The following is a 139,446-nucleotide window of genomic DNA, read 5'->3' on the forward strand; positions in this document are numbered from 1 at the left end:
CAGGATATTGCAGGGTATTTTTTAACATGCTTGTATTTTCTTTATTCTACTTTTTATACATATTAGCTATTCCATGGAGGTATCTATATTCATAGAATTATCATGAATATGTGTAAATGTATAATGTATATTATATTTTGTCAAAACAGAAACTATTTTTTGTCCCAATTCAAATGAAAGAAAAGAAATATAAGTGATCAAGCTTTATTTTACATTTTACAGTCTTCTTATTTAAAAGGGATTGTTTAGATATTTCAAAATAAAGTAATTTCTCCAAAATGTTATCTACGGATTCCTAGGTGTCTACAGGGAATAAAAAGGCCATTTTAAAATCATCCTTAATTTCTGAAAGTCGATAAATAATACAAATTGTATTAAAAAAGTTGTACGGTGATTAAAATGTTGTCTATCTTCTATGTATATTTGTTATTGACGGAGATATTTTGAAAATTTGGATAAAGGAATTGAGTCTTCGCCACAAACTGAAATTTACTTATTCCTAATTCTTTGCAACCTGGTGTCATAGACATTATATATTTCAAACTTCTTGAATTATGTTGGATCAAATATCAAATTATGTTTAAAATATTAAAGTTGTACACCATCAGGTTGTGAAGATATAGGGATACGAATATTTGAGTTTATCACAGCGTCTCAATCCCTTTGTTGTTATGTAGCTGGCGTTGCGGAAACCCACGTGTTGTATGCTGATGCATGAGCCATCATTATTTTAGCAGCAAAGGGAACAAATAACATTTTTTTAGAGAAATGTTGGGTTTCCTCCTGTTTTCAGGGACTGTATACGTTATAATAAGTGACCCTGTATTTATATAGTAGTGTCTGATTCACACCTCATATCATTTAAACATTTAAACTTTTGATGGATCAAGGACGCCGGACTCATCCTTATTTCTGAATATAAAAGCTTGTAATTAAGTTGACAACTTTCTTTGTAAGCTTTTATATGAATAAATATTAAAATTATCCCAGAAAAATTAATATTTTCATTTAAACTTTTTAAACCGCGTTAGATGTATGGAATATTAGAATATTCAATGTTTTCGAGAAATATATCCAATGTCAGCTGTGTACACTGTACTCTGTACAAGTGTACACAGGATGCTAGTTTTTGCCAATTTGAAATCCATTTCAGAGATAAACGCACAGAGCTAGCTTTCTGCCGGCGGCGAGGATTAGTCCAAAGATTTAAAAGGTAGCTTGTAAATCAGGCATTTCTCTCTTTTGCATGATTGGTCACTTGAAAAGTTGAAATTATGCTTATAACAGTCTCTGTACGCGTGGATTTTATAATCTAAACAATCCTTTTGATGCCGTATTTTTTGGAAATATCGTTTGTTATTTAACATATAAATTTTGAAGTGATTGCGTTTTAGGTCCATTATTATATGATAAAACTGATTTCTTGCAAAGAGAAAGATTAGTTTTGATAAAACTTTATGCTCTTTACAGGGTTTTGGTTTATATGTCAATATGTACCAAAACCATTTGGAAGAGAATAATTAAATTACTCCCAAAATTGCTTTAACACTGTATTTATTGTTATAGATTTGTTAACTTTTATAATATGAAATTTCAATTAACTTTACAAAGGAATTGAGTCTTTGTCACAAATTCTAATTTTCTAGTTGCTATATCTTTATAGCCTGATGTAGTAGACCTTAGATATTTCAAACTATGAATTCTCTTAGATTAATAATCTAAGATTGAAATATCAAATAAACTGCATCACCAGGATGCAAAGATATAGTGATTATAAAATCAAAGTTTGTGGCAAAGAATCAATTCCTTTTTGAAATTGATCAAATAATGTTAGTTTGAAAAACTTTAAACCTTGATATCTATATAACCCCTATTGAATATAATGTTGTTATAATGTTGTTCTGTAAATAATGGTTTTAAATGATCTTTAGAAATTTAAAGAAAATATCTCCTTTTGTAAAGATTATTTAGTAAAATAAAGGAATTGAGTCTTTGCCACAAACTCTGCTTTTCTAAACCCTATATCTTTGGATTCCAACGTCGTAAACCTTAGATATTTCAAACTTTAATTTCTGTAGGATCAAATAATGTAAGTTTGAAATATCAAAGATTTGCGACATTGGGTCCAAAGATATAGGGATTATAAATTCAGAACTTGTGGCAAAGACTCAATTCCTTTATCATTGCTTTAATATTTAAGTAAAAAATATCTTTTTACGCTAAAAAAGAGAGATATTGTGCCAAATACTTTTTATTTTCTTTACTTTTAGAATTTGGGAGAAAAAAATATTGGTTTTACTTTTCTTTCTAAAACTTATTTTTGATAATCTAAAGCTACTTTTTTAACCTTATCAAGATTCTATTGCTTTTATAAAGCCTTTTGAAATCTTATAAAACCGATATAAGCCCTTTTTTTCAGGGATGGCATTTTCATAGAATCGAATTTAATTCAAACTAAAATGTGCAATGCTCTAACATTCACATTTTTCTTACCACAACAAAACAATGGTGATGAAACAATTTATTTTTGAAAATTCTCCATCCTAATAATTTTGTTACTGCTTTGTTCAGTTTCATAAAAAGTTTCAGTTCCTCTAAAAAAAAGCAAAAATAATGAATAATAATATATTAAAAACTCGTTCAATCATAATACAGTCAATATCAAAATTACAATATATTGCAACATGGCAATTGTTGATTGAATCAAACAAAATTGCAAGAACAAAATAATTTATAAAATATTTTAGCTCAAAAATGGACCGATGACCATTTACTACACCCCCATATATTCTAAAAACAGAAATAAAGAAACTGATTTTTTTAAATTTTATTATTCCAATCCTTCAATCATGGCAATCTGTTGTTGTAGCTTTGTTCAACCTCCAAATCAAAAAGTTTTAAATATAAAATGTGTATCTCATCAGGCTGCAACGATATAGAAACTATGAAATAAGAGTTTGAAACAAGTAATCAGTTTCTTTGTGCTAGCTAAAATGTAAAAAATCTGAGATATTTTACACGTTTAAAGAAATATTACGGAAATTCTACCTTAGAGCTTGTTTCTGCCTTAAAACCAAACCACGCAGACTTCCAATTTTCTAGAAAAATCTAAGAAACAAATTTCAGAATTAAATCTTAGATTTTAATTACATGGCTAGCATTACATTTTTAGATTTCTTTCCGTTTATATACTTTATATTGTTATACACAGAGCCCAAAATTTAAAAGAGTATCGTAAAACGAAACTCCCGAGTTTCTTTTTTTGGAGTCTTAACATTTGCGATAGTGATTCGACAAAAAATGGAGAATATTAAGAAACTAAATACAATAATATTTCATAATAACAATATCAAAATCTACAAAACTGCCTGACCCCATTCGTGAAACCCGGGTTCCAAATCTGGTTTTCATAAGGATACTCTGTCTTAAGTACATATATCGTTACGGAAACCCCGTATTGGAAACCGGATATAAGGCCACTTTGTAGATATTTTATTTCCTTTTCTTTATTTTCTACTTATTTCTGTTAATCCACACAAATGTACAGACACCAGAGGGAAAACTAGGGAGATTCGTTCAACGATTAAAAACGATCGATTTAGTTTTTACCGAATTTAAAATATTTTTCTTCCAAGAAAAACAAAAGGAAAATATAGTGAATATGGTGAATATATACAAGGTTCCAAAGAAACAGATCCAAACAAATTCTCTTTAATAAAAAACTTAATTTTCAATAAATAGTAAAAAAAATAGATATTTATTTATTGTAAAAGTATATATCATGTATAAATGTTATATAAAATTTTTAAAGTTGTACTTTTGTGATTGGAAAATCTTAAATCAAATAAATGTTTAATTATCTTTATTTGAGTGTTTACTACCAATAGAGTATCAAGTCAAATTTCCTTAATCGTATCCAAGGAAATGAGTCTGTACAACAAATTCAAATTTTTTAATCACTATAAATTTGCAATCTAATGGTGTGACTATAGGTCTATGACAAAAATATAGGAATGAGAAAATCAGAGTTTGTGGCAAATACTCATTTCTTTTTGATTTGATTTTGTTTGGTATTTAATTAGCATTCTTATTAAATGGGATTCAACAATTTAACCATGCTTAAAGGGACTGGAGATGTAAAAAAAATTAAAAATGTAAAAAAAAAAATTTTTAAATGCAAAAGTTTAAATTCTTTTCATATTATTTTTAATTTTTTTTTGTGAAAATCTGTAAAAATTAGACGAGCACAATAAAAAGAAATGTTTCATGTAACCCTCCATTTGTAGAGTGCCATGTACGGTTCACAACATTCAAAACTTTGTCCGATCAATGATAAATGAGATATTCTTTATTTCTCCAACTAAAAATTTATTATTTTCAATTGTGGTTTGTCTATTACAGTGACTTGCGCATTTTTGCTTCAGAGACAATTAAAGAAATTTAGCAGAACTCAAACTTTTTGAGGCGGAAAAAGGCTGATATCTCTCTCATTGAAAATCAGAACATGTGAAGGGTTAAAAAGCACCGTTGTGAATCGTACATATCAGGCTTTCTGGAGGGTCACTTTACATTTCTTCCACTGTCCATTTAAACAGACTAAATGTATCAGATTGATTGCATTATGATTTTATGAAAGAATAATGCATGTTCATTCTGTGAACTGATTTAGACCCCTTTCATAGATTTTACCGTTTTTGTTGGTTTATACACTAAGGATATTTTGACTCCCATGATTCCCATGACATATCACATAGACATAGTAATAGAGAAGTAGGGAGGGGAATTAAGAACTTTCCGCATCTCTCTCTTTCAGAGGTTATTCTCCCCCATACAAAGCTTCCACCATTTCTACCATCTTGTCCTACAACTTATTGTTCAACAACTTGTCCAATTCCCTGCTTTAGTCCAGGATGCTCATGCATGGATCCAAATCCTCATTCATATCTAAGGTTTATGTTTTTGAGAAGAAAAACAAAGGAACTACATACTTGCCACAAACAATATCATTCTAATCATTTTATCTTTGGAACCTATTGGTGTAAACATTTGATTTTGGAAACTCGCACAGAGATTTTGATCTAACGGAATTCATAGTTTAAAATATCAAAGGTCTACAACATTAGGTTGCAAAGATGTAGGAATTAAAAAATTAGAAGATGTGGCGAGTGTTATATTTCTTTAATAAGTTTATAGGTTTGATTGCAACAGTAACAGATTTGTTTTAGCTTCATCTTTATAAATATGTAATTTTATCTATATTAGAAAGCTCTTCGCTCATATAAATATATTTGTAGACATGTATGTATATATATATATATGTTAGCTATAGCTGGCCAAACGACTGGACAAAATTGGCTGAAATTTTCGTATGGAACCCATGTGTACCCTGTAGGTAACATAGACTTAATTTTTTTTTTTAATCAAATTTTTTTTTCTTCTAAATTTTGTTGTTGCAAAGTCTTGAAGCAGAGCCTTTAGATCCAAATCTAAGAAAACATGTCAACTGCAGAGTTTTGTTGTTGTTATCTTTATTTCCTAAATTAATAAAGGCAAGATTTTTAATCCTATTATTCTCCAATCTAAAGAGGAAAAAGGAATTGAGTCTTCGGCACAAACTCTGATTTTCTGTAATCTCCATATCTTTGCAACCCAATGTCGTAGACCTTTTATATTTCAAACTATTAATTTGGTTAGATCAAATAATCTAAGTTTAAAATAACAAGGGTTTACACTATCAGATTGTAAAGATAAAGTGATTAGAAATTTGAGCTTGTGGCACAGACTCATTTTCTTTTTTTAACTGCGATTTTTTTCAGTTTTCAATTTGATTTGATTTGAGATTTCTTAAAGTTTTTGCAAACTTACAAATTAAAAAGTTTCCACCTGCTGCAATCTGTGCAGGGATGATTGCAGATATTTTATCTTTTTAATATTTGCAAAGTTAGGAGAAAATGCTTATTCATTTATTTTTTTTTTGCAATAATTAATGATTTAGTTTCTATAGGTTTTATAAGAGCATTATGTGTTGGCACGTTGGTATTTTTGATAAATAAAGGGTGTTTCTAACCAAACCACACAAGATGGTAAAACTTAAAATTAATCAACAAAATAAGCTAAAAGATTGGCCAAAACTTAATAAATGTTAAGAACAGGATCCTATAAGACTAATTGATGGAAATAAAATGACAAAAACATCTCATTGAAAAGATATCAAGGTTTGTATCCAAATTACTAAATAAACTAGTGCTGGAGAAACTCTAAACTTCTTAAGCTTCATTTGTCATATTTAATGCATAAAAACGATAATTGCATTAAAGGTTGTATGTTTTGACGACTTGAAATGCTGAAAAAGATAGTTTCAACTCCTTACTGAATAAGGTCTTCCAACCACAAAAAAGCAAATGTTTGGCTTTGAAAACTTTCTGAGTATTCTCAAGGACATGGCTGCCTGAATAAAGTTACAAAGAGAATTTGATAAGCATTTTCTGGCTTTCATTCTTTGTCAACATACAGTTTGTTTTAGATAAAAATGGGAGTCACATCGATAAAATGAGTGATTTGTACATTTTTAATCTTTGAATTTACCGCTTTTAGCCCCGATAAATAATAAAAATTTAACGCTAAACAACCCGAAATATCGAAAAGAAATATCAAAGGTTCACATCATCTATAACTGCAAGAAAATAGAGATTAGAAATTTTGAGTTTTTGAATTGTGGCAATAACTCAATTTCATTAATTTTAAAAACTTTATGATCATAAAAGGAATTATAAACTGAATGGTATAGTCCTACATGGGTACAATATATTGATATTTATATTTATGATATTTATGTTTATATTAGGTATTAAAGTTTTTGTTATTGAAAATAAAAACAGTTGTGAATCAGTCATGCCTCTCGTTTAATGGATATTCACATTAAAATTATGACGACAATCCCACTTTAACGGAAATTCATTATACTGCGCAAATACGTTTATTCATAATTTACTTATTACTTATAAAAACTTTAGGAGAACCATGCCTTTAAATTAATTTGTTCACATCAGATTTTCTTGTAAAAAATCATATTTGCATGGATATCAAATAAATGTGCCAGCTTGCAAGTGATGGCGTCATCAAAAGGGTTCATCCGCAGAATTGAGAATTTAATTCATCCTGCGCACTGCAGACTTTGTGCACCTGGATTTGACACGATGTAACTGCGTTTATTATTGCAGAGCCAGACCAATTGGGAAGATGACACGACAATTCATACATCTCTATTTTTATATATAAAAAAATACATGGAAAATGAATGATTTAAGAAGTGCCTTCATTTTTTTACCTTCAAAAATACATATCTTAGAAAAACATATTGTAATGATTATGAATTTAATTGCGTATATAGGTAAGGAAATTCTAGGGAGAGTAATTTCAGAGATAAGCAAAAAAGATCTCCCATCCCCTGACTAGCCGCGCCAACAACCCTTTTCATCTTGTATATCAAAACATAGGTCTGCAGCAGGCCCATAGAAAAGGGGGCACGCCCAGGGACACCTAGCCCCCCCCCCTTTTACCCGGAGAAGGGGTGAGGCACAGTAACCGAGACAAAAGAGAAGAGTATGAAAGAAGGAAAAGAAGGAAACCAAAAGTGAAAAAACGAAAAACGAAAAAAGGAAAAAGTAGGAAAGAAAACTAAATTTTGTTAGCAATATTTTGTGTTGATGGTAATTTCTTTTCGATTTAAGAAATTGGGTAATTTTTTATGTGAAAAAGTAATTTGTTTAAAAACAATTTTTTACCTTTGCGAAACTTTTCTGGTCAACCATCTTTTTTACTTTCTTCATTTCTAAACTAAATTCCTAGCTACGGACCTGGGTTATGGGTTTAAGTTAGTTTTGATTAAAAATGTTCTCTCATGTTTAGAACTAAAGGAGCTTTATCGAGTCTTTCAATTTCAACACTTCTGATGCTTTGACCGTGTAGTAAAGCATCCAAAGTGTAATTTGAAAGCATCATAATCCACATTTGAAAGCATCATAAGCAAGGAGCAATCAAATTTGATGCCTTAATCACTTTTTTTAAAGAAAATATTAACTTCCCAGTCAAATTATGACTTCATGAGCTAAGAATTAGGAAGCATTGTTTTTCCCTGTGCTTTTCAGATGGATTTAACTCCACAAACATTTCCTCATTGGTTTTACAGCTTGGGTTATGTTAGGTTACACAAAGCATCACAAATTACATGTGAAAGCATCATAATTGTCCTAATTGATAAAAAATAGTATATACAGCTTTGTAATTGTGGATATGCAGGTTAACCCACAAAGGGTAAGACTTAAATGGCGACCTAGAAATGATAATTGAAAATTATCTGAAGACATAATTTTGTTTTTAACCTTGCATAAAAAGTTAAAATGATATAAATTAATGATTTTAAAAGAGAAGAAACAAGTTTTAAAGGTTTAAGAAAAAAGACTGAGCGTAACTTCTAAGTTGTGTAAGTCATAAAGAATGAGAAATTAAATGACGACCTTAAACTCTTTAGATACAACAACTTGGAGGTTAAATTTGTATTGTTATACCTTTAATACAGTCTTGAAATAGATTTCGAAAAAAAAAGAATCACATTTAATGAGCTTCAGGGAAAATTAATGTAAGATATAAAGACTTCTGAGTAAACTGAGTTATACATATATAAAATCGTATTTATAAGTCGATCATTCCTCATGTGGATAACCTTTAATCCTTATTCGCCCTTGATACCTTGTTATACCTTTAATACAGTCTTGAAATAGATTTCGAAAAAAAAAGAATCACATTTAATGAGCTTCAGGGAAAATTAATGTAAGATATAAAGACTTCTGAGTAAACTGAGTTATACATATATAAAATCGTATTTATAAGTCGATCATTCCTCATGTGGATAACCTTTAATCCTTATTCGCCCTTGATACCTTGTTATACCTTTAATACAGTCTTGAAATAGATTTCGAAAAAAAAAGAATCACATTTAATGAGCTTCAGGGAAAATTAATGTAAGATATAAAGACTTCTGAGTAAACTGAGTTATACATATATAAAATCGTATTTATAAGTCGATCATTCCTCATGTGGATAACCTTTAATCCTTATTCGCCCTTGAATAAGGATATTGAGAGTTTGCCTGAAAATTATCTGATAACAGATTATCTCAGAGTCAGACAATCCCTTACTAACCGAAAACCCTATAAATTCGTATGACATTCGTATATATACATAATTTTAGGTTTGGAATACGTAAAATTACGTATTTTCCATACACATTCGGTATAACATACATATTTTCGTAACCATTTCCTTCGTAAAAATACGTATTTTTATGACATACGTATTTTCGTAACCATCTCCGTTGTAAAAATACTTATTTTATATCCGTAAAAATACTTATATGACAAACGTAAAAAAAACCTACAAAAAATCCAATGAATCATAAATTTTTAGGTTTTTCCTTAACGTAAATTTAGGTTTTGAAAAAATCCTAACATTTTTTAATTTTTGGAATTTATAGTTTTACCTATACGTAAAAATGCGTATTTTTAAGGCATATCAAGGTCTAAAACCAAAATGTTAAAAAGATGACTTTAACTTTGCATGCACATTGTTCTTTCATGTTTATACAACAATTCCACAAATTTCATAAATCCATTCACTGCAGATATCAATTATTTTCAATCCAATCCAATCCATTATTCTTCTACAACAATTCGTACCATCATCATTCCTACAGTTTATCCATCTAAATCAACATTCATATATGCATTTTGTCTGTATCTTCAACAATTATGTGTTCACTATCTGTTATACTTAATACACTTACCATTAAATACCTGTTCTAGGACTGTCAAAGTATAACTTCTATTTATCAAAGAATCGAGAATTTACTGACATTGATTCTAAATGAAAACATCAATTTACTACAAAATGAAAGAAATTTTCAATTTTGTAACATTGTATTTACCAAAATATTTGCATTAAATTTCTTACATAACAATTCTCTTGAAAAATCATAAAATATTTTTTAATTCTAAATTAAAGATACATTTTTGTGCAGTTGAGGTTTCGTGAATATATTTACAATTAAAAAAATTAGTCGGCATCAAAAGCTTATATAAACTTTAAAAACCCACATTTTTAAGTATAAAGAAAATCCGAAAAACTGGTAAAAATTTATAAAATAAAAACCTAAAAACTTTATGAAAATGCACGTATTTTTAGATTTGTATCAAACTTATAAACTAAAAAAATATCCCTCTCTGCAGTTTGAAAAGAAGTGCATTAAATCCAGATCATAAAGTGTGACACGTCCCCATGGTATTTCTATTCTTTATTTTTTGACATTTAAATCTCACTAAGTTTTATCTATTAAATATGTGATAATTTCATTTTTGACCTTATCCATCACACTGGACGAATTAGTTTAAATCACTCAAACAAATTTTTGTTCAGTAGATTAATCCTCGAGCGATAAACGTCGGTCTGATGATGAGGCATTAAATAAAAATGTCGTCTTTTATCAACGTACACTTACAGCTGACGAAAGCCAGGTAGTTAGGGTAGAAAGGCCGCTTTTGATGTTTGCTCTTCAGGATGAGAAAACAGGGCCGGCGACGATATTGACGAATTAGACATTATTTTGTGTATGAAACAATCGTATTATTGTGATATATCTATCTATATTGTTATCTCTCCTTTTTTATGTACCTGGCCATTAAATTATATTCTAAATAAACATAACTCAGAACAGATTTTGTGCTCCCACCACTCCTCCTGATCACAGATCACGAATTGAGATTGTTTTTTTTTTCAGATCAGGTTGTTGATCATTTTTTGAGGCCTTAGGTCCTTTTTTGAAGTGTGTGGTCGGCGCGTCTGTAATTTGACGTGTTTCCCGCTTCATGGACAGATACTGATGAACATTCAGCAATCACAGCCACAGTCTAGCTTCGTTTTGGGACCTCTACCACATTCTACATACCACACACAAGGTATTTTCATGGAACACCACATTACAGGTTTCAAACCACTCCGCTTTAATTATGGAACTCGACACTTAAGCTTTTACACCACACATTTGTATGATTAAAGAAATCTACAACCTTGATACCGCAAACTAGGTATATTCACATAATACCACAGTACAGGTGACAAACCACACGAAGGTATATTCATATATTACCGCATAACAGGTCTCATACCACACAAAAGGCATATTCATACAAGGCCGCAGTACAGGTTTCATGCTACATACTAGGTATAATCATATAATGCCACATAACAGGTTCCATACCACATACTTGGTGTATTCTTATAACGCCACATAGGTTTTATACCACATACTAGGTATATTCATATAATACCACATTACATGTTTCATACCACACACAAGGTATATTCATGGAATACAACATTACAGGTTTCATATCACACACAAGGTATATTCATATAATACCACATTATAGGTTTCATACCACACACAAGGTATTGTCATGGAGTACAACATTATAGGTTTCATACAACACACAAGGTATTGTCATGGAGTACAACATAATAGGTTTCATATCGCACGCAAGGTATTGTCATGGAGTACAACATTATAGGTTTCATACAACACACAAGTTATTGTCATGGAGTACAACATTATAGGTTTCATATCACACACAAGGTATATTCATGAAATACCACATTTCAGGTTTCATACAACACACACAAGGTATAATCATGGAATTCCAATTTACAGGTTTCATACCACATACAAGGTTTTTTAATATAATACCACATTACTGGTTGTATGCCACACACAAGGTATAATCATGGAATACCACAACTGGTTTCATACCACATCAAGGTATATTCATATATTACCATGTTACAGGTTTCATACCACACATAAGGTAAATTCACATAATACCACATTACTGGTTTCATGCCACACCAAGGTATATTCATATAATACCACAATACAGGTATAATCTTGTAATACCACACTACAGGTTTCATACCACACACATGGTAAAATCTTGTATTACCACACAAAAGGTTTCATACCACACGCAAGGTATAATCATCGAATAACTAATTACATGTTTCATACCACACACAAGATATTTTTATATAACACCACATAGGTTTCATACCACACACACCATTGCAAGGTATATTCATATAATACCACATTACAGGTTTCATACTTCACACGGTATGTACATATAATATCACATTACAGGTTTCATACTTCACACGGTATGTTCATATAATACCACATTACAAGTTTCATACCACACACAAGGTATGTTCATAAAATACCTCATTACAGGTTTCATACCAAAGAAGGTATGTTCCTAAAATACCTCATTACAGGTTTCATACCACACACACAAGGTATAATCATAAAGTTCCACATCACAGTTTTGATACCACACGTAAAGTATAATTATTGAATTCCTCTTCACAAGTTTTTAGACCACACATAGTACATGATTATAAAATTACACTCTCAACCTTCATACAACACATTGCTAGAATGCAAAATTAAATCTCTCATCAAATACAAATTTCTTATTACCACAAAATGTCACATTGTACAAATCACAAACAATTTGTTTTAAACCAACAACATTTTTTGCTTTTAATTTAGCATTTTTAAGGACAAGGTTTAACTATAAAAGCAACATTTTACATTGAACAATAAAGGTTTAATACATAATTCCATGATTTTCTCTTATAACACAAATGTTAAATCTGTTAGCACAAGTTAAAAGATATAATCAGTAAATTAAACAGAACTTAAATAATCGCGTTTTTTTCAGGGCATTCGGGACATATTCAGCAGTCGCATCAGGTATCTTGTTCTCTGAGATGTATACTTTATTCATAATTGGTCAAATTTAAAATAAGTTTTTTGAGATTTGTACAAAATAAACCTTTTTTTAATTATTTGATGTTAAAATGACAATCAATCTGTAATAGTAAAACTTTCCAAAACTGCATTGGGAACCTTTTGATATAGAATAAAATACTAAGAAATAAAGTTAAAAATACTTTATTTACATGTCAAAAGTCATAAAACAAAAGACCTTAACAATAAATATTGTTCCAAGAGGATTCGTATAAAAAGTCTTTTAGTGAGAAATGACCTAAGTTGTGCCATGATATTTCTTTGAAAGATAAAGAAACTTTTACGATCTCTGATCAATAATATGAAATTATTCAGAACTTCAGAACAGTGGCGCATTCTCTGCCTCTCGGATACCAGAACAGGACAGCGTACAACAAGGTTAGTGTAGAGAACAGGACGGTGAAACTCGAGGTTAGTTTAGAAAAAGACAAAAAGGTTAGTCTTGATAACAGGACGGTGTACAACAAGGTTAGTTTAGAGAACAGGATAGCGTACAACAAGGTTAGTGTAGAGAACAGGACGGTGAAACTCGAGGTTAGTTTAGAAAAAAGACAAAAAGGTTAGTCTTGATAACAGGACGGTGTACAACAAGGTTAGTTTAGAGAACAGGAAAGCGTACAACAGAGAACAGGACGGTGAAACTCGAGGTTAGTTTAGAAAAAAAGACAAAAAGGTTAGTCTTGATAACAGGACGGTGTACAACAAGGTTAGTTTAGAGAACAGGATAGCGTACAACAAGGTTAGTTTAGAGAACAGAAAAGCGTACAACCAGGTTTTAGAGAACAGGTTAGCTTTAACAGATCAGTTTGGAGAACAAGTAAGACTAAAGAACAGAACGGCGTACAATTAGATAAGTTTAAAATAAAGGTCAGATAAATGAGTTGAGTTTAGAGTAGATAACAGAACAGTTTAGGGTTTTGGATTGCCTTAATAAATATTATTATTTAAGAGAATAGTCGATTATGACTTATCTACTCAATACTCATACATCTAAGCAATCAATCCAGCAATTATGCAATACTAGTGAGTGGTTCTCAGACTGTATTTAAAGTAATACAAGGTTCTCAGGGGAAACAACATGTATGAAAAACATTATTTTTACGTTTTCCTCTTAATATGGTTGAACCTGAAAGGATACTGTCAGGTTCTGAGAACTCAGTCGGCCGGAAAGGTTTCTGAACTATTTGGTACATAGTGAATCCTTCTCCGTCTAAAACCAATCCTTGTTTAGGGGCGGAGAGAACGCAACCCAGCCAACATGAGTAACTACGAAACAAACCCTGTTGGAGCTTTGCAGGTATTTTGGAAACAAGATCTGATTTGCATGCAATTGAAAATAATCCTGATTTAATAAATAACACGCAGCTTTAAATGTTGATATTATATTCTTATATTTAGGAAAGATTTCAGTCCCGAGGAATCACACCTGTATACAGAGTAGTCCAAGCTGCTGGAGCTAGTCATGCACCAACATTCTCCTTCCAGGTATTCATCCAACCTTCTCCTTCTTGGTATTCATCCTTCATTCATCCAAACTTTTTCTTACGGGTATTCATCATTTATTCATCCAACCTTCACCTTTTAGGCACTCATCATTTATTCATCCAACCTCTCCTTTCAGTTTTTCATCCCATTTTCTTCTTTATCGTATTCTTTCATCCTTCATTCGTTCAACCTTCTCCTTTCACGTATTCATACTTTATTCGTTTAACCTTCTCCTTTCAGGTATTCATCCTTCATTCGTTAAACCATCTCCTTTTAGGTATTCATCCAACCTTCTTCTTGGTTAATCTATTATAGCTGCAATCCAAGCTTGTGTTTAGGTTATCCTTGGAGAGCTGACTGCTACTGGGGCTGGGAGCAGCAAGAAGCAAGCAAAACATTCAGCTGCCAGGTTAAAGTGTGAAGCATAATAAAAACATAAATTAAGTATTTTTATTTAGTTTCTCTAACATGAAAGATCTCTTTAAACCATTTCTTTAGAAAAATAATTTAATTTTACAAAATTAATCTCCAGGGCTATGCTGGATAAACTGGACGGACGGGTTCCTGCTCAGGACGGTCAGCAACCCCTTCCTCCTGTTCAGGATCCAAACTTCTCCCAGGTAAACATGAACAGCAACCCCTTCCTCCTGTTCAGGATCCAAACTTCTCCCAGGTAAACATGAACAGCAACTCCTTCCTCCTGTTCAGGATCTAAACTTCTCCAAGGTAAATATGAACAGCAACCCCTTCCTCCTGTTCAGGATCCAAACTTTTCCCAGGTAAATATGAACAGCAACCCCTTCCTCCTGTTCAGGATCCAAACTTCTCCTAAGAAAAAATATGAGCAGCAACCCCTTCCTCCTGTTCAGGATCCAAACTTTTCCCAGGTAAACATGAACAGCAACCCCTTCCTCCTGTTCAGGATCCAAACTTCTCCCAGGTAAATATGAACAGCAACCCCTTCCTCCTGTTTAGGATCCAAACTTTTCCCAGGTAAATATGAACAGCAACCTCTTCCTTCTGTTGAAGATCTAAACGAGTATAGAGCACATGAGGTATTGAGTACATAGGACATATGAGCAAACGATCATTTACATTAGAGATAGTTTTTTTTATCGCATGAGTACTATTTGGGTTTCGGTTCCTTTCTTTTATTATTATAATTTATGTTAAGGCCCCTGGTAACACTGTAGGAGGACTGCAGGAGTTGTGTGTAAAGCAAGGGTTCCCTATGCCGACCTACTCCGACGGAACAGTAGACGGACAACCTCATCAGAGGAATTTTTCTATTAGTAAGTTCAGATTAAAATTAATTGAGTTTTCGCAACAAACTCCGATTTTTTATCCCTATATCTCTGCAACCAAATGTCATAGACACTTGATATTTTAAACTGTGAATTCTGTCAGATCAAATATTAGAGTTTTAAATATGAAAAGGTTTACGAAATCAGGTTTTAAAGATATTGGGATTAGAAAATTTGAATGTTTACCAAAAATTCAATTCCTTGTGCTTCATCGCCATTTTGATTAGAATTTACAAAACAGAAGTTTAGTTGAAACGTTTCCTTTTCCGAAACAATTATGTATATTGTATATGATCATCAGTAGCAACAGCCCGACGATATTTAAAAAAAAAAAATTACATTTTTTTCTTAATTTTTCATTGCTGCATTAAACAGTGTCTGTTTTTTAGAATTTTTAGCCAAACTCATTTTTTAAAGAAAAGTCTAGAATTAATCCATTTTTTTCAACGTTCTTCCTCCACATGATTAGACTTTTTATTCTTTAAACCCCTCTTTGATTTCCTAACTTTTGTTATTTCATGGTTTTTCTGTGTACGTGCACTCTCTGTAAAGTCTTGTGTTTAGCGTGCACGGTCGGTAAGATGCAGGAGAATGGTGCTGGAGGGTCTAAGAAAGATGCAAAGCGTGAGGCGGCTCAAAAAATGATAGACAAATTGAAATCTCTGGGACAAAATAGAACAGAACAGGTTAAAAAACCGTGAATAAAAAGTTATTTAATTTCATTCATTTTTCCTCTCTTGATTTTGTTGCTTTATGGCCGTCCTTGTTCAATTCTTAATGTAGGGGACAGGGGTGAATAATTTTAAGGATTAAAATTCCGTTGGGGGNGGTGGCGTGATTTTTCATGAATTGTGAGGAAAACCTGAAAACTGTATACAACAAAAGGCAAGTTTTTCCATTCGTTTTAATACTTTTTCCTCCAAAATTTAATTTTTTTTTACCAAAAACCTTTTATAAATAGTTTCAGGATTGGCTCGTTGGAATCGAGTGTTCCAACAAGGATCTGATTTGATTAATTGTTCAGGTTGGAGGTGTAGTAGATGTGTTGAGTGCTGAGGATGAAGAGATGATAACTAAGATCTCTAATATGAAGATTGATCTTCTAACTCCAGATGCTAGTGAGAAGGTAATCGTAGACCGTTTGGATAAAAACCAATTTATCTGCGTTTGCTGGTTGCGAAAGTGTGACGTATATTATGATTTACGAAATTTAAGAAAATATTAACTCATTTCTGCCTTATTTTTTTTTCTTCGTAAATTGGCGAATTTTTATTATTTATTTAGTAAGCACTTGTTTTGTAAAAATTTTTATAAAAGTTTATATGTATGAATACATATATTTTTTGTGTGGGGGGGGGGGGGGGGGAATTTTCAAAAAGGGACTAGTTTGATACACGTGGGTTTTTAAAGGTCTTATGATACTTCTGACATCCTGTTGCTATAAACAAAAATTAACTTATTTTCATATTTACAACCAAAATAACAATAAGTATTTATATATTTGGATTTTAACCAAGATTCTGATAAATATTTTTATAACTAAGAAATAAATCACATTTGATACGGCGAGCTTTTACATACACACTGTTTTCTTTTAACTATTATTAACCATTTAGGATTAGTTTATTTTTTAAATTAAATAATTAACAGTAAATGCATAAAAACGTGATATTTAGAAGTTGTTTTTGAAACTCCATTATTTTCAAATACGTACCACTCATTATCTCTTTTATCAACTACGACGTATCTCTATTCTCGAGAAATAAAAAAATTGTATTGAAAGAACCATTGGTTGAAAACTTTTAATATCTAGAAATATAAAAATGATGTCTGTTCTAGGTTGCTGCGTTCTATAAAAACTTACAAAATGCGAACGGGAAGTTTTTGGCTAAACTCCACGTAACATCACTCAGTAATAGGTCAGTTTACATCCGCTGGATTCGACAACAGTTTTTAAATAACGGGGAAGCGAACTATGCATGTATTGGTGCTTGCTTGTTTCCTAAAACTGTAACACTCGCAGTCGCGGGATGTAACAAAAGTGAAATACGTTGCATTTACCTCCTGTAGTGTTTAGGATCCTTTTTTCCTTGCGGATCCGGATTCTAAGCACTGTTAGGATCCGCCATATAAAAATGGATTCGAATCCAGGTCATGAATATTTCTTTAAAATTAACGTAAAGGAGAACGTAAAAATGTTCTATTTCTTTTATTCATATTGTATCCGGATCCCTGGATTCACATATTGTTGCGGATCTGGTTCCGGATGCAAAGAGCCAGATCCAGATAAATAGTTTAGAACTTTGGTCCCAGGAGGTCGTTTTCCCCCTAGTATTGGATGATTCTTAAAAAACACCACGGGCAGTGCTTAGGATCCATTTCATTTTGATGTGGATTTTGATCTCCTCTTTTGGTTAAAAAATGAATGTTTCCTGATCTAGGTTTCTTTAAATTTTACTGTTTTTTTCAGAGATTTTTAATTATTTCTCTATTTTCAACAGTTCAGATTTTGAGTTTGAGAGCAAAAAGTTTTTTTTCTTCAATTTTTGATATATCACGCTTGGGTCTGGATCCGGATCCGGATCCTAACAACTGACAACACCGAGAACTTCAGCAAATAAACATTTATTTATTTCAGGAGTGTGAACTACAAGACTATGTTGGAGGATGTGAGCAAGGAGCAGAAGTTTGAAGTGACCTATGTCGAGGTTGAGGAGAAAAATGATGATGGTGAACATCAATGTTTAGTTCAGATCTCGACACTACCGATTGCAGTTTGCTACGCCGCTGGCAAGGATTATGACAAGGCGCAGAATGAAGCTGCTAGGTAATAATAGTAATATATTTAATATAGGGGTTTGTGACATTTTTCTGTAAATTTTTTTTAATAACAAAAAATCGCGAATTATACTGTGTTCATATTAGTGGATTTTCAAAAAAATTTAAATCAAAATTTTTACTTTTTTTCTTATTCAAATTTCAACCTTTCTGAGGTCATGTGATTTAGCACACAAAAAAAATAATTTGAATCTTATTGGTTCTGAGCGGAAAACTTTAGAATTGTGGAAATCGAGCTCAACGCTTGATCTCCTCTTTTGGTTAATCCTAAGATTATATTGCTCATATGCCGGGAAATTTAAATTGTGTGCGCCATTTAATGAGAGAACTCTCATTGGTCGGAATTCTGTACTCTGTAGGGCAATCCAAAAAGAGGGGAAATTAACGGATTAAGTAGAAATAAAAATAGTCCACTGTGGATATTCAGATTAAACGATCTGTGTTAAGGGTATCCAATTCTTAAGTTTTTAGCTCAGGCGTCATGACGTTAATTGGATACAAACTATCAAACTATAAACACCAACAACAGCCAAATATATATATATACAAATTCTTGTCTGGTTTATGTCTTTCATTTTCTTCGTCTTCCTTTTAAACTAAAACATGCGATGGTAAAATAGTCTTTTTTATTTAAAGACTTTTACTTATTATAATCTATCTTCAGAATTACACTTAACTATCTGAAGATGATGACGAAAAGGTCTCAGAGGGGAAAGAAGTAGAAATAATTGGTAAAAATAATGTTTTATTTATTAATTTCTTTTTTTTCTGTCATATATTGTTATTTTTCTCTCTAAATTCTTTTCAATAAAATCAATAGTAAAAATCTATTGCTTTTATCTAAAAAAAGTTGTTATATATAAGAATAGAAGAAAATTCTAAATCGTGTCGTTATATAAAAAAATATATTTCTTGATTAATTGATTGAGTTTGTTTTTATCTGGCTCAACAAAAAAAATTAATTTTGTTTTAGATTAGACAATAGACATGTCTTCTTACTTCAGGTACACCTTGCAACGATGACCAGCGAACTGAGAGTTCAATGAATCTGAATGGACATTAAGAACAACCATTTAAAACATTTTATTTTGGGGTTCATCTTAAAAATAATTTTTGGACCCATTATTTATACTTCGCTAGATATCGTTCCCTTTTGTACCTTCAAATTTTTTTGTGGATAAAGGTTTAAAACAATTACTAACATTTTTCTCCATATTGACGGTGATTTTGAGAATTAATTCAATGATGTTTAATTAAGGTCTGAACAGTCATTATTATATTCAGATTTTTAAATCATGAACAAAAAATATTCTGAAATTCGTTTAAAATGATGTATTATATGCAACTCACTTTAAGGCGAATTGATAAATTATAAACTCATTTTGATTCAAAGAATAAAATGGTTTTATGGCAACAATTAAAATTAAGGAAAATCTCAGCAGTCCGTTTTACAATAAGTTTTACATATAATTTAATAATTTGATAGGATTGTTAATAATCTTTATCCTCTCTACCCCCATATAAAATACATGCATGTTTCTCGTTAAACCAGCATTCTCACTTTTTTCCTTTTTTCTTCCTTTTATTAGATTTTATTAGAACTTCCCGACCTAAAGCATCCATTGCTGTTTATCGGGATGATTATGGCACCAATGAGAATGTTGATTCATTGAGAATTTTTTAGGCCTGCCTTGACAGTTGAATAAGCACAGTTGCAATGCATAAAATATTTGTTGACAGGGTTTCCAACTTTTATTATTTATTTCGTAAACTTATATACCCTGCTTTGTAACGTATGTAGAACTAGTCTTGAGAATCTTCATGTTGATTTGTAGATTCACATTTTCTGCTTTAGTCATTGTGTTAATTAGCATCATTAATAGGACAACGTTTTTTAAGTTAGGCGAAAAACTTGAAATGTTAATTTGTACGCTGAAAGGACTAGGACAAAAAGGGAATAAAGTTTATTGATCGGGGACCAGATTTAATGAATAGCTAGTAAGTTTATTGATCAGGGACCAGATTTAATGAATAGCTAGTAAGTTTATTGATCAGGGACCAGATTTAATGAATAGCTAGTAAGTTTATTGATCAGGGACCAGCTTTAATAAATAGCTAGTAAGTTTATTGATCAGGGACCAGATTTAATGAATAGCTAGTAAGTTTATTGATCAGGGACCAGATTTAATCAATAGCTATTAAGTTTATTGATCACGGACCAGATTTAATGGATAGCTAGTGAGTTTAACCACGTTTTTTTGTACGCCGGTTCAAGTCAAGGAGAGGCTGTTCAAATCTACGTAATTAAACTATCGGCCGGGAATAATTTCCTCTCTGGTTTTAGTCCTTTTTGTGCTTAATGCATGCTACACAGCTTGCTATTTAGTGCTTAATGTTCAAAGTATTATTATAAAACAATGACACAACTGTACATGTTTCTAATGAACCACATCACTTGTATTGTACACATGAACTGTTAATGTTAGCTATGTAAGATGTGTAATGGTATATTATTATCATATTCTACTGTGTAAACTGTCCTGTATATGTTTGTTTGTTTGTGCTGTGTATCAGTTAGGTTAACTGGAGAGGGGGAAATTCAAAACAAACCATTCAAATTAAGTCTCATTAATTCGGAAATCAGTCAGGAATTTAAATACTTCCGCACAAATAAAGCTATTAAGCTCCCGGATTAATCCTGAGTTTTAATCCAGATTTAGAAAATGCTCGCTGTTAAGAAAATTTTTTAAATCAGGATTGACAGGTTTTCAACACAGAATTCTTTCGGAAGTGCTGATGATCTTAAACCCTCGATTAAATATAGTTACTGTAATTAACTTTAAAATGTATACGAAAATTTTACTATTTGATTGGTTTGTATTGAGTTCCTTCTGACTGCGTATATTCAACTGTTGTGTGAGTATATCGTCTGATATAAACACATATATTGAGCCAGGCCTGCCTGAGGATACTTCAACTAAAGATTAAACAAGGAGCTGGACTAGAACAGGAGCAGGAGCTGTAGGACAAAACATGACCTTGAGAACAGGAGTGGGAGATGTAGGACAAAATAGGACCTTGAGAAGAGGAGTGGGAGATTTAGGACAAAACAGGACCTTGAGAAGAGGAGTGGGAGATTTAGGACAAAACAGGACCTTGAGAAAAGGAGTAGGCGCTTTAGGACAAGGGAGAGAATCACCGGACGCCATGAGCCTCCGCCATGCAGACACGCAGAAATGAGCATGCGCAATATATCAAAATGTGTCTGTGTAATACAGGATGTTTTATAAGCTTGTGTTTTAAGTTTGAATAAAAGATTTTTTACAAATTTTTCAACAAAGTGGCATAAGAAGTTTCTCAAAGATGAGAAGTATTTATCAATTATCATAAATAGTGCCTAATTATGACAAATAAAGTTGTATATAAAACTTTAAACATGTCTTACGGAGAAAGGAAGATATTTGGAGAAATATTTCTGGAGTAAATTTAGTTTGTTTTGTTGTAATCTTTGATTTAAACAATACCTTTTTTTAAAAAACCATTAAGATTTAAATAATTGATACAAATATTCTTTATTTAATTTGAACTACAAACAAAGGTATTGCTTAAATCTAAGATTATAAAAGATGAATTCAATTCAATTAAAATTTTTTTCTAATTATTTTCCTTTCTGCGTAAGAAATGTTCAAAGTTTTATTGCGCATGCTCATTTTTGCGTGTCTGCATAGCTGAGGCTCATGGCGTCCGGGAGTTCCCTGCCTAATAGGACAAAAGCAGGAATTTTAACAGGAGCAGGAGCTGTAGGGATAAAAGCAGGACCTTAAACAGGAGCAGGAGCTGTAAGACAAACGCAGGTCCTAGAGAACAGGAGCAGGGGCACGGATACAGTAGTAGGGGCTGGGAAAAAGGAGTTCTTGATTACTCTACAACACCTCTTAATGGAGTTATGAAGCTCCTTGTAATATTTACCGTTCGGTTACATTCACTGAAAATTGTCTTTTTCTTTGTGTTCTTTCTTTATTTCTGATTGGATTAATATTATTGTTTTAATTTTTATGAAGTATTCTCAGGTTTATTTGTCAAAAAATTCTGAAAATGTAAGCTAAAATATTGTAAAAAAAATTAAATCGTCAAAAGCCTCCCATACTTGCATATTCAGAGAAAATGGGCGGAACGAAGGGTCCAGGAATAGATCTTGAAAACTCGGATGTTTTTGAAACATCCGAGCAAACTGAAGCGGACCAGGTGAGGGGGTTGGAGTTTAGTCTGATTTATTGATTAACTATACAAACCAGGTTTTTATGTTATTAAAAATCAAAAGTGTTTTAGCTGCTATCATTAAACTTTTTTGTTTCTAACATTTTTTCCCAGAAACTTATAATTCATCTCAAAGTAATTAATTATTCCTGTTGTACAGCGTTTTGGATAAGTTATCTCCTATTAAATTATTCCTCTTTGTATCATTATTTCCCGGAATTTTCAATTTTCTGCTTTATTATAGTAATACTGTTGTAGCATTATTTCCTGGAATTTATTTTTTCTGAACTGTTACTATTAAACTTTTCTGTTGTAGCATTATTTCCCGGAAACTGATTAATCTTTGGCTAGTACTAAACTATTCCAGTTGTAGCATTATTTCCTGGAATTTATTTTTTTCCGAACTGCTACTTTTAAAATTTCCTGTTGAAGCATTATTTCCCGGAAACTGATGAATCGTCTGCTATTATTTGACTATTCCTGTTTTAGCATTATTTTCCGGAAACTGATGAATCTTCTGCTATTATTAAACTATTCCTGTTGTAGCATTATTTCCCGGAAACTGATGAATCTTCTGCTAGTATTAAACTCTTCCTGTCTATCGCTATTTCTAGTTGTCTGCTAGTATTAAACTATTCCTGTTGTAACATTACTTCCATGAAACTGATTAATCGTCTTATTATTAAACTATTCCTGTTGTAGCATTATTTCCGGGAAACTGATGAATCGTCTGCTATTATTTAACTATTCCTGTTTTAGCATTATTTCCCGGAAACTGATTGATCTTTGGCTAGTATTAAAATCTTCTGCTACTATTAAACTTTTCTGCTGTAGCATTATTTCCCGGAAACTGATGAATCTTCTGCTACTATTAAACTTTTCTGTTGTAGCATTATTTCCCGGAAACTGATTAATCTTTGGCTAGTATTAAAATATTCCTGTTGTAGCATTATTTCCGGGAAACTGATGAATCGTCTGCTATTATTAAACTATTCCTGTTGTAGCATTATTTCCCGGAAACGGATGAATCTTCTGCTAGTATTAAACTATTCCTGTTGTAGCATTATTTCCCGGAAACTGATAAATCGTCTGCTAGTATTGAAACTATTCCTGTTGTAGCATTATTTCCCGGAAACTGATGAATCGTCTGCTAGTATTGAAACTATACATGTGTCCACTAACGAAGCCTTTGGAAGGTGAGAATTTTTTAATAATAACATAAATAGTAAATAAATTTTTCTGATCCCTCACTGGGCGTTTTATCCACAATATGTGAAGTTGTAAAAATGTTATTTTGATATTTACTGATTTTGAATTTTTATCATGACAGGTTTAAAGGCAGCCTAGTGGATACTGCTAGTGTAGATTTTTCTGATCGAATAAGAAATACCAGAAGAAAAGGTAAAATAGAAAAGAATACACCAGACAAATGATTAACACTTGCATACATCAGACGGACAGGAGAAGTATACTCTTACCTTGACGGACAAGGAGATGTATACTCGCATACATCAGACGGACAGGAGATGTATACTCGCATACATCAGACGGACAGGAGATGTATACTCGCATACATCAGACGGAGAGGAGAAGTTACTCGCATACACCTTGACGGGCAAGGAGTAGAATACTCGCATACATCAGACGGACAGGAAATGTATCTCGCATTCACCTTGACGGACAAGGAGTAGAATACTCGCATACATCAGACGGACAGGAGATGTATACTCGCATGCACCTTGACGGACAAGGAGTAGAATACTCGCATACATCAGACGGGCAAGGAGTAGAATACTCGCATACATCAACGGACAGGAGATGTATACTCGCATTCACATTGACGGGCAGGGAGTAGAATACTCGCATACATCAGACGGGCAATGAGTAGAATACTCGCATACATCAAACGGACAAGGAAAAGCACAATTGGTTACAGCAGATGGCAAGAAACAGTAACACTGAGAGCAATGGTTTCACCAAAAAAGTTTTTAAAAAAACAACCGAAAACCTTACATTAAAAAAATAGAATCCTGTACCCTACTAGGGAATAGAGAAATATATTAATACACACTACACGCATACGGAAATAAAGTCACGCATACGGAAATAAAGTCACACACAAGACACAAAGTTTTCACCTAAAAATTTAGAATTGGAGGAAATATAAATGAGAAATAAATGATTAATATGAAGCCATGTATTGTTTAAATTCAGGGTATATAGTATGGAAAGGAGAAGACGAGAATAAAAAAGAAGAAACTGTTGTGCAGAAATATCAACGTCTTAATGCCGAGGTTAAAATAGAAATAAAAATAGTTAATTAATGATAGCCAGCCATCATTCTTGGGAACTTAATGTTTTTATTTAGTAACGTTATTTGTAATTCTAGCTTTAATTAACAACCTAAATATATCATTTCAAGTCTTAATGTAGAAATAGAAATATTTTTAAATAAGATGTTCTTAAAAAATTCCTTATCCTTGGTTTAGGTTCGTGAGCTCTCTGAGGATATCCAGGAAGCGCAGAGGAATAAGGATTCTTCTTTAGAAACCGGAACCTTGGAATCACTTTCATCCCAGGTTCGAGGCAATTAACCTAAAGGGAGTGTTCATAAATTTCTAAACGTGATATGGGACAATATTTTGTTAGACAATGGTTAGTTGTTACATGTTCTACCTGGTGTACATTGCACTTGACCAATTGACTTCTTGACCAATGCTGGGGTGTTCTTTACAGAAATAATCTTAATAAGAAATATGACATTGACAATAGTAGTGATAAATTTATTTTTCATCCTGTCCTTCTTTCCTCATATTTTTAATCACCATATTATTCATCATAAAAGACAATGATACTGCATTAATCTAATCATATTTTGAAATCTTTCTTGTACAAAAGTTTTTTCAAGAGAACTAAATTGAAGAAAACACTTGCCAAAGCATTCTCACTGTATAACTAATTTTATTTTTGTTGGAAATCACTATCGGGTTTACACAAGAGCCTGATCTTATTCCTAATGAAAAATCGTTAGTATCACTGATTCCCTCTGTACTTGGCTAGATATTGAATCCCTTTTCTCTAAGGTTGAGTTGTTGCATAAGCATCTAGTTGAGATAAGACTGGAGCAGGTTCTAGGCAAGGAAACCTTGGAGACAATGACAGACCCTGAGGTAAACATATATACTCGAGCAGGTTCTAGGCAAGGAAACCTTGGAGATGATGACAGACCCTGAGGTAAATATATATACTGGTGAGGAAACCTTAGAGACAATGACGGACCCTGAGGTAAACATATATACTGGAGTAGGTTTCAGGCAAGGAAACCTTGGAGATGATGACAGACCCTGAGGTAAATATATATACTGGTGAGGAAACCTTGGAGACAATGACGGACCCTGAGGTATACCTAATCCTACCAATTCTACCATGCTCCTAATTTCATTTTAAAAAAACTGTCTCGATAAACCGTCAGATATCCATGGTTTATATTTTTTGCAGGCTGCGGTTAGAAAACGTCTCCTTTCTCAACTCAATCAGATGAAAGATATACAAGTAGAGTTGAGGGCTGCAGACAACGCTAATACTAAGGTTAGAACTAATATTTTAACTAGTGCAGAAGCAAAACCCTTGCTAATATTTTTATGGGTTGCATAGGATTAAATAATGTTTACAGAAATAAGGACTTTGAAGGTTTATAAAAAAACTCGGGATCCGGATGCAGTGAATGTGAAATCTGGATCCGGATCATAAGCACTGGACGGAAGAATAAAATTTAAATAATTACAGAGTTCTGCACGGTTCAACTACAATCTTATGATGAAACCAAGTACTTCTCGTCTGCAGGCGCAATCAGGGATCGCTAGACTGTCAGCTAGGTTAGTTTTTTTGATTGTCAGGATAATTGCTTTTTCATAGTCTGGTATTCTGCGAGGTTAGGTTACAAATTATTTAATACCCAAAATAGATGCCAGATAAAAAGTTATCAAGGTTATCTGGGGTATCTCTTGCATTAGATTTTTTTCTCAAGATAAGCATATGGTTTTAAGAATTGACGGGATACCTCCTAGAGTAGTTTTTGTACACTAGAATAACCAGAGGTGAGAACTCTTGTATTGTGGATATCGAGATCAATGCTAGATCTATTATTTTTTAATCTGCATTATTTGATATCCCGCTTGGTACTCGTAACATGGAGGAATAACTGAAATAAAGAGATTAAGCATTGATACTCAAATCAAAATTGCCCACAATGGATATCGAGATCAAGTTATCAGAAATAAGACTATCCAACACAAAAGTTCCCGGCTCAGGATATATGATAACATTAGGATAGCAAGGATATGTTATTGGATAACCTGGATATTTTCTAGGTTAGCTTATGAGGACTAGGATAACCAGGATATGTTATTGGATAACCTGGATATTTGTTAGTTGGGTTTATGAGGACTAGGATAGCCAGGATATGTTATTGGATAACCCGGATATTTGCTAGGTTAGTTTATAAGCACTAGGATAGCCAGGATATCTTATAAGATAACCCGGATATTTGCTAGGTTAGTTTATGAGGACTAGGATAGCCAGGATATGTTATTGGATAACCAGGATATTTGTTAGTTGGGTTTATGAGCACTAGGATAGCCAGGATATGTTATTGGATAACCTGAATATTTACTAGGTTAGTTTATGAACACTAGGATAGCAAGGATATGTTATTGGATAACCCGGATATTTGCTAGGTTAGTTTATGAGGACTAGGATAGCCAGGATATGTCATTGGATAACCTGAATATTTACTAGGTTAGTTAATGAGCACTAGGATAGTCAGGATATGTTATTGGATAACCCGGATATTTGCTAGGTTAGTTTATGAGGACTAGGATAGCCAGGATATGTTATTGGATAACCATGATATTTGCTAGGCTAGTTTATGAGGACTAGGATCCGATAGCCAGGATATGTTATTGGATAACCCGGATATTTGCTAGGTTAGTTAATGAGCACTAGGATAACCAGGATATGTTATTGGATAACCATGATATTTGATAGGTTAGTTTATGATGACTAGGATAGCCAGGATGTGTTATTGGATAACCAGGATATTTGCTAGGTTAGTTTATGAGGACTAGGATAGCCAGGATATCTTATTGGATAACCCGGATATTTCCTAGGTTAGTTTATGAGGACTAGGATAGCCAGGATATGTTATTGGATAACCCGGATATTTGCTAGGTTAGTTTATGAGGACTAGGATAGCCAGGATGTGTTATTGGATAACCAGGATATTTGCTAGGTTAGTTTATGAGCACTAGGATAACCAGGATATAACCAGGTTAGTTTATGTTTTCCCAAGATAGTTAGGATAAATGATAGGTTAGTTTATTTACTCTTAGATAGCTCTTACAATAGGATTGGAGCACTGGAGAAACTAATCGGAGACAATCCTGAGGATCTATCCGTCCTCAATATGGAAACTGGCAGGTTAGTTTAGCTACTTGTTACATTTTTGCTTAGAAAATTATTGTTATTTCAAGAGCGCGGGGGGGGGGGGGATTAAAAGGGAAGTTTTTTCATCCTTTTTAAAACTTTTTACCCAAAAATGTTTTTTGCAAAATTCTGGGGTTAAAAATTATTTTCAAAAGAGAGGGGAATTATTTTTAAAGAAATGTATATCCCTGATTATTACATCCTTAATCATTTCTCTTTACTGAAGAGATTTATCTTTAGTTTAAAAAATGTGATTCATTATTATTTAGAAAGAGTTTGACCGAAGCTGTTTCTGTGCTCTCTTCCAAAACAACTATCCTTGAACCAAAGAACTTAGATCATATTGAAGGTTTATTTTTAGATTTTTAAATTATAAATATTGAGATGGGAATCCATAGAAATATTAAGAAATCACTGTTAGATGTTTTTCTCTGAAAACCCCGTTTATTTATGATTTTCAAGGGAATGGGGGGGGGGGGTGTATGTGGTAGAAACAGAAGCAACTTTAGGGGATTTTCGACTTCATTTAGCTCCTCTTCAAGGACACTGCAAACTTTACAAAAGGATAAGATCAAATTTAAATAAAATTGCTGGTCCAACATTGTCACCTCGGAGTAAGAAAATTAATCTGGTCACATTATTAGAAATTAAAAACATTTTTATTCTTCAATAAGAGGAGTTATGATTAAAAACTTAAATATTTATATTAGGTCGGTTAGCTGTACTGCATCAGAAACTGGATAATGAGGGAGAGCAGAGTGTAGAGGAAGACAAGACTGCGATGGATAAGATCAAGGAGCTAGTAAAGCTGTCGGATAAATCTACTCAGTGGGCTGCTGAGATACCAGATATACTGGACAGGATGGAAGCTCTTAGTCCTCTTCATACAGAGGTACCAGTACAGTACATGTACTAGTACAGGTTATGTACAAGTACAGTACATGTACAAGTACAGGTTATGTACAAGTACAGTACATGTACTAGTACAGGTTATGTACAAATCCAGTACATGTACTATTACAGGTTATGTACTAGTATAGTATATGGACCAGTAAAGTACATGTAACAGTACCTACAAAATAAAATAAATATAGTAACAGTACCTGCAAAATAAAATAAATAGAGTAACAGTACCTGCAAAATAAAATAAATATAGTAACAGTACCTGCAAAATAAAATAAATATAGTAACAGTACCTGCAAAATATAATAAATATAGTAACAGTACCTGCAAAATATAATAAATATAGTAACAGTACCTGCAAAATAAAATATATATAGTAACAGTACCTGCAAAATATAATAAATATAGAACACAAATATAGTATTCGCATCAAAATTTAAAGCACTGTACTGTAGTGCTACTTAAATTAAACTAAGTACTGACCTTCCTGTTTTTAGGCAGCTGATTTAACTCAATCCTTGCTAGAGCTTGAAACAGTTCAAACTCAGCTCCTAACCCAGCTCTCCAATAATTCTACTCTTCTCAAGTAAGATTTTTCTAATAAGAATGGAATTTATGAATTTCAATCCTAGTCAAATTTTGCACGATTTTAAATTCTGGAGTAGATTGTCTAATTTTTTTCTAAAATTAAATTCAGGAATTTCAGAATTCATTCACTTTCTCTGAATTCTCTTTCTCTTTCATTTTGATTAATATCTTACAAATTAATTGAGTCTTTGTCACACTCAAATTTTCTATTTCCTATATCTTCGCAATCTGCTGGTTTAAAATCTTATATATTTCAAACTTAAATTATTCAATCTTACAGAATTTAAGATTGAAATATTTAAGGTCTACGACTTTGAGCTGTAAAGATATAGGAATCAGAAGACTTAATTCCTTTTTCCTCTAGGCGTGTTGGAGGGATTGGTAGATTCCTGATTTTAAATTAATTAATTTGATTTTTATGTTTTAGGGAGATAGAGAATAAGTTCCAAGAGAACCTGACAAACATTGAGAGGAACTTTGATAATATCGACTCCAGGGTTAAAGCGATTCAAGCCATCCAAACCAAGAAATGATCTGTGATTTATCTTTAATTATATATATATGTATTTGCTATAAAATATGTACATTATTCATCTATAAAAACTAACACTTAATGTTGCATTTATAATTCATGATTTCAGAGACTAAAAAATGTCTAAAAATCCGTATAACAATATGCCAGGACCACGTGGCCCGATGATGGGAGGTCCGGGTTCAATGTGTGGGCCAGGAGGGCCCATGGGTGGTCCAGGGTCGATGGGTGGTCCCGGATCAATGGGCGGACCAGGGTCCATGGGTGTTCCAGGATCCATGGGTGGTCCAGGACCCATGGGTGGTCCAGGACCCATGGGTGGTCCAGGACCTATGGGAGGTCCAGGATCAATGGGTGGTCCCGGATCCATGGGCGGTCCAGGATCCATGGGTGGTCCCGGATCCATGGGTGGTCCCGGATCCATGGGTGGTCTAGGATCGATGGGTGGTCTAGGATCAATGGGTGGTCCAGGATTAATGGGATCGAACACTGTTGGGATCAAAGGAGGACAAGGATCTCTAGTAAGTACTGGAGGGATGAGCCCTATGTCAGGAGGTCAGCCTGGGATGGGACCAGTCTCTGGATCAATGCCTACAAGTGGAATAGGATCTGGACCAGGATCAATGTCTGGAGGCTCCGGGATAATGTCCGGTGGACCAGGATCAATGTCTGGAGGACCTACTTCTATGACAAGTGGACTAGGAGTGCCAGGATCCATTGCCGGAGGAATGAGTCCTAATTCAAGCTCAATGGCTTCATCCCAAAGCTCTCTAATGGGTGGACCTCCAACTATATCCAGCAGTTCAGGAGGTCCAGTTCCTATGTCAAGTGTGTCAGGAGGTCCAGTCCCTATGTCAGGTGTATCAAGTGGACCCGGGACTATGACTAGTGTATCAGGTGGTCTGGGTTCAATGCCTGGTGGACCTGGAGGGATGGGAAGGGTTGGGATGAATATGCACGGAATGACCGGATATCCTCAACGTCCTACCGGAGTAGGAGGACCTGGAGCTAGAATGATGGGAGGAGGAGGAATGAGTATGCCGACTGGACAGTATGGTATTGGAGGTTTAGTCAGACCTGGTCAAGGTATGAAGCATCCTTGATAAGTTGAAGTTTCTTTATTTTCTCAAATCTTAATAAGTTCCTAGTTTCCAAAATTTTATCAACAAATTAGAGGTTACGTAAACAAGATGAAAATGCTCCAGTTGGCCGTTTTTTTTAGAGAAATAAAAATTTCCTTCTCTATTATTTTCGATCTTAAATATTTTATTTGATGAAGTTGTCGTAGTTCTAACACATTTATCATGAACCCTATACGATTCTTTATTAGGAATGATGGGAGGACGGATGCCAACTCCAGCTCCGGGTATGATGGGGCTAGGGAACCAGACCCAGTCTCCTGGACAATCAAACTTACCTGGAAATATATCAGTTGATCCATCAGGTTGGCTTTACACTTTACAGTTGCACGAAAATTATATTTAAAATTATCAAAACTTAAACTGAAGTGGAAAGTTCTGTGTTGTGAAACTCAGGATCCATTATTGATCTCCATCTAGCTTATTTAGATCGGCCGGTGATTAATTTAATTTATCTTCGATATTCCCTGCAGGGATAACTTTAATTGGGGAACCAAGCAATGATCCTCAAATTTTAAAGTGCCCAAGTTGGATATCGAGATCAAGTATTCAAGATTAACAATATCCATAAAAATGTTCAGATTTCTGTTCGGATAAGATCTAGCATTCAGTAGAGACAAATCTTGCAGTTGGTTTGGTTTGGTTTTGATTTTTTATTAAGATATCGTTGATTCACAAATACAAAGATGGATCTGACTTACTTCCTGAACGATTCGCGGATTGATTGATTGATAAATGATATATTAATATACTAATAAATTGATAGATTGATATATTGATATAATGATATATTGATATATTAATCTATATATAAATGTGGCTTGTCTGTTTGTCTGTCTGTCTGTCTGTTTGTATCCAATAAACGTCAAAACGGCTGAACCGATCGGGCCCAAATTTTTTGTGGGACCTCTAGGGACTCCAGGGAAGGTTTATGAATGATTGAAATTTTAAATATTTGTCTCCATCAAAATTCGATCGTCATTAAATTTTTTTAAATTTTGAAAATCCGCGAAATTTTTTGTGAAAATCCGCGAATTATTTCTGTTTTGTTTTACGATGTACACAAAGAGAATATGTTCACAATTAATTTAGAAGATCGCCCTCTAAGGCTAGAAAGAAGGGCGCGAAGCGCCTTGAATTTCTAGTATTTATAGAATGATACAATGATATATTGGTAGATTGGCAGATTGATAGATTGATAGATTGAAAGATTGATAGATTAATAGATATATTAATATTTTAATATATTGATATATTGATATATTGATATATTGATATATTGATTTATTGATTTATTGATTTATTGATTTATTGATAAATTGATAAATTGATAGAATGATAGAATGATATATTGGTAGATTGGTAGATTGATAGATTGATAGATTGAAAGATTGATAGATTAATAGATTAATAGATTGAAAGATTGATAGATTAATAGATATATTAATATTTTAATATATTGATTTATTGATTTATTGATAAATTGATAGAATGATAGAATGATAGAATGATAGAATGATATATTGGTAGATTGATAGATTGATAGATTGATAGATTGATAGATTAATAGATTGATAGATTGATAGATTGATAGATTGATAGATTGATAGGTTGATAGGTTGATAGGTTGATAGGTTGATAAATTGATAAATTGATAAATTGATAAATTGATAAATTGATAAATTGATAAATTGATAANTAGAAGATTGATAGAAGATTGATAGAAGATTGATAGAAGATTGATAGAAGATTGATAGAAGATTGATAGAAGATTGATAGAAGATTGATAGAAGATTGATAGAAGATTGATAGAAGATTGATAGAAGATTGATAGAAGATTGATAGAAGATTGATAGAAGATTGATAGAAGATTGATAGAAGATTGATAGAAGATTGATAGAAGATTGATAGAAGATTGATAGAAGATTGATAGAAGATTGATAGAAGATTGATAGAAGATTGATAGAAGATTGATAGATTGATATATTGAGATATAAAGGGTTGATTTATAAAGGAGACACCGTATCCAATGTTGAGAATAGTGCTGGTATGCAGCAGCAGAAGGAAGTTAACACCAGCACCATCTGTCGGATTGGTCAGGAAACTGTTGAGGAGATTTCTGCCCGGACTCTTGAAGTATTTTCTATTCTCAAATCCCTTCAGGTTTAAAATATATTTTTGTCTTCATTCTTAATGTAAAAATAATTTTTTAAGAAGTGTTTATGTTTAACATTTTTTAAGATCTGGAGGGGGGGGGGGAATTTTTGGTGAGGATTTAAGAATGTCCCTTAAACTAAAATTGTTTAACATTCTACTAATATATGTATATTTGTGAAATCTTTATATTGCTAGTTGCTAACAAGTTAAAGCTAAGTAATAGTTATAACTAGAGAAGTCCAGTTTAATTTCGTAAATATTCTATTATTGTTATTATTGTTTAGCCTCCGATTGGACAGAGTCAGACTCAGCAGAATGATAGGGGAAACCTAGATAAACAGAATAGACTGCAGGAAGTACTGAAAGGTATTTTAATTCACCCACTGATTTTAGAATTTCAAAACCATTTTAAGAACTTTCCCGTGGTTCTATCGAGTTCCCCAATAAAAAAATTAAGGCAAATTGGCCTGAATCATCATTTATGATCGGACATGCGAATAAACAGAAAAAAAGAGATCAGTTTTGAATTGTAATTCAAATTAAGAATTTATAAATAAGCGTCAATTTTAGATTTTGATTGAAAAGTTTTTTAAATAAGTTAAAAGTTTTACTTTTTTGATCAATCAACTGGTTTAAACTATGGAGTATGTGTTGAGTTAAGGTTTGTGAATAATTACACTTAAAGATAAAACAATTTTTGTGATTTAAATTGGAATAATTAATCATTTAATCAATTAAGGTAATATTGATCTAATGTAAAGATACAAATATTGTTTCAAGGATTAAATTAAAATATTGAAATATTAATTAAACTAAGGTAGAGTTCAATAATAAATGAATAAACTTGAAAGAACCTTTATTGTTAAAAATGTAAAATTAAGGTATCGGAATGCTGTTTAAACGTCTCCGAGTTTGTTGGGACAAATGCCACGAGAGCACAGCTTCGATGGAACACCCTGCTTTAATATCCCTTATACCGGTAATTTAATTTATTTTAAAATCAAATTATATATAACTGGTTTGTATGTATTGTATAAATTATATGAAACTGGTTTGTATGTATTGTATAAATTATATGAAACTGGTTTGTATGTATTGTATAAATTATATGAAACTGGTTTGTATGTATTGTATAAATTGTCGCAGGTTTTTGCGTTCTCAATAGTGAGTTCTCAACAGTGAGTTCTCAGCAGTGAGTTCTCAACAGTGAGTTCTCCACAGTTAGTTCTCAATAGTGTGTTCTCTTAATAGTGCGCTCTCAATTGTGAGTTCTCAATAGTGATTTCTCAAGAGTGAGTTCTCAATAGTGAGCTCTCAATAGTGAGTTCTCAACAGTGAGTTCTCAATAGTGAGTTCTCAATAGTGCATTCTCAATAGTACGTTATTAATAATGTGTGTTCTCAATAGTGTGTTATTTATAATCTGTGTTCTCAATAGTTCGTTCTCAATTTGTGTCCTCAATAGTGCGTTCTCGATAGTGTGTTCCTAATAGTGAGTTCTCAATGTTGCGTTATTAACAGTGCGTTCTTAATAATGCGTTTTTGATTTATTGTGCGTCTCAATTTACGCCCCGTAATGTGTATCATCAATCTGCAATGTTATTTCATCAATTTTATAAGCCAATTTTTTGTGTTTAGTCTCCTACATTTTTAATTAAGTTTTTTTGAGAGTCTCTAGAAACGGAGCTGTCTTGGGCGGATCGCCTAGTATAAGTCTTCTCCCAAGGGTGACACGGTCCGGTCAGCCCATGGATACGTTTCGGCGGCTAGGAGCGCCGACCCCTATATCATTGAATGATGGGTTGTCCTTCAATAATAATAATAATAATAATGAGATATTTTCCAAAAAGAAGGGGGGCGTGGGTCGCTAATTTCTGACCCACTAAATTGTTAAGATGAGAGATGAACAGGAACAGAATAGATCAGATCTAGAGAAGAAGAGAGGAGAATCTTATAAATCCGCACTGGAGGTAAAATTTGTCTGATTTGATAAACATTTTTTATCATTATCATATTCGATCTAATTTGATTTGATTTTTTTCTTGTTTGATTTACTAATTTATTTTTACTAGTGCAGATTTTCTTGGGTTTAAGATTCATCTAGCTTTAAGTGTTAAACTATTTCATCGAAAGTGTGAAATCATTTTTGCACCAGCAAGTTAAAAGGGGCACTGATAAAAGAAAAGATCAGAAAAATCGGAACTCATTCCGTGCTTAATGACTTAAAAAATAAATCATGTGGAAAGGTCGATTTTTCAATTTTTTAAAAACATGTTGAATGTTGATTTATCAAAAGATGCAAATTGAAACTTTTATAATGAATATCGTCCGCTTTTCGATATTTTAAAATTGTTTGAAACTAGTCTTAAACAAATATCTTTCCAAAAACCGCGTGTGTGCTTATAATTTGATTTATTTTTAAGGGGATTTTAAGGTGCTATGGAAACGCCTCAACACGGAAACGTCTCAACACGGAAATGCCTCAAAAAAAAGCGGAAACCCCTCAAAAACCGGTTTTTTTGAGACGTTTCCGCAATTTCTGCAAGAAAAACGGAAATCCCTCAAAACCCAGTTTTTGAGGGGTTTCCTCTTTATTTTGAGGAAAAAAAAAACGGAAATTCCTCAAAACCGGTTTTTGAGGCATTTCCGCGTTGAGACGTTTCCGTGTTGAGGCGTTTCCATAGCACCGATTTTAACAAGTTTAACGTTTCTGAACTCAGTGTTCCAAGACAGATATTTTGATTTGCATCTTAATTAATTTTGATAATTGTTTTTCTGATTTGAATTAATGATAAAAGCATAAATTTGACTGAGTTTTAAAATTTGATAAGATTTTTAAAATCTGTATCCAAAAAAGCTTTGAAACTGGTGTAAGGTGGTTTTGGGCATTTTGTGGTTTTGTTTTAAATATTTTTTTTTCAGGAACATAACGAACTGATACAGCAGATAGTTCTGAAGAACAGACACCTCAAGGATATTATTGATCAGATGCGTAATACTATCTGGGAGATCAACACTATGCTCGCCATGAGAACTTGAATTCCGGATTCTCCATTTTGTTATTTGGATGTATTTAAGACAATTTTTAACAAAACCGCTCCCGCCCCCTCTCATAACTCCCTATTCCAACATTTGGCTGTGATTTTTTATAATTTAATATAACCTGTACAGTTGTTTACGGAAATTAAAATAAATCTGAAAAAAACTAAGTGAAAAATAAATTTTCAGATCTAGAATGGATTCCGGGTTAGTAAACAAGATGATGGTTGTTATGCCGAAGAAGGTAGAGTGTGTAAAAATAAACATGAAAATTAATTTTGTGTAAAGTAATTAAGCATTGAAAATTGATGAATGAAAAAGTTCAAACCAAACCTAGATCTAAATATATTTAGTGAAAACCAACATTCTGAATATGTTTTATGTTCTTTGAAAATGATGTAAAATTATTTCTAACGAATTTATCTTATTGATTCACATCGTTAAATTAAGTTTTTAACATTATTTTTATTTATTCACAATGGTATTTGAATTTTTTAAAACGTCATTATCGTGCTTAAATACGAAAAATGTATTTTCATTACTTAAAACTAGAACGTAATTTTTTTCTAATATAAGTTGTCACATTAATACAAATTTGTACAAAACACTTTTAATCTAATTCTACGATTTATCAGTATTCCCTTCATTTCTTTTCCCTGTCTTCGCCTATCTTTATAAATATGCACCTTTACGTGAATATTTTTTTTATATTTGTTTAATTTGAGATTTAAAGTTCCTTTTTTAATATTGAAAAAAAGCACCTAGAGGTAATTTGATATCTAGCGCTAGAATGACTTTTTTGTTTTATGCTTTTATTTTTAATGGAACAAAATGTAAACTATTTTATTTTCATTTGTTAATTTCGAATTAATGATTGATATTAGTCTATCCCTAGGAAACGAACGATACAAATAACTGTAGAGTATGTGAGAAAGTGTTTACCTCTAAACCTAGTCTGATGGGACACATGAAAACTCACAAGAATATTTTATTTGTTTGTGGAGAGACAAGTTGTGGACTTGTTGCTTCATCTGTCAAACAATTCAACGCCCATCAAAGAACTCATGAGCTTGTCTGTGAATACTGTGAGAAAAGGTTTACCAGGAAGTGTGTATTAACAACACACATGGAGAGTGTACATTTAAAGAAATACAACTTTTCCTGTGATATTTGTGATAAGAAATTTTATCGTAATAATGACTATCAAGCACATTTAAACACGCATAAAGGTATTAAAAAATTTCCCTGTACTGAGTGTGAAAAAACATTCGGACATATTTCAAATTTAAACAGACACACAAGAACTCATACCAAAGAGAAACCGTATATTTGTCCTGACTGTGGTCAAAGGTTTACACAGTCCTCTACTCTAGTGGCACACAAGAAGTCACATAACCTGAACCTCATGTTCTCCTGCTGTCTCTGTGATCGTAAGTTCCTTCGCTCTAAACAATTAAGGGAGCATCAGAAAACCGCTCATGGTGCAACCTCTGAGCCTGCTCCGCCCAGGGAATCTAGAAAGTTTTATTGTAAAATCTGCGGCAAAACCTTTAATTTTAAAGTTGATTTATCCCATCACTCGGCTTTGTTTCACAGTGACAGTGCAACATGTTTAGTTTGTGGACTTAGCTTCAGCTCCGCCTCACAGCTTGAAGATCATAAGTGCAGTCAGATACCTAGAGACTCATCAATCCAAGAAACATCATCCTTTCCCTCTAGTATAGAAACCGATCCACCAATCCTGGAATATAAGACTAATTTGCCAGAGGACGGATCTACAAAGCATCAAGATAAACCAGTTCTTGAACAGTTTAGTAATAATGATGAATTATCAACAACCCCGCATAAACTAGAATCTAATGTAGGAATTATTATCTCTGGTGAAGAAACATCTCCTTATATACTTCCTTACAACCAGGAACCTTCGTTTATTCTGTCATCTCTACAAGAGTCTGTAACATTAATTTTCCCTCCCGCGGAATTATCAATTCTTTCAGAAAATGCGGAACATGACGCTCTTGTGGAACAGGTAATAATTTCTTTTGTCCCAGTAAAAGCTGCGATAAAATTTAACTTTTTTCATTTTCAGGGACATTATCTTGATAGAGTGCCATCTCAAAATAAAGTAAATCTGAACACGAAACGCTCTGTTACTACAACATCGTCTCTAAATCTTACTGCTCGAGATACTACCTGGAGTAACAGCATAAATCCTATTCTTCTACCAGGGTTACCAATGTCTAACAATAAATCAAGAGAAAATGTTTCTCCAAACCAAACCCAGTTTAAAGGATTTACTAATAAAGGAGGGACTGATCTTAGTTTTAAAACTATTGAGGAAGAAAAAAAGAATATGGGCACTATTATATATATTGAGAAAGCTATAAATAACGGGAGTGATCCAGAAGGATCTTTTCAGGAAGAAGACGATTACGAAGATGAAGAGGAATATGAGGAGGTAGATGAGGAGGAAATTATAAGGAATGAAAGTGGAAAGATTGTTCAGAGAGAAAGAGAAATAATTATGATAGTGGGGGAGGAAAGAGGAAACATATTGCAAGTGGAGGAGGAAAAAGGAATGATGATTGTGGAGAATGAAAGGGAAAATGTGATAATTGTGGAGGAGGAAGGAGAAAACATGTTTAGAGTAGATGAGGAAAGAGAACAATTATCAAAAGTTGGAAAAGTAAAAAGCATGTATTGGAAAGGAAGAGAAGGAAGGATGAATCTGTCAGAAATATATTCAGAAACCCAGTCTCAGATAACTTTAGAGAATCCAGAACTGATCGACAAGAAACGGTTATTAAATAATCCACATTTATCTGCCAGAGTTGAAACCAGACCTGCTCATGTTATATCTTACTCAGGATCAGGTTTAACCTATCCTAGGTCGGAGTATCCCGGGAATCAAATTAACCTAGAATCTGGGAAACTCAAGTACATTGAGACTTCGGTTATTAAACCCAACCTGACGATATGCAGTCCTTTCAATACCAAAAAAGGTATAAAAAAAACAATAGTGAAAAGCAAATATTTATTTTAATAATAAGTTGGAAAATTCTTACAAAAAATATTTGTTTCAGCAATTTTAGAATTTATATTTGACTATTAGTCAAGAACTTTTATTTAATCTTTGACAAATAAAAAGTACTTTAACAATAACATTGATTGCATCAATTTTCCATTTTTAAAAGTGCTTTATATTTGATTTGACTTGAATTGATTTTATTTTTCTAGATGATTTAGCCGCTAAGTCCAAAGTTATCTCCAGTATAAAGAAGATACTGGAGAAATATACCGAGGGTAAAGGAAGAAGAAAGGAGGTTAATAAACATCGATTGAAGAACCAAGAGAAGAATGAGAACCAAGAGAAGGATGAGAAGCGAGGGAAGGATGAAAAGAGAGGGAATGATAAACCGCGAGAGAAGGATGAGAAACAAGATAAAGATGAGAACCAAGAGAAGGATGAGAATCAAGGAATGGATAATCCTGTTCTTGTTGAACCTGGAGAATTTAGTAAAAACAAGTTTAGTTGTACAATATGCGACAAAAAATTTGACAGAAGTAAATCCTTAAAATTCCACCAAGGTAAGCGCGATACTTGAAAAGTTACATATGCTTTTTGCTGAATATTGATTTGAGAAGAGATAGATTTTGTTTAATTTTAGTGATTATGTTGCCGCTTGTTTTGAAGGCGAAAAAAAAGAATATTTTGACTATTCTAGGTGTTCACGCCAACGAGGATAAACAGTTTGAATGTTACATTTGTTCTGAGAAATTCTCCTGGAAAATATCCTTGGATCGACACCTGAGCAGGTTTCATGGTAACCCGGAGTATATCCAGTGTAAACTGTGTCCTCGGCAGTTCAAGGTTCAATCTATTCTCCAGGAGCATGTGAGAAGGGTCCATCAGAACCTCAAGAACTACTCCTGTGATCAGTGTGACAAAAAGTTCTTTAAAAAAGGAGATTTAAAGGTGGGACTGGTTTAAAGGTGGGACTGGCTTAAAGGTGGGACTGGTTTAAAGGTGGGACTGGTTTAAAGGTGGGACTGGTTTAAAGGTGGGACTGGTTTTATAATTTTACCAGGATTTTAAATGTTTAAATGGGCAGTAAAATTAAAAAATGTGCAGTGGACAAATAGACACTCTTTTTATAGTACTTATTTTGATAAAAAATAAAAATATTTCTTTTTGAATTCGGCAATAAAACCATAAAAATGTTTGCAGATTTTTCTGTCTTTAAACTACAAATCGTTAATTATATTGTACATTTTCCAAAAGCAGAAAAATAAATTAGTAACAAGATGATTAAACAGATTTATGTTTTAGGTACATTCTCGAGTTCATAGCGGGGTTCGGCCGTATTCTTGTCAGATTTGTAATAAACAGTTCTCCCATAATTCTCATCTTCACAGGTACCATCTATAATACAGCTCTTATCTATCTATCTATCTATCTAATATCTATATATCTATCTAATATCTATATATCTATCTAATATCTATATATATCTATCTAATATCTATCTATATAATATCTATCTATCTATCTAATATCTATCTATCTGTCTATCTATTATGTCTTCCTGTCCCCCACGAAAGTACATAGAAATCCACTCCTCCCAGCAATTATAACCCTATTGGAAACCCCATGGGTGAGGATGTGCATTCAGTTGATTCGTTTTTGCATTTTTCCCCCCCATAATTTCTCTCAGGATGAAAGTTTGGCATAGTGTTACAAAAGCAAATGGTTTTGAAATTGTTGATTTTAACATTTTTTTCTATGTCAACCAAATTTTGACAGAAGATTGTGCAAAAAAAAGATAGAAAAACGATAGTGTTGTAACGGTCGTTTTTTCATTTTTTTCTTAGGATAAAAAATAAAGATTTTGCATAGTTTAATAAAAGCGCAAGATTGAAAAAAAAACCTTTTTAGAAATCCTAAACAACACCATAGGTACCCCAGTGTAGGGATGATCGTGATGTAGGCTAACCAGAATGTCGAAGTTGTCTTAAAACATGGGCAACGCCGGGTACCTCAGCTAGTATTACCATATTTTATAAAACAGAGATTAACGATTGTTTGGATCTTTAAGGGAAAGTAAAAACTGTTGATACATTTGTGTGAATTAAATGACCCCAATATCAAAAGTAAGCACAAGGAATTAAAATTTATATTCTAGGAGGGGAAGAAATCTCTTGAGAACTAAGTTAAAAATGAAGAATATTTATTATTTAGACATGTACGATCTCACACGGAAGGACGGAGTAGTGATAAAGGAATATTCTCCTGCACGATCTGTGGAACTCTCTTCCCAACTAGAAAAAGTAAATATACAACCTTAAAGGGATTGTTTGCGAAAAATGAAAGGGGGTATAGGCTGACGTCGAAAAATAAGTGCTTTTGATCGCTACTAATCTTGCTTCTATTTGTTGCGTCTATAAGGAGAAAATTGTTAATACTTTTAAATTCAGAAATTCAGAACCATTTAAATTCAGAAAGTTGCAACATACGACTCGGATCGTAACGAAATCAATTTAATTTCAAATAAATCATTCGGATATTACAACCTATAGTCATCGATTATTTTTCGACGCATTTGTAAACAGTTGATTTTTTATAATATTTTTATTCTGAGAGTTACTTTTGAAAACATTTATTCCCGTTTCAAGGATTTTTGGTAATGCAGACGACATTTTTATATTTTCCAGGAATGTTAGAAAACAAGTTGTAAGCTAATATTATTTTAAAAAAACAAAATAAAAAATATTATAAAATGTCCAACTATATATAAATGCGTTAAAAATGATCGATGACTACAGGTTGTAGTATCTGAATGATTTCTTTGAAATTAAATTGATCTTTTTAAGATCCGAGTCGTATGTTGCAACTTTCTGAATTTGGATGGACGCTCAAAATGAAAAAATAGTGTATAATCACTTTCATGGACGCTACGTTGTTCGGTACAAGTCGTTAGTAACAATTTTCTCCCTATAGGCTCAACAGATAGAAGTAAGATTAGTAGCGATCAAAAGCGCTTATTTTTCGCCGTAAGCCTATACCCCCTTTCATGTTTCGCGAACACTCCCTTTAAGGAATTTAAAAGTTGCATATCCGATTCATAGCGCGGTAACCTCAAAAGTGTTACAGGATCAAGAATGAATTTAATAAGCAATATTCATTGCTCTCATAAATGAAACATTTCAATTGTTTTTTTGTAAAAAAAGTTATATTTCCAATAGAGAAATAATAATGAAGAAAATTGACAAAATTAATAATTTTTCAAGGTTGAAAACACATTTATTGGTACATGGAAACGCCTCAACACGGAAACTATTCTAAAATAAGTGGAAATCAATCAATTTAAACTTAATTTTTATTCATTTCCACGTTTTCTCCGAATTTCTCGGAAATCCCTCAAAAGTCAGATTTTAAGGAACTTCCTCTTTTTTTGTTCGATTTGCTAAAAGTTTAGATCCATTTCCGCTTTGTTTCAATGGAATATTTTCGAGGGATTTTGTGGGGATTCCCAATATTTTTGGTCCATTTCCTCATATTTTTGATAAGTTTCCGCATTTTTATAAAGCTTTTTGAATCTCAATTTGTTGATTGGTTATCTCAAATTTTTGGTCCGTTTCCTCATGTTTTAACCCATTTCCGCTTTTTTCAAAATCTTTAAAATTGATCTGTTTCCTCAAATGTTAGGTACGTTTCCTCATATTTTTATTCGTTTCCGCTTTTTTTCAAAAGCTTTAAAAAATCTCAAATTATTGATCGTTTTTCTCAAATTTTAGGTCCGTTTCCTAATATTTTTGATCCGTTTCCACTTTTTTTCAAAAACCTTAAAAGTCTTAATTTGTTGATCGGTTTCCTCAAATTTTAGGTCCGTTTCCTAAAATTTTTATACGTTTCCGTTTAAAAAAAAAACTTAAATTTCAATATGTTGTTCAGTTTCCGCTTTTTAAAAGAACTATAAAAATCTACTATTTATCAATTTTCTCTCATCTCGCTTAGTTTTCATCCATTCTTGGGTTTAAATCAAACTTTTAAAAGAGAGAGAGTGTTTAGGGTCACAATGACCCTCAGAGCCTCCTGAGTTATCTCCCAAGCCCCGCAAAACTGTCTCCAAGCCTTCGCTCTTCTTTCTCCATGCCCTGCATTTTGGTCTCCAATAAAAGATATTGTGCTTTTACAATTACAGAAAAACTATTTTTTTCAAATTAACTCTACATAAAATACCTTTTGATTATCCATAAGCAATGTGTTCTGAAATCCCAAAAATCTGTACCTAAAAAGTGTCTTCCAGATTTTTAAGAATACAAACAACCTCATTATTTCATAAGTTTTTCAGTTTAAATTAAAAAAACATAACAACATATTTTTTTCTGCAGTTGTCAGGAGACCTCTCAGACGGCAAAATAAATGATCCACAAAGCATTGAAATAAATAAACTACTAGCTGAAGTGCCCGGCGTTGCCCGTAATAAAAAAAAATTGTTATTTTAATTTTGCAAATTCTAGTCATTCTCTGCAATTCGTACATTTTTCATAACAAACCAAAATATGAAAAATACTTTTATTTTTTTTTAACATGGAAACAGAGTAAAAAAAATGCACTAAAAAGTCTTTACTTCTTGCATTGAAGACCATGATAGAAAACTATATTTTCCGACCTATAATAACTTTATGAAGTTGAAAATTTAAAAAAATGCAGGATCAAAAGCTTTTTAGACAAAAGAATATAGAAAATAGTTTTTCTTTAGAAGGAACATTAAAAAGCAAAAACAAATTGAGATTTTAAAAGTTTTTGAAAAAGTAGAAACGGATTCAAAATATTAGGAAACGAACCTAAAATTTGAGGATACCAATCAACAAATTGAGATTTTTAAGGTTTTTGTAAAACGCGGAAACGGATCAAAAATTCGAGGAAACGGACCTAAAAATATGAGGAAACCGACCTAACATAAAGAGGAAACCATTCAACTATAAATATTGGGAAACAGATACAACATATTTCGAAATCCCTCAACAATTCTGAACTTTCAAAGGAATTTCCTCGAATTTCTGAAAAAAAAACAGAAATTCCACAAAAGTAATTTTAGATCCGTTTCCGTGTTGAGGCGTTTCCGTGTCACACATTTATTATTAGATAATGTTTTTTAATTAGTTTTGCCTCTTATCAAATGAAAGGTCTCCTCTTTACAATAGATATGGTTTTATTTAGAAATGGAAATACACGCTGCTGAACATATTGAAGAGAATCCCGGGGCTCCGGGAACATTACTTAAAACCCTTCTCACTTCTATCGGAGACACTTGAAGGATTTCATCGGAGACCATTTGGGGATTCATGTGGAGTCTCTTGAGAGATTATTTAGGAAGACATTTAAACGCCGCCGTCAGGGGCTTAAAGATTTCCATCGAAAACATTCGGAAAATTCTATGGAAAATATATTTCATCATTGTTTGAAATACATTCTGCATCTTAATAACTAAACAAATTATGTAAAAATGATTATTAATTCTATACAAAGAAATAGAGATACTTCAATGTAAAGTATCTTGATTTATATATTTCTTCGAAATATAATCTGTATCTTGATGAAAGTTATGTTCTATTGGGACAATACGCTTTGACCTCTTGGGAACAAACAAAAATCCTCTTGGGACAAGGAAAGTTAGGTTTCCTTGGGACAAGAAAAAATGTTGTCCTCTTGGAACCAAAGAGTGAGTTCACTTTGGGCAAGATCAGATTGTGTCCTCTTGGGACCAAAGAGTAATGTTCTCTTGGGACGAAAAAACAAGTCCTCTTGGAACGGGCGTGTCCAATTCTTGGGACAAGAAAAAATGTTGTACTCTTGGAACCAAAAAGTGTGTCCTTTTGGGACAAGAAAAAATTATGTCCTCTTGGGACCAAAGTGTGTGTCTTTTGGGACTAAAAAGAAAGTCCTCTTGGGACCAAAGAGCGTGTCCTATTCAAATAAATATTCAAGTAAAGATAATAAATAAAGAATAAAATAAATAAGTCGAGAAAAAGAATAAAATTGTATTTTGTTAAAAACTAAATATAGTTTCAGACCAAAATGGTAAAGCCAGACAAGAAAAATAAAAGAGAATATGAAAGAAAGAAAAAAGCCGAGGAACCTAAAAACAACCCTGAGATTGAAAGAAGAAGAAAACAGACAGATGAATCAAGAATTCGTAAAGACAAACAAGAGAAACCAGGCCAAGCTTCAGAACCTAAACCCACAGGTCGGCTTCCACGTAAGATTTATGATTTGAAATTAAGTCAGTGCTAATGATTTGGAAAACTAATTTGATTATCTTCATTTTCAAGAGGGATAATGGGCTGGGGGGGGGGTGCATCTACCTACTTGGCCCACCTTGCACCTTTGTGAACAACACGTTATTGAGTCTGAAAGTATCCTTAGTGTTAACCTATTTCAATTAAGAGTTATTATACCAAAAATGTCGTGAATTAAAAATTAAACAGAGAAAGTTAATAAAAATCATATTTTTTATAATTCCAGGCTCTGAGATAATAGATCCTGTAGATTCACTTCCAGCCAATTTTACAGGTACATTATATCACGTCAAACTAAAGTAAAATTCAAGTAAGATTGACAAATTATATATTTTTGATCATATCTTCTGTTATAGAAGAGATATTGAAAAGAACAAAAATGTTTTGAATTTATAATGTATGTATTATGTAACCGAATAAATTAGCTTTTCTGACACATGTGCGTAAAATCAGAACTAGAGGAGCAACGGAGTCACAAAGCTGTGACAGTAATGTCAATTGAATTTGACATTTTCCTTCTGGTTAGTTTGCAGTGTATATTCATATTTTACAGGTAGATCATATTCAAGTGAAAGTAGATAAAATTTACAGGTAGATAATATTCTACAAGTACCTAATATTATAAGGTAGATAATGTTATATAGGTAGATAATAGTGTACAGGTAGATAATGTTATATAGGTTTATAGTATTTTACAAATACATTCGCATAAAATTCTACATTTAGATAATATTCTAATCTACAGGTATACAATATTGTACAGGTCTAATTTTTTTCCTAGACCTCATACAGTGGTAGGCGATTATATCAATACGTCATATAAATGAAGACGACTATCGATTTCAATTTTGATTTATATCAAACTGTAAAACAGCATGGATAAACATAAGCATAGAAGTTGTACATTAAAAAAGGATTTGATTACTTACAAACTTGTAATTCGTAAAAAACTTGTTAATAATATAAACTGAAATAAAAAAGTCGTCTTCATTGTTATAAATATAATCGCCTACCATTGTATTTTTTGTCACAACTACTTTTTTGAGTTGTTTAAAGAAATGAAAAAATATAAACTCTGTTGATACAGCTTTACCGCTAAAGGATGGGACTTTAGAGATGACTAGTGTGAACTTATTCAGTTCTTTTTCTTGAATAAAAGGTTTTCTTCATCATCAAATTTTATTTGGACAATTTTTTAAAGGCAGCAGACCAATTTCAACCTGAAGGTTATCGTTAAAGTCTCGATCATACTTTTTGGGTTACCCTGCATAGTTCTATATCCTTCTAAATTCAATTCGTTGTTAACTAATAACCATTCAGTATTAACAGATATCTGGAATAAGATTAGTTTTCTTGGTATTTATCTTTTAAAAAAGTAACAGATAGATCGATCAGTAATGTGGAAGAAATCGTTGTTCTTCTAAGTTGATAAAAAGTGTGAAACTAAGGACAGTTACAAATTGAGGATTACTTTAAATTACGAGTACATTCCCTGTAATAAAAATTTAATATAGAAAATTGAAAAGTAATGTATAAATATCTTTTATTAACGTTGTGCTGAGATTAAGTAAAGAAAATAATATATTGATATAAAAAACTATTATTTACAAAAATTAAATATTTTATTACTAATGACGTCTGAGACAATCTGCTTCTGTTTAACTCGTTCAACAAGTTTCCATATTCTGCAAATAGTAACTAATGATATTTTATCTTTTAAATAAGAAATTAAAGCATTGAAATTACAAAAACAAATTTACCTTTGGGGTATGAGGCGTTGCCTTTCTGCCTGAGAAAGTCCACCTGTTGTGAGCATCGTATCCAAGTCCAAATATTGAATCATCGGATTTGGTTCTTACTGACATTACCTCTACATCGGGAATTACAATGTCACCGCCCTCAACCTGCGGTCTTACTTTCTCCTTCTTTAGTCCAAGAATGTAGATCATCTCTGCAACTATTGCGTTCTTGGCACCGCTTTTTAATGCGGTTAGAGTAATAATTTCATAAATGTTGAGAACTGCGTAACAAAGCGAAATTATTCCAGCAATGATAATATAAACTCCCCAATTATCAAAATTTGAAGCCTCTGCCAGTTCCCATTCAAGGTATGAAGAGTTTAGGACAAAGGTGACGATGAGAACTATTCCCAGCACGAGAAATACAACAGCTGCCAAAACTGAAAACAATGAGAATATTTTGAAGTGGTTCATTGTTGCTACTGGAAAACAAATAGTTACGGATTTCTTAAACAGAACTTGCGGATTTTCTGAATTGTAGAAACTTAATTGTAGGATCAATGTTCAATCAAACCTCTTTATTAGATGACAGTTAATCAAATTTGGTTTAATTTTTATTCACTATATTTTTTTTAAGTTTAATTAACAGCAGATACTCGATATCGATCTGTAATTCACTTTACTTGAAATTGGAATATATATATTATCAGACCTTGCTAGATATCTATTTAAGCTACTAATATGTAATATGGACAAATGTATCTATTTTAGAATTTTTACTTTAAACTATCTTGATAAACCAGCTCTGTTTTGAAATAGAATTTTCGATTTAAAGTCAAAACCACTCAATTTCAAATTTAAAAACAAGCAGTTTCGTGGTTCTATCAATACCACACCTAATTAAAATTTGAGGCAAATTGGTCAATAAGTTTCTGAGTTATGATATACAAACAAGCAGACAGACAGTTAAATAATCTGATTTCACTAGTTACCCACAACAGATGAGACTGTAAAGGCGAATTAAAACTCTTAAATAATGAGGATCCCAAGTTTAAAAGTGTTTTGTGTTAAATATTGTATTTTAATGGTTTGTTAAAGAGAAAACCAATTTTTTCAGTAGCAGGGAATCATGAATATAAAGTATCAAAAGTATAAATTCACTTCATCAGTTCTTTAGGAAATCTCATTCTTTGTGGATAACCCTGGTTATCTAAATTACTGTCGAAAATTTTATTGGAACGTTGATTAAATATTGTTTTAGCTTCTTAAACTTTTGTATTTTAATACTTCTCGGTTTATTTTTTATGTGTTTTTCAAATTTTTTTTAAACAAGTCCAAAGTATTCAAGTCCAAAGTATTCTTAGTGGGAGAAAAATAAAATAAACTATGTGTAACTTATGATCTAGAACAGAGTTAATAGAAAGGACACTGCTTGTTCAAATCAATTTTATGCTTTTTGAACCTAGTTTAAATGATTTGTTTCATATTTTTCATTGCTAATTCTTTTTTTCGGAAAACAATAGAATTTTTCGTTGGAAAATTATTTTCACTAAATGATGAAAAACCTACAATTTTACGTCTTTATTTCTCAGATTCTCCCCTCATAGTTTTTTTTAAAAAAAGAATATAAACCCCCAATGAGTTTAGACGATGGTTAATAATTAAAAATGCAATTTTGATTAATTGAAAGAACATTATTCATTCCCGTAACACTCCTACGTAGCCCTCTACCGTCAATTTATGAATTCCTAATAAATACAGTTTTGAAGAATTGATTTTGTTATTTATACTTCTTCTGAACAAGTTACCCCTTCCACCCTGTTATAAGGTGTTATGCCTAGTGGAACAGGAGATTAGTTATCGACCTAATCCCTGGTACCAAAAGAGTGCGTGTGATAACAAACCAAAGGCGTGTACTGTAGGTATATACAGTACATTAGAATCTCGGTATTTGTATACAGTCTAGGATAGTACATTTTTTTGTTGTTCATTGTTTACTTAAGAATAAGTTTAATATACATGTAGTATATTATTTACATATTTAAGTCAACACTTTAAGTAAAAATTCAGGCAAAGAAAATAATTTGATTAAAGTTTACAATTAACTACTCGTTATTCAAGCTTAATTTTAATTGACGACATTGTTCTGCAATTTCCTTGACTGTAGTCATGTTGTATGTCTGTACCAAATGAGTGTGCGTGTGTGATAACGAACTTGTCTGCAAAGCAGTGCAACTGGCTTTCCCATGCCAGACCAGCGCCATTTCCCTTCCCTTTATTCTTATTCCCTGTCCTGGCCGTATATAATAGTATGCAAACGGGATTGCCTGAAGGGTGGTTGTCTGTGGCCTTTAGAGGTTGCTGACGATTTATAAATAGATATAATCTTAGGTGTAAGAGAGGATGGAAAGAAACTAGTTACTGAGGCAAATCAACGCTTTATGGCTGCAAGGTATTTTTAAAGAATTTATAACCTGATCTAGATTTTATTTATGAAACCTTCATTGCACAGTAGACAGTTCAGTTACACACTTCATTTTGTAAATTTTGTAAATAATACTTAGAAGAAATTAACAAAATGATACAAGAGAATATACTAGGAAATGATTTAAGAGAATATACTAGGAAATGATACAAGAGAATATACTAGGAAATGATACAAGAGAACTAGGAAATGATACAAGAGAATATACTAGAAAATGATACAAGAGAATATACTAGGAAATAATACAAGAGAATATACTAGAAAATAATACAAGACAATATACTAGGAAATGATACAAGACAATATACTAGGAAATGATAGATACAAGAGAATATACTAGAAAATAATACAAGACAATATACTAGGAAATGGATACAAGAGAATATACTAGGAAATGATACAAGAGAATATACTAGGTAATGATACAAAAGAATATACTAGAAAATGATACAAGAGAATATACTAGGAAATAATACAAGAGAATATACTAGAAAATAATACAAGACAACATACTAGGAAATGATACAAGACAATATACTAGGAAATGATACAAGAGAATATACTAGGAAATGATACAAGACAATATACTAGGAAATGATACAAGAGAATATACTAGAAAATAATACAAGACAATATACTAGGAAATGGATACAAGAGAATATACTAGGAAAGATACAAGAGAATATACTAGGAAATGATACAAGAGAATATATTAGGAAATGATACAAGAGAATATACTAGGAAATGATCCAAGAGAATATGCTAGGAAAAAACATCAAATTACAATAGACATTGTCACCGATAAAGTTTAACATGCTTGATTTCTATGGGTAGTTTTAGAACAGAAGTACAGGGTCTTTAATTAAATAATTTTTAATCACTTTTTCGTGTACAAAGTATTAAAAGAAAAAAACACACCCGGAAAATCTAAGGAATTGTTCTTGGCTTGGTTAAACAAAAAGAATTGAGTCTGCCACAAGCACAAATTTTCTAATCCCTATATCTTTGCAACTTGGTGGTGTAAGTCTTTGATATTTACAACTTTTATTGTTTGATCTAACATAATTTATAGTTATATCGAAGGTCTACAAAATTGGGTTGCAATGATATAGGTATTAGAAAATCAGAGTTTTTGGCGAAATTTGTTAGTAGTCTACTCTGGCAAGTTTAAAAACACGCAAAGTTGGGTTCCCAAGCTAGTAATGTTGTAAAGTTATTAATTTTAGGACGGATATAGAAGAAGAGAATAGATGGAAACGCAATATATCTAGTAATTGGACAAGGTATTTAATTCTAATATTATCAAATATAAATCACTTTTCAAATTAAATTTAACTTTTCTAACTTTTCTTGGATATTTTCAGTTAAACCTTCTTTGTACGAAGCTATTTTTGTTTTTGTTTTTCTTCCTTTTCTGGAAAATCGAAATTAATTCAATTTCATATAAATTGATAAATGCGAAGGTGTACACTGTACACAACTGCAAAGTAAAAAAAGTTGTATGATATAATGTGGCATCCATGTGACATCTCACAAAGCGTTAAGGACTGTTGTACTTAATTGTGTACTGCGAGTACTGTATATACACAATCTTAATTTAATACTCGAATAATTAATTAAGGTATGAAGTGGAAAGTGAAGAGGACGAAGAAGAGGTTTGTTTTTATTTATATTTTATTCTCCAAGATTTTGTTTATACACCACACATGAAACAATTTTCCTTTTATCAAAGGTTATAAAGTTAGTTTAATTTTCTTCCATGTTTATTGTTTATTTGGTAGCGCTTGTTTGTATCCCTAAGGGGAGAAACTGCGGGGGGGGGGTCAAGGGTGCATAGCCCCCCGCAATTGTATCTAAGATTATTGGGACCTTTTGGGGAAGACAATTAATCCTATTAAATTTTTTCCTTTTTTTGATTTTCCGGGATACATTCGAGGAAGAAATTTCAAACTGAATTTTCTTACTTTCAAGGAAATAAATTCAATTCAAATTAAATCTTCATTCCTCTTTCGGTTTTTCAGAAAGAAGAGGGAAGAAAATTCAAGTAAAATTGAATTCGTTTTCCTTTTTTTGGTTTTTTACAAAAAATTCGAACTGATTTCAATTTTCCTCCTGTTCTGTGATTTTCTGGGATAACATTTTTTTTCTTTCATCTTTTCTCCTTTCTCACCTATTCACTTTTTCACTTCACTCTGTTATTTCTCTTCCCTGTTTTGTCAAATTTTGATTTACTTTAAGAAAGGACACCCATGTAGAACGGATTTCTTAATAGAACTGAAAATTAATACATCTTCTACTGAACGGAAATGGGCTGATAACACCTTAATGGAACGGACAAAGACAAATGGAATCATCCTTTCTTAAATTAAACCTTTGTAATGTTAAGGACGGGTTGACAGGACAGGATTGGAATTTTGCCCTAAACTCCGGAAACCGAGCAGAATCTCATATAAGGCTGAAAGGAGAACAGGACTGGGATACTGCAGGTGATGTTTTTAAAATTTATATTAGAGAATTTTTATCCTGGTTTCTTATCTTCTGAGAGATGTAAGGAACATGGATAACCCAAAATTATTTGATTTTTGGAGTTACAATAAGAAAATTTTATTCTAGGTTCTACGGAGTTATCAAAAGAGTTCTTTAGCCTTGACTTAACTAGTCTAGATAGTTTAATAAAATGTATTCCTTTGCATCAGCAGATAGGACTGGACCAGGTAGATAAAATCATCAGAGTTTCAGGGGATTTTCATGCCCCAATGGGTGCTGAGTCTCCCCACCTGGAAAGAACACTTTTTTAAGCCCCCCTGGACAAATTCCTGAATACGCCCCTGACCATTTTTAATATTGGTTTTAGCCAGAAATATTTAATAAATATCAAAGTTTTCTAAAAATTGTTAGACGTGGGACCGAATTTTATGAATTTTAGCTACTTCGCTGAACTTCCTACTACCGGTTCAAATTTAAACCGCCGATTCAAAGTTAAAGTTTAAGAAAGGATTTTAGTCCGTCATTTAAATTTGAACCATATCGGTAGGCAGTTGGTCTCAGCTACAAATATTGTATAAATATTAAACATTTCCTAGAATTTGTTAGACCAGTGCAGGGACTGAATTTTATCTAGGTTGCTGAACTACCTACAGCCGATTCAAATAAACAATGGTTCAAAGTTAAAGGTTAAGAAAGGATTTGAATAGGAGATTCAAATTTAAATGGCGCAGCGGTAGGCAGTTTAACAACCCCTAAACTTTATTAAATCCCAAGTGCTTGTATTTGTAGAAATATAAAAATTAGTATTAAATGAAAATTAAACATTTTTTAGGATTTGTTGGACCAGGATACACTTGACACTTTCAAGAGAAAAGCGCAGGAATCTGTAAAACCTGCAGATTTTGATCCAATTCTTAGGGATTCCTGCACTACATTTTTCTTAGACTGTTCAAGTACTAAAGCAATAACGCTTTTAGGGACACTTTTTTTAGTAATAGTTGAAGTTTAAAAATCTTGTTCTTTAAATCGCCTTTTTTATCGTATATCATAAAATTAAAACTTTAGAATGGTGGATATCAGGATAAATGCTTAATCCACTCTTTTTCTTAATCTCCAGATTAAATATTGCTTATACTCCTCATGAACTTAATCTCCAGATTAATTAACAGATCGGGATTAAGGATATCACATTCTAAAGTTTTCATCTCTGTTTTCATAGATTCATTATTTTTTTAAATTCTAATTGGCGGGGTTCTTGGATACAAACAAACCAAGAGACAAGCCAAATATATTTAGGAGGTTAGGTTTACATAATTGATGAGGAGTTTCTGACCGCGTAAAAATCCACAAAAAGAACAAAATGGTTTGCTACGAATCATAACAGTTTTAGTTCAGTTTAATTGTTTTGATTTTAGTATTTGCAACCTTTTGGCAAAACGAACAATTTTTAAAATACAAACGTTTGTTTTTATTGAAAGTCGTAATTGCTACTGTCTTCACTCAATACTCAATTATGCTCTGTAGACTTTTCCTAATTGTTCATCATATTTTCATTGAAAAAAACATACCTAAAATTTTAGTTTTTAAATTGGCAATTTTATTAATGTTGGAACTGTATCAGGATTCTTAAAGAACCGAAGTCCCCAGGTAATCCTGTGCCTAATCCTACTAAATCAGTTAATACTGATATAAAAACCAGTTCTACTCCACGTTTAGATATAAAAACAGGTTCTACTTTTCCTGTTGACATCAAAACCGGTTCTGCTACTCCTGTTGATACGAAAACTGGTTCTACTCCATCTCCTCTAGTTCACAACCAGACCGAGGAGTCCAGCCCAGATAAAAAGGTTTTGTTGAAAATTTTATTCATACAAAAACTTGTTTACTTCTCATACATTATAATTTTTTAACAATTTTCAGAATTATTTTGCTCGTCGCGGATGTCTAAATTTAAGGATTGAAAGATTTCCGAAATTAAAATAATTCCTTATCTTAAATTATGTCAAAAAGGCTTCCCGATTCCAATCTTCCTATTTATATAACAAACTTTAAAAATCTGATATTATCATTGGACTAGAATAATGGGACTAAACTTCTAGAAATTTTAGCAAAGTTAGATATTTGCAATCAATTATGAAAAATTTGGTTGAACTTAAACTTTTTAGGAAAGAAAAAAATCACTTAATCTTATAAAATGAATTGATCATTGTGGTGAAGGTCGGATCAACTTTTAGTTTGTATTTCAGGTTGCAGCAACTGTGATATCTGAACCTCTCGAGCAGAGAAGGAAACGGGAGAAGAAACCTTTGAAACCTGCTGTCCCGGATCCTGATCAAGATAAAGCAGATCTTGACTTCTTAGAATCTCTGGATAAACCTTCAACACTTGAACCTGGAGCTGGCGAGATGAACCCCAACCCAGCTCCTGGTATTGTTCCTGTCAGTATACTAAAGGAGGAGGAGAACAAAGGTCTAGAGGACTGGTTGGACGATTTTCTCGGAGATTAGAAGACTAGATAAAAAGATTGATTTGATAATAATAAATCGCTAAGTAATATTTTTTGACTTGAATTGTTATTTCGTCGACTTTTTTCATGTTGCTTTTTTCTGTTTAATTTCTTTTTTCTGTTTTTAATTGGTGTATTCAGGTATATGAACCTATGAACCTATGAACTTATGAACCTTTATGAACCTATGAACCTATGAACTTTATAATTGCTGATGTAAAATACCCTTTTTATTTTTTTAAACAGTAAAAAATTTCTTTCTGTGTGTTTATTTGCTTTTAATTTGACAATATTTTGAAGTCGTTTATTGTTCAGAATATTTGTTATTTTTTTAAAATATAACAATATTAAATTTTGTATCCGGATCCAGATCCTTGACCTGTTTAATAGAATGAAAGATCCGGGCCCAGATCCTTGACCCGTTCTGTAGAATAAAAGATCCGGGCCCAGATCCTTGACCCATTCTGTAGAATAAAAGATCCGGGCCCAGATCATTGACCCATTCTATAGAATAAAAGATCCGGGCACAGATCCTTGACCCATTCTGTAGATAAAAGATCCGGGCACAGATCCTTACTGATTCTGTAGACTAAAAGATCCGGGCACAGATCCTTGACCCCATCTGTAGAATAATAGATCTGGGTCCAGATCCTTTACCCATTCTGTAGAATAAAAGATCCGGGCACAGATCCTTGACCCATTCTGTAGAATAATAGATCCGAGCCCAGATCCTTGACCCGTTCTTTAGAATAATTGATCCGGGCCCAGATCCTTGACCCGTTCTTTAGAATAATTGATCCAGGCACAGATCCTTGACTGATTCTGTAGATTAAAAGATCCGGGTTCAGATCCTTGACCCCATCTGTAGAATGATAGATCTGGGTCCAGATCCTTGACCCATTCTGTAGAATAAAAGATCCGGGCCCAGATCCTTGACCCGTTCTTTAGAATAATTGATCCGGGCACAGATCCTTGACTGATTCAGTAGAATAAAAAATCCGGGTTCAGATCCTTGACCTCATCTGTAGAATAATAGATCTGGGTCCAGATCCTTGACGCGTTCTGTAGAATAAAAGATCCGAGCCCAAATCCTTGACCCGTTCTGTAAAATAATAGATCAGGGCCCAGATCCTTGACCCGTGTTCTGTGGAATGATAAGTCGCGATTCCGCTCATTGATATTTGCTAAATTATTTTACCTAAAACAAATGATCCAAACTTTCTTGGTTTCGCAATTTCCAATCCAGATTGCAGAACCTTGATTTACCATTCAATGATTTAGAAGTTTATGTCTCATTGGTTAATGATGTAGAACAATTTTCGCTAAACCTAACTAAAGCTACATATGCTTCTGGTTTATAAGGAGTTAAGTCTTTCCCGCAAATTTTCTAATATCTATATCATTGCAACCTGATAGTGTAAACCTTTAAAATTTCAAACTTTTCATTGAAAATCGGCCAAACAGAGCGGAAGGTAACTAAAAGTAAGTTAAAGAAAATGTGGTCAGGATGGGAGTGCAGAAGTCCTCAATTTGTAATCACCGCCACCTAAACGTGTTTTGCGGTATGCGGGCTCCTCAATTGGTAATCAGAAATAAAAAATTTAACATAAAACCGTTTATTTCTTAGATAGAAATAAGACCATACTGACCTCTGTTGATGAACCTATGGTGAATATTGTTAAAGCTTTCTTTATTACTCCTCAGTTTCGAAATAAATCGATAAAAACGCCACATGAAGCGCTGGAAAAAATTACGAATCCAATTCGCCAATTAAATGACTGCATTTCATGATTGGAGTTAAGAAACTAAAAGGTCGGGCTTCCATTTCGAAGATATTTTCAAAAAGCCTTTTCAGTGTTTAGATTTTTGTATACGCCTACTCGAGTTCTACATCTACATGCGATAAATCTAAAAGTGAGTGCAAACAAGTTCGTAAGTGAACTGTTCTCAAGGTTAAAGAGGGGCCTATAGTAGGCTAGTTCTTAAAAGGGTTCAGGAAAGCTACCTTATTTGATGACATTGATGTGTGGTGTGTTTATTATGACATAGAAAATTGGCGTAGAACGTGGATGACATTCATTGTTTAAAGATGTCTCGATACCCAAGTTTGCAGTTTTTGTGGAATGTTGTTTAATTATTTTGTTATTCATACAGGGTGTCTCAATAAACATGGGAATTAAATAACGACTTCTATATCTTCTTTTTTCCCGCGGTATTATTATTTATAAAACACAGTTTAAGTAGTATCTCAGTTAAAACACCGAAAAACTACTGGCCTCGGGCTTTCCAAAATGTGGTCGATCATTTTTACATCTTCAAAATTGAGATAAAGAGATAATGAGAAATTTGTCCAGATTTATTAACAACAATAAAATATTACAATTTTTAAGTTTTAATTCCCATATGTTTATATGGACACCCTGTACTTTTGTGTTAGTAATTTTTTATTTGTATTTTTTTACCATCATGTTTCAGTCATGTTTTAAAGATATTTGTTTATTTTTAATTTTTGCTTTTAATTGTCTATCTAATTTGTTATCTTTATTTGTATATGTGAAGACATGTTATATACTCAATATATATTAGTCTATATGCGAAAAATTTGTATTAAGTTTTGTCTTATTTTTATGAAAATATATAGTTTTTATCACAAAAAAATGTTGGTTCTTATTTATTGTTTATTATTTAATCGTTATATAAATCAAGTTCTAAATAAGCTTAAAGCAATTGGATCTATTTTTAACGACTTCACATTGCACTACACAAAACATGTCATACGGTATTTAAAGAATCTTATCTCGTCATTGAATGTTGAAATTCTGGTGTTGGCGGACATAAAGTTTTGTTTTTGAATGTAAATCTGACTGTCCCTGTCTGACCCTGTAATTGTATATTAACGCAACGAAGCTCTCAGATCTCTTGTCAAAATACATTAAAAAGTTAGTTCCCCATTAGCCTAATATACTTTCTCAAGGCAGGTAGCGGGCCGATAGCTGCGCAGGCCTGGTTAGTTTAGTGTCATCTCCGCGCAGGTCGGGGGTGCCGGGTCACCTTCCAGCGAGACAGATGGGTTAGCCTGCCACACAGCTGAGTCGTGAGAGCTTTGATTTAGAATACAGAAGTACTTTAATATTTCTGTGATTTATTTCAGTTGAAATATTTGTAATCATTATTTTAAGATTAACAAGTAACTTTAGAGTGATAAAATAGATGTTGGACTGATGTTTAATAAGATGTCGTCTTCAAATGTCCAGAAATAAAGATATTGTATTCTAAGATTATTGTATTCTAAGATTCTAACGGAAAATCAATTGGAAGTATCTAACCTGTAAAAGGGATGGAGAACCCATACGAATTAAAGCCGTTCCCCCTTTGAAAGGAGGAACACAAATGTAAAATGCGGAAAGAGCATTGTAAACAAAGCTTATGATAGTATGCTTTCATCTAAAAATTCACAATCACATTTCCACTTTCATTTCCTGTTTTCTAGGTCGCGACATTTAACGACAACAAATATAAATGTCAAAAATCAAAACCAACTAATTTTTGCTTTTAAAATTGAAATTTTCGACTTTTTTCAAAATATAATTTCTCTATTATTGTAGTTTTTACTTTCCTTCAACTTTTTTTTTCTTTTTAAATAAAATAATGAATGTGTAGAATGTTTAAAAAATCTATCCAACTACAAAACTACTCTGTTACACAGTCGTACTTAATAAATAAAAACATGTATTTTGATCTTTATTATAAAGCTGAAATTATGTAATATATACTAGCTAAGGACCCTGCGTTGCCCTTGAAAAAAAATAGATTTTTTTTTTAATATCAAATTTGTTTAGCCTTTAACACCCTCCGGCCACCCATGAGTGTCCACAAAAAAATTCAGCCCAATCGGTCCAGCCGTTAGGCCGGCTATATACGAATGTCTTGTTTTATTATATAGATTTACTTAAATAGTACTTGACAATCTATTTGGATTTACTTGTTAAAACAAATCGCACTGAAATAAACATTCAAATCATAAAATTAAGATTGTTAATTTAAAGGAAAAAATGGAGGTAGATAGTATTGCCAGAGACATGGAGGGGTTAGAGGTTAAGGATCAGGTAAATAATTATTATTATTCTAGTATAAACTACTAAGAGGTTATTATACAAAAAGACGAATTAGATCTGCCAAACTAATCAGTGCATTTGGTTTGACCATGTGATGATAATTAAATGACATGTTACACTATTCAACATTTATTTTATACAAAAAGATAATATTACTTGTAGTTGTTTATCTCGCTGTTGTTGGTGGTGGAGGATATTAGCATGTACAAGTAGAGGACATGTATGAGTCCTCTATTGTACAGAGGCTTTTGCACAGAACCCGAGAACTTCCCAAGGCTGTGCAACAGTCTCGCCAATTTACCAATTCTATAAAGAATATGTTAGATGAATAATTTACATCTATAATAAGAAAATATAATACCTAACCCCTCTGATCGGCGCCCTCTGATCTAACAATTCATTTGTAACAAAACTGCATAACAATTTTCTGGACAATTGAATATGATTTATACCTGATGATAATTGTTTGGGTAATAGATCTTAACTAAGCGCGTGGAGCTGGGTTAATCAGATTGTAAACAGTGCAGTACACTGGTAAACAACAAAGTAAAAAGGGGCAACCAGTACCCACGGATAATATTTACTGTAATTGTACAATGTATAATACATTATACAACAAAAATTATTATTATTATTTTTATTATTATTATCATTATTATTATTATTATTATTATTATTATAATTATCATTATTATTATTCTTTTTTATTTAACCCAGGTGTACAGGATTGCTGATTCCCCGGATGTAGGAAGACATATAGGAAAATATCATAAAATATTATTATCTGTGGATTTTTCTTCTTTTTAAGGTTTTTCTCTGAAAATAATATGAATAATTTTACTTTTTTTCTTCTTCTCAATTTGAGATTTATTTTCACAGTTACAACTACAGCTATACCTCAGGGGGCAATCATTCTTCATGATAAACCACTAGTTACAGGTAGATCAGTAGATAGTTAGAGGTAGATCAGTAGATAGTTACAGGTAGATCGCTAGATAGTTACAGGTAGATCAGTAGATAGTTACAGGTAGATCAGTAGATACTTACAGGTAGATCAGTGGATACTTACAGATAGATCAGTAGATAACTACAGATAGATCAGTATATAGTTACAGGTAGATCAGTAGATAGTTACAGGTAGATCAGTAGATAGTTACAGGTAGATCAGTAGATAGTTACAGGTAGATCAGTAGATAGTTAGAGGCAGATCAGTAGATAATTAGAGGTAGATCAGTAGATAGTTACAGGTAGATCAGTAGATAGTTAGAGGCAGATCAGTAGATAATTAGAGGTAGATCAGTAGATAGTTACAGGTAGATCAGTAGATAGTTACAGGTAGATCAGTAGATAGTTACAGGTAGATCAGTAGATACTTACAGGTAGATCAGTGGATACTTACAGATAGATCAGTAGATAGCTACAGGTAGATCATTAGATAGTTACAGGTAGATCAGTGGATAGTTACAGGTAGATCAGTAGATAGTTACAGGTAGATCAGTAGATAGTTACAGGTAGATCAGTAGATAGTTACAGGGGGATCTGTAGACTTATTTAATTAAAGGTAGACAAGTAGACCAATAATTACAGCTAGATCAGTAGAACAGTAATTACAGATAGATCAGTAGACCTATAGTTACAGGTAGATCTGTATACCAATAATTACAGGTAGATCAGTAGACCAATAATTACAGGTAGATCTGTAGACTAATAATTACAGGTAGATCAGTAGACTAATAGTTACAGGTAGATCAGTAGGCTAATAATTACAGGTAGATGAGTAGACCAATAATTACAGGTAGATCAGTAGACTAATAATTACAGGTAGATGAGTAGACCAATAATTACAGGTAGATCAGTAGACTAATAATTACAGGTAGATGAGTAGACTAATAATTACAGGTAGATCAGTAGACCAATAATTACAGGTGGATCAGTAGACTAATAATTACAGGTAGATCTGTAGACTTTAAAGGCTTATATACTTTTGTGTAACCTTTGTCATTTCCATTTTGAAAATGCATATCGCTTATTTGTAGCCTAAGCTTAAATGGAGTAATTGGCCAAATACTGCTCAATTTCTGTTTTAGTGCGTGGCCACATCTAGGTTTAGGTGTTAGATTAGTAGTTTATCGAACAGTTACTACTGGTAGAACTATAAATATTGTAAAGTATGTAAAGTATATCGACCTAACTGAATCTTTTAATCATAAATGAAACCCTCCGCTCATTATTAAGGCCATAATATAGAAATGGTGTTCCTTAAGTACATTTGTTTATTTACTTTTCTCTCATTAATCTATGTTTTGTGTAGGTCCGTCTCGTGATAGTGTTCCTGTATGTCTGGGCTGCTACAGGAACAGTTTTATTTTATTTAGAGAAATGATTTTATTTTCTTCAAAAACTAATTTTGACGAGTGTATTTTAATATATTCCAATCTTTAATATTTCCATAATTTTTCAAATGATTTATGTTCTTTTGAAAATTGCCATTTTTTGGAAGATATGAAAGTTTTTCTTGACATGGATTTCCAAATTGTATCTTGGATAAAAATCTACAGTGAAAAAGGGTTTCACTGTAGATTTACAAAGAATTCATCAAATGTCGTATTCTTCACTTTCTGATAATGGAATGTTGCAGATATTTAGTTTTTTGATTAAATGATTATATGGAACTCTTTAAAACTGTTTCCGCATATTCATGGCTATTTATTTATTTTTGCAAATACTTAAATTTACGTAATATAGTATAAAACTCATTGAAAAATTGTCAAGACGACATTTGATAAATTCTTCCGATGTATTCGTTATAAAGGGTTTCACTGTAGATAATTTTTTTTTCAAGCAAGCGACGACGGAAAAGCAGTTTCTTCTTTTTTTTACCGCCATTTTCCCGCCATTATAGTGGAGCCCAATAAAACTAACACTAATACTAAAACTAAAACGACTCAACTAATTTTTTTTTGTATTTCTTCTGTTTTGTATTGATTCTGTTTTATATTTCTTCTGTTTTGTATTGATTCTGTTTTGTATTGATTCTGTTTTGTATTTCTTCTGTTTTGTATTGATTCTGTTTTGTATTTCTTCTGTTTTGTATTGATTCTGGTTACACTGTACAATAGGTGTTATGTTCGTTGGTCTGTTTAAAATTAAAACTTGGGTATACAAGTCGTCTTCCTATTCCACAGTTTTCTGGATCTGACTGTATAGATAAAATAAACTGTATACTGTAGAAGTATAGATTTGCAGAATAAATATAGTTCCGAGGATGAAGCAACTCTACCCCACACACTCTGCCCAAGGTGGAATATTTTTTAATTTAGAATTTAATTAGCTCAATACTGAGTTTTTTATCCGACTTCATTTATTTAGTGGCCGCATATTTAGCAGCTTACTAAAGATGCGTTTAATAAAAACGCATCATCATATCATCATATTTAGTAAAATACGAAATAAGGAAATGAGTTGATAGATACTTTCTTGATGTGAAGGAAGCCGATATTTATAAGTTATGAGGGCCCATCGTCGAACAAGTATGTGATAAAATTTCTTTATCGCCTTGCAACAGGGCGATAAAGTAAAATTATCGCCCTGTTATTAAAATAAAAATTCACACAAAACAATATTCCATGTTTCCAGGTGTAAATACAATATTCCATGTTTCCAGGTGTAATTACAATATTCTATATTTCTAGGTGTAAATACAATATTCCATATTTCCAGATGTAAATACAATATTCCATATTTCCAGGTGTAAATACAATATTCTATATTTCCAGGTGTAAATACAATATTCCATATTTCCAGGTGTAAATAGAATATTCTATATTTCCAGGTGTAAATACAATATTCCATATTTCCAGGTGTAAATGGCCGCTGTGTGGAGAAGAATGTTCCAACTCACCAAGGCATAAACCGGAATGTTATTTTCTTTTCCAGGTATACCTTACTACACTATAGTACTAGTTGAATTGTATTCTCCAGGTATACCTTACTACACTATAGTACTAGTTGAATTGTATTCTCCAGGTATACCTTACTACACTATAGTACTAGTTGAATTGTATTTTCCAGGTATACCTTACTACACTATAGTACTAGTTGAATTGTATTCTCCAGGTATACCTTACTACACTATAGTACTAGTTGAATTGTATTCTCCAGGTATACCTTACCACACTAGTACTAGTTGAATTGTATTCAAAGTGTCCAATTACTCCTTTAACACTGAAACTGGTTTCAATGGCGTTGTAGTAAAATGTACATGGCAATGGCTACGGAGAAGGGCAAAGGCCAAGGAGTTGAGAAACTCTAAAGTTGTAACGGGACTAGAAAATGACTTCTTTTATTCTTCAAGGTACCTCACTAAACTATAAGGTACAGGGTGTTCCGCGAAACATCACAGATGGTAAATTGTTTTGAATGTCTTCTTCCATATACTGTATTAGATATAAAAGACTTGTTGCAGTTTATTTTGTTTTAAAAAATCTTTTACTCAAACATAATTTACTTTGAAATAAATCTGAATATAATATGACTTCCATATAATATTTCTATTGTTTTGTTTGGTATCAAACCACTTAACAAATTATGGAAGAAGACATTCATACCTTTTTTATACCTATAACTACAAGTTACCATATTTTTCTTTACAGGGTATCTACATAACCTTGAGTTACCTTTTTATTTAAGTCTGGTTGTCGAGTAAATGCTTGTGACACAGATTCTTTATATGATGTTATAATGGTCCTCAGATGTCTTTATCTCCGGGATACAGACCAGGTACTATTTATTTTCTTGTTGTTTTACTTATCTTTTGAAATGTTATGGTCTGGAAATGAATATCAAGATATATTCTTAATAATTTTAATTTCTTTATATCAATTCAATTTTATTTGATCCCTACTTTCCTATACTCCCTGTGCTCCCAACAGTCCTATACTCCCTGTGCTGTGCTCCCTACAGTCCTATACTCTATATATTTATAAACCGTGGGTATTTCTCTTCTCCGTATATATTAAGGAAGCCTGGGTTTTCCTGTGCTCCAGTCCTGTAATCCCTATATATTTAGGATCGTGGGTATCCCTTTGCTCCATATAGTCCTGTGATCTCTATACATTTAGGACGCCTGGGTATCCCTCTGCTCCTTATAGCCCTGTACTCCCTATATTTATAGGAAGCCTGGGTATCCCTGTGCTCCCTAAAGTCCTGGGATCCCTATATATTTAGGAAGCCTGGGTCTTCTCCCTATAGCCCTGTACTCCCTATATATTTAGAACGCCTGGGTATCCGTGTGCTCCCTACAGTCCTGTACTCCTTATATGTTTAGGAAGCCTGGGTCTCCCTCTGCTCCCTACAGTCCTGTGATCCCTCAAGTATGGATGATGAGCTTGTGGACCGAGCCAAGAAGGTAAAGAAAGATGTCTTTAATCCCATTAAATAAATAATAACTCTATGTAAAGGGTGACAAGGATGATCCACAACCGTCATAAATATGTCCGAATTTCTTGTACAGTTCTAACAATTCTATTCCACCAACCTAATCTTCCTTGCAGGTTGCAAATCTTATATGTGGAACCTTCAAGCTCGGAGATAAGTTCAGTCGAGAGCTTGTGTTTGAGATGTGTGGCAGGTTGGAGACAAACTCATTTGAGATTCCCCTTGGTCTTTCCTCAGTCAGTGTACAGGTTAATAATAAAAATACATTTCCCACTTTTGTTCCCTGAAGATAATTTTAAACTGGTTTAAAAATATACTGCTGTAAACTGCAATATTTATGTACTTCAGGGAGTGTACAGTTAATGGTGTATTGTTTCGCACTTATGCTGAACATCATCAGATTTAATGATTATGTACTACAGATTGTATAGAGTAAAGGGTGTATTGTTTAGCACTGAATCTGATGCAGTACATCATTAGATCAAATGTTTAAGTACTGGAGATTGTGTAGAAGGGTGAATGGCATAGAGAATAGAATATATAGAGAGGAATTAAAAGAATCTCTCGGTATGATTTTTTTCAGTCCCTTTCAGCCTGAAAGGGAGTTCAAAGTGTACAAATCATGTAAATGTTCACAAATTATATGCAGTAGAGTACATTAATACAGTATGTTCCCTAGACTATTCATTTCAATTTCGAATTTTTTAAACTGTTAAATAAACTTTATAATGAATTAGGTGAAGAAAAACATCATTTGATTTATAGTTATAACGGAAAATCATCGTTTGTAAAGTGGAAGGTATAGAGTCTATGTGAAATGATCATTGGTCAATTATGAAACCAGCCTATTTCATAATTTGGGTTTCTTTTAACAATAATTTTAGATTTTCAATAAAATGATATTCCAGGGCCCAACAGGTTATATAGCACAAATATGTGAAGTACACCTGCAGTATGGAAACAGTACAACAAAATGGCCGTTTTACACTTTTTTCTAGTAAATTCCTCTCTATATATATATTCTATTCTCTATGGTGAATGGTTGAGCAATCATATTTGTTATTCATGTACTTCAGGATTGTAAGGTAAAGAGTGTGCGGCCGTAGAGCACGGTTGCTGTACACCGTTATATTTATCTTTTATGTACCGCAGGGAGTGTAAAGTGTACAGTATATAGTGTGCGGCCGATAGAGCACTGTTGCTGTACACCAATATATTTATCATTTATATTTGTATCGCAGGGAGTGTACAGTAAAGGGTGTATGGTTGAACACTGCTGTACACCTAGCGTACACAGAACATTTAATTCTGATTTATCATTAACAATCAGGTAAATAAACATTATTTAAAGATAATTGCGATTTAGAACTAATCACGATTCAAATTGGATTAAGCGTTTTAGAACAATTTTTTACTCCAGACAATTAAAATAGCTTTTTAAAAGTCATATTTCAAACTAAGAATTCTGATAGATAAATGAGTCAAAGGTTTAAGAAAATTAGAAAATGAGAGTTCGAAGTGAGTAAATAAAATAAAATGATAATTTGTTAATATCAGGGCAGCTTATCCATTAGAAGAAGGAGATGCAGTTTCCTTATGCTATACAGGTAGAAAATACAAGAATTCCAGGAGCTTCCTCCGCCTTACCTTTATTACTTTTAATTTTAGTAAGCTAAGTTTTTTGGAATTATGATATAAAGAGACTCAAAGAACTGAGGAATAGGAAGACACCTGTAATTACATCAAATGCACAAAAGATTTTTTAAATGTCGTCTTTCTATTCCACATTATTATGGGTCCCACAATAGTATATATTTCTACACTTCTGTTAATTTAAAAGAATTTTCCTGAAATCAAAAGTGCTTTAAGTACTAAAAGATTTATCTGGATTATGTCTCTGTTCCAATTCCAGCATTTGAACTTGTATTTTATTTATTAAAATATTTTAACAAATATAAACTATTTAGACAGTTTGTGGACAACTGCACAGAGAAGAGAACATTTAGTTTACAGCAAGGATTTTATCTGTAATTGTGATAGGTTAGTGTTTAAACTTTTTTTAGTTGTCTGTTGTCAGGATAGGACTGAGAATATATATTTGTGTGTACTAGGTGTCAGGATAGGACGGAGTATATATATTTGTGTGTGCTAGGTGTCAGGATAGGACGGAGAATATATATTTGTGTGTACTAGGTGTCAGGATAGGACGGAGAATATATATTTGTGTCTACTAGGTGTCAGGATAGGACGGAGAATATATATTTGTGTATACTAGGTGTCAGGATAGGACGGAGTATATATACTTGTGTGTACTAGGTGTCAGGATATGACGGAGAATATATATTTGTGTGTACTAGGTGTCAGGATAGGACGGAGAATGAAACCTATCTGAGTGCGCTGAAATGTTTAAAATGTCCTGATGGATATTATCTACCGGACTCTCCCCTAGACTGTTCTAGTCCCTGGTCGTGTTCACAATGTAAACTAGTAGCTCCGCAGGTTAGTTCCTTAATTGAAATCTAGAACCTTATTTTGGATTTTTACGCTTCACCGAGTTTACATAATAACATTTATCGTTTCTAAATGTAAAGTCTTTTCTTAATTCTCAACTTATTAAAAACATTAGTCCTTGAAATAATTCGTTACTTTGAAATTTTAAATTGTTCCAAAACCTTGGTCTTCAAGCGTTGATTCATAACCTCCATCTCAAACAGAAAGTTTTTCTGTAATGCTGAGTCTAGACTTTAAACCTTGAAAGTAACACTGCAAACCTTCTCCAGGGTTACAGTGAGCTAGCAGATAGTTACATATCAGCTGTAGTTTCTAAAATACAACCTGTAAACCTTCTCCAGGGTTACAGTGAGCTAGCAGATAGTAACAAATCAGCTGTAGTTTCTAAAATACAACTTGTAAATCTTCTGCAGGGTTACAGTGAGCTAGCAGATAGTAAAGTATCAGCAGCAGTTTCTAAAATAGAAGAAGAGGGTCTCACTGTTCCAGCTTGTAAGAAGTTCCTTGCCACCTATAGTAAGGTATAAAATATAATAAAACTAGAAATTCAGGGCGCTTCGCGCCCTTCTTCCTAGGCTTTTAGGGCGCTTCGCACCAATCTTCTATTTAAACTTTTTATTGTGGCTTTATCTGTGAGCATCTTCTCTTTGTACAGTATAAAACAAAAACAAAAAAAGTTTGCGGATTTCATAATATTTTTTCGCGCATTTTTAAAATTTTACAAAAATAAAAAACTTTTAAACACAAATTTTTAAAATTTCAATCATTCATAAACCTTCCCTGGGGTCCCTAGATGTCCCACAGAAAATTTGGGCCCGATCGGTTCAGCCGTTTTGACGTTTATTAGATACAGACAAACAAACAAACAGACAAGCCAAATTTATATATAGAAGACTGAAGATAAAAAAAATTTAAAAGCAAAAAAAAAAAAATCTATAAAATGAACCCAAAGATCGGAACTCTGTGTTGTTTAATCCGTTCCTCAAGCACTAATTAGTCCCCGGCGGACTAATTAGTGGACAGCAGGGAAATCTATTAAATCAATTAATATTCAAAAATCAAAAGCTTCTGTAGAGGATGTCGAGTTAGGGCTTTATATCCTACGTAAATATCATCTAAAATATGATCTCTCATGTTTCAGGTTCTCCACCCCCACCACGCCCACATGCTGGACGTAAAGTACAGTCTGCTAAACCTACTCGGGCACACTGATCATTCTAGCCTGGAGAACCTCACAGGTCAGAAGAATATTATCAATCTATCTTCAGATATTGATCAAGAAAAAAGGAATAACTAATTAATAAACATTAATACAGATGGTTATATTTTATTCCATCAAAGGTTTTTTTAGGTATTTTAAGGAATTTTAACCTCAAGCAAACTAAAAGGAATAAAATTATATAAGGAACTGCCTTGTGTATAATTTGGGAAATTATATTTTTGCCGGGTTAGAAACATCGATATATTTCTACTAATTTTATGAATTCCGATGTATGATATGTCATGATGTCTTTATAATGTCTGTGTTATTCATGCTATTTATGATCTAACCGAAATATATCTTAATCAATCAAGCTAATTATCTACCACCTACATATATACTACACGTCAAATATGAAATAGATTATCAAGTATATTTTACACTTTTGACGTCGTGTATAATTGCACCCATTTCACTGTTGCCATCTATTGTACTTGAAAATCTATTTGCTCCGCCTATAATATATATTGCATTGTTTCATGAATCTAGTTTGTAAAAGTCTCATTAAATGACAAACATATTTTCAATCCAGATTTATCTAGATCTGACCTCAATTCGAAACATTCCGGGATTTGTCTTCGTTTATTTTTACTTATGAAACCCTAAGAAGACGACAGTAGAATCATTACAGATTTATCTAAAGGGTGTACCAAATCATATTGGATTGAATAAATGAGCTCGTATTCCAAAATGACGATGTTATTTTTTGATGCGCTTACGAAGTTTTTGGAAACGGGACCGCCGATCGGACTCTTTCCACTGATTTTCAAAAAAAAATCAAATTATAATTTTAGTTTTACGTTTTATACGACAGAATAGAATAAAATTTTTAATAAATCACAAATATTTTTTATATTTTTTGGGAAAATCTTAGAAAAAGTGATAGACTACATTTCGAGTACATTTTGAAGATTAAAACGGCAATTTATGGGCATTGTTCCTACCGTAACACTTTTTAGTACAATAAAACGACGTTAAGTGGATGAAAAGCAATTAATATTAAAATGGGACCGATCACACCCTTGAATATGAGGCCTAATTTTGACGGTTAAAACGACATTTTATAGAAAATGTTTCATCTATATAAATATATATAAATATTTATATGTGTTTAGAAGAGGATTTGAAACTAAAGGAAGAATTGGCGAAAACCTTCTTGGAGATCGCTAGAAAACTTCTACCTGGGATATCCCGCCTTAAGGGACACATCAAACATTTGCATCTTTCATTTTTCACCACATTCTTATACAGCCGTAGCAATTTCAATATGGCTTATGCAATTTAAAAGATGGCCGACTTTGGTATTACATTAGAAGTAACCGTCAAGGTCGTCTTCGAGTAAGAATATTTGAGATTTGATGTTTGATCAGGGAACCTCGCTATACGAACTGTTTCTAACGGTTAAACAGCGTGCTGTTCTTGCTCTAGCACAACTACACGAAATAGATCATAGTAAAGAGGTAGAGACGACTTGTCTAAATTGGTGTCTGTTAGAAATTCTAACATATTCTTAACAATTTTGGAGAGATAATTTAGGCGTAAAGAAATATAAAATAAGAAATTTGTTAAGGCTTTAAGCTAAAAGATTGGGGCTTATTTTAGAAAACTCGATCTAGGATATTGAATGTTATCTTTAACCAAAACCAGTATACAACCACTTACTGTTTCTTTAAAAAACATTAAATCTAGGCCAGGTCTTCTTAATGGGAACTAACTAAAGGAATTGAGTCATAGTCACAAACTCTAATTTTCTAATTCCTGTTTCTTTGCAACCCAATGTCGGAGACCTTAGATATTTCAAACTATTAATTATGCTTGATCAAATAGTCTCAGTTTGAACTATCAAAGGGTTACACCATCAGGTTGCAAATATACAGAGAAAGACTCAATTACTTTACAAGAAAATACTTGTAGAGAACTAGACAGCAGCAAATATAAGTTCTTGCTTGTTTTAAAATTACGTTTGCCCTGTATATATATATATATATATGTAGGAAGAACAATCGACTATCAATTATCGTCATGAAAGTCTCCCCTTTGAAATTTCTAACATTATCGAGACATTTTGTTTAACTTATATAATTATTTAGAAATTTTGTTTAATTTGTTTAATTATTTTGACAGTTTGTTTAATTTCTTTAATTATCCAGACATTTTGTCTAGACGTTTTGTTTAATTTCTTCATTTATCTAGACATTTGTCTAATTATCTAGGTATTTTGTCTAATTATCTAGACATTTCGTCGTATTTTCTAGACATTTTGTCTAATTATCTAGACAATTTGTCTAATTATCTATACATTTTGTCTAATAATCTAGACATTTTATCCAAGTATCTAGACATTTTGTAAAATAATTTAGACATTTTGTCTAATTATCCAGATATTTTGTCTAATTATCTAGACATTTTGTCTAACTATCCAGATATTTTGTCTAATTATCTAGACATTTTATCTAATTATCCAGATATTTTTTCTAATTATCTAGACATTTTGTCTAACTATCCAGATATTTTGTCTAATTATCTAGACATTTTGTCTAATTATCTAGACATTTTGTCTAATTATCTAGACATTTTATCTAAGTATCTAGACATTTTGTCTAATTATCTAGACATTTTATCTAATTATCCAGATATTTTGTCTAATTATCTAGACATTTTGTCTAATTATCTAGACATATCTAGACATTTTGTCTAATTATCTAGACATTTTATCTTATTATCCAGATATTTTGTCTAATTATCTAGACATTTTGTATAGAATATTCTTGGATTACTGGGAGCTGCTAGTCTTCATCTACAGGACTGTATAGATTGTCTTCAATATGAACCGGAGCATAGGTATATCAGATTAAACAGATTAGTTAAAGAGACTTCAGTCGTAATTTCATGTGACTTAACATGTCCGATTCACAATGGCACTCTTAACCCTATCATGAGAGGGCCCCCCTGTGGCTTTTTCTAAATAAATGTAAAACGGGTAACATTAGAACGCTAAAACTTCTTCACTTTTTCAATTCATAGTTGTGAACAAATTTTGCTAAAAAAAAAATTTATGCTTAGGGTAGGGGGAGGATAGTCTACTGCGGGTCGCTGTTTCAAAATAATCAAAAATGGTTAATAACTTTTTTATTGATTAAGATACAAGGCTAAAATAAATTTAAATAGCCCTTGAAAAATGGATGTAAAACCATTAAAGATAAAAGTCTCATTTTTTTAATGAGCAGGCCTGAAAAAGTCGGACTAAGGTTTAGTATCACAGCAATCGGGTTACAGGCTTCTTCTGATTAAGAATGAATAAGATATCCATGATATCCATCTAGAAGGAAATTATCGGAAAGACAAACTTTGGAAATGAAAACTTCTTGGAAAGACAATTTTCGTATTTTTTTTCAAACCGACACGTCTTTAGCATTCTTGTCACCATGCTTGGCCCCCAGCTTATACCAAAGCCTTAAGCCACTCCAGCCTTTCCTAGCCTTATAGATCGACATTTTGTGTACCTTGCGGTAGCTTATATAGCCTTATTTAACCCGAGAAAATTGAAATCTTATTTCTCCCATGCGGAAATCGTCTTTCCGAAGTACAGATATCTTCTTAGGAAATTGTTGTCGATTAAAAAGTGAAAGTTAAGGAAAATTTATTTTTTACATATTTTAAAAAAATAGAGATGACGAAATGTATGTATATATACTAAATACTAGCCTATAATTTATAAACAAAATAAACAACGAAGTTGAATAAATACAATTTCAGGCCTGAGGGACAGGTTTATCAGAGAGCACTTCAAGACAGAGAGCTGGTACTGAACCTGATCCAGCAAACTGAACTTAAGTTCAAGTCCTGAGATAAACCTCTTCTGAATCTGATCCAGTAAAAGGAACTTACGTTCAAGTTCTAAGATATACCTCTACTGAACCTGATCCAGCAAACTGAACTTAAGTTCAAGTCCTGAGATAAACCTCTTCTGAATCTGATCCAGTAAAATGAACTTACGTTCCAGTTCTGGGATAAATCTCTATTGAACTTGATCCAGTAAACTAAGATAAACCTCCACTGAATCTGATCCAGTAAACTGAACTTAAGTTCAAGTCCTGAGATAAACCTCTACTGAACTTGATCCAGTAAACCTAAGATAAACCTCCACTGAATCTGATCCAGTAAACTGAACTTAAGTTCAAGTCCTGAGATAAAACCTGATCCTGCAAACTGAACTTAAGTTCAAGTTCTGAGATAAACCTCCACTGAACCTGATCCTGCAAACTGAACTTAAGTTCAAGTCCTGAGATAAACCTCTACTGAACCTGATCCTGCAAACTGAACTTAAGTTCAAGTCCTGAGATAAACCTCTACTGAACTTGATCCAGTAAACTAAGATAAACCTCCACTGAATCTGATCCAGTAAACTGAACTTAAGTTCAAGTCCTGAGATAAACCTCTACTAAACTTGATCCACTAAACTGAACTTACGTTCAAGTTTTGAGATAAATCTCTACTGAACCTGATCCTGCAAACTGAACTTAAGCTAAAGTCCTGAGATAAATCTCTACTGAATCTAATCCAGTAAACTGAATTTAAGTTCAAGTACTAAGATAAATCTCTACTGAACCTGATCCAGCAAACTGAACTTAAGTTCAAGTCCTGAGATAAACCTCCACTGAATCTAATCCAGTAAACTGAACTTAAGTTCAAGTACTAAGATAAATCTCTACTGAACCTGATCCTGCAAACTGAACTTAAGCTAAAGTCCTGAGATAAACCTCCACTGAATCTAATCCAGTAAACTGAACTTAAGTTCAAGTACTAAGATAAATCTCTACTGAATCTGATTCAGCAAACTGGCTCAAGTCATGAGATTTTCTACTAAATCTGATCCAGATAATTGAACTTAAGTTTGAAACTCTCTTGTACTTTTTGTATACTCCAAGCTTAAGAAGGATTGTATAATGTATATTTTCAAGTGATTTTTATATTACTTTTGTTTGAGCTAAAAATGTTATTTATTTTTGAAGAAAATGAGTATTTGACACAAACTCAAATTTTTATAAATTCTATTAGATCAAATAATCTGAGTTTTAAATATCAAAGGATTACACCATCAGGTTGCATAGATAGAATTCGAGTTTTTGACAAGAACTCAGTTCCTTTTAATATTTGCGTTCAATAATGTCTCTGAACCTATGTACCGTGTGTTTATAGAGTGATAATTATATGCTACCTAACCCTTATTTACTTTTATAGTCTGCTTTTGTAAATAGTATTTATTTCTAAAATAAAACACAATTGTACCTTTTGTCATGCTCATATATTTCCATACAAAAACCCTTGCCTATAAATGAGTATCAGGCTAATAAAATTATTAAATTTAAATATAGGTTTCCTATCTAATCGTGAACAATTGTTACAAAATTTAACACAATTGAAAAATTAAAAGGTTTAACCCGAAATTTTGCTGTATTTCATGACATTCAGATTATTCCTAAAATGTTAAGTTTTCTATCAATATTTTAACACATTTTACCCCCTGTAAAATAAACTGTTAGACGGTACCCTTTTAGTCTCTTGAACTGTTTATTATTCCCTGTCAACATATTTCAGAGTTTATATAAGAAAAGTTTACTCAGTAAGGATGGATGGATTAGATATAATGAAGTAGGGTTCAAGTCAATTATTAAGGATGAATCTGGGAAGAGATAAATACAGGTTCAGTAGCTGGTTACCAGTGGTGTATACAGAAATTGACTGGGAGTGGGGGGCTTAAACCAGATTTAACCTTCCGGGGGGTGGGGGTGACTGCCCCCCCTGAAAACCATTGATCCTATTTTTCCAAGTTGTAAAGGATAAAGGACTCATGAATTATGAAAGAATATTGAAAATTAATAGATCAGGATTGGATAAACGGGTTAAATCATCCATGGATAAAGAAATAAAGGATGAATCAGAAGTGGATAAAAGACAAAGAATGGATTAGGTAGACGGAACAACATTTGATAAAAAGAACTGAAGGATGAATCAGAAGTGGATAAAAGACAAAGAATGGATTAGGTAGACAGAACAGAAATGGATAAAAAGAACTGAAGGATGAATCAGAAGTGGATAAAAGACAAAGAATGGATTAGGTAGACGGAACAGAAATGGATAAAAAGAACTGAAGGATGAATCAAAAGTGGATAAAAGATTAAGAATGGATTAGGTAGACGGATCAGAAATGGAAAAAAAAATTGAAGGATAAATCAGAAGTGGGTAAAAGATTAAGAATGGATTAGGTAGACGGATCAGAAATGGAAAAAAAACTGAAGGATAAATCAGAAGTGGATAAAAGATTAAGAATGGATTAGGTAGACGGATCAGAAATGGATGAATCAGAAGTGGATAAAAGACAAAGAATGGATTAGGTAGACGGATCAGAAATGGATTAAACAAACTGAAGGATGAATCAGAAGTGGATAAAATCACAAAGAATGGATTAGGTAGACGGAACAGAAATGGATAAAAAGAACCAAAGGATTAATCAGAAGTGGGTAAAAGATTAAGAATGGATTAGGTAGACGGATCAGAAATGGATAAAAAGAATTGAAGGATAAATCAGAAGTGGATAAAAGATTAAGAATGGATTAGATAGACGGATCAGAAATGGATAAAGGAATGAAGGATGAATCGGATATAAATAAGGAAGGAAGACAATGGTGGAGAAAGAATGAGGAATGAAGTAAGGATGGGTAAAGAATAGATAAATGACAAAGGTTGGATTCAAAATGGAATGAGGAAAACTGAATGAACAGAAAGAATGATAAATGAAATCAGTAATGTAAAAATAGACTAAAACAAAATGAATGAAGAATGGAACATGAATGATTGAACAGAAAATAATACAGAATAAAAGACGGCGGATAAAATTATAGTTAAAGGTTTGAGAAGGATAGAAATTAAGGTTCAGGGTAAGAGTTTAAACTTATAAAAAGCATTTGATAAACTGAACAACTAAGATTTTTTGTCTCGTATTCAAAACAAACTGAAAAGAAAATTGGAATTTACACATGAATATGGATTCGGAGACGACTGTTATAATCAAGTTATTGTTTCAAATAGTGCAAAGAACATAAAACAGCAATTGTGCCGTTTTCACAGACCTATTTCACATAGATTGATTTTTAAGCTACTTGTAACCAAGTTTGCTTTATAAGAAACCACAAATATACATCAGATTGGTTTAATGTCGTATTCCTATTCCTATGGGTCCCACAGCATGTAAGTGTAGCTAGGTAAACTTTCAATTTAATTGATTTAAAAATTTCCACCTTATTCACCAATTTCCCCACTGAGTGATGTTAGTGGAAAGGGGGGATATATAAATATGTAAATATAGGATCCAGTATTCTCTTGGATCTTAGCAAGGTGAGTTCTATTTATGTACATTGTACACATCCGTATATTCATACTTTTCTTAAGTCCAAACCTGCCAGTAGAAAACACGGTCATAAAAACAGCAACTGTCACAGGAAAAGGGTGACAAGGAAGGGGTATAAAGTGTAATAGGATGACTAGGAAAATGTGGCAAGGAAATGTATAAAGTGTAATAGGATGACTATGAAAGGGTGACAAATAGGAAAGGGTATAATGTGTAATAGGATGACAAGGAAAGGTATAAAGTGTAATAGGATGACTAGGAATAAAGTGTAATAGGATGACTATGAAAGGGTGACAAATAGGAAAGGGTATAATGTGTAATAGGATGACAAGGAAAGGTATAAAGTGTAATAGGATAACTAGGAAAAGGTGACAAGGAAAGGGTATAAAGTGTAATAGGATGACTAGGAAAAGGTGGCAAGGAAAAGTATATAGTGTAATAGGATGACTATGAAAGGGTGACAATTAGGAAAGGGTATAATGTGTAATAGAATGACAAGGAAAGGTATAAAGTGTAATAGGATGACTAGGAAAATGTGACAAGGAAAGGGTATAAAGTGTAATAGGATGACTAGGAAAAGGTGACAAGGAAAGGGTATGAAGTTTAATAGGATGACTAGGAAAGGGTATAAAGTGTAATAGGATGACCAGGAAAGGGTGACAAGGAAAGGGTATAAAGTGTAATAGGATGACTAGGAAAAGGGGACGAGCAAAGATATAAAGTGTAATAGGATGACTAGGAAAGAATGACAAGGAAAGGGTATACAGTCTAATAGGATGACAAGGAAAGGTATAAAGTGTAATAGGATGACTAGGAAAGGGTGACAAGGAAAATCCTACCACAAGGGGAAACTAGAGAAAGAGAATCCATGAGTTAGAGTTTACAAAATCTAGGTTTGAATGCATTTTTAGTTAAATAAAAGATTTCCCAGATTAGAAACTTTAAATATCTAGAACTCATGTTCCTTCTGTAGTACTGTAGTGTAGTTTACGGTGTATTTTATGCAATATGTATACACTCATTGCATAGTATATAATTTATACGTAGCAGTTCTAAGGAACCATTTAAATTTTGATGCGGATCCTGGATCCAACCTGAAAAAAAGGATTCGGATCTAGGTCATAAAAATTTCTTTAAGATTAATCGAATTCTTTAACAAAAGAAGAAGTTTTTAAAATTATTTTCTTCTTTTTTCGCTTATTTTTATGGTTAAACTCGATGAACCATTCAGAGAGATGAAAGTTTGGATAAACTCTTTTTCAACAGTTCAGCTTTGGGGTTTGAGAGCACAAGTTTTTTTAGTTGATAATTAGGCTCCTGGATCCGTATCCAGGAAGCCAAAATGCTGCAGATCCAACGGATCCATATATTAAGCCCTACAAATTAGTTGTTTAACATTTTATTTTTTATTGAAAATTGTTTTATATTTCTGTTGTAAATATGAATTAACAGAATTTATAAAAACTAGCCTGCGCCCATCTTCTAAATTAGTTGTGAACATGTTCTCTTTGTGTACATCGTAAAACATTTTGCGGATTTTCAAAATTTTTAAAAATTTAATGACGATCGAATTTTGATGGAGACAAATATTTGAAATTTTGATTTTTCATAAACCTTCCCTGGGGTCCCTAGATGTCCCACAAAAAAATTGGGCCCGATCGGTTCAGCCGTTTTGACGTTTATTGGATACAAACAGACAGACAAGCCAAATTTATATATAGAAGGTTATGCATATATGTAGCAGAAACATTGAACACACAAACATTTATATACATTATGTCAGAATAAAAAAAACTGTCCTATTCTTATCAAACAATGCCTGAGCCTTTGCACTGCCAGATTTTTTATTTATTTATATCATAAAGAATTATCTCTTTAATTCATTTTATTTTTGAAAAATTCTTGCATTTATCTCGTTTTTTTCTGACTTTATTATTGAAGTTGAGGTAAAGAAAGCTGCAATCTTATTTATTTCATTAAAACATGTCAACAGCTATTTTTCTTCTTTATGCTTCAGATCCCGCCTGACATCAAGCATCCTAAAATATACTAAATTCTACCCCACAACAATTACTTGTGAGTAAACGGGCAAAATGATTCAATTTAAACCTTAAAAATTAAATTCAAACCACAAAACCAAGATGAATTATGTAATTCATGAAGGCTCTAAACAGTTAATAATTAATGAGAAGTTCCATTTATTACGACATGTTGACCTGTATGACTTGGCCCCCTCGTAACGCCTTCAGGGTTAATTTAAACAGTACTTTTTCTGAAGAAACACAAACCATCCAAAAATCCGTTAACGCATTTTTATGAATTTGGATGAATGAGATGAATGTAAAAGACTGACTTTTGGATGGCGACTGAACTCTGTATTTAATGGGAAAACTTAGAAAATTTGAGGGTTTGATCGCAGAACAATTTTCAACCTTGACACAATACATGCTTTTTTCTAATTTTATCTCGCAAAAGAAACTTAAATTTAAATATCGGAGATGGACTATTATATATTGCAATTTATGCGTAATAAACATAAAAAGAAAGTATGGTTTCTTGCATTAATCACTGTAAACCAACATATGCACATATATGCACGCACAATCAGGATTGTGCCAATTACTCCTTTTAAAAAAAAGGCTAGAAACAAGCACGTTGCAGTCTTAAAATATGCAAGTCCAATGTTTAAAAAGTATAAGTGAGATGGTGAGGTCAAAGCAAAGACGAAGGGGTTACGACTATATAAAGTAGACGGGGGTTTAATCTAAGTTATCTTTTCTTCCAATAATTGAATATAAGAACCCAGAAATCTGTGACAATTAGTACAGTTGACATAAGATGAACATAAGAGGAGATGGCATAATGTTCAGATGAATATTAAACAAAAGGGGTGCAAAGCGCCCTGAATAAAAATCTAACTAGCTTTCTCTCTTACTAATTATCTTTCTCCTGCATATTTGACATTTTCTTGCTGAGAGAGAGAACTCTACATAGCTTATACACATTTAGTTTAGATCAGTTCCTTTACATACTCAGTTCATACTTAGGTTATACTCAGTTCATACTTAGTTCATATTCAGTACATAATTAGTTCATACTCAGTTCATACTTAGTTCATACTCAGTTCATACTCAGTTCATACTTAGTTCATACTCAGTTCATACTTAGTTTATATTCAGTTCATACTCAGTTCATACTCAGTTCATAAATTAGTTCATACTCAGTTCATACTCTGTTTAAAATCAGTTAATACTTAAGTTCATACTCAGTTCATACTTAGTTCATACTCAGTTCATACTTAGTTTATATTCAGTACATACTCAGTTCATACTCAGTTCAAAATTAGTTCATACTCAGTTCATACTCTGTTTAAAATCAGTTAATACTTAGGTTATACTCAGTTCATACTTAGTTCATATTCAGTACATACTCAGTTCATACTCAGTTCATACTTAGTTCATACTCAGTTCATACTCAGTTCATACTCAGTTCATACTCAGTTCATACTTAGTTCATACTCAGTTTATATTCAGTACATGCTCAGTTCATACTCAGTTCATACTTAGTTCATACTCAGTTCATACTTAGGTCATACTCAGTTCATACTTAGTTCATACTCAGTTCATACTCAGTTCATACTCAGTTCATACTTAGTTCATACTCAGTTCATACTTAGTTCATACTCAGTTCATACTTAGTTCATACTCAGTTGATACTCAGTTCATACTCAATTCATACTCAGTTCCTATTCAGTTCATACTCAGTTCATACTTAGTTCATACTCAGATCATACTCAGTTCGTAGTCAGTTCATACTCAGTTTGTACTCAGTTAATACTCAGTTCATACTCAGTTCATACTTAGTTCATACTGTACTCAGTTAATACTCAGTTCATACTCAGTTCATACTTAGTTCATACTTAGTTCATACTCAGTTTGTACTCAGTTAATACTCAGTTCATACTCAGTTCATACTTAGTTCATACTCAGTTCATACTCAGTTTAAACTCAGTTCATACTCAATTCAAACTCAATTTAAATATTAAAGAAAAGGAAATGATTACTCGCCTCAAACTATAATTTTCTAGTTTAAAATATAAAAGGTCTACCTACGACATCAGGTTGCACAAATAAAGTTTTTACTTTTTTATTAAATTATAATAAGTTATTAAAGTTATCATGCCTATTAGCGGAGTAATCATTTAAACACTTACATTTTTACCTTTATTATACTAAACAATGTCGAATATGCGGTTGTTGAAATTGAAAGTTAAAACAGCAAAAAATACAATAATTATTTATCAGATTTGACTGTAAAGTAAAGAATACTCTGAAACCAAAGATACTTTCGCTAAACAAATCCCAGTGAAAGTTTATAATGTTGATCAAGCAGGCTCAGTTCTAACTTTTACAGGTAAACGCAACTAAAATAGTGCTTATATTTTTTGGCCTGAAAAATTCATAAATAATGTGCCTTTTGATTTCACGAATAATTATGAAAATATAAACTAAAATTTTTATTAATAATTTGCATAATTTTCCGTCTTGATAATTTCATCAATAGTTTGCCTTAACATTTTTAAATAATTTTTCCGATAATTTAATAATAGATAAATTGAACAATTATTTTTCAATTATTTGCCTTAAAATTTTTAAAATAATTCGTCTGATAATTTTATAAATAATAATGAATGATTTGCCTGAGAATTCTAACAACAATTTGCTTGATAATTTTATGAATTATTGGCGAAATAACTAATAAATAAATAATAATAATTTACTATGAGAAAAAAACCTTAGTGATTTAGTGATATTTATGTAATATATAAAAAACATACAAAATTAAGTGTTTAAGGAGAATATTTTCACCAATTCTAAAAAATATAAAAAATAGAAATAAAAGGAAAATGAAAAAAAGGAAAGGAAAGGAAAAGGAAAGTTACATATTCTTGTTTACATTATATTTAATATAAACTAGTGGCGGATTGTTAGTATTTTTCGACGATAAACTTACAACTTTAGATAAATAAAAATGATAGAATTATCTGTATAATGTTAAAAAAATAGACTTTAAGTGTTGTGGACAAGGTATAAGTTTTACTTAAAACGGGCATTTTTCAGCATCTTTTAGATTCGCGTTGATTTTTGAAATCCTTTATGTTTGATTATATCATTTCTCTTTTTAGTCTTTTCTTCGTAAAATCGTCTTTGCTCTCTTGGATTCTTTTGCAAACATTGCACTTATTTAAATTCTGTTTAAAATTCAAAATAAGATTGACATTTGAAAGCTTAGAAAAGTGTCGTTTATTTTCATACCATATTTTAGGGAAATTGTGAGGGGGGAGCAGTCCAATTTTAATAGATTTTACTTTAGTACTATAAAAATCATTTTTGTTTCTAAGATTTGCGTTTTTGATATTTTTTGATAGTATAAAATCTGTTTTAATGTTGGGGGTAAGTGGTCTCAATTAGATTGAAATAAAAAATTTATATCGTTAAAAGTTTCTAATTTTCTGAAGGGGAGTATGTAAAAGCCCGAAAAGCTTCCGCTGTGTGACTTATTCTCTGGTAACCCCATCAATAGACGAATTGCTCTCTTTTTCAATGATTCTATCTTATCAATATTTTTGTTTGAAGTGACCATTTGAAATGTTGAACTAAATTCTAAATGGGAGTGGAAAAGGGAGTAATAAAGCAATTTATTGGTGTCAAGCTTAAGAAGTTTTTCATTTTAGTCATAGCATAAAGTGAAAAAGTTAATCTTTTTAAAATAGTCATTAAAGTTCAGTTTAGTATCCAGCCATATTCCCAAGAATCTGACTGAATCTGTTTCTTTTATGCGTTCAATTTTTCGTGTAGTTTTTCCTAGTTTAAAGAAAATATCAGTTGTTTTGTGCATTTAGAGAATTTGAAAATAAAATTGCATTAGTTTTCACAAAGTTAATAGTAAGTTTATTAGACATGTACCAACAAGTTATTCTTTCTAATTCTTTATTTATTGTGTCTGCTAGAGTATTTAAGTTTTTACATTTTGATGCCGCTGATTTGTGTCGTCGGCAAAGGCTAAATTGAAAAGTTTATTAGATTTAAAGAAGTCATTTACACAGATAATAAACAGTAAACAGCTTAGACTTGATCCTTGAACAAGACCCATCTCTAATATTTAGAATAAGTCTGAGAAGGTACCATTTATATCGACTTTTGCCCCCTGCCGCGTGAGTAGGATTCAAACCATTGTAATGTGTTTCCCCTAATTCCTACTTTTTTAAGCTTTTTCAGAAATATCTTGTAATCAATACAGTCGTAAGCTTTAGAAATATCTAGCATGACAAGTAAAACAGATTATTATTTAGTGCGATGAAAATATAGTTTAAAGGTTTAGTAATTGCTTGCATAACATTACGTCCTTGCAAAAAAACCAAATTGATTTGTTTTAAAAAAGTTATTATTGTTGAGAAATGAAAGCATTCTTTTATGCAGAATTTTTTCCAATATTTTAGAAAATCCATTGATTGGGCGAAAATTAGATTAGTCGTCTTTTTCTCTTTTTTATAAATGGAATAGTTCTGGACATATTCCAACGATTAGGAATACCCCTGTCTCAAGGCTTAAATTATAAATGTAAGATAAAGCAGGGGCCATTTCGCTTGATATATTTTTAAACAATTTTCCTTAAACTCAATTTATATCCTCAGAGGTTTTGTTTTCGAGTCTTTCTAATTCTTCCATTAATTCTACTGGATCAGTTGGAAAATAAGCAAAAGAATGCATGGAAGGAGGTGGAAGAAATTTTGAAAAATCTTTTTCTATTTTAGGAATAACTTCTGCTTTAGATTGGCCAATAGATGAAAAATATTTATTGAACTCATTAGCACAATAGCAATTAAAACTTGATGTTTTCCTTTTTGATGGAATCAATTTCATTGAACTCTGATTAGGCTTGTTTCTCATCCCTGTAATGTTCCCCACATCTTCTTAGGAATTCGTTTTTGGCAAGCTATTAGTTTAGTAAAATAGACCTTCTTGGCTTGTCTTATTTTTCCATTATAAATGTTTCTGCAGACACTAAACTTGATCTTATCTTATTTAGTTTGCTGAAAAATATAATAAAAAGATAGTTTTTGCGCTCTCAATGAAAGTAGTTCCTTTGTCATGAATTGGTTTATGGGTACCTTTCTTGCATTATTATTTAAAGGAAAATGTTTTTCAAAATTCATGAAAAATGTTTGATTAAATTCTATTGCTGCCATCTCTGCAGTTTGAGATAAAAATACATTAATTCCATTTCTCTTTTTCAAGTTTTTAATTATTATCATTCATGTTCATTTTGAGATTTTGAAATGAATTTTCGTTGTTTTTTAAATTAAGAATAATTGGGAGAAATATTGTAAAATATTGTAATATGGTCTGAAATCGATTGGATATTTTTGAAAATGTTTGTATCTTTTGGGATAATATGGTCTAGAAGTGCAAAACTTTGTATAATATAGAAAAATATTAAAATTTCGTTAGGGTTTTTGGTTTTAAAACAACAAATTAAATGTCAATAAAATACAAAGGATCAAACCAATTTTCACTATAAATGATGATTTCAAAATGGAGTTATAATTTTGTAGTTTATATTACACAAAAAAGAAAAATGACGATGGTTTTAATTTTCAAACCCCTGAAAAAATCGCATATCGATGTATTTTATAAATGCTCCGATATTTTTACTTTGTAGCTCAGTGATAGTTTAAAGAGCATATATTCCGCCTAGTTTGATCTGCTGATGAAGATGGATGAATATAAGAACTAGGATTCAAGTTTCAGGGATTAAATTGATATGACGGGGTTCGACTAAATGTCTAGTTTAGTTGCTAAATGTTTGGGAAAGCTATAGAGAAGTGTGTAGGTAGTGTTGAGCTGTTTAGAATCAGGAAATAATCTGAAAGTAAGTTCCTTTACACATGTGAAGGGGGGGGGGAGTTACCGGCTGTTAGATTTTAAGGAATGTGGGTAGAGGGAAGGAAAGTATAGATAGAAGAGACGGTATAGATTCAAGGGAGAAGGATTGATATAGATAAATAGATACAAGGGAAATAGAAGTATAAGAACAGGTAAAAGCGAAGGAATGGAACTAGGGAGAAGGGAAGGATACAAGGGAGAAGGGAAGGATATATACAAGGGAGAAGGGAAAGATATCTACAAGGGAAAAGGGAAGGATACAATTGAGAAGGGAAGGATAGATACAAGGGAGAAGGGAAGGATATATACAAGGGGGAAGGGAGGGATATATACAAGGGATAAGAGAAGGATAGATACAAGGGAGAAGGGAAGGATAGATGCAAAGGAGAAGGGAAGGAATGGTACAAGGGAGAAGGGAAGGATATATACAAGGGAGAAGGGAAGGATATATACAAGGGAGAAGGGAAGGATATATATACAAGGGAGAAGGGAAGGATATATACAAGGGATAAGGGAAGAATAGATACAATGGAGAAGGGAAGGATAGATACAAGGGAGAAGGGAAAGATAGATGCAAAGGATAAGGGAAGGAATGGTACAAGGGAGAAGGGAAGGATATATACAAGGGAGAAGGGAAGGATATATACAAGGGAGAAGGGAAGGATATATATACAAGGGAGAAGGGAAGGATATATACAAGGGATAAGGGAAGAATAGATACAATGGAGAAGGGAAGGATAGATACAAGGGAGAAGGGAAAGATAGATGCAAAGGAGAAGGGAAGGAATGGTACAAGGGAGAAGGGAAGGATATATACAAGGGAGAAGGGCCGGCTATGTACAAGGGATAAGGGAAGGATATATATACATGGGAGAAGGGAAGGATATATTCAAGGGAGAAGGGAACGATAGATGCAAGGGAGAAGGGAAGGATATATACAATATAGAAGGGAAGAATAGGTACAAGTGAGAAGGGAAGGATAGATTCAAGTGAGAAGGGAAGGATTGATGCAAGGGAGATGGGAAAGAATGGTACAAGGGAGAAGGGAAGGATAGATACAAGTGAGAAGGGAAGGATAGATTCAAGGGAGAAGGGAAGGATATATACAAGGGAGAAGGGAAGGATAGATACAAGGGAGAAGGGAAGGATAGATGCAAGGGAGAAGGGAAGGATATATACAAGGGAGAAGGGAACGATAGATGCAAGGGAGAAGAGAAGGTTAGATGTAAGGAAAAAGGGAAGGAAAGATGCACGAAAAAAGGGAAGGATAGATACAAAGGCGAAGGGAAGGATAGATACAAGGGAGAAGGGAAGGATACATACAAGGGAGAAGGGAAGGAAAGATGCCAGGGAGAAGGGAAGGGTAGATGCAAGGAAAAAGGGAAGGAAAGATGCATGGAAGAAGGGAAGGATATATACAAAGGAAAAGGGAAGGATAGCTACAAGGAAGAAGGGAAGGATAGATACAATAGAAAAGGGAAGGATAGATACAAGGAAGAAGGGAAGGATAAATACAAGGAAGAAGGGAAGGATAAAACAAGGAAGAAGGCAAGGATAAATACAAGGAAGAAGGGAAGTATAGATACAAGTGAGAAAAAAAGGAATAATACAAGGGGGAAGGATTTGTTTTGTTAGACCTTGCAACCTTTAAATCACAGTGGGGAAGGATGGATACAAAGGAAAAAGGGAAGGACTATAGGGTTTTATAAAAAAAATAACATCTTTCAATGCTGGTTTTAAATCTTTCTAGAGGTACGTCCTTTTTACAAAGTCTCCCCTCCCTTGAAGTTGTATATCATTGACTTTATATCCTTAAAACGAACAAACATCTGAGATATTTCAAATATTTCTGAATTTCTCTTTGTCTCTCTTACCCGGCCAATACGTTGCAAGACCGGAACAAAAATCTTTGTCTGATTTAATTTACATTTTTTTAAATCACTTTTAAGATTTCGTTTTTTCTAATTATAACATTGAAGTTTTAATTTATGATATAACACATTTCTGCTTCAAAACGCAGTAGCTGGCGTACATATCTCCATAGTACGCAGTGGATTGCGTGAGGGCCCAATGCCCATATAACAGTGGGATAGCAAGCCGACTCTTAAGTTCAAGTGAAATATGTTCCTAGCCATCTAACTAGATTACTGTATAATTTTTACCTTATTTTTCGTTGTCGTTATTCAATAATTAAAAAAAAACGAATTCTGAAAGCGTATCCACCCCCCAATCAGGAGTTTTGAACGTCGAATTTGAGCTCAAACTCAGGATTTACAGACTTTTAAACAGTGAAATATGTCTCAAATGAATCCTAAAGAAGTTTTCCACAACACTGTATACTCAGTTCAACTACCTTACATAGCCGGTCACTCCCTTTAAGAGACTAATAACATTTTTTATATGTGCAGTTATATTATTATATTATAGTAAAATTGATTTCACAGTATAATATATGAGTTAAACATTTTTTCAAAGAAATAAACTGCAAAAAGTCTTTAATATCTAACACAGTATGTGGAAGAATACATTGAAAATTATTCGGCAACTGTCATGTTTCATGGGACACTCTGTATCTGTTTCATCTCTATGCTTTCTGTTTATATCCCTAAACCATCTGTTTACATCTCTAAACTGTCCGTTGACTCTCTAAACTATCTGTTGACATCTCTAATCCATATGTTTACATTTCTAAATATCTGATGATATCTCTAAACTATCTGTTTACATCTCTAAACCATCTGTTTACATTTCTAAATATCTGATGATATCTCTAAACTATCTGTTGACATCTCTAAACAATCTGTTTACATCACTAAACTGTCCATTGACTCTCTAAACTATCTGTTTACATCTCTAAACCAACTGTTGACATCTCTAAACCATCTGATGATATCTCTAAACTATCTGTTTACATCTCTAAACCAACTGTTTCTAAACCATCTGATGATATCTCTAAACTATCTGTTTACATCTCTAAACCAACTGTTTACATCTCTTAAGTATCTGTTAATATCTCTAAACTATCTGTTTAGATCTCTAAACTATCTGTTTACATCTCTAAACTATCTGTTCATATCTTTAAACTATCTGTTCATATCTCTAAACTATCTGTTTAAATCTCTAAACTATCTGTTTACATCTCTAAACCCTCTGCTTACTTTCTAAAATATCTGTTCATATCTCTAAACTATCTGTTTAAATCTCTAAACTATCTGCTGACATCTTTAAACCATCTGTTTACATCTCTTAAGTATCTGTTAATATCTCTAAACTATCTGTATTTATCTCAAACTGTTTGTTGACATCTCTAAACTATCTGTTGACATCTCTAAACCAACTGTTGACATCTCTGAACTATCTTTTGACTTTTATATATTTTAATAGCTTTTTAAATCTCCCAACTATCTCTTTAAATCATTTGTTTGCATCTCTAAACTGGTTTCTTCTCTAAAGTATCTGTTAACATCTCTATAAATTAGCTGTTTACATCTTTAAACTATCTGTTTACATCTTTAAACTATCTGTTTACATCTCTAATCCATCTGTTTAAATCTCTAAACTATCTATTTACATCTCTAAACTATCTGTTTACCTCTCTAAACTATCTGTTTACATCTCTAAACTGTCTGTTTAGCTCTCTAAATTATCTGTTTAAATTTCTAAACTATCCGTATAAATCCCTAAACTATCTGTTTACATCTCTAAATTATCTCATTCATCTATAATCTATGTGTTTACATCTCTAAATTATCTGTTTCATCTATAAACTATCTGTTTAAAGCTATAAGTATCTGTTTAAATCTCTACACTAGCTGTTAACAACTATATACATCTGTTTAAATCTCTAAACTATCTGTTTAAAGCTCTTAATATCTGTTTAAATCTCTAAACTATCTCTGTTTAAATCTCTAAACTATCTGTTTACAACTCTCAATATCTGTTTATGTCTCTAAATTATCTGTTAACGTTGATTTAAATATAAAAGCTCGCATTTCTTTCATTCAGCAGATTTCTAAAAAGTCGTCTTCTTTCGACGTTTCCTTCATTTTATCCATTCATATGTCGTCTTAAAGTTGAAGAAATTATTTACTTTAATTTTTTACGATTTACTAACTTTCTTTGCATTTTTAAAAAGCAAACTTATAGCCAGTGGCGTATATAAGGGGGCTCATTGGGATTATTTACCCCTACCCCCCCTCTAGAATCTTGGGGGATAATTACCTCCCCTTTGAGTCTTGGGGACACATAACATCCCCGTTTATAAACTTGATCTCCATTCTACATGTCCATGATTACCATAAAGAGGAAAAATGTAAAACAAATTTTGCCGCTTCGCGCCGATAATTTTACTCAATCAACTTTAACAAAGTAACAGGATAGATTTTACCAAAAAATCGATTTTTTTATGCAGTAGTGTACTTGCACTATATGTCAAATCGGGAATAACGCTCTTCGGGGGGGGGGGGGGGATAAAAAAGTTTAAAGATCAAGATTATTTAGAATTAAATTTAAAAAGTAAGAAGTAAGTTTTAAATTTACACTGGGTAGAAGATGCAAACTGTGATCAATTAATAAGTCTAAGGCAGATATATTTAGCTCATGAGGAAAAGAGTGTAATAAAAGTTCAAAGCTTTGTCTATATTACAAATGTTACCTATAATATCTTTTTAAGTTGCATGAGATTGAGACTTTGATAAAGATACTAAACTTTTATAAAAAACATGCAAGCATTGATTTTTACAAACTTCAAAATATCGGCGCCTATATTTTTTTGTAAAACAGAATATGGTCGTTATCATGTTTAGTTGAACACTGTAATAGAAAATATTCATATTTTAAACAAAAATACGTTGGTTTCATCGGTGGAATATTTTTAGGCCACGTCAAAATTAAACACAGTTTCAGTTGTCATTTTAAAAGAAATTTGGAAAGCTTTATAAAACAGAATATTTAGAATTCTTGAGCCTACAAAGAATGAAACCAAATTAGTGCTACATTTTAAAAATATTTTGACTCATTCATGATATTCAGTATCTAAGTATCTGAACTATATTTAAAATTTGTATCACTTTAAATTAATGTATTTCAAGCAAAAGTACTTGGGGTTGCTCGTTTTATTTAAAAAAATCATCAAATACTCGACAGAAAACGACATTTTACGCCAAAAACAATAAAAATGTAGTTTTTGGAAAAATGATTTTTATGTTTGATCAGACGAATAAAATTATTGAGCTAAGCGTATTCTACATTTCCAATTGTCACATATTTGTTTTTCTTAAGATTGCGATATTTTTTTACACTTTTTAACCACAATCCTATTTCATTTTAGTATTCGTAGATGAATTCACATTTACCTTACAGGCTCATAGCAACGGTTCCTTATAAAATTTGTGACGTCAAAACTTTCAAAGTGTGTCAACTAATCTCGTATCTTTTTTAAATTTTTATTATTTAACACATTGTATATATACATATTGTTATTGTATAAAAATGCCGCAATACTATTATTATACAGTTCACGTTTAATTAACTAACTACAGAGAAGTACATTAAGTACATCCTCTGTATCGACATATTTCTCGTCATAGTTGATTTCTAATTGAAAATAGAATAAAAGACTTAATATACTATAACATTTCGAATTTATTGACAAACAAAAAGTGTGAAATATTAAATGGTGAAAATTGGTTCCAAAGTTAAGAATCACAGACTTTTAGCCAAGTCTCCTAATTAAACTGTTAATTGTTTAAACATAAACTTTAAAACTCTTTTATCATTTTCTAGATGTACGATTTAGCGGTGACTTCCTCGCCTAGCTAGCCTGGGACATCGGAGTTGAATTACAGCTAATAAATTTTTAATGAATCTGATATTTTTGTTTACAATTTTCTTAACAAATAGTACATCCAAACTCTTTACTCATCTATAGCCATAACACTATTTTACATTTTTTAGCTGTACATTACAGTAAACAAGTAACCGTACATAAACCTGTTGTTTAAAGGAACTGTAAGCGTAGTTTTAAGCGACCCTCACAAAGGTACCCCAGAAACCTTTTTAATCAAAAATGTGGAAAATATTGTCGTTTTTTAGGTTTCAAGGTGTTTATTTCTAATAATTCCTATATTTTGTCCTGGAGTAGAAGTGCGCAAGTTAATTTAGTAGTGAAACCACAAAAATAAAAATCTTTTAAAACATTGATATCGCATTCATACTTGATCAGGCAAAGCGTTGAGAATTGAGCATTGCCATCTTTGCATGGAGGGTTGCTTTAAACAACAGGTTTATGTACGGTTACTTGTTTACTATAATGTACAGCTAAAAAATATAAAATAGTTTTATGGCTATAGATGAGTAAAGAAGATTGAATGTACTATTTGTTAAATGAATTTTAAATACAATTATCAGATTTGTTAAACATTTTTAGCTGTGATTAAGCTCCAATGTCCCTGCAGGCTAGCTAGGCGAGGAAGTCATCGCTAAATCACAGCTAGAAAATGTCAAACTGAACAAAGACGACCTGCTGGAACAAGGTTGATATCACCTGTCCCTTGAACATTTATCTGACAAGTGTGAACAGTGTACATGCTCTCTGTATTGCGTAGGTGTACTGTATACTGTGATGGGCCAGGGTGGGAGCTGTCCTGCTGGATCTCCAAGTACAGATTTCTCTCATGTTAACAGTCTGCGCCCGGTCAGCGTTCTCAACAGAGGGAACAAGGAACAGGATAATATGTATCAAAGCCTGCGCAGTTACGTAGGTAAAATATTTTAACAACATTTTTTGTAAATTCTTATTTCTTAAATTGCAAGTTTACCATAGGAAGAATAATTGAAATGTATATGGCATATGGCAAAATTTTTTTTTCAATTTTTACATATTGCAACATTTATTTGTTAAAGCTAAAGTTTAGTAAACAATGCTTTCTACCCTACACTAATGAATGAATGAATCTGATTCATACTAAAAGTTTCATTCTTTAACATACATTAGCGTCAAATAAGCATTGTTGCATTTGTAATGGAAAACTTTTTAAAAAATTTAAGAATCATCCATGAAAAAACATAGATTTAAAAAGGGCAAATTGAAAAATGTATTTTAACAAATTGATGCATATCTATAAATGTAAATGTGAAAGCTTTATGTAAGTTTGTAACGTAAAAATTGTAAGAATCAATTATAACGGCATGTAAAGACCTGAAGCTATGCCTTAGCTGTGAAATTGCTTAAATCTAACCCAAAATAACGGATATTAAAGGGATAAAGATATTTTAAGATATACGGAGATACATTGAGATATATTGAGATATACTAAGATATACTAAGATATATTGAGATATGTTGAGATATACGGAGATATATTGAGATATATTGTGATAGATTGAGATTTAGTATATATATCTATATATATTTGGTTGGATAACAGGATATTAATATTTGCAAATCTTTCTAAAGTTTTACTTTCTAAACTTGAGATCAATCATCGTTATCAATATTTGACGGATAAAAGAGTTGAACCCCTCCCATAGATCAACTCATTAATCATATTTACTCACCATTTTTAAACTATCCAAACACACAGGTTACCCTGGTAGAACAAACATTGTAAAGGAACTGATTACTCGCCACAAACTCTATTTTTCTAATGAATAGATTAGTAGTTTTCCCCCTGATATTATTACTCCATTAGTTTCAGGGTTTAGAGGGGTTAGACTTAGAATTAACTGAAATGCGGTGAACAAGTTTCCTGTGGAGGGGAGGGGGGGGGGCAAAATAATTTACAGAGTTAGGGATGGGGGGGGGGAGCAGCCTCACTTAATTTTTTTTTAATCGAAATTTTTCTTATCACAGCACACAACATCTAAATGCAAAATTGAAGTTTAATTGATCTAGAAAATATGGAAATAAATCATAATTTTGGATTGAAAAGTAAAGATTTTAAAGTTTAATATTGAAAAAATTCCAATCAAGATATTTTTTCCTTATTAATGTTGACGGGGGAGCGTTGAACCTTTAAAATAGCTTCATCACTCCGTTTAAATATCCTGGGTTTCCTTCAACCCCTGTTTAAATATTTTGGGCTTCCTTCAAACTCCTTTTAAATATCCATGGTTTCTTTATAAAATATCCAGGGTTTCCTTTAACCCCCGATTAAATATTCAGAGTTTCCTTCAACCACCGTTTAAATATTCAGGGTTTCCTTCAACCTCCGTTTAAATATCCAAGGTTTCTTTCAACCCCCGTTTAAACATCCAGGGGTTCCTTCATTCTCTCTTTAAATATCCAGAGTTTCCTTTAACCCCCGTTTAAATATTCAGGGTTTTCTTCAACCTCCGTTTAAATATTCAGGCTTTCCTTCAACCTCCGTTTAAATATTCAAGGTTTCCTTCAACCCCCGATAAAATATCCAGGGTTTTCTTCAACCCCCGTTTAAATACTTTGTCCGAAATAAGGGCGTATACAGAAATCAATCTGTGGGGGGGGGGCAAAATGTTAGCGAAGCGCACAATTATTTTTTTGGCCCCCAAAGAAGCTCCTAAGGGGGGGGGGCAACATTTGAACTGTAAATTCAAAACATTTGACTTCTTGGATATCAGGCAGAAGCATAAGATACTCTAAAGGTTCACAAACAGTTCAATTATCTTGCAAGTACTGCTTTATCCCTGCTTCAAACAAAAATAGCAGAAACACATTGTTTTTAAAAATCGACATTTTATCATACTGTTATGTTAGTAATAATTAGTATTTAAACTAGAGATAGTAAAACACATTTTTGAAAATGAAAAACCAAACTTAAACTAAAATTCTAGGAGATGAAAAAAAGGACAAAGGTCCAGAAAATAATTATGACTTGTAAAAGTTTCCGTTTTGAAAAAAGCAGGAGTACAAACAATTGTAATCTTTATAATAAAGCTCTTCGTTCATCATTTATATGTTTGCTATGGCTGGCCAAACGACTGAATCAAATGGGCTTAATTTTAGTGACATAAGCTAAATAAATTTTAAATTTTTTGTTTTAATTCGATTTTTTAAATTCCACGGTCAACGCCGGTGCAATAAATAAAGTAAATTAAATCCAAATAAAAAAAATTTTAAAAATGGTCTTTTACTACCTCCAGTCCAAACTCAAGCCTTTGTGGCTTGGCATTTAAAAATAATTGTTTTACTACGCTATCTCTGATAGCGCCCATCCGATTAGGATGAATGTGCATTCTAGATAGATTTTTCATTCGAACTTCTGTCATGGTGGCTCTGGTTCACGTATACTATCTTCTTAGTGCACTGAATGAACAGCAAAGTGATTTTTTTATAATCTTCACTCTCCAGTTTAAGATTTGAAANCCCCCCCCCTGTATACGCCCTTGGTCTGAAATATACATTATTATAATTATTATTATCATTATTAATAATTATTTTTCAAGTTAAATACTCGTACATCTCTTATACCAGAATTGTTCAAAACTAAAAAGGGAAAATTTATTAAAAAAACCTTTAGAATTAACTTAGTTGGAGAGGGTAGTAAAAAATTTAAGATTTTAAGTCATAAACAAAAAAATATATTCTCCTTGTTAGTAGGAATATCTTTATCTCCTGAGCTGAGAGAATAATAATAAATCTGTTCAAATATTTGACTGAAAAGTGTGAATATTTGTTTAGCTCCAGGCAGAGTTGGGTCAAATACAAACTTTCTATTTTTTTTCAAGCTTTGTATTCTTACAGGCCCGCCCGACCAAAAATCATTCATTCAAATATATCTGTCTACCTTTCTTTCTATCTGTCTTTTATCTATCTATCAGAAGTCAAATGATATATCTCTGGTTAGGCAAGAAGTACTATACCAAGTAAAGAAAAATAATCAAAGGTTTACACAATCAGCTTGGATTAGAAAATTTAGTATGTGGCAAAGACTCAATTCCTTCGTTATAGTTTCAAACTTTAAAGTCGAAATCAATACAAGATTGATTGTATTCCAACCAAAGAGAATAGAATATATATTAGAGGGGAAATTACTAGAAAAAAGTGTAAAACGGCCATTTTGTTGTACTGTTTCCATACTGCAGGTGTACTTCACATATTTATGCTATATAACCTTTTGGGCCCTGGAATATCATTTTATAGAAAATCTAAAATTAATGTTAAAAGAAAACCAAATTATGAAATAGGCTGGTTGCATAATTGACCAATAGACTCTATGCCTTTCACTTTACAAACGATGATTTTCCGTTATAACTATAAATCAAATGATGTTTTTTATTCACCTAATTCATTATAAAGTTTATTTAACAGCTTTAAAAAATTCGAAATTGAAATGAATAGTCTAGGGAACATACTGTATTAATGTACTCTACTGCATATAATTTGTGAACATTTACATGATTTGTACACTTTGAACTCCCTTTCAGGCTGAAAGGGACTGAAAAAATTCATACTGAGAGATTCTCTAAATTCCACTCTAATATATATTCTATTCTCTATGATTCCAACACTTAATAATATTGAAATCGTTAATATTCAGCCTAGTGACAAGAACAGACATCGATAAACCAAATATAAAAAATATAAATGTAGTAAAATGACAACCTTTTTTGATTTGATAATCGTTTTTTTAAGCATTATTATACGATAACGACGACGAAAAATGTAACAAAAATTTGACAGTAAACTAATTAGATGTTTAGGAACATATTTCTCAATAGAAGTTAACAATAATACATATCATCGTTTTCTTAGCTTGAAAAGTGTTTAATTCTGACAAGATCCTTCATTGTTTTTCTAAAGCAGAAATGAAAAGAAGTAATATTATTGAGAAACCAAAATAAAACAAAATCCATTTTCAAAGTTAAGAACACGGATATGTCGTTTATTCTAGATTATATACAAGGCTTTTTCTTTAATGGGGAGTGACTAGGAATTACGTCTACATGTTCCTTAAATCTAGATAAATCTATTAAATGTATTTATTCATATTTAGGTAAAAATGCGAAGCTCCCTGGGTATATGGACTACCTACATCTGTCCACATCAGATGTAGGAAATCTAAAGGAATCCTGGTCAGTCTTAGAGGATAATGTATCAAAGGTAAAACTTTTATCAAAATTAATTAACATTATTGATAAAAAAAAAACTTGAGTTTTTGCCATGAATTCTGATTTTTTAATCACTCTGCAATCCGATGTCGTAGACCTTTGACAGATCAAATATTCAAAATATCAAAGTGAGCAGATCCGAATGCAAGGATAAAGGGATTAGAAAATTTGATTTATTGATTGATCAGGTTGGAGTAGAGTTTTTCCTTGATATCTTAAACCATCAAGAAGAGATCAAATCAGTTTTCAGGTCAAGTATAATTTACATTTTGGGAAACCAGTGCTTAGGATCTAGATCCGGATCCGCCACACTTAAGCTCCCTGAATGCGGATCCACAAAAAAAACGGCAAATGCTGTAACTTGTTTTCCAGCAGATAGAAAACTAATTCTTTGGTCAAGTCAGCCTATTCTCTGGGGAAGAAATGATTTTGAAATTTTTAAAATGTGTAAATATTGTTTTTTGTGTTGTGTCTGTGTACGCAGTGTCAGCTTAAGATGGGGGAATGGGGGGATATATAGCCCTTTAATTATGCTTTCCAATAATAGATAAAAAACATTTCCCTACGGCGCAACCTATTTCCTCTCTAAAGCAAGAGATTTTATAAAATATATAAAAATACAATATTAGTTAGCACATTTTCCCAATCACCATTCCTGTTCCCATCTTATCATGTTTTGGACATAAAAATAACCACATTATCTGTATAAAATATAGGGGGGGGGGCATTTTTTGCCAGGGAGGGGTATAAAAATACCGGCACGCTTCGCGCACTCTAACTCAATTACTTCCCCCACCCCTGGATAATATCGTAAGCCGCCAGAGACCGAATTTTAATTTTTTTTGTGCACCTCCTAACGGTTGATGTGCACCCCCCGAAAAAACCGGTATTAAGAAAAAAATAAAGTTTCAAATCTATATTAATCTACCTGAAGGTTGACTATTAGTCATCTGACCATAATTACCAATCATACCATTATAAAATCTAGTAGTGAAAGAGCAAAAATGGATTTTAAATGAAACCCCGTGAAAAAAATATTGTAAATAAGATTAAGGCACAAGAATGAATTTGAGAAATATCATAAAATTGACAAATTGTGACATTGTCGATTGATAAGAAAAGTAAAAAATATAAATATATATGTAAGTTTAATAAATTAGAGCCTGCCTCTGGCTCTAGAGGGGTGCCTAGGGGGGTGCATGTCTAGGGGGGCACAGGGGTACCGACCCCCAGTACGCGCCTGATACCAAGTTTATCAACTATTGTAATTTTATAACTAAAATGTTTTTTTAAAAAGACTAAAATTTTATTGGTGAAAGAGTTGAAACAAATCTGACATATGGTCTCCTTCAAACAAGTTTCAATATGGAAATTAATTCTTAACTTTTATAGAAAAAGTTTCTTTGTCAGAAAGGGTTTTAAAGTGCGTAATTTCGTGTCAGGCATTTCACATTCCAATCCGTTACTTACTTATCCTTTATTCCCGTTCCTTATTTTCTCTGCCCTTAAGTTTACCCAGACTCATTGCATAATAATAATAATAGTGAAGCTTTTTTGCATTGTTTTCTGGCTAAACCTGACCTGTCCCGTCAGCTTCTAGAACATATTTCTCAGTTTTGTTTTTAGAATTATTTCAACCTCGAGTGAAATACTAATGAGAAGTAAGTGAAGGAGAGCGTAGAGAACTCTAATACAACATTGGCTTTATTCCCACAGAAAACAAGTTTAAAGAGCGTGTTTACAAAAACTGAGAGATTTAGTTAATTATAAAAATATTTATAAATATAAATCTCTATATATTCCGTTGAAAATATAATACCACAGGCGATCCACGACAGTATTGTTCAAACCTGTATTTGAGGAATAATGTTTAAAAAACGTGTTGATAAATGTATGCCTTTTTCTTGCTCGATTTAGCTGTAGGTATCCACGAAACACCAGCTTAAGGGTACGGTTCTATTTCGTTAAAAGGACCAAGCGTAATTTCAAGTGACCTTCCATTTATAGAGTGGCATTTCCCATTTTTTAAAGTTTCAATTGAAACCGCGCAAGTGTACACTAGCACGGAGTGTACAGTTTACGCAGGGGCGTGGTGGGGAGCGGTACCCCTCTGCACCCCCTAGCCCCCCCCCCCTAGAGCCAGAGCCCCTAATTTATTTAACTTACATATAAATTCCGATTTTTCTTTTCTTATCAATTAACAATGTCACAATTTGTCCATTTAATGATAATTTCTCAAATTCTCTCTTGTGCCTTAATCTTATTTACAATACTAGGCTTTTAGGGCGCTAAGCGCCCATCTTCTATTTAAATTGTGAACGTTCTTTTTGTTTACATTTTAAAACGAAGAAGAAAAAAAATTTGCGATTTTTAAAAAAAAATTCGCGGATTTTAAAGAATTTAAATTTTTTTACAAAATTAAAAACCTTTAAAACACATTTTTTAAATTTTTATCATTCATAAACCTTCCCTGTGGTCACGTGATATCCCACAAAAAATTTGGGCCCGATCGGTTCAGTCGTTTTGACGTTTATTGGATACAAACAAACAAACAAACAGACAGACAAGCCAAATTTATATATAGATTTTTTTCGTGGGTTTCATTTAAAATCCATTTCAGTCTCTCAGAGCAAGATGATTTTTTAATCTTTAAATAATACTTTCCCCAGTAATCTAGTCATAATATGATTGATATTGATATGATTTATGATATATGATACATTCAAAAAAAAAGTTTTTTGCTCTTTCACTACTAGATTTTATAATGGTATGATTCGTAATTATGGTCAGGTATATTAATGTAGATTTTAAGCTTTAATTTTTTTCTTAATACGTATTTTTAGGTGGGGTGCACATCAACCGTTAGGGGGTGCACAAAAAAAATTTCGGCCAAAAGTTTACTGTAACCTCTAGTCTCCCGGTGTCATGCATGGAGCGGACTCTTCCTAAAGTTTTAACCATTTAACACAATGTTAGACATAAAAAGCAATGTTATGACATTTCCGATATTTATTAATGTATTTTGATTTGAAAAACACATAAAAATTGTCTATGCCTCGAGTAAATATTAATTGTTTAATGATTTGAAAGGAAAACGGCATTCAAGAGGAAATAACCTTTTTTGCCATTACCCACTTTAAAATACAATTTCGAATGCTTTAACATTGCTTTTTATGTCTGACATTGTATTAAAATGGTTAAAACTTTAGGAGTCGTGTCCGCCCCATGAAGGAGTCCGCTCCATGTTCTCCATGCAGGACACCGGGACTCAATCATTAGCTTTACAAATGAGGGTATCCGCATCCGATATCTACCTCATCGCGTTCCGAACAAAGGTTTAAAGGGTATCGTTGTAAATCAGACATGCCTTGTTCAAAATGGATTGTTATGATAGAAATACTTACAATTACTTTGATAGTTTCTTTAATCCATATATACAGGTACATGTAAATATTAACACACAAGCTTCCTCTTCATATATTTCTTTAATCCATATATACAGGTACATGTAAATATTAACACACAAGCTTCCTCTTTATATATTTCTTTAATCCATATATACAGATACATGTAAATATTAACACACAAGCTTCCTCTTTATATATTTCTTTAAGGTGCTTCTAAATAAACATAGGAGGGGAAATGATTTTAAGGCAAATAATCTTGAGGATTTATGAGTTTGTTTGTTTATCTCGGTGAAAGCGTAATAACAAGTTTTTATTCATCTTTTGCTTTATTTATCAGAGGTTTTCAGAGGGATATTGATCTTTAATATTGTCTATTTTATTCAAACGAAACGTTATGGGCTACGGCAAGGTTGGTTCTAAAGAAACTGTAGACTTGATTTTTAGTGACCCTTAAAAAGTGAGAAAAAAGAGTGGAATGTCCGATTCACAATGGTTTCTTTAGATGTAGCTACATGAATGTATTATAATACAGGCAGAATCCTGGGGTACCTGCATACGAGATAAAAGCAAATGAAGATCTGCATAAACATGGTCTTTACGTTCTGGCAGCCATCAAGAAAATTATCAGGTTAAACCAACAAATCGAAATTATTTTTTATTTTTTTATATAAATAATTACATAGACTACATCTGAGAAATGCTTTGAATTTTTTTGCTCATGATAATTAGAAATAGTGCTCATTTATACTATACTAGGAAGACAAACTTCAGATAATCTTACGTTTTTCCAGTAGTTTAACCACCAGTTATAACATGAGTCTAATAGTCATATTCCCTTCCTACAGTTTTAGAAGTTCCACTGATAACTACNTTAATCTTCTGATCTTCTGATCTTCTGATCTTCTAATCTTCTGATCTTCTGATCTTCTAATCTTCCAATCTTTTAATTTTCTAATCTTCTAATTTCCTGATCTTCTAATCGTCTAATCTTCTGATATTCAAATCTGTTAATCTTCTGATCTTCTAATCTTCTGATCTTCTAATTTCCTGATCTTCTAATCTTCAGATCTTCTAATCTTCTAATCTTCTAATCTTCTGATCTTCTAATCTTCTGATCTTCTAATCTTCTAATCTTTTAATCTTCTAATCTTCTAATTTCTTGATCTTCTAATCTTCTGATCTCCTAATTTTCTGATCTTTTAATTTTCTAATCTTCTAATTTCCTAATCTTCTAATCTTCTAATTTTCTGATCTTCTACTCTTCTGATCCTTCTAATCTGCTGATCTTCTAATTTTCTGATATTCTATTCTTCTGATCTTCTAATTTCCTAATCTTTTAATTTCCTAATATCCTAATCTTCTAATCCTCATATATTCCAATCTTTTAATCTCGAATCTCCTAACCTCCTGATCACCGAATCTCCTAATCTCCGTTTGTATTGTTGTAGGTAGAGAACCCTACTGATGAGGACCTGGATATGAGAAATGAACTGAGGCATCAAGTTTTCAGAAGAACCCAGTATGATAGACATCTAATGCAGGTTCAAATTTTACTTTTTATCAATGCAATTATTACACAGATAGAACAAGATGTGTTTTCATTGAATTTCTTAACAAATTTCTATGAATAAAAAGAATTTTCAAGAATAAATCTCAATATTTTATATGAATGTCTAGCAATTAACAGAGATTCAATAATATTTTCTTCTTGAGTTGGGTTTCAGCTTGTTTTAGCTCATTATTAAAGTTTCTGGAACTCAAATAAGTAAGTAAGTAGATATTTACAAAGTACATTTATAATTAGTATGATTTTTATTATTTTATAGATTGGTTGTGAATCCTTTACTCAGCTGTTCACTAGACACCCTGAGGTTATGGAGTATCTAGGAGAGTATGATTCAATGGTGGTGGACGGGATATCTATAGGAGAAGCTCTCAGGTATACCAGTTCTTCTTGTCTTCTTGCCATCCTTATTTCACTCTGTCTTTCGCCAACCTTACGTCACTCTGTCTCTCGTCAACCATACGTCACTCTGTCACTCGTCAACCATACGTTACTCTGTCTCTTGTCAACCTTATCTCACTCTGTCTCTCGTCAACCATACGTCTTGTCAACCTTATCTCACTCTGTCTCTCGTCAACCATACGTCACTCTGTCTCGTCAACCATACGTTACTCTGTCTCTTGTCAACCTTATCTCACTCTGTCTCTCGTCAACCATACGTCACTCTGTCTCTTGTCAACCTTACGTCACTCTGTCTTTTGTCAACCGTATCTCTCTCCGTCTCTCGTCAACCATACGTCACTGTGTCTCTTGTCAACCATACGTCACTCTGTCTCTTTTTTTGTCAACCATACGTCATGTCACTCTGTCTTTCGTTAACCTTACGTCACTCTGTCTTTTGTCAACCTTATCTCTCTCTGTCAACCATACGTCACTGTGTCTCTTGTCAACCATACGTCACTCTGTCTCTTGTCAACCTTACGTCACTCTGTCTCGTGTCAACCTTACGTCACTCTGTCTCTTCTCAACCTTACGTCACTCTGTCTCTTCTCAACCTTACGTCACTCTGTCTCTCATCAACCTTTTTATTAATCTAGCCAATTTTGATACTAAAGATAATTCAAGAGCTTTTAAATAGTTTTTGTGAAACTACTTAATTACTTACTTCTCCCGCTTCAAAAAAGACCAAGCCTAAAAAGAGATAAAATCAACTAGGTCGGGTTTACATAAAACCAAATCCGGCTAAAACTCGAGTCTTAATTTCTCTCTCTACTCCTACGCTTCTAATTTCTCCAGTACTGCAGTAAACCACTGCTGTAGGAATTAGTAGTAATCTATAAGATGCAGAATTTTCCCTTACGAATATGGAAAATACTACAACTTACTATAAAACTTTAGTTCTATAATTAACTTCCTTTTCAAAACCTTTGTTTCATTCTTCTTCTACTTTTTGAGACCTTGGTTCAATCCTTATCTTCCTCGTCCTTAGTCTTAACATAAACCTTGGTTACATTCATATCTTCATGTTTGAAACTTTGGTTCCATCCTTATCTTTCTATTTATAACCTTGGTTCCATCCTTATCTTTCAGCTTGAAACTTTGGTTCAATCCTTTTCGTCCTTTATGAAACCTTGGTTCCATCCTTATCTTTCTATTTGTAACTTTTGTTCCATCCTTATCTTTCAGTTTGTAACTTTGGTTCCATCCTTATCTTTCAGTTTGTAACCTTGGTTTCATCCTTATCTTTCAGTTTGTAACCTTGATTCCATCCTTATCTTTCAGTTTGTAATTTTGGTTCCATCCTTATCTTTCAGTTTGTAATTTTGGTTCCATCCTTATCATTCAGTTTGAAATTTTGGTTCCATCCTTATCTTTCAGTTTGTAACTTTGGTTTTGTCCTTATCTTTTAATTCGAAACTTTGGTTCCATCCTTATCTTTCAGTTTTTAACTTTGGTTTCATCCTTATCTTTCAGTTTGTAACTTTGGCGCCATCCTTATCATCCTTTTTGCAACCTTGGTTACATTCTTACATTTTTTTCTGAAACCTTGTTTACATCCTTATGATTTTTAAGGGTACATTTGTGAATCGAACATATCACTTTAAAAATGAAGAGTAACTTGAAATTACGTCTTCAGTCCATTTAACATTATTCTTTCATCCACAGCTCTGATATCCGATATAGTTGATTAATATTCTCTATTCTAGATCTCATGCTCTGATATCCGATATAGTTGATTAATCTTCTCTATTCTAGATCTCATGCTCTGATATCCGATATAGTTGATTAATGTTCTCTATTCTAGATCTCATGCTCTTGTTGTGGGTTCAGTGGTTGGAGATATTCAGGTAATATGAATCTTTGGTTGGGTTGATATTTTTATTTTTAAATAAAAGGAATTGAGTCTTTGCCACAAACTCTGATTTTATGATCCTTATAATTTTGCAACCTAATGTCAAAGACCTTAGATATTTCAAACTATGAATTCTGTCAGATCAAATGATCTAAGTTTGAAATATCAAAATTTCGATACCAGTAGATTGCAAATATATAGGGATTAGAAATCTTGAGTTTCCCACTTCCTTTGTTGTAATTATGTTAAAAGAACAAGAAAATATCACAATAATAATAATAATAATAATAATAATGTGTTCAGTATTTGTTCTGTGTGCAAATGTTTATTTTGATTGTCAAATATTTTGACATTTCCTTGGTTGAGGCGAAGGTTTTCTTGTCCCAGGAGAATGCTGGGAACCCGGAGAGAATAAGGATGAGTCTGGCTGGAGCAGGACAAAGAAGATATTTAGCCGGAGTGGAGAGAAGACAACTAGATATGCTCGGTCCAGTGAGTTTTATAAGTTTTACTATTCAACTTTATGTTTTTACCATTTACTTCTTATACACCTTGCAAACTATTTTACACTAATAATCGATGTAGGCAACTTATTTTTTTCGATATAGAACATTTTCATACGTTATTTGGTAACTTGTACAACCACGAATTTTAGTGCAATTTTAACCACGATCAGGCACAAACTGCCATGTTAGGCCAAGCGATACGGTTTAAGACCTATGTCGGTTTTAATTCTTCATCAATTCATCTTATTCCTCTTATTCTTTTATCTTGAACTACTGTGATGTTCTGAACCAGGTTTTGTATTCAGGTTCTCTCCCAGGCAATCCGTCCTCTAGTCTGGGAGAAGGGGTTGTGGTCTTCAGAACTGGAGAAAGCTTGGACTCATCTTTTTGATATTGTTTCATGTTTAATGAAACTAGGATACCCTCATGAATATCAGGTTAGAGCTAGAATACCCTCATGAATATCAGGTTAGAGCTAGGATACCCTCATGAATATCAAGTTAGAGCTAGGATACCCTCATGAATATCAGGTTAGAGCTAGGATACCCTTATAAATATCAGGTTAGAGCTAGGATACCCTCATGAATATCAGGTTAGAGCTAGGATACCCTCATGCATATCAGGTTAGAGCTTGGATACCCTCATGAATATCAGGTTAGAGCTAGGATACTCTCATGAATATCAGGTTAGAGCTAGGATACCCTCATGAATATCAGGTTAAAGCTGGGATACCCTCATGAATATCAGGTTAGAGCTAGGATACCCTTATGAATATCAGGTTAGAGCTAGAATACCCTCATAAATATCAGGATTGAGATTAGTAAAATCAAGACCAATTCTAGATTAGATTTTAGAAATGTTGATAAATAATATTTTCAGGAAGAGGAAACCTTCCCTAACCTGACAGAGTTGGTTCTAATCCGAGATACTTGGCCAATAGTCAGACAAAAGGTTTTCATTTCATTCAACTCATTTCTTGACAATTTATTGATCATTTGAAAATTTATTAATTTAATCATAATCCCAATTGCGATTTGCATGAGCTTTTGCGCACTTTCGTATCGAAAAAAATCTGTAAAATTAGCTACACAGAGAGTTTGGATATTTTGGGGCTCATAATATTGATCACAACAAACCTTCCATAGCGCACTTTTTTATTTGGTAAATAAAGGGTTACCCACAAAGGATGAGACGACTGTACAAAATGTCTGTTTTCCTAAATTTCTGGTTTCCTGCAAGTGATAAATCAATAAATCAGCCATTAAACGACTTTATTTAAGGCAGAAGAATTAAATTAATCTTGGAATCATCATATTTAAAGAGTTTCAGGGTGTCTTGATTTATTGATTGATTGATTAATAATCGTTTATTTCTATATACCTTAACACTGGTATCCTTAATCATTTCAGGTTGTATCATCCTTTAACCCTGTATCAAAGCTTAATATTTTACTTTAGGTCAGCCAGCTTGGTCTTGAAACTTTCCAGAACCTGTTCTCCTTGAACTCCGATATGTCGAATTATCTGACGGAGATAAACCAGGAGGAACTCGCATCATCGACAGAGGTACAATCTTACAGGGTTCTCCACTTAGGATCAAACTTTAGTGACGACCTAGAGATCTTTAAATATTAGAAATATAGGAACCGTGACCCTCATCTTACAAATCTATTGATGAAAATTTTCTGTAGCAAAGGAGGACTACTAACGATGAAGAACTTAAATTGAGAATTTTAATATCCCACATTGGATATCGAGAAGCGTTTAAGATTAGCGATATCCACACGATATTTATGATCTTTGATATTTTATTTATTTATTTTGGATAATTGTAAATTTGACTGGTTTAGGCAATGAAGGGATATACTGGAGACTGTATAAAGTTACTGGAGCTAGTTGTTCCTTCTCTACCTCATCTTAGCATAGCAGCAGAACCATTGATTCAGTAAGTTCAGGCAGTTTTAGTAGTTTAAATCATTATGATGCTTTGATGCATTCGATGTAATATGTATTTAATGTAATATGACGTTTTGATCCAACATAGTTTGTTTGATGCAACATGATGTTATGATCCAATATGATGTTTTGATGCAACATAATGTTGTGATTCAACATTATGTTTTGATTCAACATAAGGTTTTGATGCAATATGCTGTTTTGATTTAATATTAAGTTTTCATGCAATATGATGTTTTAATGCAACATACTGTTTTGATGCTACATACTGTTTTGGTGCAACATTATTTTTTTGATTCAACTTAAGGTTTTGATGCATGATACTGTTTTGGTGCAACATTATGTTTTGATTCAACGTTATTTTTTGATGCAACATGATATTTTGATTTAACATAAGGTTTTGATTCAACATAAGGTTTTGATGCAACATGATGTTTTGATTCAACATTATGTTTTGATTTAACATAAGGTTTTGATTCAACATAAGGTTTTGATGCAACATGATGTTTTGATTCAACATTATGTTTTGAGAACCTCTTTTCTTAAAACAGAAAAATTAAAAAATTTTAAATTTTAAAATTTAAGTATAATGAGTTTCTGTAATTAGGTTTGGGAAAACACAGCGAAGTAAGAACGTTAGTGTTTGTGTTTTGGAGATTATAGGACCTGTGTATTGCAATACAACTAGACCATTTCTTCTTGTACAGGTTAGTAATCATAATACAACTAGACCATTTCTTCTTGTACAGGTTAGTAATCATAATACAACTAGACCATTTCTTCTTGTACATTTTAGTAATCTTAATACAACTAGACCATTTCTTCTTGTACAGGTTAGTAATCATAATACAACTTGACCATTTCTTCTTGTACAGGTTAGTAATCATAATACAACTAGACCATTTCTTCTTGTACAGGTTAGTAATCATAATACAACTAGACCTTACTTCTTGTACAGGTTAGTAATTATAATACAACTAGACCATTTCTTCTTGTACAGGTAAGTAATCATAATACAACTAGACCATTTCTTTTGGTACATAGTACATAATACAACTAAAAATGAGTACTGATTTCAAGTTAATGTGTAAAAATGAGTACTTTTATTAAGTTGATGTGTAAAAATGAGTACTTGTATTAAGTTAATGTGTAAAAATGAGTACTTGTATTAAGTTAATGTGTAAAAATTAGTACTGATAGAATGTTAATTAGTAAAAATTAGTAATAATGCCAAGTTAATGAGTAATGATATCAAGTTAATGTGTAAAATTGAGTACGTATATCAAGTTAATATGTAAAATGAGTACAGATAGCATGTTGAATTGAGTAACAATATAAAGTTATTGAGTAAAACATAGTACTGATATGAAGTTTGTGAGTAAAAATGAGTACTTTTGTCAATTTAATGAGTAAAAATGTCTTTTCATTTTTTCCAATACTAGTCTTCTATTTCAACTTTTAATTGTCGCTCTATAAAAAGCATTTTCTCTTCGTGCAATAAAAATTTACAATAAATCATGGATTTAATGATTTGTTTGTAAGTTTTCAAAATTAAGTATATTTATAGATATATTAAACTGTGTAAGTTTACGAAATAAAAAAATAAAAAAGTATGATTTAAACAATCCTATTCTAACTCTGGGTTCATGTTCCAGGGGAGATGGTCTCTTGATGTGGAACGTTCCTGGTTAGCATTGTTCAAGGAACTTACAGGGATAATGAAGGAAGGATACTATTCATGATGGAAAATAAAAAACAACCAACTTTTTTAGAAATTTACAAAGGGATCGTTCGATAATTTTAAAACAGTATATTTTTTAAATCTGAAAATTCTCTTTAAATTCTTAATTTTTAGATTAAAAAAGCAACAGCAGATAAAATAGAAAACAATATATTTACTTTGAATTTTCAAACAATATATTTACGCAAATTTTCCAAATTTTGATGTAAATGTTTTGAATGATTTCTTACATATTTAATCACTAAATGCTCCCTTGAATCTTCTCTGCATTAAGCTGTGATAATGAAACCAGTCATATCTTTGTACTTTATCATAAATATATAAACTTATTTATATTTTTGTTGCTTTTTACTTAGTTTCTTGTAATCAAATAATTAAACGGTACATTCATTTGGATCCTGGTGATTCTTATCCAACCGGATTATTACCAATCTATTACGCCAAATTAGGTTTAAAATAAATATGAATTAAAAAATCTTATATTAGTCTTATATCTAATACTTTTTATGATTTATTCTTTTAAAATTTCACTGCACGATCTAACAGGATTTGATGTTGATCCGTATATAAATTGTCATATTGTATCCCAAATCCTGGTTGTACGTTATTTTTTATGGCACTATGACATTCTTGATGGTGTTTTTTTTGCGTATTTTTAAATTTTATTCACGCTATTTATCTAGTGTCACTTTTCCATGTGCCTTTTTCGCTAACGTCATTTTTACTAGTGTCATTTTTCTAGCTTCATTTTTATAAAACATCATTTTTGCTATACGTTATTCGCCATTTTTAGCGTCATTTTGGCTGTAGGTGATTCGCCGATTTTTTTGCGTCATTATTGTTAAACATCATTTTTGTTGTACTTCATTCGTCAAGGCTTTTTTATGAAAATATGCAGAATTCTTGTCAAAATTTCTGTTGATGACTGCACCGATCAGATTACTTAAGTGATCCTGCAGATTTTGGGGATTTGCTGGCAGCTAGAATATAAAAAAGTTTTGACCGGTTTGCGATTGCATATTTTTCATCAAAATGTATCATGGAATGTTTCAGATTCTCCCTTAGTCCATGTGCTAAATATTTCAACTAGTTTTACAGATTTGATTTAATAGCTTTTTGTAGGAGGCCCGAAAAATAAAAAGACAGTTTTTTTGGCGACCACCCTTTAATAACAGTGTTTATGGTCTTGCCTGTCGTTTTTCTTGTTCTAATATTTTGTACAGCTCAGGTCTGTCCTAAAAATACGAATCATTTTCTGATAATTTGAGAAAACATTAATCTATTAATCTAGACTTGACAGACGATTAAAGTATTTACATCTGAAGTGTTGAATCTATTAATCTTGAATATCCAATATTGAATATAATATGGTATAATATTCTTTTCAATGTTTTCAATCTAATGCATTCTTCTCAGTACTGGTATTCTTTACGCTTAGATCAAACAAACCCCTAACCTTACTCTTTACACTTAGACCCCACTCCTAACCTTACTCTTTACAATTAGACCCAACTCCTAACCTTACTCTTTACACTTAGACCCAACTCCTAACCTTACTCTTTACACTTAGACCCAACTCCTAACCTTACTCTTAACGCTTGGACCCCACTCCAACCTTACTCTTTACACTTAGACCCAACTCCTAACCTTACTCTTTACACTTAGACCCAACTCCTAACCTTACTCTTTACACTTAGATCAAACTCCTAACCTTACTCTTTACACTTAGACCCAACTCCTAACCTTACTCTTTAGACGCAACACCCAACCTTACTCTTTACACTTAGACCCCACTCCAACCTTACTCTTTACACTTAGACCCAACTCCTAACCTTACTCTTAACGCTTGGACCCCACTCCAACCTTACTCTTTACACTTAGACCCAACTCCTAACCTTACTCTTTACACTTAGACCCCACTCCAACCTTACTCTTTAGACTTAGACGCAACACCTAACCTTACTCTTTACACTTAGACGCAACACCTAACCTTACTCTTTACACTTAGACGCAACACCCAACCTTACTCTTTACACTTAGACGCAACACCCAACCTTACTCTTTACACTTAGACGCAACACTTAACCTTACTCTTTACACTTAGACCCAACTCCTAACCTTACTCTTTACACTTAGACCTAACTCCTAACCTTACTCTTAACGATTGGACCCCACTCCAACCTTACTCTTTACACTTAGACCCCACTCCAACCTTACTCTTTACGCTTAGACGCAACACCCAACCTTACTCTTTACTCTTAGACGCAACACCCAACCTTACTCTTTACACTTAGACGTAACACCCAACCTGACTTTTTACACTTAGACCCAACTCCTAACCTTACTCTTTACACTTAGATCCAACTCCTAACCTTACTCTTAACGCTTGGACCCCACTCCAACCTTACTCTTTACACTTAGACCCCACTCCAACCATAATCTTTACACTTAGACGCAACACCCAACCTTAATCTTTACACTTAGATCAAACTCCTAACCTTACTCTTTATACTTAAATCAAACACCTAACCTTACTCTTTACAATTAGATCAAACTCCTAACCTTACTCTTTACATTTAGATCAAACCCCTAATCTTACTCTTTGCACTTCGACCTAACTCCTAAAGTTACTCTTTACACTTTACACAACTCCTAACCTTACTAGCATAGAAGTATATTGAAGAAGTATGGATATATATTGAAGAGTATGGAAGTATATTAAAGGAGTATGGATAGATATTGAAGAGCATAGAAGTATATTGAAGGAGTATGGATAAATGTTGAAAAGTATAGAAGCATATTGAAGGAGTATGTATAGAACTTGAATAATATAGAAGTATATTGAAGGAGTTTGGTGAAGAGTATATAAGTATATTGAAGAGTATGAATAGATATTGACGAATATAGAAGTATATTGGAGGAGTATGGAAGAATGTTGAAGTAATATGGATAGATATTGAAGAGAAAAGAAGTATATTGAAAGAGTATGGATAGATATTGAACAGTATAGAAGTATATTTAAATGTATAGATGTATTTTGAAAAGTATAGAAGTATATTGAGGAGTATAGAAGTATATTGAAGAGTAAAAAAGTATATTGATAAGTATAGAAGTATATTGAAGAGTATAGAAGCATAATGAAGAGTATAGAAGTATATTGAATAGTATAGAAGTATAATGAAGAGTATAGAAGTATTTTGATGAGTATAGAAGTATATTGAAGAATATAGAAGTATATTGAAGAATAAAGAAGTTTATTGAAGAGTATAGAAGTATATTGAAGAGTATAGAAGTATATTGAAGAGTATAGAAGTATATTGAAGAGCATAGAAGTATATTGAAGAGTATATAAGTATATTGAAGAGGATAGAAGTATATTCATGAGGATAGAAGTATATTGAAGAATATAGAAGTATATTGAAGAATATAGAAGTATATTGAAGAGTGTAGAAGTATATTGAAGAGGAGTATGTGTAGAAGATAGAGACTGGTGTCTCCAGTAACATGTTGGGGTTCAATCCTTCCATCCTTCAGAACCTGTCCAGCAGGGGAACTTGTTGGTTTAATCATCCTCAACCTATCCTTACTCCGGAGGATACTAACACTGCCTAGGTTCAGCTAGTTTGGATCAAATTGCTCAAAAACAAATATTTTACGATTGTAAAGATCCCAGCTACTGGAGAATTAACAAGTAAGTCTTAAATCAAGTTTTAAATTATTCTGAGAATATTTTGGGATTTTTGTAAAAATATATATCTGATAGACTTGACAAGATTTTATATTTTCTGACCTAACAATTCTTAATTTTTATATTCTAGATTCTTGATATTTAGGATTAATAAACCTTTATAGCTAATATATGGTGTCTATAAAAAGGGAAATGTAAGAGTTGGGATCGTATTGATTTCAAGAATGTCTTATTAAATATGAAAAATATATATACATAGTGAATCTCTATGTATATATAATGATGATTAAACATTGTACGGTACACTGAATAAAAGAAGGAAGGTTAATACTTTTAAAATTCGGTTAATACTTTCTTATATATTGCGCACTTTTGTCGGATATAATACTGCCGGATTACGCCGTTATCCTTAGTTAGAATATTGCCAGAGAGCGCCGTTCTTCATAATTGAAATATTGCCAGATAGCGCGATTATCCTTAGTTGAAAGAGTTGAAACATTGCCAGAGAGTGCAGTTATCCTAAATATAAATATTGACAGATACCACCGTTCTCCACAATTGAAATATTGACAGATACTACCGTTCTCCATAATTGAAATATTGCCAGATAGCGTCGTTCTTCATAGTTGAAATATTTCCAGACAGTGCTGTTATCCTTAGTTGAAATATTGCCAGATAGCACGCCGTTCTCCATAATTGAAATCTTGCCAGATAGCGTCGTTATCATTAGTTCAAAAATTGGCAGATACTACCGTCTGAATTATTAATTAAAATATTACCAGAAAGTGCCGTTATCCCAAAGTAAACCATTGCCAAATATCACAGTTTTCCATAATTAAAATATTGTTAGATAGCTTCGCTATCCCAAATTAACATATTTACAGATAGTGACGTTGTCCCTAATCAAAATATTGTCATATAGCGTCATTATCCCTAATTAAAATATTGCCAGATAGCGCCATTATCCTTAATTATAATGAGTTTTGTACAGTGTACATTGTACATGTCGATATATTAACAATTATAATGTCAAATAAAGAATTTAAAGAATGATTACCCTGCCTTGGTAAAGACTGTAAATTATAATTAGTTTTCTTAATATTTAACCAAGTAAAATAAACTTAAAACTATCTTCTGCTAATATTTAAAACTATCTTCTGCTAATATTTAAAACTATCTTCTGCTAATATTTAAAACTATCTTCTGATCTTCTGATAATATTTAAAACTATCTTCTGCTAATATTTAAAACTATCTTCTGCTAATATTTAAAAACTCCGAACTTTTCATTTGAAGTGATGAAAATCTCCTGTTCCATATTATCGGCAGATGAAATATATTCACAAGTTTTTCTCATTCATCAATTTGTAAAATCTTAAAGATTATATATTGAGTTCCCCATCCTCTAATCACTCGGACCTTGCACCTTTTATTAAACCCCCTCCCCCTTCCCCTCCCCCTTCCCCTCCCCAGGTTTAAGGATTGAAGACTATAATTAATCTTAATTTATCCTCCCTTTCTCCACCCCTTTATTGAGAGCAGAGAACAGATTTGTCTCATCTCATACTTTACATTCAAGTGCATGCTGTACACTTTACTTTTAATTGCATGCTGTACACTTTACATTTAATTACATGCTGTACACTTTACATTCAAGTACATGCTGTACACTTTACATTTAATGACATGCTGTACACTTTACATTCAAGGTCATGCTGTACACTTTACATTTAAGTACATACTGTACACTTTACATTCAAGTACATGCTGTACACTTTACATTCAAGTACATTCACTTTACATTCAAGTGCATGCTGTACACTTTACATTCAAGTACATACTGTACACTTTACATTCAAGTACATGCTGTGCACTTTACATTCAAGTACATGTTGTACACTTTACATTAGATAAAAGCGGACAATTTATATGGGTACGAGATTTAAAAGATATTTTTAAGTAACATCTTTACCGTACTTTTTAATTTCCCAAACCTTTCCTAATTTTATTTTTCAAATCTTTCTCTTTTATCGTTATAGCAACTATTTGAATAACTTTTTAACTCTTATTCAGGCCAATATTTCTTACATTGAGAACTTGTTAATCCTGACAAAAAAATTTCTAGCCTTTTTAATCTTTCTGTCTACAAGAATAGGTTTCTTTAGATTCACAGTCACGTAGTTTAAGAATAGTTGAAGAGCAGTGTATTTATTTCTTCAGGACAAATTTTTAAACTGAAAAATACTGCTTTTAGATAGTAGGTATATAAATGAATTCGAAAATAAACAAATATAAAAGGTTTCCTTAAAGGTTTACATACCATTGACGCTCGGATGATGGAATAACTCCTACAGTCAATTGGGTTCCGATATTACGATACAATTAGTATATTTTGAACTTTGCAGTACCCTTTGTTTACCAAAACAAAATCGGTTTATAAAAACAGTTACTATCAGGGACGCACAATTTACATTTACAAGTATGAAAAGTAAAACCTTAAATTGGTTCGGAAATCCCCATATATCACGAAACATGTTATTCCACATTTGTGGCAGCATTTTCGATCTTGAAAGTAGAATTTAATAGTGCGTCCCCCATACCATAATACATTCTTAATTCTGTTTCAACACTTTATTGTAATAATTCATATTTTACAATACAATTTAGTGCAATTTTCATTTCTTGCAGGAATATTAAATCAACTCGGCTTTTAGAGCACTTCACGCTCATCCTTCTATTTCAATTCTTAACTGTGGCTCTATCTGCGAGAAACTTCTCTTTGTGCAATATAAAACAAAAATAAATTTGTGAGGTCCCACGCAAAATTTGGTTCCAATCGGTTAAGCCGTTTTGACGTTTATTGGACACAAACATACACCCAGAAAGTTTATTATACAGGGTTTCCTATATAATATAAAATCGTGTTATAGCTTTAAATTGCGATTTCTGGGACAAATCAGAAAATTTAAAAGGAAGAAATCATTTTAAACATTGTGTATTGCAAATTTAAAGATTTACATGCAGAAAATACTAGGTTTTTCGAGTGTTATGTGTGTATTCTAGCGTTAAAGCTTGGAGATAATCTAATATGATATGGGTAGATCTGTATACATACATCGCGCCCTTCTTTCTAGCCTTAGAGGGCGCTTCGCGCCCATCTTCTAAATTAGTTGTGAACATGTTCTCTTTGTGTACATCGTAAAACAAAACAAAAATAATTCGCGGATTTTTACAAAAAATTTTGCGGATTTTCAAAATTTTTAAAAATTTAATGACGACCGAATTTTGATAGAGACAAATATTTGAAATTTTGATTTTTCATAAACCTTCCCTGGGGTCCCTATATGTCCCACAAAAAATTTGGGCCCGATCGGTTCAGCCGTTTTGACAAACAGACAGACAAACAAACAAACAGACAAGCCAAATTTATATATAGATTTAATATAATTCTATAAAGTTTAAAAACTGAAACATATATATACATATATGAAAAATAAATATTTTTATGTAGAACAAATCGTACCTGCAAAACTACAAAATAAGACGACCTGTAACAAGATCTATAATTCTTAGTTTTTTCCCACTCTTTCAGGAATCTTTAGTCTTGTATAATATCTTCAAATGTATACCAGGATACAATATTGAAATTGAATTAATATATTTTAAAGATAAGTTTGGAAGAAAACAATAGAAATAAATTGTCCAGGCAGAGATCCTTACTATTTAAAGAAATACATGTCAGATCTCTGTAATTTCATAAGAGATGTCCTACATTGTATGTTCTACACAGGGTTACCCACAAAGGATGAGAATTTAATGACGACGTAAAACTCCTTATTTATGACGTCATTAACATTATAATATTTTATGTTTGCACAACAGTATTTGCCATAGAAAGCTTAAAGGGAATCAATTGAAGACAAATTTGTATTCAAATATTCTCCTACCTCTTAATCCTAAAACCCTGCCACTAAGTTAAAATGAAAGTAAATTAAAAGGATACATTTTTTCAGTGAAGCTTAGAAGAACTCTTTACTCTACGACGAACACACTGTTCCTTATCTCCCTTACTACAACCCTATCCTTAGGTAGGTTTATTCCTTTATCCTAGATATCTCTTACTACAACCCTATCCTTAGGTAGGTTTATTCCTTTATCCTAGATATCTCTTACTACAACCCTATTCTTTGGTAAGTTTATTACTTTATCCTAGATCTCTCTTACTACAACCCTATCCTTAGGTAGGTTAGTTCTTTATCCTAGATCTCTCTTACTACAACCCTATCCTTAGGTAGGTTTAGTCCTTTATCCTAGATCTCTCTTACTACAACCCTATCCTTAGGTAGGTTTAGTTCTTTATCCTAGATATCTCTTACTACAACCGTATCCTTAGGTAGGTTTATTCCTTTATCCTAGATATCACTTACTACAACCCTATCCTTAGGTAGGTTTATTCCTTTATTCTAGATCTCTCTTACTAACACCCTATCCTTAGGTAGGTTTATCCTTTATCCTAGATATCTCTTACTACAACCCTATCCTTAGGTAGGGTTATTCCTTTATTCTAGATCTCTCTTACTACAACCCTATCCTTAGGTAGGTTTAGTCCTTTATCCTAGATCTCTCTTACTACAACCCAATCCTTAGGTAGGTTTATTCCTTTCTTCTAGATCTCTTTTACTACAACTCTATCCTTGGGTAGGTTTAGTTCTTTATCCTAGATATCTCTTACTACAACCCTATTCTTAGGTAGGTTTATTCCTTTATCCTAGATATCACTTACTACAACCCTATCCTTAGGTAGGTTTATTCCTTTATCCCAGATATCTCTTACAACAATTACTACAACCCTATCCTTAGGTAGGTTTATTCCTTTATCCTAGATATCACTTACTACAACCCTATCCTTAGGTAGGTTTATTCCTTTATCCCAGAAATCTCTTACAACAACCCTATCCTTAGGTAGGTTTAGTTCTTTATCCTAGATCTCTCTTACTACAACCCAATCCTCTGGTAGGTTTTTTCCTTTATTCTAGATCTCTTTTTCTACAACTCTATCCTTGGGTAGGTTTAATTCTTTATCCTAGATCTCTCTTACTAGAACCTTATCCTTAGGTAGGTTTAGTACTTTATCCTAGATCTCTCTTACTAGAACCCTATCCTTAGGTAGGTTTATTCCTTTATTCTAGATCTCTTTATCTACAACTCTATCTTTGGGTAGGTTTAGTTCTTTATCCTGGATCTCCCTTACTACAACCCTATCCTTAGGTAGGTTTATTCCTTTATCTCAAATATCTCTTACTACAACCCTATCCTTAGGTAGGTTTATTCCTTTATTCTAGATCTCTTTTTCTACAACTCTCTCCTTGGGTAGGTTTAGTTCTTTATCCTAGATCTCTCTTACTAGAACACTATCCTTAGGTAGGTTTAGTACTTTATCCTAGATCTCTCTTATTAGAACCCTATCCTTAGGTAGGTTTAGTACTTTATCCTAGATCTCTCTTAATACATCATCATAAGGTATATTACCCTATATGTAGAAATGCAATGAGGTATATAGTTGGAGTAAATAACATCCAAATTTAAATATTTATTCCAAACTCGGAATAAATCATCCTTGCCAGTACTTTCACCTGTACCTACACATAAACAAGGTCCAGGTCCAGGTCCAGGTCCAGGTTTGTATCCATGTATAAACTCCAACTATGGAGAAGTCTGGACTCTAGAGTAACCACTAATCCTATTATATCCTGGAGAGGTGTTCAGAATACATGATTTTACCAACACAACCTTGGTCATTCTTCTACACAATTTCACCTTTCCATCCTTCTACACAATTTCCCCTTTCCATCCTTCTACTCAATTTCACCTCTCCTCCTTCTACACAATCCCCTCCCCCTCTCCTTCCTTCTACACAATCCCCTCCCCCACTCCATCCTTCTACACAATCCCCTCCCCCTCTTCATCCTTCTACACAATCCCCTCCCCCTCTCCATCCTTCTACACAATCCCCTCCCCCTCTTCATCCTTCTACACAATCCCCTCTCCCTCTTCATCCTTCTACACAATCCCCTCCCCCACTCCATCCTTCTAAACATTACCCTTCCCCTCTCCTTCCTTCTACACAATCCCCTCCCCCTCTTCATCCTTCTACACAATCCCCTCCCCCTCTTCATCCTTCTACACAATCCCCTCCCCCACTCCATCCTTCTAAACATTACCCTTCCCCTCTCCTTCCTTCTACAAAATCCCCTCCATCCCCACTCCTTCCTTCTAAACATTGTCCTTCCCCTCTTCATCCATCTACACAATCCCCTCCCCTCTCCTTTCCTTCTAGACAATCCCCTCCCCCTCTCCATCCTTCTACACAACCCCCCTCGCTCTGTTAACCTTTTATACGCAATGGATGCATAATAGAAAGAAAAAATGAAAGGATGAATGTATGAATGAATGAATGATCAGGAAACTCTGTGGATGGGTCTGGAGGTGAACCTGATTTTATCTCCGGAGTAAAGAACGTTACTGTACCGGAGGGACGGGATGTAACTCTCTCCTGCTCCGTCAGAAACCTTGGATCTCACAAGGTGAGGTTTATTAATTATCTAGGTTGAAGGGACTGTTTAGATGTTTGGGTAACATTATTCCTGTCTCAGATTTTGCTGTAACCTAATTAAAACCAAAACTATGAGAATTGTGATTTTCAGCGTCTTGATTTTTCGTGTTTCATTATGTCGTCTTCCATAATATATTATATCATTTTTGGGTTTCGCATTGCAGCACAAAAACTAAACTGATTAGATAGAATCTTTCTGGGAAAAAAATATTTAAATGATCGATAAATATATAAGGGTAACCCACAAAGGACGAGACTGAAAAAACTACCTAAACCTCACTAGATATATACAGGGTAACCCAACCAAGGACAAGACTGAAATAACTACCTAAAATTCACTAGATATAAAGATCTTAATATAATCTTTAACCCAAAACACACCCTTTAAATAACCTGCTAAATGAGTTCAAAGAAAAAACAAGTTTCCAGTTGCAGGTGTTCAAGTCTGTTAGAAAATGTCTTGATAAATTCCGCACAGTCGTCTCTGATTTTTCATAAAAAGAAGGATGTTAGAGTAGGGTTATTAGGTTTACTAATAAAGAAAGAAGGATGTTAGAGTAGTGTTACTAGGTTTACTAATAAAGAAAGAAGGATGTTAGAGTAGTGTTACTAGGTTTACTAATAAAGAAAGAAGGATGTTAAAGTAGTGTTATTAGGTTTACTAATAAAGAAAGAAGGATGTTAGAGTAGGGTTACTAGGTTTACTAATAAAGAAAGAAGGATGTTAGAGTAGGGTTTCTAGGTTTACTAATAAAGAAAGAAGGATGTTAGAGTAGGGTTACTAGGTTTACTAATAAAGAAAGAAGGATGTTAGAGTAATGTTACTAGGTTTACTAATAAAGAAAGAAGGATGTTTGAGTAGTGTTACTAGGTTTACTAATAAAGAAAGAAGGATGTTAGAGTAGGGTTACTAGGTTTACTAATACAGAAAGAAGGATGTTAGAGTAGGGTTACTAGGTTTACTAATACAGAAAGAAGGATGTTAGAGTAGTGTTACTAGGTTTACTAATAAGTCCACACTCTGTCCAGCCTTTGATCTTCAATCCTGGATATAGTTTACAAACCTTACTATCTATCCATACATCTCTCTATCTACCTACTTACTTACCTTTCTATCTATATATCTAACTATCTATTTGTCTATCTAACGACTTATCAACCTATACCTATCAATCTTGCTATATATATTCATATATATATATATCTACCTATCTATCCATTTACTTCTTTACTTTAATATCTACTTAATTACATACATAAATACCTAAACATACCTACCTTTCTAACTTCCTACTTGCCTACCAACTTACTTACCTACCTTCCTACCTACCTACCTACCTACTTACCCACAAATCTACATATCTCTAAACTTACTGTCTATGTATAATCCACATACCGTTACATTTACATATCTAAGCATGTAATTAGGTGTAAATATTTTATATCTAATCTCTGGTTAAATTAAACCATGAGCAGTTTCTCTCATAATATCCCGTACTTTTCCCTTTCTTTTATTCATATCTCATACTTTCCCCTTTCCCTCATAGTTTCCTTTACTTTCCCCTTTCCCTCATAATATCCTATACTTTCCCCTTTCCCTCATAATATCTCATACTTTTCCTCTTATAATATCCCATACTTTTCCCTTTCTTTTATTCATATCTCATACTTTCCCCTTTCCCTCTTCATATCCCATACTTTCCCCTTTCCCTCTTCATATCCCATACTTATATATCATACTTTCCCCTTTCCCTATTCATATATCATATGTTCTCCTTTCTATCTTTCTCACTCAAATTCAGAATTACAATGGCTAAATCCCAAGACACAAAATTATCTTGATTTCAAATATTTCAAATCAAAAATATTTTCAAAACTAAATTTTGCTCCGAGATATGACTGGACAGGTTGTCAGGAGGTAGATGGGTGGTTAGTTGGATAAAGAGTCTTTTATTGGATTGTTTGATGGTCTATTGTTATTTGGATTGTTGGTTTGTTGGATAGATAGTTGTTTTGTTAAAAGTTTGTTATTTGGATTGTTGGTTGGTTAGGTGAATGGTTGTTTGGTTAAATGGAATGTTATTTGGATTTTTAGTAACTCAGGTGGTTGGCTGTTTGGTTAAATAGATTTTTATTAATAGTTAGGTGGATGGTTAAATGGTTAAATGGTTTGTTATTTAGATTATTGGATGGATATTTGATAGCAGCTTAAGTTAAATGGTTTGTTATTTGGATTGTTGGTTGGTTAAGTGGATGGTTGGATGGTTGAATGGTTTGATATTTGGATTGTTGAATAGTTAGGTGAATTGTTGGTTGGTTGAATGGTTTGATATTTGTATTGTTGGATAGTTAGGTGAATTGTTGGTTGGTTGAATGGTTTGTTATTTGGATTGTTGGTTGGTTAAGTGGATGGTTGGATGGTTGAATGGTTTGATATTTTGATTGTTTAATAGTTAGGTGAATTGTTGGTTGGTTGAATGGTTTGTTATTTGTATTGTTGGATAGTTAGATGAATTGTTGGTTGGGTAAATGGTTTAAATGGTTTGTTATTTGTATTGTTGAATAGTTAGGTGAATTGTTGGTTGGTTGAATGGTTTGATATTTGTATTGTTGGATAGTTAGATGAATTGTTGGTTGGGTAAATGGTTTGTTATTTGTATCGTTGGATAGTTAGGTGAATTGTTGGTTGGGTAAATGGTGTAAATGGTTTGTTATTTGTATTGTTGAATAGTTAGTTGATTTGTTGGTTGATTGAATGGTTTGATATTTGTATTGTTGGATAGTTAAATGAATTGTTGGTTGGGTAGATGGTTTGTTATTTGTATTGTTGAATAGTTAGGTGAATTGTTGGTTGGTTGAATGGTTTGATATTTGTATTGTTGGATAGTTAGTATAGTTAGGTGAATTGTTGGTTGGTTGAATGGTTTTTTATTTGGATTGTTGGTTGGTTAAGTGGATGGTTGGATGGTTGAATTGTTTGATATTTGGATTGTTTAATAGTTAGGTGAATTGTTGGTTGGTTGAATGGTTTGTTATTTGGATTGTTGGTTGGTTAAGTGGATGGTTGGATGGTTGAATGGTTGAATGGTTTGATATTTGGATTGTTGAATAGTTAGGTGAATTATTGGTTGGTTGAATTGTTTGTTATTTGGATTGTTGATTGGTTTAGTGGATGGTTTAGTTGATTAGTTTGGATTGTTGTAATTTTTGATTATCATTATTGATGAATGAGCTATAAAAAAGGATGTATAATTATAACCAATAAGTATATATTAATTGGAAATTGTACTCGACCTAAAAATATAGTTATGGAAATTAAGAATAGAAAGATTGAAATTAGAAAAAGGAATATGAAGTTAAGGATAAATGAGCAGATGAGCGGATGAATAGATTGAAGGATGGATTAGTGGATGAATAGATGGCTAAACTGAAGAATGGATAAATGAATGAATGGAAGTAAGCAAGGTTTTCAATGAAACCGTTCCATCTAAAATTGTCAATAATCCTGGGAATAAAACATTCAATTTCACCAAAAATATTGGAGTTTAAGTAGACAACATTCTGAATGGGAATATTAAATAATATAATTACTGGTATTTTCCCCAACTTTCTTTGGAACAATTTTGATTGTTTTTCAAGTGTAAGCTTCTACTCTACTAAGATAAAAAAAAATGTAAAACATGCATTTTCAGTTTTATTTTACTATTTATAAATCCAAAAAAATTGTAATGCAGTGCAACTCCAACAGAAAAAAAGACATAAATTCCGCAGAAGGGAAACACTTAAAATTGGAGGAAAGTAGGAATTGCTATGGGAGTCCCTTGATACTCTCTACACCTCAACCCTACCTATTTGTCACAAACAACATTTGGAATTGATTTCTTAGTGGAAAAATGTTGTGGGCTCCATTTTAAGACCACTAGGCGTAACCAGGATTTAGACATGGAACTCAAAGTAAAATTACAGAAACCTACAAACAAGAAACAAGAAGAAAAAATAAAACTGAACTGGAAAAATGGTAGGGAACTCTCCTATGATAAGCTCTACACCATCAATTTTTTACCATTGGCGAATGGAGAAATCATTCGAGATAGGGCTGGGAGATGCCCCCCCCCCTCTCCATTTCACCTCCATTTCAGAAAATATATCAGAAGCAAGTGTTGAAGCTGAATCAACACTGCATTAACCTTCAGTTAGCTTGTCAAGTCAGGCATTCTTGAGTTAGGCAGTAAAACTGAAAACTACTACAACTACAATGGAACCGAGTGTCCCAATACATACTGGTTTGAACAAATTTTCATTTTCTTTCAAAACTATCAGAATCAGGGACAGTCAACAGAAGGAAAAGAAAAAAGGAAGGAGAGAAACGAAGACAAGAAGAAGAATCAAATCAGAATTTGTCTGTATGAACTGTTTCCAATTTATAAGATTAAAAATTTAAAAATAATAAATTATTAAAAAAATATTTACAGAAATATCTTTTCATTTTTTGTCTCAGTTTTCATGGGCGCATGCGGGATTTGCTTTAGTGCACGAACATAAAAATGCCTTGGTGACCTTCCCTTTAAATTAGATTTATCTAGGGTATTGGGAACAGCCCCCTTGACCCCCCCCCCAACCTGGAAACGTACTTTTACGCCCTGTTTGAATAGCAGAAAAATAAACTCTTAAAATCTTAGAATTTGAATTGATCAATCTTCGGTTGTTTTGGCAAGAGCTGAGAGCTGAGAGGAAAAAGAAAAAGGATTCTGATGCTTCATCTTTTATTCTTTTTATTCCGCACAATCTGCCATATTGTAATATTTTCATAAACTTGAGAAACCCCTAGTAGGAGATAACCCCTAGAGATAAACCATAGCGGGAGATAAACCATAGGAGGAGTTTAACACTAGCAGGAGATAACCCCTAGAAGGAGATAAACCACAGCCAGAGATAACACCTAGAAGAAGATAACCCCTAGCAGGAGATAAACCCTAGGAAGATAAAAACCCTAGCAGGATATAAAACTTAGAAGGAGAAAAACCCTAGCATGAGATAAAACCTTGCAGGAGATAAACCCTTGCAGGATATAAACTCTAACAGGATATAAACCATAGCAGGAGATAACCCCTAGAAGGAGAGAAACCCTAGCAATTGGTAAACCCTAGAAGGAGATAAACTCTTGCAGGAGATAATCCCTAGCAGGAGATAAACCCTAGCATGATATAAAACCTAGAAGGAGATAAACCCTAGCAGGATATAAAACCTAAAAGGAGATAAAACCTAGCATGATATAAATCCTAGCAGGAGATAACCCCTACCAGGAGAAAAACCCTAGCAGGATATAAACCCTAGCAGGAGATAAACCCTAGCAGGATATAAACCCTAGCAGGATATAAACCCTAGCAGGAGATAAACCCTAGCAGGAGATAAACCCTAGCAGGATATAAACCCTAGCAGCAGATAAACCCTAGCAGCAGATAAACCCTAGCAGGAGATAAACCCTGGCAGGATATAAACTCTGGCCGGAGATTTCAATTCTTTTGCAATCCACACCACAGCTAAAACGTATAGACCAGAGGGCGAAACCCTAGTTTTAGATATCACTTGGTATCATCTAGCTGATGAGAGAGACAGAAAATTTAGTGATAAATAACAACCAATGAGCGTCTTTAACCGCTAAAACACAGCCAATTGTCTGACTTGTGGCTAGGGTTTAACTACCAATGACTTAAAATCATAGATTTTAGACAGAAGTTTTCTCTTAAAATAAAGTTAGAAAATGAGGTTGAAGAAATCCCTTTTAAAATGATTATCGATTAAACTAAGAATGCAGGACCGTGGTTTTGTTTATCAGCAAACTTTAGTTGATAACATTAAGGAACTATTGGAGAAATGCATCTGTTTACAGTAGAACTCTGATTGATCCTGACTACAGTGAAAAGTTGTATCAATTTTTGAGAATATTGGTCGACGTTGAAGTGTCACAACGCCTTGAATTTTGATTTTACATAACTAACTTGCTTATACTTTTTTTTAGACCGAGACAGTACATTTTAGAACTAAAAAACACTTGTTTTTAGCTTTAGTTGTTAGAAGTAATTGTCAAAATTTTCATCAAATTTTGCCTAAGAGCATGCAACCTTTAGATCACTGTAAACTATCAAACCTAATAACTTAATCTCAATCTTAAAGAACATACAAAGAATCCTAATGTAAAGATAGTTATTTCAGAAGTATACGCATTTTTAGTACGGCTGTGTACTTCTCCGGGCTGTAAAGTAAACACATGGAATCCATTTTTCACATGAAAAAAAACAATGAAATATTCTGGTCATAGGAACCTTTCATGTGAATTATCAAAATGTTCAAAATTGAATGCTTTTATCCTCCTCGGATACTAAACGTACACTGATGCATCTATTCTTCTTTACAAACACCTCCCAGAGAGAACTGTTTTCAATATGTATGCAGAGAATACGCAACAGAAATTAACTTTCCTTGCCTTATTACCTTGGGAACTTAAACCAAGATCCCTAATGTTTGTTTACAAAAAATTGTCTGGGAGGGGTAGGAACAAACTTGGTTGTTTATATTCCTTCTAGAGACAGATTTACAAATTTGCTTAAACGAAGACATGAGGGTTCCAGGTGCCGTAATCGTTTAAATATTTTTAAGCAAAAAAATGTTTAAGAAATAATTCATAAAACTTTTTCAGACAAAAATCTTAGATAGTGCTTTAAAGATACTTCACAATCTAGCATCTTGTTAGCGCTGTTTTAACGTTTTTGATCCATTGCAGACGAGAAAACTTATATTTATATATGTATTGATCACAGATTAAAGAAATATATAGCATATAGAATGGTAGCTAGTAAAAGACTAAAATAAGATTAATTACTGTTAACGATGTAATGAATGTAAGTTTACAACAAAACTCCCCAGGGATATTTATACTAATATACAATAATCAGACAACTTTATATCTTCTTCTTATCTTCTAACATTACTTAGAATATCCTTGGGTCTATTCAACCTTAACAATAACATAATTTTAAATGAACCAAGGTACGATTCACAACAGCACCTTTTAAACATTTGTTTGAACAAAAATGATGTGAGTTATTCCTTTTGTAAAAGCCACTTACAGATCCATGCAACAAGAAAAAAAGATTCAGCTATTGGGCCTCTTAGAAACTATTTTGAAATTGATAAATATTGAAATATTCTATTGTTGAATTATGATATTGTACGAAGTGAAAATTGTCAGAAACAAAAGAAAACCAAAGAGTTAAGATTAGCACTTGGAGATTAGTGATTTATTTTATAGAAAGTTATAACTTTCTTCCATATTTTATATTTTCTCTGCACCAAGTTTCTTAGATGCAAAAACAATATTAGGTAATAAAGATATGGAATTATTAGTCGAGAAAATGGGAAAAGGATTTTCTATTTTCTAAAACCGAGATTCTAGAATCCTTCAACTATATATTCCAGCAGAATCTAATTAGTTCAGATCAGGGTTGAGATTAATTTAAACTTTATTCTGTTAAACAACAGTCCTATATACACCCACTGTGTTAAACACCAGTCCTAGATACACTCTGTTAACCACCAGTCCTATATACACCCACTGTGTTAAACACCAGTCCTATATACACCCATAGGTAGGGTTNTCCTATATACACCCACTGTGTTAAACACCAGTCCTAGATACACTCTGTTAACCACCAGTCCTATATACACCCACTGTGTTAAATACCAGTCCTATATACACCCACTGTGTTAAACACCAGTCCTATATACACCCACTGTGTTAAACACTAGTCCTGGATACACTCTGTAAAATACCAGTCCTATATACACCCACTGTGTTAAACACCAGTCTTATATACACCCACTGTGTTAAACACTAGTCCTGGATACACTCTGTTAAGCACTAGTCCTATATACACCCACTGTGTTAAACACCAGTCCTAGATACACTCTGTTAACCACTAGTCCTATATACACCCACTGTGTTAACCACCAGTCCTATATACACCCACTGTGTTAACACTAGTTCTGGATACACTCTGTTAAGCACCAGTCCTATATACAGCCACTGTGTTAAACACCAGTCATGGATACACTCTGTTAAGCACCAGTCCTATATACAGCTCTGCTAAAATAGTCCTGGATACACTCTGTTAAACACTAGTCCTGGATACACTCTGTTAAGCACCAGTCCTATATACAGCCACTGTGTTAAACACCAGTCATGGATACACTCTGTTAAGCACCAGTCCTATATACAGCCACTGTGTTAAACACCAGTCCTGGATACACTCTGCTAAACACCAGTCTTGGATACACTCTGCTAAAATAGTCCTGGATACACTCTGTCAAACACTAGTCCTGGATACACTCTGATAAACACTAGTCCTGGATACACTCTATCAAAAACCAGTCCTGGATACACTCTGCTAAAACCAGTCTTGGATACACTCTGCTAAAATAGTCCTGGATACACTCTGTTAAACACTAGTCCTGGATACACTCTGATAAACACTAGTCCTGGATACACTCTGCTAAACACCAGTCCTGGATACACTCTGCTAAACACCAGTCCTGGATATACTCTGCTAATTATAGGATAAACTCAGGATCTATTCTAATCTAAATTGTCTTTAGGTTGCTTGGATACACTATGACAGATCAGCAATTCTAACGGTACAGAACAATGTTATCACAAGGTATATTTTCTAGTCAATCATCCAACCTGGGACCAGATTTAATAAGCAGCAAGAAATAGCTGAACCATGTATCGGTAGTTCAGCCTCTTTTCTTGTGCTAAAGTTTAAGCTGAAGAAAAGTGGTTGAACCAAGTCCAAGTGGTTCAGCCGTGTCTCCCAACTTAATAAATCTAGTCCCTAATGTTTTAAAGTCGAGCTTAATCTTGGACTGATGAAAGGTGTTTGCCTCGTGAGTTTATTTTTAGAAATATTTGAGATTTAAGAATTTTGATTCAGGAATCCTCGTATTGGGGTATCTCACGACGGAGTTAGTGTTTGGAATCTACATATCAAAGATGTTGAACGCTCTGATGAAGTAAGTTTCCCGGGACTAAACAATGCAAAACTAAAAGATCAAAATCGTTAACTTTCGATTTTTAAATCGATTTTGCTCATGTCAAAAAGTTATTAATTGGGGAAAAAATCATAATAAACTTATGTGTTTTACAAAACGAAGTTTTCGGTGATTTGGAACAGAATTTGCAAAAATAACGCAAAATTTAGTTCTGTACAGTGAACATTGTACAACATGAATGGTACATAATTCTGATCATAAATAATATATTGCAGGGTCAGTACATGTGTCAAATAAACACAGCTAGAGCAAAGACCCGGCTTGGAAACCTTCATGTTGTAGGTAGGTTCATAAACATTTCATGTTCAAAATAATTGTTTGTATGTAAATAGTACATAAATATGTTTATTCTACGAGCTAAATAATAGATGAGTAATTCGTCCTTTTTGATTAGAGTTTAAGTTTACACTTACATCAATCATTTTTTCATTCTAAATCTAATACTTAAGACAAATTCAACTCTAAAATGCTTAAACAAGATTAAAAGCTTTATCTAACCCAATTATAACGTTTCGACAAATATTATGAAATGATTTGTAGAGGTGAGTTCTTTGTACATTCTGTATTCCATTTAATGTCTATGTACTTTTTAGTCATAGATTTATTTTACATTTCTCAAAATGTGAAAAAAGAGAAAGCTTCAAATATGTCAGTTCTTGACAAATTACTATAACCAACTTTTTCAAAAATATGTTTTTTCAAGAGATTTGAATGGATTTATGTATATTTGTTTTTATTCCAGTACCTCCCCGTATCCTGGACGGGTTGAGCTCCAGTGATATGGTTCAGACAGAGGGATCTAATGTTAGGAAACCAAATTCAAGCAATCCATATCTTCCTTGAAGACATTTAAAAATCTGTAATTTTGGCGTCCAATTTTAAATTCTAAGGGACTGTTAGCGTAGTATCAAGTGATCCTCCATCACCTTCCATGCAAATGTCCGATTTACAACTGTACCCTTAAAAGCTTTGTCTAATTAAGTATGAACTATATATATATATATAAATGTTTATGATTATTTCCAATTGTGGTTTCTCTACAGAATTCACTTGCGCATTTATACGGCAAGAAGTTTTTTTGTAATTTTGAGAATTAAACACTTTAACCTTAGAAAAACGACAAGATCTTCCGAATAATTTAGCATATACACTATACAGGTTTCAAGCTTGGTTACCGTTCACCCACGGACAGCCGTAGTACATTGGAGTTTCCGAGCCGGGTCAACCTTTCCGGTCCTATTTTGTACTGTATCGCCCGGACATTGGGTAAATAAAGCAGACACTGAATAGGACTAGCTGGTGCAACAGGGTTGACGCGGTCAGACATCAGGTTGAATTTACTTTTACGTAAGGGTCAGAGGTGCATGCACCGTTCACCTCATTAAGTATTAAGAAGGTTTTAACAGCAGAGACACCTGAGGTTTTTTCAAATTCCGAAAGTAGACATGTCTAGAACTAGCACATGGATTTTTAGAAATTCCTGTCGAGCCCTTTTTCAGAAAATTCCATTTAAATTTTGTTGTGTAGTTTAGACTGAAAAAATGCGTTTGACTTAAAGGTTTTCATGAGATGATTTGGCAATACAAAGTGTTTTAAGCTTTTCTGCTTAATTATTATCATCAAATGATAAATTTATCAATGTAGAATTACTAAATCGAAGGAAAAAACCAAATAATCAATTATTCACAGGGTTTAAACCTCAAATGGTAAAAATTGAAGCACATTTTCGTTAAAGGTTTAAATAGTTCAGAGCTCATTAACCAGGTAAAGCTTATTTGAATCAGGCGGAGCCATCATTCCATGGAGGTTCACTCAAAATTATACTTTCCTTAAATCTTTTATATTTTAGAGGGAAAATTTAAAAATATTTAGCCGGATTTAAGCAGAGAAGAGAAGAATGTTTGATTCTTCAATTTTACACTCTTGGAAGTTTGGGTTTAAGATAAAGGTTAGCTCCGTCCTAGTACTGGATTTAAAGTTAAAGTTAGCTCCGTCCTAATTCTGGGGTTAAAGTCAAATTTAGCTCCGTCCTAATTCTGGGTTTAAAGTTAAAGTTAGCTCCGTCCTAATTCTGGGTTTAAAGTTAAAGTTAGCTCCGTCCTAATTCTGGGTTTAAAGTTAAAATAGCTCCGTCCTAGTTCTGGATTTAAAGTTAAAGTTAGCTCCGTCCTAGTACTGCGGGAACATTTGTGAAATCTTTAATCTTAGTTTTACATACACAATAGATTAAAACGGTAATATCAAAATTAAAATCACAATTGATAAAGTTTTTGAAAAAAAGATTCTGTTTTTAACACCAAAAATGGGTTGGTTAGTCTGGAGCGTGTATCTGATATTAGTATCCTAGTATTGTATTGTATATGGAGCTAATGGTTTGGTTAGTCTGGAGTGTGTATCAGCTGGAAGTCCTGATCCAAGTATTATCTGGAGAAGAGAGGACGGAAAACTTATGAATATAAATAAAAATGAATCAGGTGAATCTCCATAAATTCAATATTTCATTATTTTAAATTGTTTTCTTTACAAGACACAAAAAAGTTGAAATCATAAAAATATCCAGGTAAAAAAATCCTAAAGATTTGTGCTTATCTTTAAAGCATCATGCACAATTTTTGGTAATTTATTTTTTCCATCAGGAGAAAATATACATGGTGTCTCAAAAGAAAAACGGGGAATAAAGGTCTGCAGACTCGTTTAAATACGGATTTTCAAGATTGAGACCATTTTTAAAAATTACGTACAATTTTCGATTCAAGGAGCAATCACAATTTTAAAGGCTCCTAAAGTTTCCCACTGGAGTTAGCAAATTTGGTAAAAATAAAATAATCTCCGTTTGCAAATTTTGAATGAGTGTTTGCCCTCTACAGACTTGTTTGTAATCGGATTTTTATGATTGAGAATATTTTTTATATTTACGAACAATTTCCGATTCAATGAGTCAAATTTTAGGCTTGTAGATTTGAAAATAACAATTTTATAAGCTTCTAAAGTTTCCAACTGGTGCTTGTAAACAGTAAAAGATATCTCCGTTTGTATAATTTTGTATTCAATGTTAGGTTACAGTTTATTACAATTTAGTTTACAGTTTACTGTAATCTTATTAAAAATGTCAACCACTAGCTGCAAGTCACTTTTGGGCCCTTGATATAACTTCAAAAATAACCTTTTGGGAGACAGTAGGGTCTAGGGCAGCTATTTCTCTCCTGATTTTGACTTCAAATTCGTAAAGTTAATGAGGCTTTTGGGTGCAGGACTCTAAAATTTTTATTTTTAGATCTAACAGCGTTAAATTTCTAACGAGTCTGTAGACCCTTATTCCCCGTTTTTTGAGACACCCTGTATATAAAATTTTTGCTGATTTTTTCACAGAATTAGAATTTACTCTTTAAGATCAGAAAGAATTCGATTCATTTTTCCATACAGTTGGGTAGATATATTCATTTTTGATATAGTTGGGTAGATGTATTATTTTTTTCCAACCCCAAGCTTTAACAATACTTTTGCTGAACATTGGAAATCCTATGTACAGTGTACGGTACACAACGATTTGTTTCTTTATCTTCATAAATTGAAAGTACTTACAACATTGTACATTTAAACCATGAGTTGACGATGTACATAAATATATAATTTATTGAACAGTTGAGGAGGTTGAGGGGCATGTACTGAAGCTATGGAAGGTGAGCAGGATGGATATGGGAGCGTACATGTGTATCGCCAGGAAAAAGAAAATTATTTTTAAACTCTCTAATTTATTTAACAACAAACATAACCAAAAATTTCAATGATGATTTACAAGAAAAAAAACGACTTCAAGTTAATATAATTTTCTTGACCAGGAACGGTGTTCCACCTTCTGTCAGTAAACGGATTCAACTTGGTATAGATTGTAAGTATTCAGCAGAATGTAAAAATGTGGAAGATTTATTTATTTTCACTAATGCTTCATAATCTCAAAAGTAAAAATTTGAAAAGTTAAAATATTTCAGTTAAAAACATAAAAACTTAAATCTAGAACAATCCAATTTTTATAGTTCTACGAGTTCCAGAGTCTGAAAATTTCAGCAAAATCTTTTTTTTAAAATCTCAAATTTGATACATACATTTCAAATTTGATATATACATTTCAAATTTGATATATACATTTCAAATTTAATATATCCATTTCAAATTTGATATATACATTTCAAATTTGATATATACATTTCAAATTCGTACTCTTAATAAAATTAGGAATAATATATACCCNGTGCAGTACGGTCAATGTTTGTAAACAAAACCGGACCAGAATAAACAGCAAATCAAGGAAATAGGGGCGTTCAATTTTCTTATGTTAATTCATTAAACCACAAAAGATCGCGATATAAAACTCGCGAAACACTGGCCCAAAACGGACGAAAAAAAAGAGAGAAAATTTACTATTACAATTTTGATAATTAGACAATGTATTTAATCAGAATCAGGTACTAGTTTATGAAGTCGTCAACTGCATCACTTTATCTCTGGACTCGTTCAAGTGCATCTAAGAAGTATCAACTCTCCTTCACTGGAACCCTGCTTTAACCAGCCAGAACACTGGGATTATTATTTGTCCAATCAGGACACATTAAACCTGCTTTGACCAGCCAGGACACTGGAATTATTATTTGTCCAATCAGGCCACATTAAAACTGCTTTTACCAGCCAGGACACTAGGATTATTATTTGTCCAATAAGATATCATTAGACCAGGAGATCACATTGGTCTGGTTTTTCTTCTTTTTCTACTTGGAATTTGCAATACAAGCATGGTCACCCTGGCTAGTTAGTGACATTGAGGTTTTAGAAAGAGTTTTTGCTGTGCTATTAAGAACTGTGTTATGTAGCAACTGGATGAGTAACATAGCGGAGAAGTCACAGTTTCCATAGGGCCACAAAGACGTTTGCACCATAGACCAAGAGGTCTCCTGCGTACCACCATAAAAGTAAACAATTAAGTAAGACCAAGGGATCTCGCCAGACAATGGGATCTCACCAGACCAGAAGATTTCATTAAGACAGGGATCGCCCATTAAACAGGGATCGCAACTCATCTCGGAATCGCAACATGTCTCAGGATCGCAACACGTCTCAGGATCACAACACTTCTCAGGCTCACCATTCGTCTCAGGCTCACCATTCTTCTCAGGCTTACCATTCTTCTCAGGCTCACCATTCTTCTCAGGCTCGCCATTCTTCTCAGGCTCACCATTCTTCTCAGGCTCTACAGGACAACTCTGTGGAACAGGACAACTCTGTGGAACAGGACAACTCTGTGGAACAGGACAACTCTGTGGAACAGGAAAACTCTGAAGGAGATTTCTGAACATTTGAAAACTCCTGGGAATAGGAAAACTTGGTGTCCGGGATTATTGGTGTGACCATTAGGAGCAGAAGCTCCTCTGAATAGGAAAGTTCTATCATTGGGTACATTGGATCCAAGGAATTCTTTAGTTCGTCCTGATTATTGGGAACATCGGGAGTAAATTGGAAACATCCAGAAGAGAATTAGGAACATCCAGGCGAGAATTAGAAACATCCAGAAGAGAATTAGGAACATCCAGGAGAGACTTAGGAACTTCTCGGAGAGACTTAGGAATATCGAGGAGAGAATTAGGAACATCCAGGATAAAATTAGGAACATCCAGGAGAGCATTAGGAACATCTAGAAGAGGCTTAGGAATAGGAACCTCCGGGAGAAAATTTGAAACTTCCTGCTTGCCCAGGGAGCAGGTTTTTAGAGGACATTTCTCTTGTAGAGGAGCAATTGTGTATAAATGTTTCGCGCCGGTCGATGACTTATAAGTTAACATGAAGGACTGAAATGTTTTCTCTCAGAACGAAAGGTACAAAACGGTAGAAGGAAAAGTTTATTCATCTTCAGGTGTTTATACACTAAAAATACATAATAATTAGAAAAATATAAATAATGTTGAACTATTTACATATAAAAGTTTTAAGAAATTAGTATTAATTACATACTAATGACGCTCTGGGGTACAATTAGATCCTTCAATTATACAGTCAACACTGACTGGTGTAAGGATAAGTTTATATATCGTGCAGTACGGTCAATGTTTGTAAACAAAACCGGACCAGAATAAACAGCAAATCAAGGAAATAGGGGCGTTCAATTTTCTTATGTTAATTCATTAAACCACAAAAGATCGCGACATAAAACTCGCGAAACAACACTTATGCACTCCACACTCTACCCTTTTTAGTCTTTACTCTACACTTAATATTTTACATTCTACACTCTACACTCTACACTCCATACACACTCTACACTCTATACACACTCTACTCTCTACACTCAACACTCTACACTCTACACTCTACACTCTACACTCTACACTCTACACTCTATACACACTCTACACTCTAGCACTCTAAACTCCACACTCTACCCTTTTTAATCTTTACTCTACACTTAATATTTTACATTCTACACTCTACACTCTACACTCTACACTCTACACTCTACACTCTACACTCTACACTCTACACTCTATACACACTCTACACTCTACACTCTACACTCTACACTCTACACTCAACTCTATACTGTTAAGGAGTTTAACATTATCTTTATACTTGAATATGTGTTCTGAGAGTTCAAAAGAGAAATCATGTGTCTATCTGAATATTTCACTTCTAACATTCATTGAACCATGTTCTAAACCCTCGTCAATAACATCTTGCTTAGCAACTATAAACCCTCCCTGCCTAACGGGACTTTTTCAAACTTTATAAACACCCTTAAGAAAACGAACGGTGCAAACTTTATAAACCTAAAATGTATGTTAATAGTTATTATGCTGCAAAATTAACCTTTTGTATAAAAATGAATAAGAACTTTAGTGAACACCCTTAACGGCTTTAAAATCCAGGTCACAGGGCAGACATGGTTTAGAAACTATAGAACATACATATTTGCAGGCAGTCCTAGGAACAGTCCGGAGACAGACACACCTCTCTGGAGTCCAAATCATCGGACCACGAACTTAGGCTCAATAAAATAAGACAATTTATTAAACATTTATTAATAGGCTCCGGCCTCGATATAACAGGAATAAGGCCTGCTATTAGTCCACCTAGGATTCACATCCTACCCATACTATTTAGGAATTTGCAGGCTTGACCCCCATGGCGATTCCAACTTTCTCCTAACTGGTGGTCCTAATCCCACTCATATCATCTGTCCGACCCAGGATTCGCATCCTAATCTTGTTTACTGCAGGATATTCACGGATTGCGAGTATAAGCCTCCATGGTGATTCCAAACTCTATTCTAACTGGTGGTCCATATCCTCCGCCCGACACCTGTCCAAATTCCAGAATCATCTCCTAAAATATCAATAATTAAATCTTTAATCATTTCAATAAATATTAAAGAAAAAGTCCTCTACCCGTTTATTTCTTTAATAATACACACTCTACACTCTACACTCTACACTCCATAAACACTCTACACTCTACACTCCATACACACTCTACACTCTACACTCTACACTCCATACACACTCTACACTCTACACTCCATACACACTCTACACTCTACACTCTACACTCTATTCACACTCTACACTCTACACTCCATACACAATCTACACTCTAGCACTCTACACTCTACACTCCATGCACACTCTACACACTACACTCCATGCACACTCTACACTCTAGCACTCTAAACTCTACACTCTGCACTCCATGCACACTCTACACTCTACACTCCATGCACACTTTACACTCTAGCACTCTAAACTCTACACTCTACACTCTACACTCTACACTCTACACTCTACACTCTACACTCTACACTCTAGCACTCTAAACTCTAGCACTCTAAACTTTACACTCTACACTCCAAAGTCTACTCTCTACAATCTACAAGCTGCACTCTACACTCTGCATTCTACACTCTAAACTCTACACTCTACACTTTACACTCTATACTCTACACTCTACACTCTACACTCCAAACTCTACTCTCTACATTCTACATGCTGCGCTCCACACTCTGCATTCTACACTCTAAACTCTACACTTTACACTCTACACAACACGACTAAGGTTTAAACTCTTGTATGTTCTTCAAAGTTTAAAATACTTTAATGTAACAATTCAGGGGACATTGTTCTAAACTTTGGTTGTTAACATTAATCTGTTTATGTGTAGCAGAGCCAGAGCAGAACCAACAGAATAAAAGGGGAACCAAAGTTGATGGAAAATGGGGGCAAACAAGAAATGGGGGTGTTGTGGGGGGGCATGGAGTTAAATGTTTAATAAAGAATTGTTGAATGAACAGGACGGAGAAATGATTCATCAAGACGATCATTTTACCATCACACAATCCAGAGGATCTCCTGCATACAAGGTAGATCTAAACTAATCACACAGTCCAGAGGATCTCCTGCATACAAGGTAGATCTAAACTAATCACACAGTCCAGAGGATCTCCAGCATACAAGGTAGATGTAAACTAATCACACAGTACAGAGGATCTCCTGCATACAAGGTAGATCTAAACTAATCACACAGTCCAGAGGATCTCCTGGATACAAGGTAGATCTAAACTAATCACACAGTCCAGAGGATCTCCTGCATACAAGGTAGATCTAAACTAATCACACAGTCCAGAGGATCTCCTGCATACAAGGTAGATCTAAACTAATTACAAAGTCCAATGGATCTCCTGCATACAATGTAGATCTAGAATTATCGGAATTGTTTTCAGCAAACCTGTTTTCCTTTGATTTCTCGGTTATTTCAACAAGACATTTAAATAAATCAATATTAAATCATGTATTTTAACTGTTTCTTGTTCAGTGATTTATTATGAATTATTTGCAAACTAAAAAGTCGTAATCATTAGAAAATCATTATTTTTTGTTCTTTAAAATCTAATTCTTTAGGTTGAAATGAGCCTTGTAATAACAAGCATCAGGAATACAGATTTCGGGAAGTATAAATGTGTTGCGAAGAATCCAAGAGGACAAACAGATGGAACAATCTCCTTATACGGTAGGGTACACACGGTACACGGCAAACGGTCACTGTACATGGTTTAGAGGACGGTGTAGATGCGGAGTAAGGAATAGATGCTAATATAGACGGAAATGAGGGGAAGGAAGTAGATAATAATAAGAATGGAAATGCAGTGTAGGAAGTAGATACTAATAAGGGCGGACATGCGGATGAGACGGACTAGAAAAAAGGAGATGAGTGGAGAGAACCAGATTATTAAAAAATATGGATGTCGAGTGTCGATGGAGAGAAATTAATGTAGAGAAAATTGTGACGAAGGAAACAGATGCGGAGAAGGAAGGAGACGCTGAAAACGAACAAGTGGAGAAAAAGAAGACGGAGATCGAAAGATTCATCCGGAGTAGGACGGGGATGTGGAGATTGGAACAGAAATTAAATAATGCAGAAGATGAAGAAAATGTACAAAATATAAGTCGGAGATGTGAATAAGGAGAAAGAAGCAAGAGAAATCGGAAAGAGAAAGGAAGGGGAACTAGGAAAGGACTGGATTCGAAGAAGGACGGAGATGTGAACAAGAATGAGGATTTAGGGATGAAAGAACGGGGATGTGGAGAAGGAAGGAAATGCGTAGAAGAAAAGAGATGTGAAGACTAAATAGATTTTAAAAGGAAAAGGAAGAAGAAAAGGAGACCATGTGAAAAAGGACGGAGATATTGAAAAGGACGAGAGTGCAAGGAAGAACGAGGATGCTTAGAAGGAGGAAGATGCGTAGAAGAAAAGAGATGTGGGAACTAAAAAAAAATCTAGAAGGAAAAGGAAGTAGAAAAGGAACCATGTGAAGGAGGGCGGAGATATTGAAAAGGACAGGGGTGCAAGGAAGAAGAGAAGAAATGAGATGTGGAGACTGAAAAAAGGAAGAGGAACTTGACAAGGACGTGATGCAGTGAAGGACGGAGATGCGGAGAAGAACCAATATATGAAGTAAAATGAGTTTTAGAGAAAGAAATGATATATATAGAAGGAACATTTAGAGGAAGGAATAAGGATGAAAGTTAGAGATGTTCTGATAGAAGGAGAAAATAAGAAGAAGTTTCCTGTGTATGGCTTAGGAATTAATATTAGTAGCTTCAACCTTGTTTCACTAAAGTTAGGTTCTGGTTCTCAGGATGTGAAGGCTTAGAGAGTAGACGAAACTTCTCGGGGACATTTTCTCTTCCTACAGAAGCAAAATATTTATGATTTAATAGTTTTCTTTTAATCTCCGCCCTGGTTCTGGGTTCTCCGGGTTCTGTAGGATTTATGAATGTTCTTACCGTGAAAGCTGTCAGGACGTCAGGGTTAATAGTTTCGAGGATATTTTCTAATAAAGAAAACAGAGACCAGCCATTATAAATCATCAGAATTCATCTATTAATCTTGAATATGGAACCCTGAAATATAAATATAGGACCCAGAACCTAGAGAATCAAACATCAACCGGAGAATTAATCTGGAACTTAGAAACTTGAAACCTAGAAATTACAAGCTGAAAAATAAACCGTAGAATAATAAACATGGAAAGGATCAGATTATAACAGAATCTATTTCTAACCTTTATATCATTGAATATTATTTATAAAAGTACCTTAATAAGTCTAAAATCTTGACCCTAAACCTAGAACCTAGAATCGTTTAATATCTTGAACCAAGAACACTAAATCGAAAACCCTGAACCTGGTATATATGAAGAATATAATGCAACAAAGAACCTTAGCATAGAACACCTAAAATCTAAAACTAAGAACAAAGCAGTCAGTTTTAAATCGGTTCCGACCAAAAATATAGTTAAAACCTCAAGCAAATGCTGAAGTTAAGACATAAAATAAATCAGCATTTTATAATTTTTCTTTTGTTTAGAAAAGAAGCGCCCCTCTACAATACCACAAGCAACAACAACAACATTGAGAACAACAACTCTACTAGCCTATAAGGTTCGGTTCGATCACCAGGTCAATTCAGGTAAACAGATTATGGGGAAGGCAAGGCTGCCACGCAATTTCTCTCTCAGAGCCACATTTCAGCAACATTCGCTCTTTCATACCACAACCTTTCTGGTCTTCCTTAATTCTGTAAATCTTTTTAATAAACGTTATGAAAATTATGTTTTTAAAATTTGCGTCTTTTTTTTTGCACTGAAAATAGCTTGGAATCTTCGCAACGAATGTTCACTTTAAGTATAATGAAAAAAATCAATGTAAAGTTTGTGTACTGTTTAGAAACTATTGGTTCATGTCAGATTCTTCTAGTTTCTTGGCCTACAAAAACCTTCGGCTACAATACCCTACGGATATATCTAAGATGAAATTTATAAATGATTCAGATGTAGTTGAACTAGCTACGAATGGTTCAACCACTTCTTCAAAGGGAAGTTAATCAATCTGATGAGCTAGTCACATATCCTGATCTATTATAGGGTTTCAAGGCACCGCGGTAGTTTAAACTGTCAAAGGGGAATGTTTAGGCAAAAATAACAAATGGTAAAAATGACGCTTTTTAGTCTCAGAAAGTTCTAATATTCTATGATTTCATTTTTGTAAAAGGGAATTGAGTTTTTGCCACAAACTCTTTCTAATCACTTTATATTTGCAATCCTTTGGTGTAAACCTTTAGTGTAAACTTTTGATTATTTCAAACTTTGGTGATTTGATCTAATTCATAGTTTGAAATATTTAAGTTCTACGATATTGGGTTGCAAATGTATAGAGAGGAGAAAATAAGACTTTGTGGCAAAGACTCAATTCCTTTAACAGGTAAAATTAGTTGTTAATGATTACTTAAACCCATGTTGACAATCCTGTTCAAGATAAATGAAAAGCTTCAAAGCATCATCAACCGTCTATGTTGCAAATTTACTTCTGCACTCACTCTGCACTCTGCAAATATCCAAATATGCAATCTTCTTGAGAATTTAGGTTTGCCGACTTATAGAACAGAGAAGAGGTGATTAGAGAAAAACTTTCTCTTGTCCTGCTGACGATTCAATTGTTTAGGAGAAAGGGATAAATCTGGGTTCAATCCGATCAATCAAGGAGATAGACGTGGAAACCAAGGGAACAGTGGACAGTTTAGATTCGAACAAACTGAACAAGGTAATCCACCAGGAACTGGAACAGGAACAACGAACAGGAACTGGAACAGGAACTGGAACAGGAACTGGAACAGGAACTGGAACAGGAACTGGAACAGGAACTGGTACAGGAACTTGAACAGGAACTGGAACAGGAACTGGAACAGAAACTGGAACAGAAACTGGAACAGGAACTGGAACTATAATGATAAATGAACTGTATGGTGTAGATATTGGTTTGTATGTGCTGTTGGTATGGACCAGATGGTCTACATTATAATATCTAATATCTATACTCATCTAACCTTATGTTTACATTGCTCTATCCTGCAGTAAAGGATTCGGAATAAAAAATATATGTAAGGAAAAAAATTACTGATCCCAGCATGCTATTACTACAGGGATTGTAGAAAACAAAAAGAAACGGGAAAAGTACAAGAGAATAAAAATGGAGATTTTTAGAAGCAAAACATAGAAGGAAAGGCAGGATTACAGAAAAAGAAAATGAAGGATTATAGGAGAAGGAAAGGGAGGATTATAAGAGAGAAAATGGAAGATTTTATGAGAAGGAAAGAATGGCTTTTAGGAAAGAAAGGAAGAAATGTAGGAGAAGGAACTGCAGAAAAGGAAGGATTGTTATGGAATGAAAGGAAGGATTGTACTAGAATAAAAGGAAGGATTGTACTAGAATGAAAGGAAGGATTGTACTAGAATGAAAGGAAGGATTGTACTAGAATGAAAGGAAGGATTGTACTAGAATGAAAGGAAGGATTGTACTAGAATGAGAGGAAGGATTGTACTAGAATGAAATGAAACAATGAATGAAAATGAAAGGATAACTTATAAAGAAATAAAAAATTGAAAAATTGAAAAATTAAACGAATAAAATATGTTGGCCTGCAGTAGAATAAAAAGAAATAAAGAAGCAAAAGGACGGTCTAGAAAAATTAAGAAATAATATATTGAAAGGAAATATAAAACTGTAGAAACAGGATAAAATTAGGTTTAACTTAAAATAGAGAAGAGAAAACTCCAGGGAATTTATGCAGAGAAATATTAGAACATGCTCTTTACCGTTCCTTCCCTCTAGTAGATATCATCAGAAACTAAACAAAAAGTTTTTAGATCCAATCCTCCAATCCTCCAATCCTTTTAGAACAGAGTGATTTTGAATTTGGGAAAACCATAGAAGGTCTTTAAAGTAATTTTGAAAAACATAAACAAGATTGTAAAAATCTGAATTGGTAGAATGCACAACTTGAAAGTAGGAAATATATTTCTATATGTTTTTCAACATTATTATCAGTCCTAGGACAGAATTTACCAGTACAATGAATATGCAATTTTTATGCAAAATTTATGAAATTAAAAAAGTGTTTATGAGAAAAGGAATTTAATAAATTATTGTTCAACCTTCAGAATGAGAAGCTTGATTTGAACTGCCAAATAAAACTAGAGGACTGGGGGTAGGGGATGTAGGTATGAAACATGAATGGTTGACCGACAAATCTAATGTTAAAGGGGGGGG

At 32.9% G+C, this 139,446-nt stretch overlaps 9 protein-coding genes across 20 annotated transcripts in view; 8 read left to right on the top strand and 1 right to left on the bottom strand.

The window, feature by feature from the left end:
* Positions 1-10,617: 10,617 nt before the first annotated feature.
* Positions 10,618-21,734, top strand: LOC111707917 (interferon-inducible double-stranded RNA-dependent protein kinase activator A homolog B). Of its 10 annotated transcripts, none has more exons than XR_002766556.1 (16): positions 10,618-11,009; positions 12,831-12,862; positions 13,235-13,297; positions 14,151-14,216; positions 14,318-14,404; positions 14,743-14,813; positions 14,937-15,024; positions 15,579-15,696; positions 16,273-16,394; positions 16,733-16,834; positions 17,548-17,627; positions 18,347-18,535; positions 19,211-19,277; positions 19,551-19,729; positions 20,033-20,088; positions 20,231-21,734. XR_002766556.1 is itself a non-coding variant. In XM_023481107.1 (14 exons), the coding sequence occupies exons 1-13, from the start codon at positions 10,934-10,936 to the stop codon at positions 19,266-19,268; spliced, it is 1,152 nt and encodes a 383-aa protein (XP_023336875.1). In that variant the 5' UTR covers positions 10,618-10,933; the 3' UTR covers positions 19,269-19,277; positions 19,551-21,734. The 10 variants fall into 10 exon arrangements, 3 of the variants coding, with proteins under 3 accessions (XP_023336875.1, XP_023336914.1, XP_023336906.1); XR_002766557.1 differs by having other exon boundaries at positions 20,033-20,081; XR_002766559.1 differs by having other exon boundaries at positions 19,551-21,124; positions 21,432-21,734.
* Positions 21,735-22,673: 939 nt separating this feature from the next.
* LOC111707987 (dynactin subunit 2-A) lies at positions 22,674-30,420 on the top strand. Its single transcript, XM_023481199.1, has 13 exons — positions 22,674-22,791; positions 23,923-23,999; positions 24,134-24,204; positions 25,018-25,097; positions 25,293-25,382; positions 25,887-25,973; positions 26,302-26,391; positions 26,590-26,678; positions 28,210-28,281; positions 28,557-28,636; positions 28,998-29,179; positions 29,688-29,776; positions 30,206-30,420. The coding sequence occupies exons 1-13, from the start codon at positions 22,711-22,713 to the stop codon at positions 30,309-30,311; spliced, it is 1,194 nt and encodes a 397-aa protein (XP_023336967.1). The 5' UTR covers positions 22,674-22,710; the 3' UTR covers positions 30,312-30,420.
* Positions 30,420-36,811, top strand: LOC111707966 (glycine-rich cell wall structural protein 1). Its single transcript, XM_023481166.1, has 7 exons — positions 30,420-31,396; positions 31,641-31,754; positions 33,464-33,612; positions 33,891-33,972; positions 34,488-34,585; positions 35,501-35,575; positions 36,528-36,811. Exons 1-7 carry the CDS (start codon positions 30,430-30,432, stop codon positions 36,642-36,644), a joined length of 1,602 nt encoding a protein of 533 aa, XP_023336934.1. The 5' UTR covers positions 30,420-30,429; the 3' UTR covers positions 36,645-36,811.
* On the top strand, positions 36,801-45,245 carry LOC111707956 (uncharacterized). The gene is made up of 8 exons (XM_023481157.1): positions 36,801-36,888; positions 37,540-38,673; positions 38,734-39,646; positions 39,882-40,232; positions 40,370-40,620; positions 40,975-41,060; positions 41,884-41,972; positions 44,869-45,245. Exons 1-8 carry the CDS (start codon positions 36,841-36,843, stop codon positions 44,961-44,963), a joined length of 2,967 nt encoding a protein of 988 aa, XP_023336925.1. The 5' UTR covers positions 36,801-36,840; the 3' UTR covers positions 44,964-45,245.
* Positions 45,246-45,695: 450 nt separating this feature from the next.
* Positions 45,696-55,217, top strand: LOC111707974 (uncharacterized). 2 transcript variants are annotated; one of them, XM_023481178.1, is made up of 10 exons: positions 45,696-45,907; positions 46,174-46,221; positions 50,078-50,138; positions 51,398-51,454; positions 51,793-51,826; positions 52,558-52,657; positions 52,785-52,885; positions 53,491-53,576; positions 54,280-54,505; positions 54,905-55,217. In XM_023481178.1, exons 1-10 carry the CDS (start codon positions 45,727-45,729, stop codon positions 55,163-55,165), a joined length of 1,155 nt encoding a protein of 384 aa, XP_023336946.1. In that variant the 5' UTR covers positions 45,696-45,726; the 3' UTR covers positions 55,166-55,217. The 2 variants fall into 2 exon arrangements, with proteins under 2 accessions (XP_023336946.1, XP_023336954.1); XM_023481186.1 differs by having other exon boundaries at positions 45,696-45,895.
* Positions 47,511-48,208, bottom strand: LOC111707994 (uncharacterized). The gene is made up of 2 exons (XM_023481212.1): positions 47,708-48,208; positions 47,511-47,632 (listed from the first exon to the last, which is right to left on the bottom strand). Exons 1-2 carry the CDS (start codon positions 48,158-48,160, stop codon positions 47,615-47,617), a joined length of 471 nt encoding a protein of 156 aa, XP_023336980.1. The 5' UTR covers positions 48,161-48,208; the 3' UTR covers positions 47,511-47,614.
* A 3,869-nt stretch (positions 55,218-59,086) lies between the features above and the next one.
* Positions 59,087-72,683, top strand: LOC111708004 (protein msta). 2 transcript variants are annotated; one of them, XM_023481232.1, is made up of 20 exons: positions 59,087-59,270; positions 59,997-60,039; positions 60,159-60,218; positions 61,591-61,633; positions 62,510-62,578; positions 63,140-63,215; positions 63,969-64,058; positions 64,606-64,686; positions 64,832-64,963; positions 65,957-66,045; positions 66,273-66,322; positions 66,683-66,755; positions 67,073-67,214; positions 67,640-67,747; positions 68,368-68,464; positions 69,603-69,688; positions 69,858-69,947; positions 71,249-71,328; positions 72,244-72,335; positions 72,444-72,683. In XM_023481232.1, the coding sequence occupies exons 1-19, from the start codon at positions 59,217-59,219 to the stop codon at positions 72,332-72,334; spliced, it is 1,554 nt and encodes a 517-aa protein (XP_023337000.1). In that variant the 5' UTR covers positions 59,087-59,216; the 3' UTR covers position 72,335; positions 72,444-72,683. The 2 variants fall into 2 exon arrangements, with proteins under 2 accessions (XP_023337000.1, XP_023336991.1); XM_023481223.1 differs by having other exon boundaries at positions 72,244-72,683.
* Positions 72,684-99,764: 27,081 nt separating this feature from the next.
* Positions 99,765-106,470, top strand: LOC111708068 (uncharacterized). Its single transcript, XM_023481323.1, has 10 exons — positions 99,765-99,877; positions 100,163-100,275; positions 102,146-102,188; positions 102,581-102,685; positions 103,005-103,136; positions 103,579-103,650; positions 104,157-104,264; positions 104,549-104,643; positions 105,262-105,361; positions 106,310-106,470. The coding sequence occupies exons 1-10, from the start codon at positions 99,815-99,817 to the stop codon at positions 106,394-106,396; spliced, it is 918 nt and encodes a 305-aa protein (XP_023337091.1). The 5' UTR covers positions 99,765-99,814; the 3' UTR covers positions 106,397-106,470.
* A 3,464-nt stretch (positions 106,471-109,934) lies between these two features.
* Positions 109,935-139,446, top strand: part of LOC111708027 (uncharacterized) — a 30,769-nt gene continuing 1,257 nt past the window's right edge. Inside the window, exons 1-15 of the mRNA XM_023481270.1 lie at positions 109,935-110,086; positions 114,096-114,170; positions 116,545-116,666; positions 125,348-125,409; positions 125,686-125,764; positions 126,019-126,085; positions 126,546-126,607; positions 128,181-128,277; positions 129,446-129,524; positions 129,643-129,696; positions 130,899-131,196; positions 134,112-134,201; positions 134,740-134,848; positions 136,709-136,810; positions 137,842-137,940. Of these exons, the coding sequence (XP_023337038.1) occupies position 110,086; positions 114,096-114,170; positions 116,545-116,666; positions 125,348-125,409; positions 125,686-125,764; positions 126,019-126,085; positions 126,546-126,607; positions 128,181-128,277; positions 129,446-129,524; positions 129,643-129,696; positions 130,899-131,196; positions 134,112-134,201; positions 134,740-134,848; positions 136,709-136,810; positions 137,842-137,940 (1,396 nt within the window). The 5' untranslated portion in view covers positions 109,935-110,085. The remainder of the gene's footprint in view (positions 110,087-114,095; positions 114,171-116,544; positions 116,667-125,347; positions 125,410-125,685; positions 125,765-126,018; positions 126,086-126,545; positions 126,608-128,180; positions 128,278-129,445; positions 129,525-129,642; positions 129,697-130,898; positions 131,197-134,111; positions 134,202-134,739; positions 134,849-136,708; positions 136,811-137,841; positions 137,941-139,446) is intronic.

This window comes from Eurytemora carolleeae, unplaced genomic scaffold (assembly GCF_000591075.1).
Source record: "Eurytemora carolleeae unplaced genomic scaffold, Eaff_2.0 scaffold105, whole genome shotgun sequence".
NCBI lineage: Eukaryota > Metazoa > Arthropoda > Copepoda > Calanoida > Temoridae > Eurytemora > Eurytemora carolleeae.

Coding starts and splice junctions, on each gene's coding strand:
- LOC111707917 (XM_023481107.1), top strand. CDS start 10,934: ATGAACATTCAGCAATCACAGCCACAGTCTAGCTTCGTTTTGGGACCT. Junction 14,217..14,317: donor ACCCTGTTGGAGCTTTGCAG/GTATTTTGGAAA, acceptor TCTTATATTTAG/GAAAGATTTCAGTCCCGAGG. Junction 16,395..16,732: donor GACAAAATAGAACAGAACAG/GTTAAAAAACCG, acceptor TTAATTGTTCAG/GTTGGAGGTGTAGTAGATGT.
- LOC111707987 (XM_023481199.1), top strand. CDS start 22,711: ATGGGCGGAACGAAGGGTCCAGGAATAGATCTTGAAAACTCGGATGTT. Junction 22,792..23,922: donor AGCAAACTGAAGCGGACCAG/GTGAGGGGGTTG, acceptor TTCCTGTTGTAG/CATTATTTCCCGGAAACTGA. Junction 28,637..28,997: donor GAACTTAGATCATATTGAAG/GTTTATTTTTAG, acceptor TATTTATATTAG/GTCGGTTAGCTGTACTGCAT.
- LOC111707966 (XM_023481166.1), top strand. CDS start 30,430: ATGTCTAAAAATCCGTATAACAATATGCCAGGACCACGTGGCCCGATG. Junction 31,755..33,463: donor TATATCAGTTGATCCATCAG/GTTGGCTTTACA, acceptor TGATTTATAAAG/GAGACACCGTATCCAATGTT. Junction 35,576..36,527: donor CTTATAAATCCGCACTGGAG/GTAAAATTTGTC, acceptor TTTTTTTTTCAG/GAACATAACGAACTGATACA.
- LOC111707956 (XM_023481157.1), top strand. CDS start 36,841: ATGGATTCCGGGTTAGTAAACAAGATGATGGTTGTTATGCCGAAGAAG. Junction 40,233..40,369: donor ATCCTTAAAATTCCACCAAG/GTAAGCGCGATA, acceptor TGACTATTCTAG/GTGTTCACGCCAACGAGGAT. Junction 41,973..44,868: donor TCTCTTCCCAACTAGAAAAA/GTAAATATACAA, acceptor GGTTTTATTTAG/AAATGGAAATACACGCTGCT.
- LOC111707974 (XM_023481178.1), top strand. CDS start 45,727: ATGGTAAAGCCAGACAAGAAAAATAAAAGAGAATATGAAAGAAAGAAA. Junction 52,658..52,784: donor ACAGGACTGGGATACTGCAG/GTGATGTTTTTA, acceptor ATTTTATTCTAG/GTTCTACGGAGTTATCAAAA. Junction 52,886..53,490: donor AGCAGATAGGACTGGACCAG/GTAGATAAAATC, acceptor AACATTTTTTAG/GATTTGTTGGACCAGGATAC.
- LOC111707994 (XM_023481212.1), bottom strand. CDS start 48,160: ATGAACCACTTCAAAATATTCTCATTGTTTTCAGTTTTGGCAGCTGTT.
- LOC111708004 (XM_023481223.1), top strand. CDS start 59,217: ATGGAGGTAGATAGTATTGCCAGAGACATGGAGGGGTTAGAGGTTAAG. Junction 64,059..64,605: donor ATCTCCGGGATACAGACCAG/GTACTATTTATT, acceptor TTATATGTTTAG/GAAGCCTGGGTCTCCCTCTG. Junction 64,687..64,831: donor TTGTGGACCGAGCCAAGAAG/GTAAAGAAAGAT, acceptor TCTTCCTTGCAG/GTTGCAAATCTTATATGTGG.
- LOC111708068 (XM_023481323.1), top strand. CDS start 99,815: ATGAGAAATGAACTGAGGCATCAAGTTTTCAGAAGAACCCAGTATGAT. Junction 103,137..103,578: donor GATACCCTCATGAATATCAG/GTTAGAGCTAGA, acceptor TAATATTTTCAG/GAAGAGGAAACCTTCCCTAA. Junction 104,644..105,261: donor GCAGCAGAACCATTGATTCA/GTAAGTTCAGGC, acceptor TTCTGTAATTAG/GTTTGGGAAAACACAGCGAA.